This window comes from Triturus cristatus, chromosome 3_2 (assembly GCF_964204655.1).
Source record: "Triturus cristatus chromosome 3_2, aTriCri1.1, whole genome shotgun sequence".
Lineage (NCBI taxonomy): Eukaryota > Metazoa > Chordata > Amphibia > Caudata > Salamandridae > Triturus > Triturus cristatus.
In genome coordinates, this window is record NC_140584.1 from 854,298,882 (window position 1) to 854,443,060 (window position 144,179).

Below are 144,179 nucleotides of genomic sequence, written 5' to 3' on the forward strand. Positions count from 1 at the left end.
CGCGAGCAAGCAAAAAATTACCGCTGCACTACGCTACGCTCTGCGTGTTTGCACTGTGCTACGTGCAATTCGCATAGTGAGAAGTAGCGCAAACTTCGCAAACTACACGAGCGTAGCGTAGTGCTTTGCCCAGGCTTAGCTAGCCCCAGAACTTCCTAAGTCCAAAAGGGTTTGGTCCTGACTCATTTCTAAGTGTCCCTAATCTTTAAAAATCTAACGCGACTTTCCCCATAGAAGCTAACGGGAGCTCACGGCTGTGTTCACTCTGCACATGGCCCCCGTGGGTCCCCTGTGTCACTACCTTGGGTGGTTCCTTGGGGTCCCAGCGATTCTACAGGCTCTAGGCCTTGTGTCTAGTTAAGTCATGGTTCTTATACCACTATTTTAGTATATGGTTTGGCTCACCCTAGGGCCTGACGTGTATTTGTGCTATTTTACTGTGATTATTGAAGTGTTACTTATGTGTTTTGACCTCTAATCTCATAAAGAGACGAGGAGGGTGTGTTTAGTAATAATTACATATATTTTGTATATATACCTGGTGTGGATATCTTTCATTTAGTGACTCAAGAAATTATAGACTGGTAAAACAAGCTCCTTTACTTTCCTTCAAGACTTAGTCTGAAGGCTGCTCTCCATAGCTACCACTAGGATAGCTTTCAGTAAAGTTGTCTTTAACCTATAACCAATAAGGGGTTGTTTGGACTGATACAAGGTGCCCACTATAACTAGTGGACAGCATATATCAGGCCAACTTCTCACAGTACAGAAGGAAGCAGGAGCAGTGTAGAAAGAATCAACAGAGGTTCAGAGAGAGGCAAGAGGGGTACAGAAAGAGGCAAGCGGGATGCAGAAAGAAGCAAGAGAAGTGTAGAAAGAAGCAACAGAGGTGCTGAAAGAGGCAAGAGGGTTGCAGAAAGAGGCAAGAGCAATGCAGAAACAGGCAAGAAAGGTACAGAAAGAGGGGACAGGGGTGCAGAAAGAGGTGCAGAAAGAAGCAAGAGCAGTGCAGAAAGAAGCAAGATAAGTGCACAAAGAAGCAAGAGAGGTTGAGAAATACAGAGGAGAGGTGTAGCAAGCAGGAAGAGGGATGCAGAAATGTGCAAAAGAGGTGCAGAAATAAGCAAGAGCAGTTCAGAAAGAACCAACATAGGTGCAAAAAGAGGCAAGAGGGTACAGAAAGAGGTAGGAGAGGTGCAAAAAGAGGCTACAGAGATGCAGAAGGAGGCCAGAAAACTGCACAAAGAGATGCAGAAAGAAGAACAAGGGGTGCAGACAAAGACTAGAGAGGTGCAGAATGAAGCAAGAGCAGTGCAGACAGACGCTACAAAGGTGCAGAAAGAGGCAAGAGGGGTGCAGAAAGAGGGAAGCGCAGTACAGAATTAACAAAGAGATGTGCAGAAAGAGGCAAGAGATGTGCAGAAAGAGGCAAGAGATGTGCAGAGAGAGGCATGAGGGGTGCAGCAAGAGGCAGTAGGGCTGCATAAATGGTCAGAAAAGGTGCAGAAAGAGGGAACGGGGTGCAGAAAGAGGCAAGAGAGGTGCAGAAACAAGCAAGAGAAGTACAGAAAGAGGCAAGAGAATTGCTGAAAGAAGCAACAAAGGTGCAGAAACTGGCAAGAGGGGTGCAGAAAGAGGAGAGGTACAGAAAGAAGCAAAAGAGGTGCAGAAAGAGGCATAAGGAGTGCAGGAAGAAGCAAGAGCAGTGCAGAAAGAACAAAGAGATGTGCAGAAAGAAGCTAGAGAGGTACAGAAAGAAGCTAGAGAGGTGCAGAAAGAAGCTAGAGAGGTGCAGAAAGAGGCAAGAGAGGTGCAGAAGGAGGCAAGAGAATTGCAGAAAGAGGCAAGAGAGTTGCAGAAACAGGCAAAAGGTGTACAGAAAAAGGGAACATGTGTGCAGACTGAGGCAAGAGAGGTGCAGAAAGAGGGGTATAGAAAGAGGCAAGAGGAATGTAGAAATTTGCAACAGAGGTACAGAAAGAAGCAAGCAGGAGCAGTGCAGAAAGAACCAACAGAGGTGCATAGAGAGGCACGAGGGGTACAGAGAGAGGCAAGAAAAGTACAGATAGAAGCAAAAGAGGTACAGAAACAGGCAATAGAGGTGCTAAAAGAGGCAAGAGGGTTGAAGAAAGAGGCAAGAGGAATGCAGAAACAGGCAAGAAAGGTGCAGAAAGAGGGAACAGGGGTACAGAAAGAGGTAAGAGGGATACAGAAATTCACAAGACAGGTGCAGAAAGAAGCAAGAGCATTGCAGAAAGAAGCAAGAGAAGTGCAGAAAGAAGCAAGAGAGGTGGAGAAATAGAGAGGAGAGGTGCAGAAAACAGCAAGAGGGATGCAGAAATTTGCAAAAGAGGTGCAGAAATAAGCAAAAGCAGTGCAGAAAAACCCAACATAGGTGCAAGAAGAGGCAAGAGGGGTGCAAAAAGAGGTAGGAGAGGTGCAGAAAGAAGCTACAGAGATGCAGAAGGAGGCCAGAAAACTGCACAAAGAGGCAAGAGAGTTGCAGAAACAGACAGAAGAGGTACAGAGAGAGGCACGCGGGGTACAGAAAGAGGCAAAAAAAGTACAGAAAGAAGCAAAAGAGGTACAGAAACAGGCAATATAACTGCAGAAAAAGGCAAGAGAGGCGCAGAAAGATGCTGGAGAGGTGCACAAGGAGGCAAAAGGGGTACAGAAAGAGGCAAGAGGGTTGCAGAAAGAAGCAGAGAGGTGTAGAAACAAGCAACAGAGGTACTAAAAGAGGCAAGAGGGTTGCAGAAAGAGGCAAGAGGAATGCAGAAAGAAGCAACTAAGGTGCCAAAAGAGGCAAGAGAGGTGCAGAAACAGGCAAGAAAGGTGCAGAAAGAGGGAATAGTGGTGCAGAAAGACATAAGAGGGATACAGAAATTCACAAGACGGGTGCAGAAAGAAGTAAGAGCATTGCAGAAAGAAGCAAGAGAAGTGCAGAAAGAAGCAAGAGATGTGGAGAAATAGAGAGGAGAGGTGCAGAAAACAGCAAGAGGGATGCAGAAAGTTGCAAAAGAGGTGCAGAAATAAGCAAGAGCAGGGCAGAAAAACCAACATAGGTGCAAGAAGAGGCAAGAGGGGTGCAAAAAGAGGTAGGAGAGGTACAGAAAGAAGCTACAGAGATGCAGAAGGAGGCCAGAAAACTGCACAAAGAGGCAAGAGAGTTGCAGAAACAGACAGAAGAGGTGCAGAAAGAAGAACAGGGGTGCAGACAGAGGCAAGTTAATTGCAGAAAGGGGGACGAGGGATACAGAAAGAGACAAGAGAGGTGCAGAAAGAAGCTAGAGCAGTACAGAAAGAAGCAACAAAGGTGCATAAAGAGGCAAGAGGGGTGCAGAAAGAGGGAAGTGCAGTGAAGAAAGAACAATGAGATGTGTAGAAAGAGGCAAGAGAGGTGCAGAAAGAGGCAATAGATGTGCAGAAAGAGGCAAGAGGGGTGCAGAAAGAGGTAAGATCGGTGCACAAAGAGGCAAGCAGGGTATAGAAAGAGGAAACAGAAGTGCAGAAAGAGGGAACAGGGGTGCAGAAAGAGGCACAAGGGGTGAAGAAAGAAGCAAGTGAGATGCAGAAAGAGGCAACAGAGGTGCAGAAAGGCACAAGATAGGTGCAGAAACAAGAAAGAGAAGTACAGAAAGAGGCAAGAGAATTGCTGAAAGAAGCAACAGAGGTGTAGTAAGAAGCAAGAGAAATGCAGAAAGAAGCAAGTGAGGTGCAGAAAGAGGCAGACGAAGTGCAGAAAATGGCAAGAAAACTGCAGAAAGAGGCAAGAGAAGTGCAGAAAGAAGCAAGAGAGGTACAGAAACAGGCAAGAGGGGTACAGAAAAAGGAGAGAATTTCAGAAAGAAGCAAAAGAGGTGCAAAAAGAGGCAAGAGGGGTACAGAAAGAAGCAAGAGCAGTACAGAAAGAACAAACAGATGTGCGGAAAGAGGCAAGGGAGGTGCAGAAAGAGGCAAGAGATATGCAGAAAAAGGGAAGAAGGGTGCAGAAAGAAGAAAGTGAAGTGCATAAAAAGGCAAGCGAGGTGCAGAAGAAGGCAAGAAAACTACAGAAAGAGGCAAGAGAGTTGCAGAAACATGCAACAAAAGGGGTGCAGAAAGAGGGAACAGGTATGCAGACAGAGGCAAGAGAGGTACAGAAAGAGGGTCAGAGAAAGAAGCAAGAGGGATGCAGAAATTTACAAAGATGTGCAGAAAGAAGCAAGAGCAGTGCAGAAAGAACCAATAGAGGTGCAGAGAGATGCATTAGGGATACATAAAGAGGCAAGAAAAGTGCAGAAAGAAGCAAAAGAGGTGCAGAAATAGGCAAAAGGGGTACAGAAAGAGGCAAGACGGGTGCAGAAAGAAACACGAGAAGTGCAGAAAGAAGCAACAGAGGTGCTGCAAGAGGCAAGAGGGGTGCAGAAAGAGGCAGGAGAAGCGCAGAAAGAAGCAACAGAGGTGCCGAAAGAGGCAAGAGAGGTGAAGAAACATGCAAGAAAGGTACAGAAAGAGGGAACAGGGGTGCAGAAAGAGATACGAGGGATACAGACATTTGTAAGACAGGTGCAGAAAGAAGCAAGAACAGTGCAGAAAGAACCAACAGCAGTGCAAAAAGAGGCAAGAGGGGTGCAGAAAGAGGTAGGAAATGTGCACAAAGAGGCAAGAGGGGTACAGAAAGAGGCAGGAGGGGTGCAGAAAGAAGGAGGAGAAGCGCAAAAAGAAACAACACAGGTGCTGAAAGAGGCGTGAAGGGTGCATAACGAGGCAAGATAAGTGCAGAAAGAAGCAACAGAGGTACAGAGAGAGGCAAAAGAGGGGCAGAAACAGGTAGGAAAGGTGCCTAAAGAGGGAACGGGTGCAGAAAGAGGCAAGAGAAGTGCAGAAAGAGGGAAGAGGGATACAGAAAGAGACAAGAGGGGTGAAGAAAGAAGCAAGTGAGGTGCAGAAAGACACAAGAGAGGTGCAGAAACAAGCAAAAGAAGTGCAGAAAAAGGCAAAAGAGTTGCTGAAAGAAGCAACAGAGGTGTAAAAAGAAGTAAGAGAAATGCAGAAAGAGGCAAGTGGGGTGAAGACAGAGGCAAGAGAGATGCAAAAAATGGCAAGAGAACTGCAGAAAGAGGCAAGATGGATGCAGAAAAGGGGAAGAAGGGTACAGAAAGAAGCAAGAGAGGTGACAAAAGAAGCAAGAGAGGTGCAGAAAGAGGAAAGAGAGGTGCAGAAAGAGGGAAGATGAGTGTAGAAAGAGATAACAGGGGGGCAGAAAGAAGCAAGAGAGGTGAAGAAAGAGGCAAGAGAAGTGTAGAAAAAGCAACAGAGGTACAGAAGGAGGGAAGTAAACTGCAAAAAGAGGCAAGAAAGTTGCAGAAACAGGCAAAAGAGGTGCAGAAAGAGAACGGGGTGCAGACAGAGGCAAGAGAGGTGCAGAAAGTGGGAAGAGGGGTGCAGAAAGTGGCAAGAGGGACACAGAAATTTGCAAGAGAGGTGCAGAAAGAAGCAAGAGCAGTGCAAAAGAACCAACAGAAGTGCAGAAAGAGGCAAGAGGTGCATAAAGAGGCGAGAGGGGTGCAGAAAGAGGTGAGAGAGGTGTAGAAAGAGGCAAGAAAGTTGCACAAAGAGGGAAGAAGGGTGCAGACTGAGGCAAGAGGGGTGCAGAAAGAAGCAACAGAGGTAGAGAAAGAAGCAAGAGAAGTACAGAAAGAAGCAACAGAGGTGCAGAGAGAGGCAATAGGGATCAGAATTAGGCAATAGAAGTGCAGAAAGAAGCAACCGATATGCAGAAAGAGGCAAAACAAGTGCAGAAAGAGGCAAGAGAGGTGGAGAAACAGGCAGGAGAGGCGCAGAAAGAGGGAACAGGGATACAGAAAGAGGCAAAAGAGGTGCAGAAAGAGGGAAAATGGGTGCAGAAAGATGCAAGAGGGGTACAGAAAGAAGCAAGTGTGGTGCAGAAAGAGGCAACAGAGGTGCAGAAAGAGGCAAGAGAGGTGCAAAAAGTGGAAGAGATGAGCAGAACGAGGCAAAAGAAGTGCAGAAAAAGAAAGAAAGGGGCAGAAAGAAGCAACAGAAATGCAGAAAGAGTCAAGAGAGAAGCAGAAAGAAGCAAGAGAGGTTTGCGCACCAATAGTACCAATTTAACACCCACATTTAGCAATAAGTTACAGGTGACCATTCCAGGTTTGCAAAGGGCCTTTCACCACGCTGTAACACCTGTTGCTGTATTTTTGGTAATGTTTGAGCCAGAAACAAGTTTTTTGTTGTTGAAATCTGCAGATTATGCAGCAGATGATGGATTATGTGACAAATGCGGAAAATCTATAATTGTGAAAAAGTCAGTGCAGCTAAAAAGTAGCATAATTCCGGTGGCCCTTCTCATACCTCTGACTAGCTCCAAAAGTGTTCCTCAGTGGTTCCTTCTTTTTTTTTGTCTCATTGAGTTTATAGTTTAGCTTCAATGGAAACGAGGAAGACTAAACCTGAGGTTACCACAAAACGGACTATCACACCACACAATTACTCTCCATAACACATAATCTCATCCTACATAATTCGTTTATACTAAATACCACATACTTTCTATCCACATAATTTCCCTGCACAACATACCACATAATTCCACTACACACAACCTACATCCACGCCACTGCAAGAAACATTGATAAAACACTTTTAGATTTACAAAGCCAATAGCTCTAACTCTTGCAAATGTGAGACTTATTTGACCTATTGGTAGTTGCGTTTGCAGAGTGGTGGAGAAAGAGGGCTGGGCCTTCATGCAGCACTCAGGAATTCCGCTGCATAGGACTTACAGGAGGTACCTGGAGGGCTACTTGGCCACCAAATTCCCTCAGGAGTAAAGTGGACTTCATCCCCCAACCAGTACTGTGCCAGGAGGCGCATTTGTAGAGTGGGGGAGAAAGATGAGCGTGGCCTCCGAAGACCTCTTAGCAATCCCACAGTGTGGGATTTACTAGAGGTAACAGGAGGGGTAGTTAGCCCCTAAGTTCAACCTTGGGAGCCATCTACCCCTCCTATTACCTTCAGTAAGTCCCACACAGCAGGATTGCTAAGTTCTCATAGCAGGCCACGCCCCCTTTTCCCACCACTCCGCAAACGCACTTCCTGGCGCGCTCTTGGATGGGGATAAAAGTCCCCTTCACTGCTGGGGGTGCTTAGGGGGCAACTACCCTACCTGATACCTCCAGTATGCCCCAGACGGTGGGATAGCTGACAGGTGGATACAGGCTACACCCCCTTTCTCCACCACTCTATAAACGCGCCTTCTGGCGCATTCTGGATTGGAGAATTAAGTCTCCTGGAATCCTGAGGGTCCCTGGGGGCCAATTAGCCCACCAGGTACCTCCAGTAAGCCCTATACAGCTGGATTGCTGAGAGTGGTCCGAGGCCACGCTCCCTTTTTACACCACTCTGCAAACGCACCTCCTGGTGCACTGCTGCTTGAGGTATGAAGTCTACTTTAGTCCTGAGGTCTTCAAGAAACAAGAGGACCTCTTCGCCCCACCAGCAATACGCCAAGAGGCAAGTTTGCAAAGTGGTGTAAATAAGGGCATGGTCTTGGACCACTTCTCAGCAATCCCACTGTGTGTAGGGCTTACTGGGGGTACCTGATGGGCTAGTTGGCCCCTAAGGACTCCTAGCATTCAAGGGGACTTAATCCCCCAACCCAGAACGCGCCAGGAGGGGCGTTTGCAGAGTGGTGGAGGGAGGGGGCAGGGCCTCCGGTCAGATGCCGGCTTTTCTTTTTTTTTTTTACTTTTTAGAAGGGTGGCTGTGTGGCCCCTCTTCTTTTAGTATTTTTTGGGCCTTGAAGACCCCATCCCCCAGGGCCTCACCCATTTTTATTTTTGTTTTAACGGAAGGGGGCCACGCGGCCGATTTTGCCCCGGGGACCCCATCCCCCGGGGCATGGCCTCGTTTATTAATTTTGTTACATTATTTTTAGGGAAGGGGGGCTGCGTGGCCCCCAATCCCTGGGCCATTATTGGCCCCGGGGACCCCATTCCCGGGGCTTTGCCTCATTTATTTTAATTTTTTCATTTAGGGAGGGGGCCGCGCGGCCCCTCCTTCTTTGGGCCACTATTGACCCCAGGGACCTCATCTCCCGGGGCCTGGCCTCAGCGTTTGGGCCTGTGGGGGGAGCCCCAATACCCCCACGGTCCCTGTCGGCTCCCCGCCTCCTGCAGGAGCCGACATTGTTTTTGGACAAGGGTAGCTGCTAACATGCAGCTCCCCTTGTCCAAAGCAATTCTGCTTTGCTTCTTGGAAGCGAGAGCAGGTTTCCTGGTCTCGCTTCCAAGAAGCAAAGCAGTCTGCTATGGCAGGGCGGGAGCCGTGTTCCGGCCCTGCCATAGTAAACGGCAATGTCCCAGGGGTGGGCACCCCGGGACATTACAGAAGCCGGCCCTGGGGGGTGGGGGTCCCCAGGGCCATGGAGGGCTTCAGTAGGGGGGCCACGCGGCCCTCTCCCAACTGTTGTGAAGCCCCGGGGAGGTGGTGGTCCCTGGAGCCGGGGGCCGCAGCGGACTCCCGTATTTGATTTACTGAATGCCCTTGGGAGGTGGTGGTCCCCGGGGCAGTGTGAGGGGTCTTGAGTCTCACCACAAAGTTTTAGAAAATAGCCCCAGGGAGGTGGCGGTCCCCGGGGCTTGGGGGGCCCTCGAGGTCCGCCACCCTATTTAATTTCAAGCCCCGGTGAGGTGGTGGTCCCCGGGGCAGCATGGGGGGTGAAGGACCCCCCCATGCATTTTAATAAGAAAGCCCCGGGGAGGTGGCGGTCCCCTGGGCTGCCGGGGGCCGCGTGACCCCGCACATTAATACAAAAGCCCCAGGGAGGTGGCAGTCCCCGGGGCTGCATGCCCCCACACATTAATACAAAAGCCCCGGGGAGGTGGCAGTCCCCGGGGCTGTGGGGGTCCCCATGGTTCACCGCATAACAATGACACATTGCCCCCGGGACCTGGCCCACCCAAGGGATTAAAAGCAACGAGCGCGAATTAGGACAAAAATATATATTTTTTAATGCTTTTTTTGGGCCTGGGGGTGTTTCTACCCTACCCCCTTTTGTTGTTTTTTATCCTTTTTTCATCCTTTTTCTTAATACTCAGTTCTACAGAGTCACAAGATGGCTGCCAACACTTCCTGGTTTGGAGTATTGGCAGCCAATAACAATGAAGCTCGTGCTCGGAAGGGTTCGCGAACCCTCCGCGGCCTTTAGATACCGATATTTTTATTTTTTCAATTTCTCAGGAACTACTGAATGGATTTACACCATTTAAAAAAAGGTGACTTTCTGAACCAAGAGCTACTTTTTTGCCAAATTTAGTGTAATTCCGTTCAGCAGTTCGGGCTGTAGCTGTGTCTAAAGTTCCAATGAAAATTAACATGGTGAAAAGGCCTTGGGGGACTCCCCTTTTTTCTCGGCCCCCGCTTGATGAATCACCCCGAAACCTTCAAGACTAGAGCTGACCTGAGTGAACCATTAGTTTAGAAAACTTCGTGAAGATTCATCAAACGGCGCCAAAGATATTGGCAAAAGAAAAACCGCTTCTTGAATAGAAACAAGGTCCTTCCTTTTTACTACGTAAAAGCCACATATAAAGTAGGCCCTAACCAGCCCATTGGGCAGGGATTAATAGTATTCAAAAGGTAGAACATCTGCTATTACGTTTTACATGTGTTGATAGTGAAATACTTCTAAATTCGTTGTTTACTATTGTACGACCTACCTCTCCCATAGGATACCTTTGGGTTACCTTTTGACATTTAATATGTGCTAACTTTTGATTGGGAGTAGGTAGAAATTACGTGCTTGTATTCAAATGAATTGTAATTTACTAATTGTTGTAGAAATGTGTATTGGCCAGACAGTGAACAATAGGACCTGGGAGTAGCTAGGGGAGGGATATCCTACCAGGATTGGAGGGGTGGAGCTGTTCCAAGCCCCACTTGTATTTCAAAGGACTGCTCCCAGCACATTCACATAGGATCTTGACGCCAGCCTTTTGTCGCCATGGAAGAAAGGGGAAGGAAGGAACTTTCTAGAACCAGATGTGAGGGTGGACTAGAAGTTTCCCCCACTTCAGAGGGTGGCACCAAAGATAAATTTTGGACCTATTGAGCCACTCATCAATACACTTCTGGACCTGTGGACATTACAGAGAAAGTACTGTCTTGTTCCCCAGTGGACTGCCCTGCTTCTTGATGCTTGTCTTGTTCTGCAGAGGACTGCCCGGCTGCTTGAGACCTGCCCTTTTCTTCAGAGAACTGCCCTACTGCTACCAGAGGACTGCCCTACTGCTTGAGGCCCATCTTGTTATTCATAGGACTGTACTGGTGCTTCAGGCCTGCCATGCTCTGAGACTGGACTTGCTCCTTTCATCCTAAGCTAACCTGAGTGACTCTAAGGGTCAGTTGGCTGACCTGTACTGAGCTACAGGGACACAACAAGCTCCAGAGGCTTCCCCACAACTTCCCAGCTGGCCTGCTGCATCTGGCTCTGGTTGGATCTGTAATTCTAGCAACCTGGACCTGCCTGAGCCTTACTGGCCTCTGCTTGAGTAAGGTCCTGATTCCCAAAATGTACCTTCCCTGGTCCTGAATCATTGCCTGGCATCAATTGAGCTCCTCCTGTGAAGTTTTGAACTCTGTGCCCAGACTTTGAGAAGTTAACTTTTTCAGTCGGACTAACCTGGGCTCTGTATCTGACCTGCACTCCATTGCAGTCGGCCTGCACTTGTGATTTTGGCCCAGTCTAGAGCGACTAGATACCCACAGGTAGCACTTTCTGCTTTTTGGTGCTATTTTTACTTTTTACTAGGCCTGGGAGGCAAATTCCATTTTGCTCGTGGAATTTGCGGAATTTGGGTATTTTCGCGTTCCGCGGAGAACGCGGTATAGCCCAAAATTCTGCGTTCCGCGACTTCGCGGAATTTTTTGCTTGTTTGCGTTGTCAAAATGTGTCTTCGCGAGATATTTCCCCCGAGCATGCAAACAGCGTTCGCGAACAGGAAAAAAGCATCGCGAACATGCAATTGTGCGTATTCGCGGAATTTCTGCGTGCTCGCAGAGATTTTTTACCGTTTCGCGAAGATTTGCATAGCGCGACTACGCAAATTCCACCCACCCCTACTTTTTACCTTTAAAATTGAATCTCTCTGGTTCTCCTGATTGGATTTTTGTCATTTGTGTCTCATTTTATTTAATACATGTTACTCTATTTTTCTAAATGGGTGTGGTATATCTCTTGTGTTGTATTTTCACTTTATTACTGTTGACGTGCTGCATACTTAACATAGTGCCTCAAAGTTAAGCAGGAATGGTTTTGTGTCAAGCTACCAGAGGGTTAAGCACCGGTTAATGTAGTGACTTTTGTGGTTTACCTAGACAAGGACTATGGTTGTTGCTTGAGACGGGTTTTCACACCCTTAATCAAAAACTCAATATCTTACATTGGTGGCCCGGTGGGTTCCAGTACTTGTGTTTGTGCTTTATCACACAGTGAATTGTGTAACACTAAAAGATTCAATCTTTTTGAATTCACCTTAGTTTTTGATTTGGTTGTTTCTTCCTTTTTCAAAATGTACGTTCTCTCACCTTCTTTTTGCTACAATGGAGATAGAGCTGAATAATGTAGATAACCTTAGCAAGGCAGAGCAGTAGAGACATTGTAAGGAGAGAGGGTTGACTGTGGGGAAAAAGGCCATAAAGGTGGATCTCCAGGTAGCTCTCAGAGCCTTTGAAGAAGAAGAAGAAGATTTTATTGTTAGTTAATTAAAACCATAACAATATAACATTTGTTAACCGTGCATAATACCAATAAAATCAGTTTAAAAAGTATTATAAAACAGGTACTTTGAGGAGGTCAAAAGGATGCAGTCCACTTCAGAGGAGCAGGAAGAGGATGGCCCTGGGGAAGAGGAGGTGGAATTAGAGTAGGATGAAAGCTTGGCCACAGGCCTTGACCTGCAGCACCCTGAGGAGGACAACTTGTCTACAGAACCCCTGCCAGGTTGGGGATCCGTGTGTCCTCGCACTACCTGTGCTCTGACGATTTTGTGAGCATGAAGGTTGAGAAGTTCAGGCTGCAGCTGACTAAATTGAAACTGGAAGCAGCCAAGGAGGAGGCTACTGCAAAGAGGCCCCTAGGGGAAAATAAACTTGCTCTGGAGAAAGAAAAGGCTGAGGCTGACAGGGCCTTAGCTGGAAGGTAACTGGTCTTGGCTCATGAACTGACTTAAAAGCCAAGCAGGTCTCACAGCCCAGCAACAATGATGGCAGATATACCGCAGTGCCCAATGGAGACAGGAGATTCTACATTCCCACGGACATGGTGCCTAACTTTGTTGTGGGGAATGACGATGAGTGATTTGAAGCATATGAGGTTGCCTTAGAGAAGCACATGCTCCTTGAGGAGGATTGTGGAGCCAGTCTCTGGAGCCCCATTCCCAAGTATGGTCTCAGCCCTAAAAGGTATAGGCAGGCTATTTCTGCAGGGCACTGAATAATTGGGTGAAAGGCAGTAATTTGGATGACTTCAAGGGGCTGTACAATTTGATTGCCAGGGAGCACATGTTCAACAATTGTTTTACAGAGCTGCGCCAACACCTAGTGGATAGTAAACTCACTGACCCCAGAGAGCTTGCTAAGGAGACGGATCATTTGGCTCAGGACCAGTGTCCACAAGAAGTTACCTAGGAATGAAGAAGGGTGGTTCAGTTTCCCCCCCCTGTAGATTGAAGGGGGGTCCAGGGAGACACAAACAGGTTGCAGAGTAAGGTTGGGGAGGAGGTTTCCCATGCCCTCTCTGAGAAACAAGGGCGAGGTTCTGGTGGGCAGTGACACAGGGCACCCCATTTCCCACTGCTTTGATTTGAGTGGTCCCAGTTAGTACACAAGCAGGGAGACACTCTCTGTTTCAAGAAGCCACTCAGTGGTGGAAACTAAACAGGGGTGGCCAATATGACCTTGGGGGTAAGCAGTGCCCAGGAGCAAAAGGAAGAACATGCCCTGATCTCCCTTGGTTGGGAGATAAACTCCGAGGGTAGACCCTGTGATCGTTGAGGGTGGGGGTCGTCATCGTCACTTCCATTGGATCACTGTGAATTGGTTCCCCGTTACAGCTCTGATGGCTACCGGTGCCAGCCAGACCATGATTTTAGAAAGGTTGGTTTCCTCAGATCAGTACACTGGACAGGGGTGTTGGGAAAGCTAGGCTCTTGTATCTGCCCTGTGGTTCTGGTGCCTATAGAATGAGGTGGGGAAGAGGCCCCTAGGAGGGTCATAGTTAATCCCAAGATGCCCCTTGACTGCATTCTGGGAAATAAGTTATCACAGATGTTAGAAGAGCTGGGAGGGGCGGCTGCACGGGGTGTGCTGAAAGCTCGAGTTTCTGGGAGTACCACTTCCAAATGGAGGGTAGAGGAGCCCAGATGCATGGGCAGAGGGTGGAAGGACTAACCACTGTCCCTTGTTAAACCTCAGGGTATAGTCTCTGAACTGTAGAACCAGACTCATGCTACCATCCCTGGAATGGTGGGAGGGAGAGTTGAAGGAAGGCACCTATCACCTGGGAGAGTAGCCCCACACTCTGAGAAACCTCAGAGGTTAGAGGACACTCAGAAACAGGTAAGGAACTCATTGCCAGTCCTAAGGCTAGACGTGAGGCCTGCCCAAGGCCCCCAGTAGGAGCCTCCATATGGCAGTGGATGTTTGTTTGCCATTTTAGCCTGTAGTGCTAATTTGACCTGGCAAAATAAACCAGACCTAAACCTTCCTTTTAGGTCGAGGCCTACCAGACATGCAAAGACATCTTGGAGACATTCTGAAAGCTTCCATGGGAATGCATTCCTCCCATTGCTTATCACTGGCTTTGTAACTCACATATGCTAACATTATACTTGCTGGCTTTATGTGTTTTTTTCGCTGTCCAGCATGTCTATGTCCCTCCCGTGGAGCACAGCCAATTCACCATTGCTCCTTGTCTTACATGAGTGCTTGCTTTCTGCAAACAGGCCTTTAAAGTTTGTTTTTATCTTGTCACATTTGCTGTGCATTCAAAGACAGAGGTCAGATGCCAGGCTCTGTCTTCTAAGGGAGCTTGGTGTTTACTTTTCTATCTCTGACTTCAAAGTGAGAGGATTTGTGTGACCATCCTGCAGGGTACCCATGGGAGAGGAAAGGCTGTAGGAAGTTATTTTTTTCTAGCACACAGCAAACTTTAATTATCTGTAAATACATTGTGCACATATTTCAGAATATATCAGAAATAGGAAAGCAAAAACGAAGCAAATAATTCTGAAGCAAATATTTTAATAAAATCAAAACAAATCGATATACTTGGTGATGCCATTTCCACACATTATTGTTTGTGTGCGGTACAGATTTTACAGAAAAATTGTATGTTTGAGCAAATGTAATGGTCATTTTAATTGAAAACATGTCTGTAATGGTAGTGAGCTCTTATGTAATACATGCTCCACTCTACATAACTCCACTCCATTTTATACAACATTCTACTCCACGACAAACGACACACTACTCCCATCTAAGCTATACCACTCCACTCTATGACACTCTGCTCCCCACTATTTCACTCTGCAGCATGGCACTCCACTCCATGCTATGATGCTCTAATTCACTCCATTCTACGCCACTCTATGACACTCCATTCTACACTTAACTTTATGACCCTCTACTTCACTCTTTGCCACTTCATTTTACAACACTCCACGCTAAACTCCTCCACCTTATTACACAACACTCTACGATAGGCACTCTACCAATGAACTTTCCTGTACGCCACTCCACTCTATGACACTCCACTCTACGCCACTCCACTCTATGCCACTCCGACACGCTACTATGCCATTTTATACAACTTCACTCCATTCTATGCCACTCTATGGCACTCAACGGCACTCTATAAAACAATACTCTACACCACTACATACTACATATCTCCACACTATGCTACTCCATTCTATGCCACTCCATGATACTCCACTCTGTGACACTATACTCCATTTGACTGTACACCACTCCACTCTAAGCCACTCCACTCAACAACACTTCACTCTACGACAATCCATGACAATCTACACTCCAACATTCCATGACACTCTATGATACCCCACAGCACTCTACTGAAGGAAGTGACCCGAAATGGGCCAACCCGATCACTCGCGACCACCTCTCGGACTTCCCAGAAATGAAGAGTCGGGACTACAGTGGAGAATACAAACTTACTATTTTATTAATAAGTACACTGCAGCGGAGTCCAGTCTGACCAGCCTCATGGGATAGCTGTCGAGGGACTGACTTCAGAATACTTGGTAACACAGAATAAGCTTTCCAACACCTCCCAAGTCCCACCCCTGGTGGAAAATTACAACTTGGGCAAAGGCTGAACAAAGGAAGGCACAGAAGGATGAACTACCACCTGCAGAATGGGTACATGTTATCAGATTTCCAAGGTCGTCTTGTTCGGTCTCAGCTTTTTCTAGTGTGGGAGCATAGCTATGACCAGGGATAGGCATGCAAAAGCAAAATAAGCTATTCATTAGTACATCTAGGTTTCAACCTTGAATACGATAAGGGGAAATAACTGAACAGCTGCTTTCTGCTGAGGCAAGCAGAGGGGCACAGAGGCTTGGTTTCAATCACAGTGTAATATGGCGGCTACATGGTAAAAAATGGCGTCACAGATGCTAACTTTAATCCGCTCAATGTTGGAAGGGACTGATCACACGCATATGCCGTAGTGGTTACTACAAAATAGCTACATGAATACTAACATAACACAGTATAAAGCATAAGTGATGGGGCAATAACACATTCAATTCTAACACTACCACACTCCAGTCTATGACAATCTACTCCACTCTATCCTACGCCACTCCACTCTATGACACTCCACTCTGCCATTCCGTGACACTCCACTCCACACCCCTCCCCTCTACACCCCTCCACAGCACTCTTCACCATTTCATGACACTCCACTCTGCACCATGCAACTCTATGTCACTCTTCCCCTTCACTCTACAACACTGCACTCAACTCTACAACACTCAACTTCCCTCAATGCCCCTCCACTCTATGACAATCCACTCCACGCCACTCGATTCTGTGACACTTCACTCCACTCTGACACTATGCCATTCCACACCACTTCACTCTTGGCCACTCTACTCCACTACACTCTAGGCCACTCTACAACACTCAACTATACGACGCTCCACTCCACTCTATGCCGCTCCAATTCATGACACAATGCAACTTCACTGTAGGCCACTATACGACAGGACACTCTACTCCATAACAGTCTACTCTATGACAGTCTACTCTATAACATGCTACGCGACTTAACTCTACAACACTCTATGCCATGTTCCTTTCTATGCCACTCCTCTATATGACACTTTACTCTATGGTATGCCATGGGACTCCATTCTATGGCAATCCACTCCACTATACGGCTTTCCATTCTACTCCAATCCAAACTTCAACACTTTAGTCCATTCTATGTTACACTCTACTCCATTCTATAACACTCTACGCCTTTCCATAACACTCCTGACCCCACTCTATGGCGCTCTACTCTATGCACCTCGACTCTACACACCTCCACTCCACACCCCTCTACTCTGCGATACTCTACTCCACTCTAAGCCACTCCACGTTACGGCACTCCACTCAATGACAGTCCTCGTCACTCCCCTCTACAAAACTCTACCTATGCCACTCTACTCTACTCCACTCTGTACCACTCTACCTCCCTCCAGGTCACGCCACTCTAGGACACTCCACTCCACTCTTCTCTAGTACACTCTACGCCACTTCACTCTGATCCACCCTCTGCCACTCCATGCCACCTAACTCTGGTCAACACTACACTCCACTCTATGCCACTCAACTCCAATCCATGCCACTCTACTCTACGCTCCCCCATTATATGCGCCGCCACTCTATGACACTTTACTCCATGCTACTTAACTCTAGGCCACTCTGCTCCACTCTATGATACTCTACACCACTCTATGACGCTCCACTCTATGCCACTGTATGACACTTGATGACACTCTATTACACTCCACACTATGCTACTCTAAAACAGCCACTCCACACTACGACACTCCACGCCAGTCCACTCTATGACACTCTAGGCCACTCCACTCTATGAAGCCCCACCACATTCTACCACACTCCAATCTACGACACGCCACTCCACGCCACTCACTCCATGCCACTATACTCCATTCTACACCACTCCACTCTTAATCTTCACTCTAAGCTACACCACACCCCTTAACGACACTCCACGACACTATATGGCCACTCTCCACCCCTCCACCCTATGCCATTTCACTCTACGCCACTCCACGCTACTGTACATGACACTCTACGTCACTCCACTCTACATCACTCTACTCCAGTCTATACCACTCGAATCTATGCCTCTCCATTCCACTCTGACAAGACACTCTTCAGCACTCTATGCCACTCCACTCTATGCCCTTCCACTACAGTCTATTCCACTCCACACTACTCTATGCCACTCCACTGTACGATACTTAACTTTATGACCCTCTACTTCACTCGATGTCACTTCATTTGAGAAAACTCCACCCTACACCCCTCCACTCTATTACACAACACTCTAAGACAGGCACTCTACCGATCAACTTCACTGTACACTACACCACTCTATGACACTCCACTCTACGCCACGCTACTGTGCCATTTTATACAACTTCACTTAAGGCTACTCTACTCCACTCTATGACCCTCCACTCCATTCTACTGTACGACACTATATGCAACTCCACTGCACACAACTCAACACTATGCCACTTCACTCTAACACTTTGCTCCATGCTACATTACACAAATCCACTCGACAGCACTCCACTCTTCTTCACTCTAAGACACTTTACTCCACTCTATGCCACACCACTCTACACCCAGGCTCTCCACCCTCTGACACTCTACTCCATTCTTTGCCACTCCACTCTACACCACTCCACTGCACTCTATGCTACTCTACTCCACTTTGCGCCACTGCTTGCTACGCTATGCCACTTCACTCTTCTCCACTCTAAGACACTTTACTACAATCTATGCTCACCACTCCATCCTCCGCCACTCAACTCCACTCTATGCTCTTCCACTGTACGACACAACACTGTACGCCACTCTGCTCCGCTCCACTCTGTCACTCAATGCCACTCCACGCACTCTACCTCACTCTATGCCTCTCCACTCTGACACTCTACTTCATTATACGTCCGAACATTCTACAACACTGTAAGCCACTTTTCTATACAGCACTCCACGCCAGTATAGAAGCCACTCCACTCTACTCCACTTCACTCCACTTCACTCTATGCCACTGCATACCACTCTAGGACACTCTATGTCCTGTCACTATGGGCCACTCTAATCTACACAACTGCACTATATGACAGCCCATGCCACTCTAAGCCACTCCACTCTACACCACTGCACGACATTCCAAGTCACTCTATGCCACTTCAATCTACTCCACTCAATGCCCCTCCACTCTACAACACTCTGCTTCACTCTAAGCCACTTCTCTCTACAGCACTCCACTCTACAACACTCTACTCCATGCCACTCTACTGTTACTCCACCCTACGCTACTCAACTCCACTCATATGACACTCAATTGCACTCTAAGCCACTTCACTCTACACCACACTATGCCACTCTATGACACTGTACGCCACTCCACTCTATGACACTCCACTCTGACACTCTACCCCATCCCACTGTACGACACAATATGCCACTTCACTCTACTATACTCTGTGACACTCTATGGCACTCCACTCTACGACACTATATTTCACTCTATGCCACACCACTTTACTCTAACACTTCGCTCCACACTATGCTACGCCACTCCACTCCACTTTACGGCACTCCATTCTTCTCCACTCTGACACTTTACTTCACTCCACGCCCCGCCCTGCCCTCCACTCCACACCCCTCCACTCTATGACATGACACTCTACGCCACTCCACTGCACTATATGCTACTCTACTCCAATTTTCTCTATGCCACTCGACTCAACAACACTCCACTCTATGACACTCTATGTCACCCCACTCTACGACACTCTACACACTATACTCCACTCTACACCACGCTATGCCACTCCACTCTTTTTTCAGCCTAAGACACTTTACTCCACTTTGTGTTACCCCACTCTAAGCCCCAGCTCTCTGCCCTATGACGCTCTTCTCCACTCTATGCCACTCTACGTCACTCCACTCTGACACTCCACTCTATGATATGCTACTCTACTCCACTCTATACCACTTTACTGTATGCCACTCCACTCTATGACTCTCTATGTCACTCCACTCTACACCACTATAAGCCACTCTACACCACTATATGCCACTCCACGTTACTCTATTCCACTCCACTCTATGCCACTCTACTCTTCTCCACTCTAAGACTCTTCACACCACTCTACGTCCCTCCACTCTATGGCCCAACACTCTATGCCACGTAACTGCACTCCACTCTACGCCACTTTGGTCCACTCCAATCTACAATAGTCCAGTGTACAACACTATATTTCACTCTACGCTACTCTATGATACTCCACTCTATTCCACTCCACTCTGTGACCTTCTACTCCACTCTATTACACTCTACTCCATTCTACAACACTTTAAGCCACTGGCGTAACGAAACTTGAGGAGGCACGTTGAGAGGCCCCCTCCAGACTCGATCAGGAGCTCTCCGGCCAGAGTACTGTACTGAGGGGGCCCCCTGAAGCTTGGGGGCCCCGCACCGCGGGGGCTGCATTGGCCTGTGTTATGCCACTGCTGTAAGCCACTTCTCTCAACAGCACTCCACACCACTCCACTCTACTCAACTCTATACCACTTCACTCTACAATATTCCACCCTATGACACTCTACTCCACTTCACTCTACTCCATTGCCTACTACTCTATGCCACTTCACTCTAGGCCGCTCTGATCTACACCACTCCACACCACTGAACTTTACAACAGTCCATGCCACTCCACTCTACACCACTGCACTATATGACATTCCATGTCACTCTACATCACTTCACTCTACAACATTCTACTCCACTCTACTATACTCCACTATACCGCATTCTACTCCAATCAATGTCCCTCCACTCTACAACATTCTAAGACACTTCTATCTACAGCACTACACTCTACGCCACTGCACTCTACAACAGTGGATGCCACTTCACAATACTCCACTCTACAACATTCTACTCCATGCCACTCTATGCCATTCCACTCTGACACTCTACTCCATCCCACTGTACAACATTATATGCCACTTCACTCTATGACTCTCTGGCTCCACTCTATGCCACTCCACTCCACGCTATGCCACTTCACTCTAACACTTAGCTTCACGCTACACTACACCACTCTACTCTATGGCACTCCACTTTTCTCCACTCTATGACACTTTACTCCACTCTGCTATGCCACTCTATGCCCCACCCTTCCACTCTATGACACGACACTTGCCACTCCACTGCACTCTATGCTACTCTATTCCACTCTATGCCAATTTACTATATGCCACACCATTCTACAACGCTATGCCACTCAACTCTACTCCACTCTATGGACTCTACTCTTTTCCACTCTAAGACACTTTACTCCACTCTATGCTATGCCACTCTACTCCATTCTATGCCACTCCACTTAACTCCACTCTATATGACATTCCACTGTACACTCCTTCACTCGCCGACATGACAGTCTATGTCACTCTAATCACCTCCACTCTGTCACTCTACACCTCTCCACTCTACAATACTTCACTCTATGACCCTCTACTCCACTCCACTCTATGGCACACTACTCGCTCTATGCCACTCTACACCACTCCACTCTATGGCCTAACACTCTATGCCATTCTTCTGCACTTTACATCAGTCAACTCTATGCCACTCAACTCCACGCCACTCTAGTACTCTGCAATCTACAATAGTCCAGTGTACGATACTCTACTCCACAATACTCCACCCAATGCCTCTCCACTCTAGGCCCCTCCAGTCTCTGACACAACACTCCATTCTAAGCCACTCCACTCTACAATACTCCACTGTATGACACCCTACTCAACTCCATACAACGACACTCTAAGCAACTCTCTGCCACTTCACCCTGGTCCAATCGCTTCCACTCTATGCCTCTTCACTCTAGGCCACTCTACATTACTCCTCTCTACGACCCTCCACTCCACTCTATGACATTCTGCCCCATTCTACACCACTTCACTCTAGGCCACTCTACGACACGACACTCTACGACTGTCTACTCTATGATACTAATCACCACTCCACTCTACAACACTCTATACCATTTACAATACTCTATGCCACACCACTTTATGACACTTTACTCAACTCTACACCACTCCACTCTCCCCTAAGACTCTTTACTCCACTCTACACCTCCACGCTAAGACATTCCACTCTACACTACAACACTTTACTTCACTCTATGCTATGCCACTCTTTGCACCTCAAATGTATAAAACTCCACTCCACTTTATGCTCCTCCATTCTATGACACAAGACGCTACACCATTCCACTCTATGCCATTCCACTTACTCTATAATACTCTACTTAACTCTACAACACTGCTCCACTCTATGCCACTTCACTTTGCGATACTTCACTCTACGACCCTCTACTCCATGTTGTCACTCCATGCCCCTGCACTCTATGACAACCACTAAACGCCACTCTACTGCACTTTACACAACTCAACTCCATGCAACTCTACTCAAATCTATGCCACTCCACTCTACACCCCTCCAATCTATGCCCTCGACTCCACTTTACAACACTCCACGATAATTTACTGTATGACACTTTACTACATACAACACTCTACTCCACTCTTTGCCACTTCACTCTACTCCACTCCACGACTCTCCACTTAACTCTATGCCACTCCACTCTTTGACATTCTACTCCACTCTACAGCACTTCACTCTAGGCCACTTTATTACACAACACTCCACTCTACGACAGTCTACTCTACGAATACTCTATGAGACTCCACTGTACACTATTTTACTTCACTTTATGCCACATCACTATATTATACTTTAGTCAACTCTACACTATGCCACTCCACCGCCCTACTCTTCACTTCACTCTATGCTATGGCACTCTATGCAGTTTCACTCTACTTCACTCACCTCTAAGACACTCTACTCCATTCTATGCCACTTAACTCTACCCCACTCTATGCCACTTCACTCTAGGCCACTACACTCTACGCCACTCCACAAACCTCTACTTTACTCTATGACATTCTACTCCACTCGACACCACTTCACTCTGTGACACTCTACTCCATGCCACTCTACTCTACAACACTTTACTCCACTCTATGCCACTCTACTCCACCCTATGCTCCTTCCACGCCCCTCCACTCTGCACCAATCTACATCACTCCGATGTACACCAATCCACTCTAATCTACAACACTTTATGGCACTCCACTCCGGGCCACTCCAATCCACTTTACACCAATCTAGTCCATGCCACTCTCCTCTATACCACAAATGTTTAACCCTGCTGAACAGCAGTCACACTGGTGTACAACATGGGTAAAACACATTGGCAAAGCCAATAGCTCTTGAATAGGTAACACCTATTGGCTTTGACAATACTTGTTAATACATATGACACCTCTAAAGTAAGGCCTAAACAGCTCATAGGACAGGGTGCATTGTATTTAAAAAGTAGGACAACCACTTTTAATTTTACATTTCCTGGTAGAGAACAAACCCTAAATGTTTTTTTCTCTACTGTAAGCCCATAGGATAACATTGGGATACATTACCATATTTAACATGTGCTGACTTTTGATTGGGAGAAGGTAGAAATGTTGTGCTGGGACTCAAATGATTTGTAATTTAAAATCGCCTTTGCTGGTAAAGTCTGATTTTAGATTAAAATTTAGAAAATGACACTTTTAGAAGGTCAGCATTTTCCTGCCTTAAACTTTTTGAGGCCTTTGAGGAGTTTTCAGCTGCCTGAGCCTGTTAATTGCTCCCCAATTTAGGAATATGTGTATTGGGTCCAGACAGTGAATAACAGGACCTGGGTGTATCTGAGAGAGACATCTATCCTGCCATGATGGGAGGGGCAGAGCGGTTCCCTGCCCCATTTCTATTTCAATGGGCTGCCTCCAGCACATTCACAAAGGAACTTGACCCCAGCCTTTTGTCACCCTAGACCTCCTGGGGGCCTGGACAGGGGAAGGATCTTTTCAGAACCAGATGTAAAAGTGAACTAGACATTTCCCTCATTTCAGAGGGTGGCACCAGGTATACATATGGAACCTCCTGCGCCACTCATCAATACACTCCTACTTCTGCAGACATTACAGAGGAAGGACTGCTTTTCCCCCAGAAGACTGCTCTGCTGCTTGAGGCCTTCCTTGTTCTTCATACGACTGAACTGCCTGCCCAGCTCTCTGAGAAGGATGACCGGACCTGCTCTGCACATCCAAGGGTAACCTGAGTGTCTCCAAAGGTGAGTTGGTTGACCTCTTGTTCTGAGCTACTGGGACACAACAAGCTCCAAAGGCCTACCTACAATTGCCCAGCTACCTTGCTGAAAATGGCCTTGCCTGGACCTGCCTCAGCCCTGCTGGCGCTGCTTGAGTGAGTTCCTAGTCCCCAAGATCCTGAAGTTATGTATTCTGGCCGCCACTTTGAGATTGGGACTCTTTCAGCAGGACTAACCTGGTCGCTGTATCCAGCACGCACTCCATCGCTGTCGGCCTGAACTTGTGACTTTGTCCCGGTCTAGTGCAACTAGATATCCACTGCTAGTGCTTTCTGCTTCATGATGCTATATTTACTTAAACCTTTAAAATTACATATCTCCGGTTCTATTGATTGGATTTTGTTGTTTTGGTCTCATTTTATTTATCAAAGTTTACTCTATTTTTCGAAATTGGTGTGGGATAGCACTCTTGTGTTGCGTTTTCACTTTATGACTGTTGGTGTGCTGCATACATACTTAACACGGTGCCTCTAACTTAAGCCTAACTGCTTTGGTGTCAACTACAGGGTAAAGCAGAGGGTTATTTTAGTGACTTTTGTGGTTCACCCTGACAAGGATTGTGGTTGTTGCTTGAAAAGAGTTTTTACTCTCTCTATCAAAAACCCATTTTCCTACATTGGTGGCAGTCCACTTATGCATATTACATCAGCTTTCTCACTGTGCTGTTTTTTTTTAAATTTCCTCTTGATGTTTGTGAACATTTGCGTTAAGTGTAGGAAGGTACATCAGCCAAAATAGTGCATGTTGCAGTGCTGCCAATTTCCATTTTTTTAAAATAACTTTTTATTGATTTTTCATTTTAGTTTAAACAGGTAAATATACATGTCATGGCTGGTCTTCAGATATCAACAATGATTAAGTACTCAACTTATATAGTAGACATCATTTCTTCTGTTCAATTTAGTGCAATATTAGCAGTCACATTTCACCATCCAATATTTTAGGAATCAGAGATCAGCTCCTCTTGCATATCAGCCTGAAACAATATTCAACATTCCGGAATATAGCAACCAGTTACTCATGAAACTAATTATCAACGGGACACCCAGTAAACCTAGATAGGCTATATTTGAAATAGTATAAAAACCTTAATAGTGGTCAGATTACATATGTCTTCAATGTTTTTTAATGTTCACAAAGAGTGAAAATAGGAAGCATATGAAGAGGTAGTGGGCCTTTGCTCCATGGTAGGTCCCTGGTGAGGAATGCTATCTTTCATGGTGATGTGGTGGGTTGAAGGGTGTCGGAGGAGCTAATCCTTTCATCTGAATTCCTAGCTTCTTATTCTCGTACCACTTCCGACCATGAGTCCGCTATGGGACAGCGTCTCACTCCCCTCCCATCTTCTTCTATTAACTTTCGCTCTTCTACCCGGGCCATCATTTGACCAGTGTGTAATATTGGGACCAGCGGGGGATTTCCATGGATGCAAAATATTCTCCTGTTTGGCAAAACTAAAGCTAAATCTACGAATCGAGTTCCTACTTTTCTGGGTTTAGGCTAAGGGGATAAGCCCAACAAGCACGCTTCAGTCGGGTAGGGAATGGTGCATGTGAGAACCTTATGCATTGTTGCAAGGATTTGATGCCAATATTCAGGTAGGGGTGGGCAATCCCACATCATGTGCTTAAAGTCTGCGTCCAGCTGTGCATAACGTGGACATTGTTTATCATTACTATCGAACATTTTGTTAAGCCTATGTGCAGTGAGATATGTCATATGGAGGATATTGAGTTGGGCGTATTTAAAGCTGGCATTTCTGGAAATCGTCTTAGGAGACTGCAGCGCCTTCTTCCAGTCATTTTCAGATATGCTACGGTCAGTGAGTGTTTCCCATTTCTGTTGCAGTGGATTTTCAGCCATCTCTCTCATGGCACGGTACAACCATTTAATTAGGTGTCTTGCCGATCCCAGTGTGATCATGGCTTGCAAAAGAGCATGTGTTTTCGGTTCTCGGGTACCCCTTCCCATAAGTTCTGAAATGTTTTCTGCAGCCCATGATAGTTCAAAAGCTGCCCCAGGGGCAAGTCGTATTGAGAGATTAGAACACCCAAAGGGATCATCACTCCTTCCAAGTAACAATCACCTGCTCTTACCAACCCCACCCTCTCATTTGGTTCGCAGATAATGATGAAGATGCATCTCCACGAGACAAGCCACCCAGGGGGATGTCCAGGGAATATAATGGATCATCTGGTAGACGCATCATGCTCTTGCGCCAGCATCTCAAGGCCACCGTGAACAAGTTTCCCTGGGGCTGAGCCCATCTCCTGGGGAGCAATAGCAAAGCTTTAGTTTCCCCCCAAGGTCTGAACTGGGTGGAATATCCAGTGTCACCAACCCAATCCCCTCCAGCCACTGGGCCAACCACTGCAGATGAGCAGCCACATAATAGGATTCAAAATCCGGTGCTCCCAGTCCCCCCCATCCCCTCTGGTGCTCTCTGGGCAGTAGTCAGTGACACTCTGTTACGGCCCCATCCCAAATCAAGTCCCTCAACAATGTGTCCAATTCCCTAAACCAAGTCTTCGGAATGAATACTGGTAGATTTGCCAAAAAAGAAAGGAAATGTGGTGACATAATCATTTTAGAAAGTGCCACCCGCGACATAGTGGGGAGCCTAAGGAACTGCCAAAATGCGAACAATGATTTGAGGGAACGAAGAGCTGGGTTCAGGTTGCCCAGAAAAAGGTCTTGCTGATAATGAAACACTTGGATCCCTAGGTATTTAAAGGATCCAGGGGACCAGTTAGTGCCCATAGTATTTTACTTAATATTTTAAAGTCCAAGTTTAGCATGGACAACGGTTGAAATTCTGAGGCAGTAGGAGTGCCCAATTTAGTTTTAGGGAGGGGTACTCCCTGGTTGTTGTTGGTAACTGGCCACATCTTAATGAGTCGTCGTACAGCTTCTTGAGGCGAGGGGCCAGATGATCACTGTAAGCTGCTTAGAGTTCTGCTGCTAGGCCATCAGGGCCTGGGGTCTTTGATCTCAGCCCTAGTCTCCCAAGTCTTTATGCAACCCAGGGTCGATTTTCTGAAGCTGGATTCTGTCCAGATAGTTATGTATAATACCCTCTGTTATCTCCAGCGGGGATTTGTAGAGAGCCATATAGTAGTTTAAAAAGCAAGAATTAATGGTGCAAGGGTAGAAGGTTGTAGTTCCATCTCCAACTTGTATCTTAGTTATGGGTGATCTCCTAGTGTCGGGTTGGACCAACCACGCAAGTAGCCTGCCTGCTTTCCCACCCTCAATAAGTTGTTTCTTCAAATAATCATTACGATCTAGCATTTGTAGCCTGTCTACCGTTTTATTGTATGTACTCTTGGCACTAGGCAGTTGAGTAAGAGTATCTGTCTGTGCCCCCAGTCTAAGCTCAAGTGAATGTATCTCAGTTTCACGTTTCCGAACTTCACTCTCTATCTCCTTTCTAGCCCCATGCAGTGACCTCTAATGACCACCTTGAAAGACTCCCACTCTATAACAGAGGAGCTGGTGGTTCCCTGGTTCCTTAAAAAGAAATCAGATATGGAATCATGCAGGGACTATTGGAAGCATGCATCTTCCAACATGTTTGCATCTAGTCGCCATGTTGGGATGGACGTCACTTCGGTGCAGTAAAGAGAGTCAGGAGCAAGGAGCTATGATCTGACAAAGTGCGGCCTAAGTGTTCAGAGTCGACTATTTGCATGCTAACATGAGAGGAGCAGAGGAACATGTCCAGTATAGTATGTAAGTGGTATAAAAGGGAATAGAATGAACAATCCCTTATCTGGTCATGTTGCAACGTCCAAACATCCACCAAGTCCCAATGCTCTATCCAATCTCGAAGAGCTTTCGCGTTGGAATTGGCCATTGTGCCGCGTAATGATGGGGTGGATCTGGCCATGTTAACATCAACCACGCAATTATAATCTCCTCCTAATATTATGTCTTGAGCGGCTATTTTTGCTAGTGGATTGGAATGGGTCTATTGGAGCATCACTATCTGAGCTCCCCTATGCCTAATGTAACTAAGGATGTTATGGTGTTTCGCCTGCGTACCCATGCTTCTAACATTCCAAGATAGGATCTTTATCCCTCTAGGACCTACGTTTGTGACTGCCATATGTATTTAGTGTCTGAACCTATCTGCCATGTCAAGATTTGACTATGCCTTATCCCCTGGGTGCTTATGTGAACATTAGAAACCCCAACTCCCCAAACCAAGGGCAACAGCACAACTGCTACCTGCCCAAACCTGTAAACAAAACAATGCTTAGAGTTAGAATGTTGCCTTCGAACCATCAGGCAAAGCATTCTGGAGGGGGGTGAACTCAGTGTTTGGAGGGAACACATGTACTCCATTTCAGACCCATTTATTGTTCCTTCTCCAAGAAGCAATCTCCGGTTGTAGAATCGTATCTATCCCCTACGGCGCCCCTGGGGCCGGGTCAGTCTAGTCAATTTTCCTTACCGAAGGAGTTCACGGCGGATGAGGAATGTGCACCAATACGGATGGAGTTCCAGAGGACTTCTATAGCTAGGCGATGTCGTACGCAGATCTCGGAGTGATCTTCGGCAGGGGGGTCATCCTCAAGCGAAGATGCATCAAATGTTTTAGCCGATGCATCCGAAGTTCTGTCTCTGCTTTGGGTGAAATGATTTGCGCTACTGCTTGCCTGTCTTGTTGAGTTTGCGAGGCCGTAGGTTTTGATACTTGGGATATCTTCCGGATGCGCTTCGGTCTTTTCCTGCGTGGGTGTAGCTCTATTCCTGATCGCGAGGTCTTCGGTGGGGGCGGCGTGCCCATCTTGTACGCCTCTAGTCTGGACCAGACCTCGTCTGGGGAGTCGTAGAATTGAGAGGCCCCATCTAGCATAATGTTTAGCCTGGCTGGGAATATTAGGGAGTACTGTATCCCTGCTTCACGAAAGCCCTTTTAGCTTCAAAGAAGGATGCTCGCTGAGCCTGTACCTTGGCAGTAAAGTCTGGGAAGATTGAAAACTTGCTGTTTTCAATCACATATGGACCATGTGTTTGGGAATGCTGAAGGAGTATGTCTCGATCCCTGTAGTGGAGAAGTCTGGAAATTACGGGACAAGGGGGCCTTCCCGTAGCCGGTGGACGGGCTGGGACTCGATGTGCTCTTTCTAGGGTGAAGAATTGAGAAAGAAGTCCAACCTCCACAACACAGTGCAACCATTTGTCCAAGAATTCAACTATATTATAACCTTCCACCTGCTCCGGAATTCCAATAAGTCTCATACTGTTTCTACAGTTGCGGCCTACCGCATCTTCAGCCCGAAGTTCATGAGTTGCCACTCTAGTGGTTAGTTCATCAAGCCTGGTGGTGTGCGATTTGTGTTCAGGTTGGAGTTTGGTTATCGTAGATTCCACTTCACGTACCCTGTCCGCGAGCTTCCTATGTTTCGCCTATAGCAGGCCTAAGCCTACAGAGACCACCCTAATGTCCTGATGTAGAGCGGTTTTGGTTTTTCACCAAGGATTACGTGTAGTTCACGAAGGTCTGCAAACATTGATGTACATATACAACACTAGTACATGCTTCATGGACATTTACTTTTTGCTTTAACTCAAAAATGGTGGAATCGAAAATATCCCAAAACAAGAAGACATATGAAAGGGAGGCAAGGTTTGGCTGCTAAATATGTAAGCAATGTTTTACTTCATGGCTTAAGTAGCCCATGGCGATTTCCATCTCATTACTAAATGTTACTGCATTTGGGGCTCCTTATAACATTTCCCCTTTGACCATGCAAGCACATTTGGCCCACTCAGAAGTTGAATTTTGAAGGCTGGTTGCCCCAAGTTGGGTGCAGATTGGACAAGTAGGGCTAAAGTTACTGATGGGTGCATGATTCAATCTGAGGTGTCAAGCTTAACAACACAGTTGTTAAATGTGCCTCAGTAATATATTTATACTACCAGTATGTTGATTAAATAAAGCAAAAGATATAATGCAAGAGTAAGAAAATTGATTATATTAGGGGTGGCTGAGGTGACTACCCACCTCAAGGAATAGTCACAACTCTTGACAAATTCCAATAAGGGGACCCGCAGGTACAAATTATCTAAGTTTTAGGTTGAGATAGCGCAAAAAGTGCCAATGATAATCAATGGTCATAGTCAGGGCCTCTGGAAATATGTGAAAGGGGAGAGGGCCAAATTAAGTGGCAGGGTTGACCAAATAACGTGGCAAGAAAAGGCAAATTAAGAGGGGTAATGCGGCATATTTCTGATAGTATTACTTCATTATTTTGTCATTTTTGCACTTGTTTACACTGTCTGGACATAGGTTGTACCTCATTAGTAGCAGATTAACACTCAAATATACCAATAACCAACAGAAAGGCGACCAATCAACCTTTGCAACGTGCCTTTCACATCGCTAAGATTTTAGTCACTTTTGAACCGTTTGAGTGATAAACTATTTTTTTTGTTAAACTTTCCAGATTATGCAGCAGTTGAGGAATTAGGTGGCAAATGTGGCAGTTCCATGATTATTAAAAAAATGCAGCATCCACACAATCGCATAATTCCAGTGGCCCTGGTCACAGTAGACCGGAAACCTAGGCATGAATTGAAGCTGACTACAATGGAATGCAGGTTGCATAAACCAACCAGGTTTATCTTGGTCAAAGATTTTACTTTCTGACTTAGTCCTTTAAGTCTCAACACACAACTGGAGTACATTTATTTGACCCCAAGGACCTGAGGGGAGGCACTTACAGATTCTTTTGGTGTCAGGCAGAGGCCAACAGCAGAGTCTAATCCAGGCTCAGTTGCCACAAATCAGCTAGGTGCTTCCAGGAAAAGGCCTCTTGCAGCGGGTTGTCTCTCTTATAGGCAAACAGGGGGTCAGCGAACTGACCCTTTCAGTCAACTTCTTTCTCCTGGGTACAAGAGGGAGCAGGTCCACTCCTTCAGGGCTCCTCTCAGGTCCCAAACTGCAGGTCCAGCCCTCCTTTTATCTTCTGGAGGTCCAGAAAGTGTTCTAATGAGATAGCCTGGGAATGGTACATTTATGCCTAGCACCAACTAGAGCAGGGGTACTCACAAACTTTCTGTCGGGGGCCAAAATTACAGTGTGGTTAGTGGCCGAGGGCCGCACTGGTAGGGGTGGAGTCAGTGGGGGCGGGATCAGTGGGGGACGGAGCTAGAGTAAAAAAAAAGACCCTTTCAAAACATCTGTCTCCCGCTCTCTGTCTCCCTCTCTCTCTGTCCCCCTCCCTCTCTCTCCCTCTCCCTCCCTCTCCTTCCCTCTCCGTCTCTCTCTGTCTCCCTCCGTCCTCCGTCTCTCTCCCTCTCCCTCTGTCCTCCGTCTCCCTCCCTCCTCCGTCTCCCTCCGTCCTCCGTCTCCCTCCCTCTCTGTCTCCCTCCCTCTCTGTCTCCCTCCCTCCCTGTCTCCCTCTGTCTCCCTCCCTCTCTGTCTCCCTCCCTCTCTCTGTCTCCTTCCCTCTCTCTGTCTCCTTCCCTCTCCCTGTCTCCCTCCCTCTCTCTCTCTCTCCCTTTCTCTGTCTCCCTCTGTGTCTCCCTCCCTCCCTCTCCCTCCCTCCCTCTTGTCTGTCTCCCTCTTGTCTGTCTCCCTCTTGTCTGTCTCCCTCACTCTGTCTCCCTCTCTCTCCCTCTCTCTCCTTCCCTCTCCTTCCCTCTCCCTCTCTCCTTCTCTCCGTCTCCCTCCCCATCTCTCTCTCTCCCCGTCTCCCTCCCTCTATCTCTCTCTCAATCAGTTTGTCTCCCTTTCTCTCTGTCTCCATCCCTCTCTGTCTCCCTCCCTCTCCCTCCCTGTCTCACTCACTCTGTTGGTCTCCCTCTCTCTCCCTCCCTCTCTCTCTGTTCTCCCTCTATCTCCCTCCCTCCCTCTCCCTCTGTCTCCCTCCCTCTCCCTTCCTCTCCCTCTGTCTCCTTGTCTGTCTCTCTCTCTCTGTGTCTCTCCCTCTCTGTCAACTGCTCTCTGTCTTCCCCCTCTCCCTCTCTCTCTCCCCCTCCCTCTGTCGCACTCTGTCTTCCACCGATGTAAACTCACCAGCTGCTCTCACTAGCTGGTGCCCCCCCCCCTCGCCTCACCCTGCTGTCCCTGTCACCTCACCCTGCGACAGCTTCCCTGGACCGCACACAGCCGCCGCACCCAAGTACTTCACAGGTCTTTTGAAGACCATTCACTTGTTAATGAGGCTTTGTTGAATTTCACCTCTTCTTAGCGCCCCTGCATCTCTACTCAATCAGTGGGGAGATGCAGTGGCGCTAAGGTGAAAGAGGTGAAAGACAACAAAGCCTTATTAACAAGTGAATGGTCTTTAAAAGAATTGCCCGGGCCCCCATAGCTCCGGCTGCTGTAACCGGCGATGTTTGCACAGGTACGATGTCTGCATGGTCCGCGGGCTGCCAGGGAAGGCTTGCCGGGCCGCTGGCGGCCCACGGGCCGTACTATGAGTACCCCTGAACTAGAGGGTGGGGGTGATTCTTGACCTGTCGCTAACCAATGAGGGAAAACTTCCCGGCGCCAACCCTACCTACTTTACCTGTATTTCCTGTATGCGTTACTGTACGAAAGCCCCGATATTCTAGAAGTCAGGGCATTTTCAAGATTACAAAAGTCTTCTGCCACTCACACCCCCAGCTCTGAGGCTGGGGGTGTGAGTGGAGAGTGTAATATGGTAATCTGAATGTCCTCCTACATCTAACACTAAACTCCAGTTTGTAGTAGGCATTGTACTCACAACACACCTAGAGATAGAAGTCTGGTAGGTCAAAAGCAGAGTCTTTCAGCAAACAGACAGGGGATCCACAAGAATTATCTTGGCATCCTATTTTATCCTTTTCAAGTATGCACCAGGTGTTACATATGGGTAAGCAGACCTGTCAATCAGGATTTGACACTGTGTAGTGAAAAGGAGGCACACAGCTCCTTTCCTGCACATTATGTTGAGCTCAGAGAAGGCATCTCTTCCCATTCAGGTCAGCCTATTGTTTGCTCCTGGGAGGCACTTCACACCTCATTCACATCTATTCAAGGTGGAGCAAAGGCTGAGAGAAGCTGGCGAGCTTATGTAAATTACCCCTCTATGAATGAATGAATGAATACACACTTATATAGTGCATGGCTACCCAAGGGCATCCCAGCGCTTTCTGTGACACCTTATCATTCACCACTAATCATGGAAAGAGAAAGGTCTTCAACTGCTTCGTGAACCTGAGATAGTCATGTTCAAGACGAATAGGGTCTGGAAGCTAGTTCCAGCCCTTGGCGGCATTGTATGAAAACCGCCGGCCTCCCGTCCGTGACCGTTTAATCCTAGGGACTACAAGAAGTTGTTTATTATTGGATCTAAGAGTTCTATTGGTGCGATATAATTGCACCATAGACTGGATGATAGGAGGGCCATTACCAACAATAGACTTATGGATAATGCACATTGCCTTAAACCTGATTCTTTCCTGAACAGGAAGCCAATGCAACCGACTGAGTGCTATCTTAGCAGAACAACATTTCGGGACATTCATTAAGAGGCGAGCCGCACAGTTCTGAACAGTCTGTAAGATCTTCGTAGTTCCTTGTGGCGCACCCAGGTAATCCATCCGCGATAGAATGAGAGTTTGGACCAACATACGCCTGGCTTCAAACGGAAGAATCTTCCTTATCATTCTAAGAAGGCCATAACAGTTACCAGCAACTTTACGTGCTTGCACTGTAAAATTGAGATTGCAATCAAACCATACGCCCAAACTCTTAATTTGTTTCTTTGGGACAGGAGGGGGGCCAAGACAGCTGGGCCACATAAGATCTAAATTCACAGGGGACGCATGGCCCAGTATCATAATTTCTGTCTTGGCACCGTTCAATTTAAGAAAGGACAGATTCATCCACTCCGAGACCTTCTCCAGGCAGGAGGTTGAATCCGATCCTGCTTTGTCTTGCCGACTAAGGGACACCACCAACTGGGTGTCGTCAGCATACATAACAGTGTGGATACCCCAGCCAACTACCACCTCCGCAAGGGGCCTCATGTAGATATTAAACATGGTAGGACTAAGAGAAGATCCCTGGGGAACTCCACACTGCAGAGGGATATGATTCGAAAGAACCTCCTCTTCGAAGACCGCAAATGATCTATCTGAAAGGAAGGACTGCAACCATTTAAGGGCTGTCCCTCCTACTCCCACCTCCCTAAGTCTCTGGATCATGATTTGATGATTAATCGTATCAAAGGCTGCGCTGAGATCTAATAAAATGATTACGGCGCAGCCTCCGTTGTCCAAGATCTTTCTAGACTCTTCGACTACGGCGAGGAGGGCGGTCTCCGTGCCCTGATGGCACCTGAAGCCGGTCTGGGTGGAATGAAGACAGTTATTTTCCTCCAAAAAGACTGCCAATATGGAATTAGCATATTTTTCCACAAGTTTACTAATTCCTGGCAACAAAGAGATGGGGCGATAATTAGCCCAGTCCTCAGGGTCTAAATTGTTTTTTTTTTAGAGGGGCTTTGACTCTGGCTTGTTTCCAAAGAAGCGGAACCTGCCCCATTGTAAGGGAGGAATTTATTGTGTCCAGAATAACTGGAGTAACAATCTCTGAGACCAGATTAAGAATGGTCGGTGGAGCAGGATCTGCCGGAGATCCCGATTTAAGGTCCCTCAGAAGTCTCTGCAGGGCCGGTAGGGTCAGCGGAGCGAATTCCTCCAACATGACTTGATGAGTAGGCCATGGATTTGTATCTGAGGTAGTTTGCAAAAACGTAGAATACATATTGTGGACTTTTGTGGAGAAAAATTTGCTATTTCATCACAACGCTTTTGAGCATCATCAGAATCAGTAAGAGGACTAGGAAGGGAGAGCAAGGATTTCATAATTTAAAAAATTTCCCTAGGGGAATTAGAGGTGGAAGCAATTTTTTCATGATAATAAGAGGCTTGAGCAGCTTTTATTTCGTTTTTATAAAGCTTAAGTGCTTCTCTATAGTTGCTATTACTAATCTCTGAAAAATCCTTCCTCCATTCCTTTCAAATTGTTTGCAGGACTGGTTAAACTGTCGAAGTTTATGGGAGTACCACGCTTTCTTATTGTGCCCGACTCGATGGCATAATTCTTTCTTTGGGAGAACAGAGTCCAAAGAGGACTCCAGCCAACTGTTAAAACTGGCATTAGCCATTGTAGGATTTGCGTGAGGTAAAGGGATAGAATTTATGAGATTAGCTGCCCAGCTTTCAACAGAACTTTTAGACCGTAAGCGGCCAAACTTTTTAGTCGTTACAAACGGTTGTACCAGCCCTTGAGGAAAGCTCTATGAGCTTTGGCAGGTAATAGGTGACTTTTTAAAAGTTATTTTGCATAATATTTATTAAAAATCGAACGTGACCCCCTGTGCCCACACAGCCGGTCGCTACTCACCCCTGCTCCGCCGCATCCTGGTGCTTGCCACTTCCTGCCGCTGCCTGCTGCCCTCCGCTAGCTGCTACCTGCCTGACGCCGCTGCTCTTCTCTGCCAGGTAGGGGACGCCTCCTGCTCCCCGCCGGCCGCTGCCCCTTCTTGGCGCCCTTTTTTCCGCTGCCGCTGCCCCTGGATAGGTGCTCCTCCCGCCGCTGACCACAGACCCGCCTCCCCCTCGCTCCCCATTGGTCACGCCGCCTCCCGGCTCCCAGCTGACCCACCCTCCCGGCTCCTTACTTATGACGCCCCCTGAGCGACCGCGCAGCGGACGCGCACAGCGGGAGCGCCGAAGGTGCGCCAAAGGTAAGCCCGTCTGCGCCTGTCCGCGCCTGGACCACGCCCAGCGCCAGACCTCCTGGTCCCCACGTCCGCCAGCCCCCCCGCAGGACCTACGATGCCGCCACACTCACCGCACTCAACACCGGCCGAACCCCCGGATGCTACCGAGCATCCCCGCGACGCACCCATGGACCCTTCATCTGCCGATCCTGCAACTTCTCCTGCCTCCGACCCGGCACCGCGCCCACCAAGACGGACAACAGCAACCACCTCAAGTGCATCCTGATTAACACCCGCTCCGTCCACAGACACGCCGTGGAACTCTGGAACCTCCTCGACACCGCTTATCCTGACGTCGCCTTCCTCACGGAAACCTGGATGAACGCCTCCTCAGCCCCCGACATCGCCATAGCCATCCCGGACGGCTATAAGATCATCAGGAGGGATCGCGTCAACCAGACCGGAGGAGGAATCGCCATCGTACACAAAAGCACCATTCGCATCTCGACTGACTCCATCGACGCTTTCAACACCGCCGAGTACCTGCACTTCCAGATCCACACCGACCCCAAGACTACCCTCAGAGGCACCCTCATCTACAGACCCCCAGGACCGCGTACACAGTTCTGCGAAGACATCACGGACTTCATCAGCCTACACGCCCTCCCCTCCACCGACTACATCCTCCTCGGGGACCTTAACTTCCACCTGGAGAACAACAACGACCGCACCACCACCGCCCTGCTGGACAACCTCGCCAACCTCGGACTCAAGCAACTGGTCAACACCCCCACCCATTACGCCGGCCACACGCTTGATCCCGTCTTCTCATCCAGCAAGCACGTCACCTTCAGCCACTCCACCGGACTTCACTGGACTGACCACAGCTGCGTCCACTTCAGCTTCAGAAAGAATACGGCCCACCATCACCCGAAGCAGGTCCCCTACAGAAACTGGAGCAAGATCACCGCCGACCAGCTCGCCACCTCCCTCAGCCAGAGCCCACCTGTCAGGACAACGGACCCCAACACAGCAGCCCGCAACCTCACGCAGTGGCTGACCTCATGTGCCGACGACCTCGCCCCACTGAAGAACCCACTCACCAGGCTCAGAAGCAAGAAGGCCCCTTGGTTCACCGACGAACTCAAGGACTCCAAGAAGGCCTGCCGCACCCTCGAGAAGGCCTGGCTCCTCAACAAGACCACCGACAACATGACCGCCCTCAAACTCGCCACCCGAAGACATCACCAGCTCATCCGCACCACCAAGAAGAAATCTCTGAAGGAACGACTGGACAACAACGCCCATGACAGCAAAGAGCTCTTCACCATCGTCAAAGAGTTCTCCAACCCCAGCACCGTCAGCAATGACATCACTCCTTCACAAGACCTCTGCGACTCCCTCGCTTCGTACTTCCACCGCAAGATTGCCGACATCCACAACAGCTTTGGCGCTCCACCCCCGCACCCATCGATCGAACCCACGCTCCCCACCACCACCCTCCAGACATGGACTGAGGTGACCCCCGAAGACACGACCCGCATGTTGAACACCATCCACTCCGGATCTCCGACCGACCCGTGCCCCCACCATGTCTTCAACAAGGCAGCCTCCACCATCGCACCCCACCTCCGAGACATCATCAACACCTCCTTCGACACAGGCATCTTCCCGGAGAGCTGGAAGCATGCCGAGCTCAGTGCACTGCTGAAGAAACCAACAGCGGACCCGACCGACCTGAAGAACTTCCGCCCCATCTCTCTCCTTCCCTTCCCTGCCAAAGTCATCGAGAAGGTCGTCAACAAGCAACTCCTTCCTCGAGACGAACGGATCCCTCGACCCATCGCAGTCCGGATTCAGAGCCAACCACAGCACCGAGACCGCCCTCATCGCAGCCACCGACGACATCCGAACCCTGCTCGACAACAGCGACACAGCAGCACTAATCCTCCTAGACCTCTCCGCAGCATTTGACACTGTCTGCCACCGCACCCTACTCCAACGCCTCAACGACACCGGCATCCAAGGGAAGGCCCTGGAATGGATCACTTCTTACCTCACCGGCAGAACACAGAGAGTACGCCTCCCCCTGTTCCGTTCTGAGGCCACCGAGGTCATCTGCGGCGTCCCGCAAGGATCATCGCTCAGCCCCACCCTCTTCAACATCTACATGAAACCCCTCGCTGCCATCGCACGCCAACACAACCTCAACATCATCTCCTACGCCGATGACACCCAGCTGATCCTCTCCCTCACCAGAGACCCCGACACCGCCAAAACCAGCCTACACGAAGGGATGAAAGACGTCGCCGAATGGATGAACATCAGCCGCCTGAAATTGAACACAGACAAGACAGAAGTCCTCATCCTTGGACCATCGCCCTCCGCATTGGACGACTCCTGGTGGCCCCCGGCCCTAGGCACCGCACCCAAGCCAACGGACCACGCTCGCAACCTGGGCTTCATCCTGGACTCTTCCCTATCGATGACCAGACAAGTTAACGACGTCTCCTCATCATATTTCCACACCCTCCGCATGCTCCGCAAGATCTTCCGATGGATCCCGCCCGAAACCAGGAAGACTGTCACCCAGGCCCTCGTCACCAGCAGACTCGATTACGGAAACACCCTCTACGCCGGAACAACAGCCAAGCTTCAGAAAAGACTTCAGCGCATCCAGAACGCCTCCGCCCGACTCATCCTGAACGTTCCCCGACGCAGCCACATCTCGAGCCACCTGAGAGACCTGCACTGGCTCCCTGTCAACAAGAGGATCACCTTCAGACTCCTCACCCACGCACACAAGTCCCTCCACAACCTGGGAACAAGGTACCTCAACAACCGCCTGACCTTCTACACCCCCCCCCGCCAGCTACGATCCGCGAACCTCGCCCTCGCTGTCGTCCCTCGCATCCAGAGAGCCACCGCCGGAGGAAGATCCTTCTCCTACCAGGTGGCTAAGACATGGAACTCCCTGCCCGTACGCCTGCGGCTCACCCAGGACCACCTCGCCTCCAGGAAACAGCTCAAGACCTGGCTGTTCGAGCAGTAGCAGACCCCTCCCCCAAGCGCCTTGAGACCCTTCTGGGTGAGTAGTGCGCGATATAAATTCCATGATTGATTGATTGATTGAACCATTGACTTGGAAGTTCAATAACTATAAGAAATAGTTATTTATTATTTTTCTACATGGCCCCATTGCTGAGATACAGTATTACTATTTTAATTTCTACTCAGGTTTTCAACATAGGCACCTAGGCCTTTTAGAGCTACGTCACTGTAGGGACATTGTAACATTAATTTTCTATATGTCACACTTTTAAATGCCATGCACCCTACATCGTGGGCTACAAGGTCCACATAGGAGTGACTTCATAGGGAGGTTTTACCTCGAAGAAGGGTTATTTTGACAGGCCACACTGCAGGTTAAAAGTGTAGAAGTCAGGGAAAAATGGTGGGTCTGAAGACATGTGTTCCATGTTACACTTGTGGTTAGCACAATAAGTGCTACAATCACCAGGTAAAGCTTATTTCTGTATGCCATGGGTGTATCTTCACACCATATACTATGGCCATATAGAATATTAAAACGCGTTGATAAGGAATTAGTAAATGTTTTAGTGGTCAGAGCACATACGCTGGGCACTAGACAGCAGTGCCCCAGAGAGCAAAGACTAAAAACCAGCAATAAAACAGGGTTCAGCAAAAGGCGAAAAGTCTATGGTGACCATGCATAAAATGGGATTGTCCCAACAGTAAGGTTAATAAACACAAGAATAATTTTCAAACACGTTTATTGTATTGAAATCGGAGCACATCTCTTCCTGTTTTAGCTAGTTAAGGCACTGATATTGAATGAGATAGAAAACAGTGGCTTCCAACATTATCCAGCCAGCTACCTGCAGCAGCATAAAATAACAGTAAGTGGAATAATGTCTTTGCACCTACACTCTCTGTTTAAGGCGGTGTTTTACTACTATTATGACAATTTCATGTAGGCGGGGCAACAGGAATTAGGAGACAATGCAGGGCCAAGTTACATGGCAGGGTTTACTAAATTATGCAGCGAGAAAAGGTGAATAGTGCAGCACATTTTGTGACAATATTTTGTCATTATAGTACATATTGATACTTTGTGGGCATATACTTTAACTCACAAGTGCCAGTTTGTTCCCCGAATAAAACAATCAGCAATTGAAAGGTGACCATTTAACCTTTGCAGCAGGTCTGCCAGGGAGCGGCTCCTTGTCTGGTGCTTGTTTCAATACATGTTGATCCGTCTGAGATAGACATGCATCTTTTTGGTGAAAGCTACAAAATATAGAACAGGTGGATTATATGGCATGCAGAATAAATCAATAATTATGTGGAAAACGCTGTGGAAGAAGGTCCTCCCATTTCTAGTGGGCCCTGTACATAGGTTGGCGTCTCTGATAGGCAAGAGTCAGAAACATGTTATGATCAACCCAAGTCCTGCAGGTCTATCAGAGACTGGAGCGCGGCTGGAAATACCTAATTTGCCTTCAGGCACCGCAAGAGATACTTGTTGACTTTTTCCAGATTATGATGAGCAGCATCAAAAAGTCTTCAGGGCTCTCAATTATACTAAACAGCTACAATGGAAAAATCCCTACTAGTGTCGAGATGCCAGATTATGCACAGCCTAACAAGACAGTCAAAGCAGCCCTTATGGTTTTGTAGGACATGTATTGCATGGGCACTTTGGTAGAAAGTGCCAGACTGGGTGAAACCATTAAGAGTTTGGTTTCTAAAGTCTCAAGTTCATTCCCTATGGCTGCCACTTAATGCACTGCGATAACTTGGACAACTGCTTTGTTCTTATAAACCTCATACCACTGTAACGTTTGCACCCTGGGTGGTGTGAGATGCTGTATAAGAATTGTAATTCAACTATGGGTACCTGAGAAAGGACAGGCACATGCCGTCCATAGAAAATGTTTAATTTCATAGTCTAAATGTGGGAACCTGAGCAGAAGGTGGAATGCCATAAAACGATAGCCCATCGCGCAGACCTGTTACTAATGTGCATCTTGAAGTATCTGGACCCTGCTCTGTAGAAAGCACAAGCGCTCACTCTTCATCAGAGGTCTGCTCAGGGCATTTGGTGTTTGACTCGTTGATAAAACAGATGCCTGCTAGTCCATTTTCACAGCTTGCAATATGTCTTCAAGCCCCTCTGGCCATGTTTAGGCCTTTCAGATTAGTCGGTTAGAAACTTGTTATTCTGTTGTTGGCCTGCTCTGCTGGTCCTGGGCCGTGAGAGGAAGTCGGCCCGCACTAGCCGATACAGGTAGATCGCAATCATGCAGTCCACAGTGCAGAGAGAGAACAGGATCAGGGTGTCAGACACCGAGCTGCGCACCAGTAAGTAAGCACCATGCTGTTCCATCATCTTGCCAAGAAGGTACGAGGTGAGGTAGATCTGAGCGCCCAAGCGGAAGGTTACAAAGGTGAGAAGATTCAAGTACTTGTTGACTTGGTATATGGCCGAGTCCTGGGCGTTACTCAGTTTCAGCAGCAGGCGGGTGTGCAGGAAGACACTGTTCACCTCCACAAAGAGCGAGATGACACCCCCAGCCACGTAGTGCCTCGTGAAAGCAGCAAAGACAAATGGTGGAGTCACCTGAAAGAACATAAACATAGATAGTTAGAATGGTGATGTCATTGTGCGACTCCTCAAACACCAGGTTCTAGAATAAGGGGTCTGCTACAGATACGGTTGGGTTACAGGTTCAAAAAGCTGTTGCTACCAGAGATTTTGATGACTTTTGGTCTGTGAACAGTCTCGACTGGATGAATGATTGAGTGTGGGATAATCTGGAAGTATGGCGCGGTTTTGGCTTGAGAGCAATTTCTACTTGAAGTATGGATGGGAGGAGCAATAGAGAAGTATCAGCTGGTGTACAGACGGATAATGATTTTAGAGCATTGATGGCCAAGGAGAATGGTAGGGTTATGGTCTCTTGCCAGAGATTGCCGCCTATGGATGTGTTTCATGGCAGTGAGTGACTCAGGGCTATTGACAGCTTGATAGGTGGGGTGACTGAGGGTGCTCAGCTGAACATATGGATGAGTTAGCACCTCTGAAAAGTGTACGTGCTGGTCTCAGAGCCGCTGTTCTATTTAATTACAAAGAAAGCAAATAGGTCTGGCTTTTGTATGATAAGACAATGGTTTGCACTAACATTGCCTACGTTTACACTGTGACATTATACAGCCAGAGCTAGGAATGTTTTAAAAATATATGTTTATTGTATTTTTCATGTGTAGAAGGTTCATATTTCACTTACAGTACCAACAACTGGGTCAGAGAAGGGAAGTCCGAGATACATTGCTCATGCTTGATCATAACAACACAACATGATCAGTCCCTCGCTCCCCTACATAGATACTGTCCACCATGGAGGAGCAAGAGGACTAACAGCCATAACAAAAAGCATATATGCTTGGCATACAAGAAGAATCATGAGAAGAAGCAACAGCAAAAAAACATGTTTCATCATGAACAACGTCCAAAAGACAGAAACAAAAGGTACAACAAACAAAACCATGCCCACCCCATCACCCGTGCTGCCCGGTGCCTTGCTCGTTTCTCGATTCCCCATCAGGACTCCCTCTTTCTGAGCATCAGTGATTATTGGCACACATTCAGCTCCTGCACCGCCCTGTCACCAGGGCAACACTGGGGATCAAATGGTCGGGTGATGTGATTGTCCCCCCATTCTACACGGTTCTCCAGTTGGGATGCAGGGGCCTTGACAGGGGACGGTTACCTAAGTTTCCCTTCAGCTTCTCCAGGTAATGATCTCGTCGGCCAGGGCAGTTCTCCCCTCTCCCCGTTGTGCGTAACATTCTATGTACCGCCAGCTCAACTACAGCCCATTTACGCATCTCACCGTGCCACTGGCTCAAAGGGGGAGCTGCATCCGAAATCCACGCCATGACGATGCATCACTTAGCAAGGATCCAGGCCTGGTTCTGAAAGCGAAGCAGTTCCTTCTTCTTCTTAGAAATATATCGCATGTCCAGTAGACACCGGACCTGGTCCAGTGAGAACAGGAAGCCCGTCGCTTCCGCCACACTAGTCACCTACTGCCAAAAGGGGGATAACACCACACACGACCATACCATGTGTACAAAGTCTACCTCATTCGTCCCACACCTAGGGCATTTAGGGGCATATGTACAAGGGAAGTGGTGGAGTGAAGCATTAGCCTTCCTGGTTTAATGCCTCACTCCGCCACTTCAGAAACGAAGGGCTGCACCATATTTACAAGAATGTGGGGCAGCCCTGCGTTTCCCCCTGCGATGGTGCTACGCTTAGCAGCCTAGCGCCAACGCAGGCACCCTTGCATCATAGTGCATGGGTTTCTGCATGCAGGGGAAGATAGCTGATGTGCAGGAAGGTCTTTAAATGTCGTTTTGTAACTTTTGTGTGTGCTGCTTAATGCAGCACACATAGCAGTTGCAAGACGGTATTTTAACCCCTTGCACGCTCATGACGGAGCCGCTCCGTCATGAGCCACGGTTGCCATGTGCTCATGACGGAACGGTTCCGTCATGTCACGGCCGTTGGCGGCCGCTCCGCCTACGCGGCGCTGTTTCCCCGCCTGTGCGGGGGGGACAACGCAAATGGGCGGAGTCATGACGGAACCGTTCCGTCATGAGCACAGCTCAACCGTGGCTCATGACGGAGCGGCTCCGTCATGAGCACAGCGCCACCGCGCTGCCCCCCCGCACCCCCCAGCGCTGCGGCGGAATTCCCGCCGCAGCGAAAGGGTTAAAAATATTATTGTTTATATGCAGGAAGGGGGACCTTCCTGTAGATAAACAATCATAGGCCTTTTGCTGTTTTCTTGTGTGCTGCACAACGCAACACACATGAAAACAGCAAAAACTAGGAGAAATGAAACATTTCTCCTCATTGCGCATTGTAAGACCAGGTTTTCTGTGGTCTTAATTCTGGTGCTGCCTCTTATTTACGCAGCCCTTGTAAATAGGGGGCAGCGTCAAAATCAATAGGTGTTGCGGTGGAAAGCCCACTGCAACACCCATTGCCCTCCCATTTCATGCTAAACACAGTGTGAAAGGGTGTCTTATTTACAAGGCCGCGTTAACCCACGTTAAGTGGCTTAACGCTGCCTTGTAAATAAGTCAAGGCCCCTATCGCCATCACAACGTCACTGAAATTGACGTTGTGATGGCGATAAGGGCTTTTATATATGCCCCTTATTATTCGTCCTTGTATACATCCTCCCCCACCGGACTTAGATATGCGTGGTGATGGTATTGAAATTGAAAACTCAGAATTGGGCATTGCGTGTCACTTGCCGAACCAAATGAAGACGAGTCCAGACCTTATCCGATATATTGATAGGTGGTGCGGCCTTCCAGCAGTCCTGCAGTGTCTTAGTTTTCCCGCCGGAGTGCAGCTGCAAACCAGTGTATAAGTAAATGATAGCTTTGGTGCAAACCCCTCCAGTCAGTGCCACCTCTGACGGAACCCCAATGGGAGGTGTCCTCGAATTCGTGCCCCACATCCCATGCATGACACCCCTGAGGGCCGAGTAAAGCAGAAACTGCCAGGTTCCAGTCCATAGTCAAGCGTCAGTTCTTCCAAAGCATGCAGCCCCTCGTCAGACCACACGTACCAGAACTAGGAATGTTTTACGTGTCAACCTATCAATTTTGTGGGAGTTCCATCAATAATGAAATGCCACTCCAACTTTACATTAAAATGAGTCACTTGAGAGCTAAAAATAGTGTCTCAGTACTACCTAGGGCCCTCCTTAGTCAACGTCTGGTATGCCCAACAACATGGATTGTAGGTGCAGGTAGCTTTAAAAGGGCCCTCTGATAAATGCTCACCTTTTCCATCACCTTGAGTTATAAGTAGCGGCTCAGGCTGTCCTGCGACAGGTGGCAGGGGGAGACAGGCGGAGAAGGGGTCAGGATTGCCACTCTTTGGAGAGGTAAAGTGGATCGGTAAGCAAGAGACTGGAGTGCAGGACAGATTAAGTAAGGGAGAGAGAGTAGAAAAACAAAAGCGAGAGTGGAAGTCTGGAAAAAAGACTGCAGAGAGAAAGGCTGAGGGGCATATGTACAAAGATCATGGCTTAACGCCTCACTCCGCCACTTCAAAACTGCAAGGCTGTGCCATATTTACTAGAATATGGTGCAGCCTTGCGTTTCCCCCTGCACTGGCGCTCCGCTTAGCTGCCTAGCGCCAATGCATGCACTCTTGCACCATAGTGCAAGGGTGTCTGCGTGCATAAACAATCTTTAAATGCCGTTTTGTCACTTCTATGTGTGCTGCGTAAAGCAGCACACATGGAAGTTACAAAATGTCATTTGTTTTAAAGATTGTTTATGTGCAGGAAGGGGAACCTTCCTACACATAAACAATCCAGGAAGTTTTGCTTTTTGCATGTATGCTGCACCAGGCAGCACACATGGAAAATGCAAAAAGGAGGAAAATAAAGAATTTCTCCTCGTTTCACCAAATTAAGACCAGGTTTTCCCTGGTCTTAATTTTGGCACTGCCTCTTATTTACACTGCCCTTGTAAAGAGGGGCAGCGTAAAAATCAATGGGTGTTGCGGTGGAACGCCCACCGCAACACCAACTGCCCACCGCTTTCACACTAAGCATAGCCGGAAAGGGGGCCTTAGTTACAGGGAAGTGTTAATCCACATTAAGTGGCTTAACACTGCCTTGTAAATAAGGTGAAGCCCTATCGCCACAGGAACGTCCTAAAAAGTGACGTTCCCGTGGCGATAGGGGCTTGTACAAATACCCCTGAGTGAGGTGGAGGAGAGAGGGGGTCTACTGAAATTGAATAATTGGTAAAATGATTGGTGAAAATGTATTTTATATGGCTCTTTTATTGTCATTAATATTTTCAATATTTTTACACAATAACATGCGTACAATTTCTGTCAGCGGTGGGCAGTGTGAAAACCCACTGGTGGGCAGCGGTAGAAGAGGATACTAGTGGGCGGACTGAGACACTGGTAGACAGTGTGGGGATTCTGGCAACAATCTACAGGGTGAGGATCTGATAACTGATGTATAGATTTAGAGTCTTGCACTATATTTTGTACAAAGTTGAAGAAACTCTCGTTGGTGGGCAATATGAGAATATGCCACTGTAGACAATATGAAAACCCACCCCTGGTAGTTAGTGTAAAAAAGTGTCGTTGGCAGGCAATGTGAGAACCTGGACTGGTGGGCTGAGCAGAAGCTTATTTCGGTGGACCCTGTGAGAAGCTGTTACCGGTAGTCAATGTAAGGAGTGGACACAGGTGCAAAATGTGAGGCTTTAACAGGTCCAGGCAGTATAGAGAGCCAGACCTTATGGGCAGTGCCTATAGTTGGCATTAATGGAGAGTGCACAAAGATACACGGTTGGGCAGAGTGAGAATTTGGTAACTGTGCTGCAGATCTGGAGTCTGACACTTTTAATTTTTGTTGACACTGTGACAAGCTGATGCTAGTGGGCAGTGAAGGAAAATACATAGGGGCATATTTACAAGGCGGCGATAGAAAATTATCGCCGCTTTTGCAGCCGTTTTCGGCCGAAAAGGGGCGATAATTTTATCGCCTAATTAGCAGGGTCATGCTAACACGTGAAACCTTGAATTAGCGCACCTATACTTAACGCCCAGCTTTGCATCTCTAATGAGATGCAAAGTGGGCGTTCCTGACCTGACATGACAGGTCAGGTAAGCGACATTTCTCCTATCATCAAGCCCCACGCTATGAAGCATAGCGGCAGGAAAAGTAGCGATAACTCCTGTTATCGTTACTTTCCTTACGCCTGCTTCAGGACTGACTTAGCCATGATATCCTATCGAAGGTGGATATCATGGCTAAGTTTGTGAGGCCCTATCAACAACCTAACGCCACATTTCGTGAGATTATCGCTGGGTTTCCAGCGATAATCTCACGTTAGGCAGTTAGCGCTAGGATTTTTATCGCTTTTGAGATAAGCGTTGCTAATAGCACGCTATATCAGCGATAAAAATCCACGCTAGCTGGCGATAATTATCCTAGCGCTAAGTGCGATTAGCGATAATTATCGCCGGTTGTTGCTGATATGCCCCATAGTTGGGCAACATAGGAAGCAGGCCCTAGTGCACACTGTAGCTGACATTAGTGAAGCTGTGAGAACTGGTGCAGTGTGAGATGCAAACACTGGCTTGTAGTATGAGGAGCATGAACATGTAGTCCATGTGAAACTAATGCAGTGGTGGACAACGTGCAGAGTAGAGTAGACAATGCTGGGCATAAATTGGAGCAGGCGAGCAGTGTAGGAAGCAAGCATTGGTGGTCACTGTGAGCTGCTGGCACTGTGGGCGATATAGATAATTTCTAAAAAAATTGTGAGGAGTGGATAGTAGATACCAAGAGATGTCAATGGTTGACGGCGGAGAAGCTGGTACTGATAGGTGCATTGGGATTGGGCACTAGGTGGCAGCTGGCACTAGTTAGATGTGTGAGGAATTGCCACTAGTTTGCAGTGTGGAGAGCATGAACTGATGGGAAGTTTACGATGTTAGCATTGGTGGACTGTGAGAGAATCTCGCACAGGTTGAGAAAAGTGAGTGGCTAAGGATTAGTAGGTAGTATATCAGGCAGACAAAAGCAGAAAAATAACCAGGCACTGATGCTAAGTGTGAGAAGCAGGCACTGTGAAAAGTATGCATTAATGGATAGTGCAAGGAGCAGGCACCTGTCAACTTGGGTAGCAGGCGCTGATGGACAGTGTGAAACACAGGCCCTGGTAAGAGTATCTGGTGGTGGCACTGGTGGACAGTGTGGGAAGCTGGCACTAGCAGACAGCCTGAAGAGTCCACACTGCCATCAGTATTCAGAGGAAGCACTGGCAGGCCATCAAAGGAATTGCGGTTAGTGGCTTTGTGAAAGCTGGCACTGGCTGGAATATATCATTGGTCGGGAGAGTGAAGTGGAATAATGGACAGTTGTGGAAGAAGGCTCTGGTGGGAAGCATGAGTCGCTGGCACTGGTGTTCAGTAAGAGAAAAAAGCTTAGGTGGACAGCGTGAGGAAAAAAGCACTTCTGTTTTCTTTTAAGGAGATGGCACTGCTGTGCAGTATGCGGAACATTCTCTAGTGTGCAGTCTCAGATGTAGACACTGAAGGGCACCATAAGGAGTCTGTATCGGTGAGCAGAATGAAGACTTGGCTCACACAGGCAGAGTGAGAAGCTGGCACTGGGGGGGAACAACCTCCCTGTATTGCCCTTAAGTGTCCACAGGTGTTAGCTTTTATCAATGTTCCCAATATTGCCTACCAATGCCCCTTGCATATGTTGCCCACAAGTGCCAGCTTCTTGACCTGCTGACGAACCCCCTCCTATTGCTCTGCCCTCCAGTATCAGCTCCATGCACTGTCCAGTTGCGCCTGCCATGAAGAGTGGACCTTGATGGCCATAATGAAGAGCTGGCAGTAGTAGGCACTGTAAGAACCTACTGGTGGGTGTGCAATGCAGCTGGCCCTGGTGTGAGGAGATGATGGTGATTGGCAATGTCAAGGAGGCAGTGGTGGGAGGTGTGAGGAGTGGACACTGTTGCACAGTGTGAAAATGGTGGGAGGCGATTAAGTCTAGTCCGTTAGTTGCTTGATATTCATTTCAGAATACAAATTCTAATCTAGGATCAGTACCATCCCCTTTTTTCTGCTTCCAACAGCGAAATGCTTCAATACCATTTGACTAAACTGACTAATTCCACACTACTACCCCCAGAACTCAAACTTTTAACATTATCTGCAGGGTGACAATTGTAACTTAGCCTTCAAAGATTTGATATTTTCTCATGCCAGGATGCTACCCTCTGTTTGTTTAACTACAACCAGCTTTCTAAACCCAGACTGGATAGGTTGAAGGCAGTCCTGCAGTTGCAACAATAACATCCCCTGCTCACTAGTGGACAGATACTTTAGTCTATGGAAGATCGCAAGTCCATTCCACAGTTTATGTTTTCACGTACGTGTGTCTTAGAACCAATACAAGGAACAATTTGTTAGAGCATATTTATTAATTGAAAATAACGTTTAATTGTGTGTTTAAGTTAGCATAAACAGGTCACAAAATAAATGACTGGGTCGTTCTCTGTTTGCACTGACACCTGAAGACAACATGGCTTTTAAAACTTGCAAGGAAAGTTTCTTATGGGAATGATTTTCTCTTCTGTGTGACTTCTTTTCATAAAATAGTTAAAATGGGGTTCATGTTGTGGTGCAGTTTCACATACTGTAACTAACTTGTGCTTTGAAGGAAGCCATGCCAGAGATGTTCTCAAATATTACAATAATCAAGATTATTCTGCCTGCTGTCACAAATGTTTGCTCATTCATTTTAAATGGTTTATTGTTTATTTGTTAAATGTCATATCAACAGCATGGAGGGTAAAGGGAATTATTAATATTGTGGCTGGTCCACAGAGTAGCCAGTTTTATGTAACACAATTTCTGTGAATGTTGATTGGTTTATGTCATGTAACTTTATTAATTCAGACCAAGAACCCACCTCAAACCATGTGAAGAGCATGGTTTACTAATCCTTTGAAACAATAAAATGTGCCTTGTCTGGGATGTGTGCCAGACCTTGTTCTTGTTTCTTCGAAGACAGACTCCATGACAGTCTGTTTATTTGGTTTAGATTTACAGAGCGTTTTCCCTATTCTTCAGAGGCAGACTTCATATCTATCCTCTTGCTGACTTTTTACTTTGGTATTTTACAAGACTATTTGCTTCTTTCTTTAAGGCTATCATTTTGTTGGATTGTCATTTGACCTTATTTTTAGATGTTTTCTCTTGACATATGAATTATAGTGATGCTGATTTAGGCTGGCTGACAAGCTGTATTTTTCTTTCCGTAATAGTTCCTAAATTGTGAATAAACCTCTATGTTTTTGAAAATTGTCTTGTGAAGGTTTTCTTTAGTTGACTTGGGCTCGCACGCTTTAGGACTTAGCTGGTCAAAGCTCTGAAATACTGCAGTGGTATTAATAAGAAAGTGTCCACAGCAGCTGGGACTTAGAGGAAATTCCAGATATTGTTGATCTGCAACAGTGTGCTTCCAGGGTTATGCATTTTGTCAGTGCTCACTGGTTTAAGCATGGTGGAATGATTTGTTCGGTGCTAATAAGAGGTAAGTCAAAATGAAATGATGGCCTGTGTAACTTTCGTAGCATTAACAATCTTTTAGAAAAAGATCTAGATGAATAGAGCAGTCTTTTAGCCAAGCATGATAGTGATCAAGCAAACTTAATTTGTCTGTGTAAAATTAGAAACACATACAAAAGCATGAGAGCAAACCTTCTTTACATAAAAAATACACCCGACTGTTCAACTGAGGGAATTTAGCAGTATCATTACCAGCCAAACAAGATAATAAAGCACCTCACCTTCAAGTTCCTAAAAATTGATGCCCAAGACTAGACCTGGCCTCTTCTTTCTGTATCTGTACCACACTGTGTTGTTTTTATCGCAATAATTTGTCAATCATTTTCATACTTAAACTCTTTGAACTTTAACACTCTTCTTGTGTTGAACAATGTTGTATTTGTTTCAACTTTAGGAGTAAAAAGGGTGACTGTGATTGATGCCAGAGTAAGAGTGCTGGGGCCAGAGGTCACACATCTGTAAATTTCCTCTCACTGTCTAGCAGTGCAAGCTCCTCACTACACACAATAACCTGCTTCTCGCACTGACCGTCAGTGACAGATTTTCAGTCTGCTCCCCAGTGTCTTTACGTTGCCAACCAATGCAAGTTTCTCGCACAGACCACCATTTTTATAGGCTTTTAAATATAATACAAACCGAGTTCCAATGCGCAGATGGCAGGCAACAGTGAGCATTTTTATTACAGCGGGAGCATCTCAAACGCGAGGTTCTAACAATAGAAGATTTGACTGCGGACTTATTGAAAACAGATTACAGATACTAGGATGTAATGCTGAAAGGAGAGGTTAGGAACAAGTAATCGCTGTTCATTTTTTACATCACACATTTACAGTACAAGTACTCACTTTCTAACTTGTGCAGCAAAATGAGCCGAAGCGCAGAGCTGTTTTTTATATTTCAGCTGTTTTGAGACAGCACTTTACAAAGTTACTTACAAAGATAACCATGTATAAGCAATAGTGAAAAGTCAGGGTGGGGCTAAGACAAATAATACGGTAGTGTGAATTAAAAGGTTAATTGAGAAATCATTACAAGTCCTTACTGTTGGGACATAAAAATAGCACAATCATGAAGAAAGACGGCACTAAGTAGTAGGCTTTTAGTTCTTTTTTAGGTCGAGCCTGAGCAGTGCATGCGCTGCTCTGTGAGGCATGCTGTATTCATGTATGGACTTAAAGCTCCGCCCACTACCACCCAGATATTACATTGGCTTTTGTCATTGTCCTTTGTAAATGTTGGCCTCTGATTCGTTAATAGGTTTGCTAGTCCCTCCTTAGTACCGCCTTGTCTACATTTGTAACCTCTCATGAGGACTGACCCTTTTACTTGTGTAGTTACACATATGTTTTCTTTAATGATTTTTTCCTACCGCGTAACACAGGCACATGCTGCGCTGCTTACCAGAATCTTACAATATTGAAAAAATAGACTTCAGCGAGCTGCCAAGAAGAAAATAAAGTCTTTCTGTGACTGGGGGTGAGTGTCTGAAAAGTTTCAGCACTCCGTCTATTATCTCTTTGTGTTTGCTTTGTTCGCCCTAAGTTGCCAGGGTATGCCCAGACATGGGTCCCTTGCTCACTTTGCCACTGGATTCAAACTAGCTTGGCTGATGAGGGCTGTTACACCAAAACCGGTTCCAGGATGCTTGTTTCAGGTCCAGACACGACCTGGCTTGGCAGTTCGGGCTGGACTGTTCCCATGAGGAACAGGGTCAAGACTGATTTGCATATAGCTGGGTTTGAACTGAGGTGGCAAAGTGAGCTATAGAAGGATGATGGATTCAACCCAGATCTGTGACTGGGGGTGAGTGACTGAAACGTTTCAGCGCTCCGTCCATCATCTCCTTGTGTTTCCTATGACAAACAAAAGCACCTCCTTATACCCTTCTGGGAGTATTTATTTCTGAGCAGAGGCTTACTTCAGGAACCTGAAGAACTGGAAGGTGTGTTGTTAGTACTGAGTGGGTCACACACTGTTGGATCCTATGAGCTCAAAAAGGCATAAGAATATATCCTAATTCATACTGTGACCTTTGATGTTAATAGGAAAAGCAGAGAATACCTGAACTCCACGGCAGTTAGGTCAAGACATGCCATGGTGTTAATCTCTGAGGGGACATAAAGTTCCTTACCAGAAGACTGTGTGAGTCATCAAGAAGCCCACCTGAAATTAGTTTAGATACCTGGTCAACAATTCTAGACAATAGGTCTGGCGGGCTGCAACTGATTAACGTAATTACAGCAGAAGAATTACACCAAATGACTGTGAGGAGAAATTCTCCTCCTCCTTGAGTGCAAAAAGACAAGAGGGGATAATAGCCATCACTCAACCCGACTTCTAGAGCTGTTAAGCATTTTAATTTGGAAATCGTCCAAGACCAGGAGTGCAGTCAAGTGGATGCAGACTTCAAGTACCCAACACTGTGTGAAATAAGCAATTGAGATGTTTTTAAAATCTGTGATGTGAATTGCGCACTTACCTACTGAATGCACAGTTATCAGGGCACACAAGTATGGTTGTTGATACTCATGTCATAAAGCCACAATGCCGTAACTGGAGCAATCAGTGCGCAAGCTGGATTAGCAGCTTGGGACACCTCATACTACTGACTGAATGAGTTCTGGTCTCAGACCGCTGCCCAAATCGTTTAGAGCAGCATCTGGAAATGTGACAAATTATCACCAGAATGTGGCACGGCAAATAGTTCAGTATTGTAAACAAGGTAATAAATTACAGCTTTATTTGGGGGGTTCTGTGTGGATATCTCCATGGGCGTCGACTCACAGGGCATCAATGCTTACACAACCAGTCAGCAAAGTTTCAATCTCACTTGCTCTATTGACCGAACATCTTCACAAACCGAATAAAACTCGTGTGTACCGGAAGCACATCCCCGGACTTCGGAAGAGCACTGCAATGCTATACTCATAGCAGATTGCGCCCTATACAAACACCAAGTAACAATGGAGTATCTCTTTCTGAGAAAAACAAGCATTAAGAATGCAATAGGTCTCGCCTTTGATTAAGTTAAAGCCATTTGCTTTGCTAATGGTGTTGTATAGCAAAGCAAATGGCTTTAACTTTATGAAAGGCGAGACCTATTGCATTTTTAATGCTTGTTCCTATTGGTCACGGTTACAGGGTCCAGGTCCTGAACGCATATTCTACATGATATACGGGACACACAACTTAGTTTTCAAATATAAGTCAGGAACGTGAAACACGAACAACGAGGTTGAAAAGAGAAGCAATGAATAAAAAAAGTTTAAGCGCATCAACTTGGGGAGGCTAAGTTGCGCGCTGATGATCTAAAGCTGTGGCATGAAGGTCCCAAATTGAGGCAAGTCCCATGCTGTTCACATCTGAGAATTAGAGGGGATTCCACTGTCACGAAGAAAGTCTGGAGATGAGGTCTCCAAAGGAGTTAGGGGCGGTGCCATACATGTGAAACTCTTGTGCTAAATACAGTCTCATACGTGGGCTCTCCGGTAAGGGGTAGGTAGCCTCGCCAAACGACGCGCACGAATGAAAACTGCAGGCTGAGCTGAAACACGGCTTCATAATCCGTATTGATTCCAAGAAGCCCTCTGCATGGCGAGGCAGCGCAAGCGCTGCTTTCGCCAGGCTGAGACCTAAAAATCAATCAGTGTTTTCTCTGCTGAAGACATGAGTATAGGGTCGAATAGGGACCATTTCTAAGTCAGTTGTGACAGGAAAGCCCAGAACCGGAAAGAGTCTTCAATGAGTGGTTGGAATAGACTCTGGCTGGGGAGGTGTGTTGTTGTATGTTACACTCCCTGGGACATACACCCTAGCCGAGGAGGAAGAAGCCCCCACAGCCTTCATGGAGGGAGAGGGGCTGAGGCCAAACAGGGCAGTTCGGAGCTATCTGACCTGTGCTCATCCTCCCCGTGTTCTGCATTTCAGCAGGAGGAAGCGTGAGAGTAAGAGTGAAATAAAGAGAGTGGGTGAAAGAGATAGAGAAAGAAAGAGATTGGGTGAAAGAGAGAAAGAAAGAGAGAGACAGCAAAAGAGAGAGAGAGGAAGAGAGAGACATCAAAAGAGAGAGAGGAAGATAGAGACCGCAAAAGAGAGCAAAAGAGGGAGAGCAAGAGAGAGAGAAACACAGAGAGACAGAGAGAGAAAAACAGAGAAAGAGAGAAAGAGAGAGATAAACACATATAGAGAGAGAGAAACAGAGGAAGAGAGAGAGAGAATGAGAGAGAGAGAGAGAGAGAGAGAGAGAGAGAGGGAGAAAGAGAGAGAGAGAGAGAAAGGGAGAAAGAGAGCAAGAAATGTAGACGGGAGAGAGAGAAAGAAATAGAGACGGGAGACAGAGAAAGAAATAGAGGCAGAGGAGAGAGAAAGAAAAAGAGACAGAGAGAGGGGGAAGAGAGGGAGAAAGAGGAAGAGAGAGAGGGACACAGACGGGGGACGGAGAGAGAGAGTGAGAAAGAGAGCAAGAGAGAGAGAAAGTGAGAGGGAGAGAAAAAGAGAAAGAGGGAGAGATAAAGAAGGAGATATAGAATGAAAGACAGAGGGAGCGAGAGAGAGTGAGAGAGAGAGGGGGAAGAGAGAGGGAGAAAGAGAAAAAATGGAGACGGTGAGAGAGAGAAAGAAATAGAGACAGAGCGGAGAGAGAAAGAGAAAGATAAAGAGAGGGGGAAGAGAGGGAGAAAGAGGAAGAGAGAGTGAGAGCAAGAGCAAGAGAGAGAAAGTGAGAGGGAGAGGAGAAGAGAAAGAGGGAGAGATAAAGAAGGAGATATAGAATGAAAAAGAGAGAGGGAGCGAGAGAGAGAGAAAGAGAGGGAGAGAGAGAACGAGAGGGAGAGAGAGACCGAGAGAGAGAGAAAAGGCAGAAAGAGGGCAGTTGCAGAGAGAGAGAGGGAAGGGAGAGAGAAAGTAAGAGAGATGCCAGCCGGGCTCCTAGCCTGGACGGATTCTGAGTTCTAGAAATGACACAATTAAGTTTGATACTCAACTTTGCATCAACCCATCCATCAACAAAGAGTTGTTTGTGGAGTGCCCCAAATAGTAAACAGATTCAGGGGGCCTGACCCCACTGTAGCTCACTGTGTGCCGCTGGTAACTCCGCCCCAAGGGGATGCGGTGTTTTGCCAGTGTGGTGTTACCACGTTATGCCTAGTTTCAGGTATTACAATTGGAGATATCGCGATAACAGCAGATGTTTCTCCCGTTCCAGGGGGCACAATTTCGGAATGTGCAGCCCTGGCCCCCTGCCCACGTGGTTCAGAGCAGGTCTGAATAGCTAATAGACTCCAGACTTTTACTCCGTGCCCCTGAGCAGAGTTCAGCCTCCTGTCCCTCGCTCGCTATTTCAGTCAGACCGCGGGCTGCTACTTCTTATTTGTTGAAGTCTTGTCTTTAGGTTTTTAAGGATCCAGGTAAAAAAATCTGTGGGGCCCTCTTCTTACGTTTGTCTAGTGGCACGAGCACCTGACTCAAAGTATGAAAAAATCATCCTAGATTTTATACAGCATCTGCTGCCCTCTAGTGGTATTTGAGCTCCCTCATCATTAATAGTACACAAATTACGCCCCACCTTTATAAATCTATAATTAGATTTTGAAGCAAGTGACTATGGAAAAGCGCGGGGGCGGATGGATAATGCTGCCCTGACTCTTCCCTGTGATGGCCCTGCCCCGCTACAATCTTCATTCAGCACTCGCAAATCAGAGACTGGGTTCATAGACAATAACTCACTGTGCAGTGTGCAGAGCTATGCTTTGCTCCTACTTTTCCCTCAATGCACCAGAGCAAAGTTTGGCTTTCTCCCTGCGTGTTGTGACTCCGAGCAGAGCGCCTACTGCTCACTCCCTGTTAAAGAGCCAGCCCTGGCTCCGACCCGTCATTCACCCAGGAGCAGAGCTCAGTCTCTGTCTCCCTACTCGCCCCAGAGCGCATGGCTACCAAGAGACAGCAGAGTGTGTAAACCTCCTTCTCAATCACTGCTCCAAAGCAGAGCTGGATTCCTACTCCTCACCCATGTGCACACCAAGAAGGGGCCTGTCCCCTCTGAGGAGCCGCTCAAAGGCCGAGACTGCCCCGCCGAGCAGCCGGCCAGGCAGGCAGCTGCTTTCACCGGAGGAGAGACGCTGCACTCCTCACCGACGCTCGAGGAGGCCAGAGAGTGGGGTTAGGGTTTCACTCAGACTCAGGCGCAGAACAGAGCTCAGCTCCTCCCTCTTGCTAGTGACGGGCTTTATCAGAGCTGCAAAAGAGGTGCGAGGCAGGGCAGGGGCGGAGGCACAAACAGCCAGCACTCCCCTGGTGCTCCCAGGACCCAGGTATGTGTATATTCGTGCAAGAGTGTTATATTGAGCGCTTAACCTGTGCTCATGAAGACTAGAATGGAATGGTCTAGACCTGGCCATTGTCACGGTGCCACTACAGCTCAAAGAAGCTCCGGTTTCACCATTAGGCGGCCTCACCCTTCCTTAACCCCCCCCCCCATCGGTGCCACTGTGAATGCATGAGACGAAACCCTACCCTTCCAAACAACGCACCCTCAAGTTCACAAATGTGTATATATACATTTCCTGGGAGAAAAAATGCTAACGCCGGGACACTTCTTTCTAAAGTAGCTGCTGCGCTCTACAAGCGGTCTCATTCACGAATGGGGAAAGAAGTGCAGTAGCTAATAATTAAAGGAGTGTGTGAACTGCCGCCAGCAAAAGATCCAATCCCGCAGGGCGTGGATAAAAGGAGACAGGGTGGCAACAATCAGCGAGTGACACGCCTTTGGTGGAATCATTGCACTGCCTTTGGCATAATTTGTGACGCAAAACGACGCGCACGAATCAAAACCTAAGGCTGAGCTGGGACGAGGCTTCTGGAATCGTATCAATTCCAAGAAGTCTCTGCATGGCAGAGCAGCTCATGCGCTGCTTTCACCAGGCCGAGACCTAAAAAGGATAAATATATTTGTGGCGTCTCAAAATGCTGAGCCGCTTCTGCAATAGACACTTGCACATGCAGTGCAATGCACTGCTGTTTAAACCTGTCCACAAACAGGAGTCGGAGAGAGAGGCTACGGTATTTGTGGTTGTTAAGGGTGAGCACATATTTTCTGGATGAATCCTGTGCCCAACCCTGAGCCCAGTCTTCAAAGTTGCCCATACAGAATCAGCCCACCCCACACGAAGGGCGGTGCCTAGCACCTCATGCCAGCCTCTGGTGTTGCGGTTTACCCTGGCCCTTACTCAACAGGAAGCGACTTCCTGCCAAGCCCTACAAGCAAAGTGCTTTGTGCACTGAAAGATCGGTCGCCATGGGGTTTCACTGTGTAATAATTTTTGTTCTGCAATGGTCTTTGTATAATTGTTGATGATGTGGAACTCCTGTAGTGGTGATACAAAGCACCCGAAGTATACAAGTGTTGCCATATCTCAGGCAGATAATCTAGGGGTGACAATGCAACAAACAGTAAGCAAAACCGTCAAACGTGTAACATGTGGTTTAGGAGTTTGGCATCTTCAGGCCCTAATTTGTTAATAAAAGCCCGAGGCCCACAAGACTTTACAGAGAAGGCATCTTCATACCCAGAAATATCCTCTCATTGATTCGCCCATTAAGTGACTTTTACTTTATCCACAATCAGAGAAGGACTCATTTGTTGGAGAGCAGGCATGGGTTTCCCTTCACCCTCCAAAATGTCCACCGACCACAAACGCCCAGAGGTGAGTCTCTCTTTTAACCCCCATTTATAAGATAGTCCACTTCACCCACTCTAAAATGACCTCCCTTTTCACCTAAAAAATGCCACCATTGACCCCAAATGAAGCTTTTTCCTCCCAGTAATTGAAATCCTTTCATCCCAAGAGTGTCCCCGTCAGACGCTCCCTTTTAGATATGGCCTTCCCGTCACCTCCAAAGACTAAGGTCCATCCCACCCTAGAAATGTTCTTCTGTTACCTCTTATATGATCTCCTCAAGGGATAACCTACAAAGAGAAACTGCCCAAATGGGACCCCTTCACCCACACAAATGCATCTATTTTCTGCATGTGGTTCTACCTCCTCCCTAATTAATTAAATTCTTAACAACTTCCCTGGTGCCCCCCATTTGAGGCGGCTCACATCATACATTGTCTCTCCTTTGAGCCCTGCCTTCAGAGACAGCCTCTCAGCGCATATGCCCCTTCTATATCCTACCTTGGGATGGTCTTCGCTTTGCTCACAAAGCTGGTCTCTGCTTTAGCCCCACAGATGGCTTCGTTTTCACTCCAATAGTCACCCATTCTTCACCTCACATCACTCCCACAATAGACCTCCTATTAAGCCCACCTGAAAATGGGGATCACTTCCTTCCCCAAATATGACCTTCCCTACACTACCAGAAAGAGATGGCCTCCACCACAAATACCAAGTGAGCCTTGTCTTTACTCACTGTGAGTGTGCACCCTCCTACCCAAGACTTATCATCCTCTTCACCCACCAATGATGGCCCCCTCCACATCGACCAAATTAACATTACTTTCACACTCGAATATTAACTCCCCCTCCCCAGAAATTACCTTTCCTTCACTCAAAGCTGATGTCCTCATCACCATCAATCCTTATATAGACTCAACCTTACCTAAAAAGGTGGCCTCTTCTTCCCCCACTCCTCCAAAAAGGCATTCCCTTTACCTTTAGAGACTCTGCCTCTCTACCCCAGAAGTTGACTCAACAACGTCACCTGAGAACATAAGTTGCTTCCCCTCCTCTAGAAGGATATCCTTACATTCTCTCTTGAAATTATCTTTCCTGCACCACTAAATGGAAGCTCCATCTACACCCACCAGAAATGACTTTCCCTTCAGTTGATCCCACCTTTGCGATGACCCCTCCAACCCCGGAATAACTTTCAAAAAGAGACCACCTTTGCTTTCCTGCAGAAAATCAAATCTACTGCTGCTCTTGAGAGATATTATTCTCTCACCTGCAGCCAACCACTCAAAGGATGCTTCAAAACTCCCAAATGTCTCATCGTGCTCTGCAGCTGTCCAAGAATCTGTGAAAAAAGCTTCCTTGGTGGTGAGTTGGTCTCCTGGTTCAGCCTTTATAATGCCTACCTCAAACTGCCCCATAGGAAACAGACAAACTGAAAAACAGCCCATGAACTAGTACATCAGAAGATGCCACTATAAAGGACATCAAGCTGTGGCATTGCCCACATCACATTAGTTCTTTAAGTTTCTTCCTGTATATGGTATCAAGAACTATGTGTGGTTCTTACATCCAGATCACATAGCCCTTGGGACATCAGAACATATCAGATGGAGTTGGTGGTATATGGTCTCACCAACTCATCCAGTCCCATTTGCGTCACTGCCATTAGTCCTCAGAAGGGTAGAGTCCACCAGTTTTTACCCTTCCCTCCAGAAATAAAGGAAGAATCACAGGTGAGTGAGAACACAGGAGCCTTCTGCAGGGGTGCTCACAAAATGCGATGGTCGAATGTGTCAGAAACTTTGGCTCAACCAGGCCTGATTCCCAGGACAGATCGCCACAGGCCTCTGTTAATCATTTAACTTCGAACAATTTTTTTCCATTCCCCGGTCTATTTGCCTTCACCTACGAAGCACTGACAAGGTCTGCCACAAGTGGATACCTAGGTGATAGGCTTGTCAACAGGGCAGACTGGCATAGGGTTGGATTGGGATTAAAAATCGGCCTGCACACGCTCAAAAAAAGTGGCCTACATTTTAATATTGCCTTTCCGCAAAACACTGCTTCAATAAAGTTTTATAAAAAGAAGGGGGGGGGGGAAGTGTCTCTGACAGAGGTATGTTTTCTTAACTTTACTCAAAAAAACAAAATGCACGGATTAGTTCACATGGTGAAACACACCTGAAAACAAGTATGCTCAGGACCCCTCCCCCACTCAATATGCACAAATTAATGGGCCGGCCCAGCAAGAGAAAGATAATGACACCTCTTCCCGTTGATAAAAGAGAGGTAATGGACACCCATCTGCCTCCAGAAAGGCCACTCAGGCACCCACTGGGCTAGTGGCAGCATCCGAACAACACAGACACCGCCCAAATCGGCCCCTCGGGCTGCCCAAAAAAGCAGCCCACAGCTGGAACTCGGATACTGGCCCCTCGGCCATTGCCCGAGTGCTCGTCTTACCTAGCTGACCCTGGACTGGCCATAATGGGCATCGGGCATTTTCCTGGGAGACTGGAAGGGTAGGGGCGGGTTTTGCAGAGGCGGGAGACGGTTTTGTGCTGGGGACCGGTTTAGCACCAGTGCTGCAATAGTGCTTAATTTGTAAAATATGAAGTGCAGGTGCTCATATGTTTGTCGGAGGCCACACCCACTTTCCACCGCTCCACCACTTTCTCCATTGGCTCGTCCACTTCCTCTATTGGCTCTACCCACATCCTCAACTGGCACTGCTGAATGCCAGATGTAATATCTGATCTGAATTTAAGCAAGGGAGCCTTTCTCAAGTAAGGTTTTAATAGGAGCTTCCCCGCCCCGTGAAAAGTTTGAAAAAGATTAAATCATAAGTGCATTTAAAACACAATTTAGGAATAAATTCCCTGAAATGACTAGTGCACTGAAAATGGTCACGTGAAATATTCCAGTGCTCTATGTGCAGATTTGGGGAAAGGACAATACTGGGGTATGGCCAAAGGTGCTTTGTGTTGTCGTATACATACCTATCCCTAATGCACCATAGGCGCCTCATAGTTAAATATTACCTCTGGTATGCAAGGACCAGAATTTGACTTGTGTGCCCCTATGCTATGGGTGCCCTCTCCTATGCCAAGAATTACTTCGATATGTCAAACCAGCATGTTGCCATGGGTTTCCCCACCTACCAAAAATTATATATAAAATATGCCAGGATAAGTATCCATATGCCAAGGGTGCGCTTGCCCATTAGCCAAGAATTATCTCCAGTATGCCAGGGCCAGGAATACAATCCCAAGCATAAAACTCACACCCTGCTCTCCTCACATCAACACACACACACATTGTGTGCACACACACTCACATATGCTCAAATTCTCATCCACTCTCACATGCTCTCTCACACTCAGATTTTCTCAAACTCTGACTCTCATGCACATTGCCACCGGCACTTCTCTTTTTTCAATCTGCGTGTGTTTTAAAAATACTTGCCCTGCTGCTACCCCTGGCATACCAGTTAGTGAAGCTTGGTAAAAACTTTCCTCTATACACTAATCCAAACAAATGGCTTTTTTGCTGGTTTTCATGCATGATGAGAGTTGAATATTACACTTCCATCAAATAGGTGAACTAGATTTTTATTTGTTTGTATATGGGGATCAAGAAGTAAGAATGTAAATGGCCTAGAACACTTACTACATTACAAATACAGCTTTCAAGTAATCTTACGTCAAGTGTAAGTCCTTCAGACAGTGTTGGATTTCTAGCCAGCAAAATATTTCATTTTGGGATTAGCAGTCGCTTTGTTGAAGGTTTTAAAAAATCTACAACTCCCACTGCGTATCTCTTAGGTGCCTGAAAAGCCATGACTGGGCTGAATGTGTTGGACAAGACAATGAATGTGTCAAACAGTTTTAAAAAACTCAAGTTTCAGTTTGTGATTTTTTTTTAAGCAATCAAAGATGTATCAATTGAGCAGTGAAATGTCAGTGCCTGCATTTCATGCGCAGATGTTCGAATTCCAGAGATAATGGGTAGACATTCACAGTTCTCCAAAACAATAGAGCATGTTCAAAACTTTACTACCCATTACAATAAAAACACCCTTGGTGTGTGAACCCTGTGTCATAATACAACTGCAATCTCAACTTTTTCTGTAGTCACGTTGTATAGCTGCAGCGACTATCTGTTCTGAACTGCTATCAAAGTCTCACTGTCCTCACTTCTATAGCCTTGAAGAACCTGGGGTTTGGTGTACTTTTATAAGCCCAGTAGCTGAAATATTGCTGGTACCCGAGGACTTGTGCCCCACAGAATTGGTTGCCCATGACTGATACAACACTGACTCCAGTCATGAGGCAATAACACTACACTAATGCAGTCCGAAACAACTGACTCCTGCGAGGGCCGGTCACGCAACTTAACTCCCATCACATAGTACTTGACATTGGGCAACACTAGGGGCCATATGTAGGTAATTTCTATTTACCGATTCCTAAATACCGAATTTTACCAATTTGGTATTTAAGAATCGGTAAATAGAATGTAGGTAAACAATCGGTAAATTTTACCGATTCGGTAATATTCGTTATTGCTAATTCAGTATTTACCGAATCTGTAATAAGGAATACCTTCTCATTCGTTCCTATGGGCCTGGAGGCCCATAGGTATGAATGGGAAGCCATTCACTATTACCGATTCGGTAAATACCGAATCGGTAATAGGGGGAGCATATTCAAGGGTGGCAGGGTGTCACATTGACACCCTGTTGCACCCCTGACTCGTGCATGTGTGCACATGTGGTGCACATACATGCCCTATGTCTGCCACATGGCACTTTTAAAAAAGCACAAAATTGCTTTTGAAAAGGTATTCGGTATTTACCATCAACTTGTAGTTGGTGGTAAATAACGAATCCTTAAACCAAAAATGCACTCACTTGAGTGCTCCCTACATAGGATTTAAGGATTCACAGCCTCATGCATCAAGCCAAAATCCAGTCGGTAAAATACCGATTCGCTAATAGCTCCCGGTATTGAGTTAAAAATACCCAATCCCAATGCATCAACCCAAAAGCAAAAATTGCTATTTAAGGAATCCTTAAATAGCGATTCCTTAAATAGCGATAGCATTTAAGGAATCCCAAATTGAGATTCCTTAATTTAAGGAATCTCAATTTGGGATTCCTTAAATGCAATGCATGAAAGTTAAAAAATTAGCGAATTCGCTAATAGGGGGAGCAAATTACCATGAAGATGAATTGCATGGTAATTTGCTAAAAGTTTGAAAAATGCACTTTTGTGCATTTTTCAAAGTGTCATGTTGCGCACACACATGCCCTTAGAGCATGTGTGTGTGCAACATATGTGCACATATCAATTTCAGGGGTGCAATAGGGTGTCATTTTGACTCCCTTGCACCCTTGAAATTGCATGAGCAATTTGCGAGAACCTACTGGTACTCGCTATTTGCTCATGCAATCTCCAATTCATTCCTATGGGCCTGGAGGCCCATAGGAATGATTGGGATGGCATTCCTTAATTGCTACTCGCAATTTGCTAGTAGCAATTAAGGAAAGTTAAGGAATCGCTATTTGAATAGCGATTCCTACATGCATAGCCTTTTGCTATTCCTTATTAGCGATTCCTTATTTTTCGCTAATAAGGAATCGCAAATGGCATTGTTGATGCATGTGCCCCTCAGTAATTTACTGATCCGGTATTTTACCGATTTCTTAAAATACCGAATCGGTAAATTACCGAATCCTTCAATCCAGCCTCCTACATCTCAAAGGGCTAAATACCGGTCGGTAACGGAAAATTTACCGATTTTCGGCCGTTACCGACCGGTATTAGCCCACCTACATATGGCCCCAGATGGGTATTTCTTTCTCTTTACTTTTCTTTGCATCAAAGGTAACGGCTCTGTTTTTAATTCTTTGTGTGTAAGGATTTAGCGTTGGTGACACGCAGAAGCAAAATGAAAGTTAAGCTCATTTTGGGTTCGATGCTCCAAGAGTGCCTCAAGCTGAGTCAGAGGAAAGTACCAGCTTTCAGCGACTTGCTCAGCTCTTGTAAAGTGTATTCTGATCAAACGGGGAAATACGAGATAGAATCCTTGGATCGGCCTCAAACTTATCAAACCGAGAATCACGTACGGTAACGAGATTGGGCTGAAGGTGCTGCCTCTAAGCCTCTCTATCTCAGCCCCAAGTAAAACACACTCCTGCAGGAAACTGAAAAGTGATGGAACAATTCGCCTCTCTGAAATATTAGTGGATTTGCCTCGCGCTGGATTTAATTCTTCTGCCCCGTCCTTAATTTTGTTTATTCGGTGCTGCCTCTATCTTAGCAATAATACTGTCTCTCCCCTTCTCTCCGCCCCATCCCCCTCCTCCCCCGCTAACCACCCGGAACAACAACTTTACTGCAGTATCCGTTGGGGTGGGCAAGAGCTCAGCTTGGTGATGTTGCTGAAGTAACAGCAGGCATTGGCAACTCCGAAGCCCCGCACCAAGGACAAACCCGCCCGAGCCGAAAAACCTGACCGGACTTGCTGCTTCAGACAGAGGGAGAGCTCCCGGCCCATCGCCATCCTCCTACGCCTCGAAGTCGGACTTGGGGGAGTTTGTACATTACATTCATTCATACCAAGTTTTTTACACTGCAACCATCACAGTGACAGCGCTCCAGAAAAAGCAGCATTTGTTTCATACTTACTGGGTTACTTTTAAGGTTACTGCCTTTAGAGGCCTGCTGCTGCACACTGCTCCTCGACACGCTGCTTCAAATAAGAGTGGCGTCATGCAGAACTGCGGGTGCATGCGCCATGACTCGTGAATGTGTGTGCCTCATGAATGAGGATATGGCGGGCTGAATTGCCGGGCAGAGCTGGCTGGTGCGTGGAATTTGAAAAAAGGTTACGCACGCTGCCGCAGTGCAGACCCAGTCAGGACTAATTTCAGCCCAATCAGTGGCACGCCCACCGGCAGCACTGACTGAAGGGCAGGCATGGGTTTATTATTGGCTAAGCACTATTTACGGGGGAGAGTGGAGACAGAATATACAGTCCATTATATTTTTGTGACATACATTGTGCAGTCGTCGATGTAAGTTGGCACTTAGGTCTAGACAAATAAGTGCCACTGGCACAAATTAAGCACTATTCGGCCCCCAGTAACAAAAGCAGCAGTACTTCACACTGGGGGAAGGTCTAAAAAATGTGCCAGGGCTGCTTTGGGTTCCTAGTCCGGCCCTGCTTGTCAATCATTTGAGCTATCGTCAGGGAGACACTAGTTTCCAGCTATTCGTGGTTCTGAAGCTCTTAAGGGTCAGGGAGAGAGCTGGTAGGCAGCTGTGTTCTGTTTCCATGTATACCACACTTGCCGAAGACAGTGCTTAACTAGGGAAGCTTAAAACAGGTGCCTTCCGGGCAATAAGCAAACGGAATTTCCACAGACCGTTGTCTCAGAAAGGTTGGCGAGAGAGGAGGAGGAGGCGGTCTGCTGAATCAAATGTCGGACATGTTCTGACACTCAGCTCTCTAACCCTGCCCTGCCAGCTTTTTTTTGGCACCAAGCTGCTAGGAATCCTCCAGGCCCCAGACTGCCTCTATGCTAAAGAGGCCCCGGTATTATGCACTGTGTTTTATAATCTAATCAGCTCTACCCACTCTTGATGACTGTGATCTACTAAATGGATAAAGGTTCACACACCGCCACTGTGCTTAAAATATTGATCATGCTTACCAGCACGTGGTGAAGTAGGAACTCCCATGATGCTCTTGACTGCCCATTCAGAACGATGTCTGCTGTGTCCACAATGAAATAACCTGCAAGAAGAACGGAGTCGTGTTATGGGTGCTTGAACCTGCGCATGCCCTTCTAAGCCTTAACGACTAATTAAGCCTGAACTTCCGTCATGCTAGTGAGTGTACGTTTGAGGGGAAGTCAGGGTGTGTCAGACTCCTTATGCAGTTATCACTCTCTAAGCCGCACACCCAAACATTAATAGATCGGTTCCGGTGAGGGCCACCACACAGCAGAGAGCAGCTGGTCTTGCAAGACGTGTTCCACAAGCCATGCTTGCTTTTCGAACAAGGGTTGTGGATTGTTCTTTGGATTGCACATAACTCAGACATACATAGAGGTGCAGGATAATAAGAAAACATAGGCAAAACCAATATAACTCGCCTATGGGAGAGCTTTTGGCTTTGGCAAAGTGTTTTGGCCATATTTTGTTTACCATTGTGGCTGTTGATCAGTGTGGCTAAAAGTTAATGGAGGAGAGTGGGGTGGGGTAGAATGGCGTAGAGTGGAATGGTGGTAGAGTGGAGTAGAATGGGATGGATGGATTGGAGTGGGGTAGATTGGAGTGAGGTAGATTGGAGTGGGGTAGTTGGGTAGATTAGCGTGGTAGATTGGAGCGGGGTAGATTGAATTGGGGTAGATTGAAGTGGAGTAGAGTATATTGGGTTTAGTGTGGTAGACTGGAGTAGAGTACATTGGGGTAGTTTAAAGTGGAGTGATTGGGGTAGATTAGAGTGGGGTAGGGTTGACCGAGGTAGAGTGGAGTGGGATATATTGGGGTAGAGTTGAATGGGATAAATTTGGGTAGTCTGAGGATGAGTGGAGCGAAGTGGAGTGGGGTAGGTTGGGTGGACTATAGTTGGGTAGAAAGGAAAGGAGTGGAGGTAGATTGGGGTAGTTTGGAGTAGGGTAGATTGGAGTAGGGTAGTTTGGGGTGGATTTGGGTGAACTGGGTTTGATTGGACTGGAGTGAGGTAGACTTGAGTGGAGTGGGATAGATTGGGTAGAGTGGAATAGAGTGGTAGATTAGGGCAGAGTCGACAGGGTGGATTGGAGTGGGGTAGATTGGATTGGAGTAGGTAGAGTGGAGTGGGGTAGACTGGAGTGGAGTTGGATAGATTGGGGTGGAGTCGAGATTGGAGTAGAGTGAGACAGATTGGGGAAGAGTGGAGGGGGTAGATATTGGAATGTAGTGTAGTGGGTCGATTAGTGTGAAGTGGGGTAGATTGAAATGGATTGGGGCTGACTGGAGTGGAACAGAAGAGGAATGATTGCAGTGAGGTAGATTGGAGTGGAGTAGAGTGTGTGTAGTAGATTGTAGTGGGGTGGGGTAGATTGGGGTCGACTGGAGTGGAGTAGATGGGGTAGATTGGGGTGGGGTAGATTGGTGTTAGGTAGATTGGGGTGGGGTGAGTAGACTGGAGTTGGGGTGGATTGGGTTAGATTGAAGTGGAGTGTTATAGATTTGAGGAGTGTGGTAGATTGGAGTGGGGTTGATTGGATGGATCCAAGTGTGGTAGAGTGGAGTGGGGTAGATTGGCGTGGGGTAGATTGTGATGGAGTGGATACATTGGAGTGAGGTGGGGTAGATTAGAGTGGATAGGAAGTGGATAGATTGCAGTGCAGTTTGAAGTTGAGTGGGGTAAAGTGTACTGGGGTAGGTTGGAGTGGAGAAGAGTGGAGTGGTGTAGACTGGAGTGGGCTGGGTTGGATTGGGGTAGGTTTGAGTGAAATGGGGTAGACTGTGTAGATTGGAGCAGAGTGGGGTTGATTTGAGTGGAGTGCAGTAGATTGGGGTAGAGCGGGGTAGACTGGGTTGTGGTTGACTAAGCTAAATTGAGTGGAGTGGGGTAGATTGTAGTGGAGTGTGGAGTACATTGGATCGTAATGGAGTGAGATGGGGCAGACTGAAATGGAGTAGGGTAGATTGACATGGAATTGAATGGAGTGGGGTGGCATAAATTAGGGTGGGTTAGAGTGGAGTGGAGTGGGGTAGACTGCGTGGAGTGGGTTAGACTGGAGTGGAGTAGATTGGGGTAAATCGGAGTGGAGTGGGGTAGATTGGAGTGAGGAAGAGTGGCGTGAGGTAAGTGGTGTGGACAGGAGGGGCGTAAAGTGGAGTGGCATGTCGTAGAGAGGAGTGACACAGAATGAAGTGGCGTGGCATAGAGTGAAGTGGGGTAGTGTGAAGTATGCATGGTGTGGTAGCCCACTACCATTACAGAAAACACGTTTTCAATTCAAACGACCATTACATTTGCACCGAAATATGGTTTTACTGTCCTCACCTAGTGTATTGCTATGTTTTGATCATATTCACATATTTGTTTCCACACATCAAAATTACATAAAAAAAGTGCTTCATTTGTACTAATTCCGATACATTCTGAAACACTGGCACACTTTCCTACAACAACAAAAAAAACATCCTACACCCTGTCCACTTACATGGGTACTCAGCAGGATCGCCACATAAATTCTCTTACTATGAAGTCAGAGAAACAAATGTAAACACCTAGCTCCCTTAGAAGACATCTTAGCATTTGACCTCTGTCTATGACTGCACAGTAAATGTGACAAGATAAGAAGAACAAGATTTAAAGGCCTGTTTACAGGAAGTGAGTTTGTGGAAGAATACATTAAACAAGGTTTAGGCAATGGGAAGGATGAACTCCGGCTGGACGGCTTAAAACAATTTAGAGCCAGCAAATAGAAAACCAGAAAATGTGAGTTACAAACCACAATGCCAATGGTCAGCAATGGATGGAATACATTCCTAGGTCACCTTTCTGAATGTACCCAAGTTTCTTTAGCAAACTAGACAGCTGTGCTGTCTGGTAGACTTTGATCTAAAAAATGATCAAAGGTAGATGGCTCTACAAAGATCCCATGGAGTAAACACATAAAGCATATATTAAACAATTTAAAGTCTAAATAATCAAATATTAACACCAGTAACATTACACTAATTGATTTAGAGTAGTGATGTAGAAAGTACAATACACGCTGGTAAGAAGCCATTCATTTAAATGGCAGTTGTGAGTAGGAACATTTTTAAGAAATTGGTAAGAAAGGTCTTTGAGGCACATTATATTACAAGAAATCTGTTACTGATCTTTTTCTTTTTAATTATTAAAAGGTTGGGAAGCAGGGACAAAGTTGGTGCCACATTGACTATCAGTCGCAAGGCTGTCCTGTACAAGAGCAGTGCTCAGTTTAATAACTAAGAAATATAAAAGTGCAGAGGTCTAAAACGTTTCTTAAGAGCCTGCTGCTGAATTCTGGGGTCTACCACCTACACTTTTTTTCTCTTTATATCAACTCTGCAGGTTCTAACTAATATCAGCTTTCTCCCCTTGTCACCATTTTCCATCCTTCTCTTTCTCTACCACCTGCCTCCCTTGTTTGCCTTTCTCATTCTTGCTCTGGGTCAAAGTCTGATGATGAAAAATATGTCCTGGTACTCAAAAATGAGTATCGGCACCCATCACTTGCCAGCATCTCATGGATGAGAGGTTATGGTGTGAAAGTGCATCACGGGTGAGCATAAAGCAAGTGTGTGGATTGTGTTACCAAATATTCTTGTCAACATTTAGGGCCTCATGTAGGTAGCATACCAGTTACCACTTCTAAAATACCGAACGATACCGAATCGGTATTTTAGAAGTGGTAACTCGTATGTAGGTAATGAGTCGGTATTTTTTACCGATTCGTTACAATTCGGTAATTACCGAATCGGTATTTACCGATTCGGTAATGAGGCATACCTTCCCATTGATGGGAAGGTATGCCTCATTACCGATTCGGTAAATACCGATTCGGTAATGTGGTGAACACATGCAAGGGTGGCAGGGTGTCACATTGACACCCTGTTGCACCCCTGATTCGGCCATGTGTACACATGTGGCACACATACATGCCCTAAGGGCATGTATGTATGCCACATTGCACACTGCTACGCGCGTAGAAATGCAGAAACACATACATTGATTATTTACCACCAACTATAAGTTGGTGGTAAATACCGACTCCTAAACACACACACACACTCCCCCTACATATCATTTCTGAAATCGGAATTTACCGATTCGGTAAAATTACCGAATCGGTAAAATTACCACATCGGTAACGTTACCGATTCGGTAATTTTACCGATTCGGTAGTTTTACCGATTCGGTAAATTCCGATTTCAGAAATTGACCCCCTACATACCAATAGCCAAAATACCGGTCGGTAACGGTATAATTACCGAAAATCGGCCGTTACCGACCGGTATTTGGCTACCTACATGAGGCCCTTAGTGAATAAGGTTAACAGAGTTGCATAACTTCGGAATATGGACAGAAGTGGAACAAACAGAGGCCGGGACAGATGTTAACAAAAGAAAAGGAGTGGGAAAGGACAACATTTAGCTGGAAAAAGGGGAGCGGGTAGTATAAAATCAGGCAGGATGTAGTGAGGGTTTGTTGTCAAGTGATGCAGAGTTGACAAGTTACAGTGACTCATACTGTAGCACAGGCCGCATGGTGGAGATGACACTGATAGTTTGGTATGTCGTACTATCTGTTGGTCTACTTGGAGGTGATATGGGTAGGTCACACCATCTGTTGATCGACATGAAGCTGACACTGGTAGACCTTAACATCTGTTGTTCTAGGTGGAGGTGACACTGATAAGTCTATTGGCGCAGAAAGGTTGCCAATGGCCCGATGCAAGTAAGAAAAATGGGCTCCCCTGTCAACTTGTTCGGTAATAAAATAGAGCCATAATTGGATTTTAGTGGGTCTCTAATGCAGCTGGTCCCCGGTGCCACTGCACCTGCTACACTATCAATAACTGCGCTCCTGGGTTGCTTATACAGTCTGTAGGTCTGCGTTGAACAGAGGACACTATGGGCCATATTTATTATGCGTTTTACAGGTCGCAAACGGCCGGATCTGCAGAATCGGGTCATTTGTGACTGGTAAAATGTCTTTTGGTATGTATGAATTCCAATTTGCGATTCAGTAACATGTTACCGAATCTCAATTTGGAATTGTGAATACATACCGATTTGGTATTAGGAAGGGGCGTGTTTAGGCCACCCCTTCCTAATACCGATTCGTAGCGGTATGTAGAAATGTTTTGCGATCGAAATACGGTTGCAAAACATTCGCATTAAACCACCTACTTCAAGTAGTTTGGTATGTCGTACTATCTGTTGGTCTACTTGGAGGTGACATGGGTAGCTCATACCATCTGTCGATCTACATGAAGTTGACACTGGTAGGTGTTAACATCTGTTGTTCTAGGTGGAGATGACACTGGTAGATCAATTGGCGCAGAAAGGTTGCCAGTGGCCCGGTGCAAGCAAGAAAAATGGGCTCCCCTGTCCACTGGTTCGGTTATAAAATAGAGCCATAATTGGATTTTAGTGGGTCTCTAATGCACCTGGTCCCTGGTGCCACTGCAACTGCTGCACTATTGATAGCTGCACTCCTGGGTTGCTTATACAGTCTGTAGTCCTGTGTTGAACAGAGGACACTATGGGCCATATGTATCATGCATTTTACAGGTCGCTAACGGCCCGATTCACAGACTGGTAAAATGCCTTTTGGTATGTATGAATTCCAATTTGCGATTCGGTAACATGCTACCGAATCGCAATTTGGAATTGTGACTACATATCGATTCGGTATTAGGAAGGGCCGTGTTTAGGCCGCCCCTTTTCTAATACCGAATTAAAGCAGTATGTAGGAATGTTTTGCAACCAAAATATGGTCGCAAAACATTAGCATTTCACCACTTACTTCAAGTAGGCTGTAACCCATTTGCAAATGTAACGGGGTCCCCAAGTGAACGTTATCCATTTGTGAATGTTCGTAAAAATGTTTTTAAAGAGCAGATGGCGGTGATTCACGTGACCACTGCCTGCTCTTGAAAAATGAAAATAAAACTTTTCATTTTTCTTTCTTAAACACAACCCATTTTTGTTTAAGGAAAACAGGCTGCATTTAAAAAAATGATTGCTTTATTTAAAAGCAATCACAGACATGGTGGTCTGCTGACCCCAGCAGGCCACACTCCCTGTGATTTTAGCGATTCCTAATGGGACGCAAATTGTGACCTGCCTCATTAATATTAATGAGATAGGTTGATTTGAGACCAACACTGAATCGGTAAATGAAACTCATGGAGTTTCATACATTAGGAATAGCGATTACCTAATTGCGATTCGCAGGAAGTCGCAATTAGGTAATCACTATTTCTACTATTGATACAAGTGGCACTATATGTGGAGGTGATATTATTAAGTGGTTTAATCTTAATCTTCTGTTTCGTGTTAAGGATTATGGGTTCGATATATTTTGCCCTAATCTGTGTCATGGGAGAGAGGGATCGGGGAAAAGGCATTGATTCATAAGGGTTTATGTTCTGTATTAGTTAGGTATAGTACTGGAAATGCTCACTAGGAGGGCCTTTTAAGGTTGTGTTTGTGCTTTGTGTATGTGTGTGTTTCAATGGGAGGGGGAATCAGTGTGTGTGGTTGCTGTATAAGGAAGGGAGAATGTGTGAGTCGTTTAGGATTTTTAAAGGGATAAGTAGGTTGGGAGATAGTGACAAAAGGGTTATATGGTCAGCATGGCTTTTAAGTGGGGTGGTTCCCTCCTGGTCTCGGATCGGACAGTAATTAAAAGCTGATGTTGAAACAAATCCTTATTGCCCCCCCCCCCCCTTACCTTTGAAGGCAAACACATTGATTGTTGTTTGTTATAATATTTGCATTTTTATCACCCGGGAAATTATCATGGTGCCAGAGAAGGTGCAGACTGGGACAGATTTTCAGTTTCTTTCTGAATTTGAGGACTGGGCTGGCTGCTCTGATGGGGAAGGGGAGCTCTGTCTAACCATTTGCGCAATGTAGGTGTTAGATCTGGCTTCCTTGGTGTTGGTTTCCCGTAGCTTTTTGCCTTCAGACCTCCGGGTTTGGCTGACTTTGTTTTTGCTGGCGTTAGTGCTCTGCACACTCTACCACTGCTACCCTGCGCTAAAGTGCTTCTGCTTTTTCCCCAAAACATGGTTACATTAACTGATACCCAATTGGCATATTTAGTTTACTTGAAAGTCCCTAATAAAGTGGCACTACATATGCCCAGGGCCTGTAATTGAAATGCTACTAGTGAGCCTTCAGCACTGGTTATGCCTCCCACGTCAGTAATACCTTAAAAATGTCTAAGGCGTGCCATTGCAGAACATGTGTGTGTAGTTTTAAGCTGCCATTTCAATCTGGCAAAGTAAACCTTTTGCTAGGTCAAATCCTTCCTTTTTGATACATATAAATCACCCATAGCGTAGGCCCTGACAGCCCAGAGGGCAGCGTGCAATTCATTTAAAATGTAGGACATCTACCTTTAAATTTTACCTATCTTGATAGTGAGAAACAAGTTGTGGTCGACGCTTAGTGAGGTGGGCATTCCCCCTTTAGTCCTCAAATTGCTGATCTGACTGCATGAGGGCAATTTCACCCAGGTCAGTTGGGGAGCGCAAGGACAACTAACAGAACGCATCCCTATCAATAGAGGAGTTCGACAGGGCTGTATTCTAGCCCCCAACCTATTCTCTCTTTATATGAATGGGGTGGTCAACTTTCTCCAAGAAGACCCAGCAGATTCACCAACTCTATGGGGAAATAAGGTACCAACTCTGTTGTTCGCCGACGACACCCTGCTAAAATATAAGACACTAGCCGGGTTACAGCGCCTACTTAACAGGTTCCAACTTTTTTGTGACAATCGGGGTTGGTCATTAATAGTTCAAAAACCAAATATATGACCTTTAACTGCCACAAGTCATACAGGAGTAGTCCTTTGCTGGGTGGGATATCCCTGGAAAGGGCAGACACCTTCAATAATTTAGGCGTCAGACTCTGACAAAATGCCATGGAGGCCCCATCTAGCAAAGATGCTGTTGGGGCACAAACGAGTAGCTGGAGCGCTGGGGAAAGAACATCGCTTTTCACACTCCAGGCCGGTAGCCCCTGTTCTCCAAGTCTGTGATGCTAAAGCAGTCAGCTCTGCTCTTTACAGAGCGGAGGTTTGGGGATTTGACATGACCGATAATCTCTGCAGATCCAGGGCACAAATTTCTTAGAGATCTGGTGATGCTACCCAAAAACTACGGGCCCGATTCACAGAACTAACTTAAGACAAAATCCTAAACTTACTACCATTTTGGTATTCACAGAAGGCACTTACTCATTTTGGTTTTCACAGAAGGCACTTACTCATTTCGGTATTCACAGAAGTTAGGAGTCCTAACTTTAGGACTCCTAAATGGCTTCTGTGAATACCGAAAGTCTTAAAGTTAGGATTTTTCTCAGTTTAGGAGTAGTAAAGTTAGGAGTCCTAACTTTAGGACTCCTAAATGCCTTCTGTGAATACCGAAAGTCTTAAAGTTAGGATTTTTCTCAGTTTAGGAGTAGTAAAGTTAGGACTCCTAACTTTAGGACTCCTAAATGCCTTCTGTGAATACCGAAAGTCTTAAAGTTAGGATTTTTCTCAGTTTAGGAGTAGTAAAGTTAGGACTCCTAACTTTAGAACTCCTAAATACCTTCTGTGAATACCGAAAGTCTTAAATTTAGGATTTTTCTCAGTTTAGGAGTAGTAAAGTTAGGAGTCCTAACTTTACTACTCCTAAACTGAGAAAAATCCTAACTTTAAGACTTTCGGTATTCACAGAAGGCATTTAGGAGTCCTAAAGTTAGGACTCCTAACTTCTGTGAATACCGAAATGAGTAAGTTCCTTCTGTGAATACCAAAATGAGTAAGTGCCTTCTATGAATACCAAAATGGTAGTAAGTTTAGGATTTTGTCTTAAGTTAGTTCTGTGAATCGGGCCCGTCCCTCTTACACCTCTATTGTTGGATATGGGTAGGCGGTCAATCGGAGATGGAGCCATGTTACGCCCACTGCTTTTTTTGGGTCCGTATCAGGTGGACCCCAGAGCTTCGCCCTTATGCAGAAGCTCTTACTGAGATCATCCGGTTAGATACTGGTCGCAAAATTGGCTGGATTTCTAATGTTAGAAAAATGTTGACAGCTATAGGGCTCCAAGCTCACTGGGAAAAGCAGGAACCTCCATGGAAAATTGAGCTCAAACAAATGTATTTGGAATGGGTGGACCAACGGGAAAGCTGTAAACCTAATGTGGCAGACTAACAATACAATTTTATCTACACAAAAAACTAGATATCTAGTGCCCTTTTTAGATATAACCCAGGTCCCTAGAGACAGGATGTTGTACATACATTTTAGGTTCGGAACTCTTCCTGTCTGCGAGATGACCGTGGAATGGCATGCATGCAATGAGACACTAAAAGACTGCCCATGCTACAGAGCTCTGTTAGAAAGTGTTGCCCATGTTATGTATGTCTGCCCGACATATAATACCTCACGGGCCAAGTGGCTAAAATTGATTTGTCAGCAACTGGGTACACTGGATTACCAGACTGCCCTCCGCATCCTTAGGTCTGATTCTAGACCTCTTTTTGCTTGTTGCGTGGCAAAGTTTCTCGGCCAGGCATGGCCTATCAGATGGAAAGCTCTGTCAAGAGTGGCATAGCACTAACTTGAACGAGTCTGCGACGAAATTGCGGCACGACCCTAAGGGAATTTGGACAAGTTATAAAATTAGACCATATGCACAAGCCCTTTATCTGTTAATTTCTGCTGTTATTTTAGTAAACTCAAAACTCTTCAGCAGATTAACAATTAATTACAACATCATAAATACTGTTTCTAAAATGATATTTTACCTAGATTTTATTCTACTTTTATTGTATATAAAGTATATTTTCATGTGGAGTATTAACTTTTAACTAATTGAATGTGACAATCGTACTATGCGTGGAGGGCTCGATAGTCTATTCTGTTGTATTCTGTCGATATGAGTTTCATGTTGTTGTACGTCATACTTATCTTGCTTGTATTATTCTTTTAAAAATAGTTTTCATTAGCTTTTATGGCATTATCTGTCGAATAAAGCTTATACAACAACAACGAAAAACTTAAAATTTGTTTTTCACTACTGCAAGGCCTACCTCCCCCATAATATAACACTGGAATTACCTTATTACATTTTGTAAGTGTAATTTCCAAATAGAAATAGGTAACCAGTTCGTGTTTGTCGTCTCTGGAATCACAATTTAAAATCCTAACTTATGGTGAAGTTGGATTCTAAATTGCTATTCTGAAAATGCTGCTTTCAGAAAGTTGCCATTTTCTTGGCCAAGCCATTTGGTGCCTGCAGCCTTTCTCTGGTTCACATGACTGGGTGTAGCTGACATTTGGGCTTTGTGCATTTCTCCTAGACAGCCACACACAATGGGGAGCTGAGGTGTGACTGGATGGGCCATCGCTGGCAGGATGGGTAGGAGGAGCTGGGCCCAGCCCCACTTACACTTGGACAGGCTGTGTGCTGTCTCCACACAAAGGGCTGCATAGCCCCTGAAGTTAGTCTGAAACCAGGGCCAGGAAATCAGGGCACCTGTGTACTTTAAAGGCATGCCTCTAGAAGCTTCTCCCCACTTCAAAGGCACAACTGTAAATAAATGCTGGACCTCAGGCACCAACTCTTTAGTACACTTCTGGGCCTGCGGAAACCCTGCCAGGAAGAAGGACTGCTGTGCAGCTGAAAGGACTGCTGCTCTTAATGAACTGCTGCCCTTTTGCCTAGGTGAGAAGGACTAGGCCAGCATCTCTTGAACCCGGAACACAGAGTGACTCGAAAGGCTAGTTGGCTGGCCTTCTGATCTGAAGCCTCAGGGACACAGGAGGCTTCTAACAAACTTGCATCGGCACTTGGACTCTGCCTTCTGTGAGTCTGCCCTTCCAAGTTGTACCACTCCAGTCCTGGAGCCTTGGAAGTGGGCCTAAGGTGTTCTGCCAGCCTCTGTGGATCCAGCAGGACCGACGCATCTTCTCTGCTGTGCAGCGCAACCCCGAGCTGAACCGACGCATTTATGCTGTTGTGTGGATTAAATCCATTGCCAAGACCCCCATTGTTCTGCAACTTGAAACCTTCAGAACCACCACTTCATGAAGCATCCTTGGCATAGGCCCTTACATCCCTCGTTGATGGCAGCCTTAACAACTATGTTCGACTCTGCACCGCAGCCTCGCAGCTCTAGGGTACCGCTGCATCGCCCCGACTGCACGCCGCATCCTCGATGCTGGACTTTGCATCGCAAGTCCCGCTGACGGGATCCTTGATGACAAAGCAAGTCCTCGCACCTCAGCCACGCCACATCTTGGAACCGACGCTTCAGTTGCTTGGCATGTCTTTGGTGCGGCTCCTGGCAATGCGCGGCAACCCAGGATTTAAGGTATTTTGTTCAGCGGACCTAACTAGGCCCCTGGCTTTGTCTTGGTCTGGCGCAACCAGGTAACCACAGTTAGCGCTTTGTGCTTTTTGATGCTCTTTTCATTAAACATCTTTAAAAGTGAATATCTCCAGTTCTACTGATTGGATTTTTGTTGTTTTGGCCTTGTTGTATGTAATACATTTTACTCTATTTTTGTAGCTTGGTGTGGGATCTTTTTTGTATGGTGTTTTCCACTTTATTACTGTTTGAACTGTTGCACAAATACTTAACACATTGCCACTAGGTTAAGCCCGAATGCTCTGTCTCAAGCTACCAGAGGTTTGAACAGAGGTCAATATAGGTTTGGTTTGCGTCTCACCCTGACAAGGACTGCGGTTGCTGCTTGACCTGGGCTCACACCCCAGTTAACCAACTACCCAATTTCTCTCAATAGGAGAAAGCACATCCATCCGATTTGGCACTCCAGATGCAGAGACATGGGTGAGAAGTAGGCAAGTCTAGAGTAGGTGTTTGGTAGGGATTTGGAATTAGGGCAGTTGTAAAGTGGGCTGGGCCCAGGTTGTGTAGAGCCTGGAAAGAGAGGGTAAGAAGTTTGAAGAGGGAACGTTTCTGGATCAGGTGCCATTGGAGGTCTCTCAGTAGTGTGGTCATTTGAGATCGGGCTAGTAGGCTGATATGAGTTTGGCGGCATCACTTGGTGTCTGCTGTAGAGCTGAGCCATGATGCCTACATAAAGGGAGTTGCCCCAATCGGATCTGCTGGTAATAAGTCCTTGCGTCACAGTTTTGTGGATGTCGAGTGGGAGCAATTTCAATATTTTTCGGAGCATTCTGAAGATGTAGAAATATGTTGATGTGACAGCGTTGACTTGGTTGGAAATGGAGATTTAGTTGTCAATCACATTGCCCAGGGCCCTGGGGGCTTTGGTGGGGAGGGGGCTGGTCCCAACTTGTAGGCTACCAAGCCAGTGACCAGAGTGAGGTGCCTTTGCCCAACACTACCACTTCTGTTTTGTTGCAGTTGAATTTGAGGCAATTCCTGCTCATCTAGTCGGCTACTGAGGACATGCACTTCGTGAAGTTGGATCATGTGGTGGGTATGTCTTGTGAGAAGGAGATGTGAATCTGGGTGAAATCCATGTAATTAATGCTGAATCCGGAGGAGCAGTTGATGCAGGCCAAGAGGGCAGTGTAGGTGTTGAACAGGGTAGTCATTGGGTCGGAATGGCAAGTAGGGCAATTAGCCAGTCCCCGAAGGGCTGGTTCAACAGGTCAATGTGTGGCCATTTTTTGGATTGTTGTGGTCCTGTTTTATGGTCTGATGTGCCTGTTTTTACTGTTGATTACCTTAATATTAAAGCAAACATTGCCTGCCGCATGCTTACATCTATGCAACCATCCATACTTTGCAAAGCACTTATACAGTGTGTCTATACATGTGCAAAACTACCCCGATTTGAAGAATATGGACCACTTTTTTAACTATCAGATTAGATAATGGGAGTCACTTTTATTTTGGAGCCTGGGCCTTTTTTCTGTCCCAGTCCCACCCTGGGTGGGGCTCAGGGAGGAACCCCGGGGTACTACACAGATGAGCCCAGTGGCTTCCAACTGGTAGGGAGTTAGGCACACAGATTGCATGCACCCAGAGAGGAAGGAATGGATCTGGAGTAGAGCCGTGCTGTAGGTCTTAGCTTCATGGAGTCTGTGGATGAGGATGGGGTGGGAGACAGTGTCAAAGACCACTGAAAGGTCCAAAAAAGTGTGAGACGCCCTGTCTTCTTGGACAGAGAACAATGACTGTAAAAAACTGTTCTCTGGCTGTGCCTGTTGTCGGCAACTCCCTGGTGAGACTTGGCGTCCCAACAGCACCACATTCCAAGCGACCCAGCTGAGGCAGGGTGGAGCCATCCAGTAGCGCTCATAGAGCCATCACTCTTCCCGCAGTGAGGCACAGTTCTCTGGCCGCACCTCTTGTCAGCAGCTCCTTGGTGGGACTCAGAATCCTAGGGAGCACCGCATTTCAAGCGACCCAGCTGAGGCAGGAGGGGGGAGCCCTTCGGTATCTCTCATAATGCCAGCACTCTTCCCGCGGCTCAGGACTGTTCTCTGGCCGTGTCTGTTGTCGGCAACTCCCTGGTGGGACTCGTGTCCCAGGGAGCACTGCATTCCAAGCGACCCAGCTGAGGCAGGGGGGGGAGCCATCCAGTAGCGCTCATAGAGCCAGCACTCTTCCCGCAGTGAGGCACAGTATTCTGGCCGCACCTCTTGTCAGCAGCTCCTTGGTGGGACTCAGAATCCTAGGGAGCACCGCATTTCAAGCGACCCAGCTGAGGCAGGAGGGGGGAGCCCTTCGGTATCGCTCATAATGCCAGCACTCTCGCCACGGCTCAGGACTGTTCTCTGGCCGTGTCTGTTGTCGGCAACTTCCTGGTGGGACTCGGTATCCCAGGGAGCACTGCATTCCAAGCGACCCAGCTGAGGCAGGGGGGAGGAGCCCTCCAGTAGCGCTCAGAGTGCCAGCACTCTTCCCGCAGCGCTGGACCTGTTCTCTGGCCCTGCCTGTTGTTGGCAACTCCCCAGAGGGACTCGGTGTCCCAGGGAGCACTGCATTCCAAGTAGCCCAGCTGAGGCAGGAGGGAGGAGCCCTCCAGTAGCGCTCAGAATGCCAGCACTCTTCATGCAGTGCTGGATTGTTCTCAGGCCATGCCTGTTGTTGGCAACTTCCTGGTGGGACTCGGAGTCCCAGGGAGCCCCGCATTCCCAGTGACCCCGTTGAGGCCAGGGGGTGGAGCCCTCCAGTAGCAACAGCACTCCTTCCACAGCATGGGATGCACACAGGCCATGCCTGGGCAAAGGACAGGGCCATCTGGGCCTATCCGCGCCTGGACAAGGTTGGGCCTATTCTCTTGACCTCAAGTTATTTTGCTAATGCTGTTTTCTTCTGCAACATACAGCTTGATTGCTCACTTTTACCCTCATAGAAGTAAGTGGGATTACATAGTCATTGACTTGATACATTACAAATGACTTTCTTTCGACTTTCTCTTAACTGAGGAAGTCAAGCAATCTGGTGCGGGCTTTTAATTAGATGAACCAAAGTGACTGTGTCTTCTTTTTGTGTGGACTCTCTCAATAACATGGGGAAACGTAAAGTTGACGGGAAAAGGATGTTGTTGATACTAAACGGACAACTATTGATTGTTTTCTAGCACAAGCTGTGGGGGCTATCTCTGAAGAGATTGATTTGGCCGAGCGTCACCTATCCTTGGGTACGGCCGGACCATGTGGGCTAAGTGGCCATATGAGGAGTAATGCGGGAGCCTGACTTGGGAGTGGGAGTATTAACTAATGGGTCGCGTGATAATCAGGAAGTTCAGGACAGTCATACCTTCCTTGAACTGCCTAGTGAATCAGAGGCAATATCAGAGGCAGCTCCCCCCTGCTGAGGCCCCCGCTTCCCTGGTACGGTCACCAGCTGCCAATTTCAAGAGGAAGTCAAAGATTGCAGTGGCCAATGGCCCAAGCCCAGCTGTACCAATTTGTACTAGGACTGACAATCCTTCTGCTCCTATAGATAACCCCCCACTAGAAATGTGCCCTACGTAAATTTGTATGGTTGTTAAAAATATGGTCTTAACACTAAAGGAGAGCTTGAGCATTTGGAAGACAAGATTGATAAAGTAACTTCCCTTTGCTGTAGTATGACTACTAGGTGCACGGCAAGCGCTCGTGATACTATAGAGAAGTTGCCCCCTATTAATTTAGGTGTGAATAGCTCTGTCATTAATTCTAATCCTATTAGGACTCAATTTACTGTTAAGGTGCCCTCCAGGGTAGGGGGATTCCTGGGTCAGTTGGTGAGGGGTCCATAAGTGGGAGAGTACTGGGGACCGCCTCAATCCCTGGCCCCTCGTGCACACAGTTAGTAGCCATGGATAACCAAAATGGGAACTTCCTCCTCTGTTCGGACACCTAGCTGCAGAATTTGCTGAACCCGCAGAACCCTGGTCTGAATACTGTTGAATTTAATGGTAGAGTGTCTATTTGTGACCCTGTAACTATTAATCTGACACCTGCATTTTGTCCATATGTGGCTCTTTTGGTCAATGTCCTCCCCTTTAACCCAGGACAACAAGAATCCACTGTATCCCTGAAGAACAATGTTGTATATTGGCTGAACATTAATACCCTATTTTCTCCTGATCATGCTCACCAAATGTTATCAGGAGAGTGGGGTGGGATAGGCCACTTGGGAAAACACTAAGAGGGGATTGTATTATTATAATTTTTTGCCATCCAAGCCATGCTAGGGAAGCTCTGATCAAATTACCCTTGTCTTCACCATTTGCTAGAACCATGGCTCTTTGTCTATTTTATCGTCATTTACACCATCCTAATAACACTAATAAATTGAATCATAATCTACAGAGAGCGTATGCCTCCCCCTTGGCTGTGTCTAATAGATTTCAAGTGCTGAGCTCTCTCCAAGATAATGACTGACTTACGGATAGTATATAACTAAAGTAAGGTTGGGCAGCGAAGATCCTGTGGGAGCAGGCGTGGTTAATACTAGGGCGGATTTATTTAATCTCGAATTACCTGGGAATGGTCTCTGTAATAACAATGGAATTTTTGGATCCTCTGGTAGTGTTGAATCTGCCATTAATGTTATTTGTGGTACTAACCTTGGCCTCAGGTGAGTATACCCTATTGATCTAGTCTCTAGGTTCTATAATCAGCTCATGAACGATTATTACTTCCCGGAGGCCTTTACACTTTGGGGTAACAACGACGTACAATAGGTCTCTGGATCGGGGACTGGGTAACAGCCGGCGCAACCGTGGAGTGGGCTGGATCACAGCGCCATCCTCTGTCGCCGATAACATGCACCTGGGACACCACAAAAAATCAAATGCACATACACAGCGCCACACACCTACTCTCTTCACAACGCACGCACCTCCCTTTTGTACGCATGCTACCCTGTACAACGCCGCCGGACCCCCGGGTTGTCGGCTGAATGGCTGTGTTCTAACATCTGGAAGTGTACGCTTTGCTTAACTGCTTCGCCACCTGGACGGTGACTGTGCGTTGTATGATGTTGCGAATGTGCACAATAAAGGTTTTTCCCAAAAAAAAAAAAAAAACAATTAACGATTATTACTTTGCATCCTGGATTGGGGGTGGGCTATCAAATAAGATAGGGAGTCTGGAATGGGCAGGTACCATAGCTGGCCTCGATGTTCTTTGTTTACAGGAGACATGGAGTGTGAATCCGATACTTGTTGAGGGGTTTTCTTCACACTGTTTGGGTGCTATACCCTCTGGTGAGGGGCTGGCTAAGAGAGGGTTCCAGATTCTTATTTCTAATAGGCTCCCTGTAATTGTTAAAAATAGCTTAATGGTAGGACCCCCTTCCTAGTTGTTGTGGCTTACTATCAAGGGAGAGCACAACCTGGTTTTAATGAATTTCTACAACAATGTGTTTGATCGTATGTGTAGCAAGGTGGCCCATGCCCTTGATCTTGGATTGGAAGCTTTCCTCTGCCATATTCGTTCTAATTTTTTGATCATTTGGGCACCAGATTTTAACCACCAGGTCTGTTCCCTTGTGGCATCTTCTGCGTGTGGACTCTTTGCTCAAGACAGGGAGGGTGTCACTCACTTTTACCATAATGATTATGGGGACGCCCTTAATTTAATTATTAATAAATATGATCTGCATATATTGCCTTACAAATGGGGAGAGAATGGAGTTTTAATCCCTACCTTTCGGGGGAGAAATGCTGCCACGATTATTGATCATATTGCGGTGGCAGCTTCAGCAAGTCGTAAGTGCGGTACCCCTAATGTGGTCCAGACCTCAATCATTGATCATAACCCCTTTATGATGCCTTTCCTATTCCGGGAAAAGAAAAATACGATTCCATCTGTAGTTAGTAATATCATTCCCACATGGTCTAATGGGTTGAGAATCAAATTGGCAGGATTTGACCCACATAGTTTACCTTGTGACATTTTAATTAGTAATATTAAGGAATTTAATTATTGTTTAAATGATGAGGTAGCTCCCCATGTGGTATTGGACGATTTTAATCATATAGTAAATTCTATTAATGAATCTTTGACTCGTGAAGAGCATCCCTCTCGGGTAAAAATAAAAGGATGGTTTGACCACTCATTAAGGTAGCCTTACATAGTTCACTTAGGGATAATGTGCTAATTAAATCCCTCCGCATTGACTATGAAAAGGCAATTGCCACAAGGATGAAAACCCTTCAGGAAGAGGCATGGTCTAAGCTGACTGTAGCCGTAATACTCACATTTTGGGGGACGGTTAATGCCCCGTTTCTAAAAAACATGATGGCACTCCAGAATTCAATTAATTTGTTCCTTGTGAAGCTTGGGTGGAACATTTTTCTGCCATTTTTCAATGTAAACTCAAGGAGGGTGGAGTAGAATTCCATGCAATGATCTTAGGCCAGAACCCTCTCCCATTTAATATTTCTGTTACAGAGGTATCTCTAGCCTTTAGAGAATGTTCTGGCGGAAGGGTGGCTGTTCCCGACGGGGTCCCTGTGGACGTATTCAAATCAGTTATAGGTTTATGGGAACTCGTCTTGACTAGGGTATTTAATACTGCTGCTACCTGTATAATTCCACCATCATGGGGTATATCTACTGTGGTGCCAATCTATAAGATATGTGATAGGTCTGACCCAAAGAATTATCGCTTTATCTCACTTATGGACTCCTCAGTAAAAGTTATGAGCATAGTGTTACCGGGGAGGCTAGAGATTTGGGTTGGGGAGAATGCTATTTTATCTCCAGTTCAGTTTGTCTTTCGAAAGGGTCTAGGTGCAATAGAGCAATGCGTTAACTTGTATATGTTGATAGGAAAATACACCTGGGCTAAACCAGGGTTTCCCTATCTATGTTTTGCGGATCTAAGTAGGGCATTCGACTTAGTGGAACACCCAGTTTTATGGTCAGGGTTGCTGTCCCTTGGTGCTTCAGTTGCAATTGTTAATTTTTTGGCATGCCTGTATTCAAACTTATCAAGCAAAGTACTTATGGACCACAGGGTGACTGCTCGCCCACCTTCAAAGTGGAGCGAGGAATCCAACAGGGTTGTGTGTTGGCCCTGTTACTATTTTCTCTTTTCATCAATGGGGTGGATACTTTTTTTTTTTTTTTTTATTATAAAAATTTTATTGTGCAGAGAAAAAGGGTACAAGCACGGGCCTACAACCTCCTGGGCCGGCCGCTAGTATGCAGAAATGATCGAGCAGTTCAAAAACAATGACTGGCCCGCAGGGGCTCCGCTAAATGACAGGAGATCAAGCTGCACATAAAGGAAGTCAGGATACACCCTTTTTACATAACTATCAACCAAAGTAAAGAAAAACAAAAAGCAAGGCGAAAAACATTGAAAGGGCGTCTAACCATAGCAGAGGAACTCCACATAGGACCACCCTAGGGTGGTCAATAAAAGGGGGATCTGAGAGGGAGGGGGGGGCCACGGGAAAACCAAATCTATACTCAGATGAACAGAGTAAGCAAGGAACCCTCAAGGATCAGGGGGACAAGGCAACCTCAGACGTATCCACCAGGGGGGGAGAACAGATAGTCCCTCGATACACATTCCACTGACCCCAGATTCTACCCCACGCCCCCGGTTTACCACGAGCCACATACACCGTCTTCTCCCTGAACATGCACCAGTCCATGTTCTCCTTCCATACGGACACGGTGGGAGGCCATTGGGAACCCCAAAGCTGCGCAATATCTCTCTTTGCGATCATGTTCCCAAGGGCCGCCCACCGAGCCTGAGCCGCATTATAGTCATTGGGCTCCCACACATTCAGAACACATCGGCGCACCTCCGGCAGCAGAGCGACCCCAGTGACTCGTTTCATAACATCATGCACCTGGCGCCAATATTCCGCCACCTCGCGGCACTCCCAGAGGATGTGGAGAAAGGTGGCACTGAGCCCGCAGCCACGCTTACAGAGCCCGTCATCAGAAAACCCCATCGAGACCAAACGGGGACCCGTCACATAGACACGATGGAGAATCTTAAGCTGGACCAGACGGAGACGGGCCGGGATGGCAACCTCCTTAGGGGATGACAGCGCAGACTGCCAGTCCTCGTCGTCCAACTCCACCCCATCTCCCGTCCATGCCTCCCGAAGACGCACCAAGAGATCAGCCCGATTATTTATTAGTTTTTTATAAATCAGGGAGATAGTACTGTCGGGGACGTGTCCGTCGAGTATACGGTCCTCGAGAGGCGAAGAGACAGGGACCGTGGTCCCCTCCCCAAAGACCGAGAGTAGGGCGTGCCGAACCTGGGCATAGCGGAAGAACTCCCGTTCACTAAGCTCGTACTCGCTCTGAAGCGCCGCGAAGGATTTAACCGCGCCTTTAACCCATAGGTCCCCCACTCTGCTAATGCCGATCGTATCCCAGTGCTCAAAGCCTTTCGTTGTCCAGAGGCTTCCCAAGCGCTCAGAGGCGAATAGAGGAGTAGCACACGTTAACCGCCCACTCCAGCCCACAGCTACATTCGCCGCCTTCCACACACGTACCGCAATCCTAGTAGGGCCCGTGAGGGTCCTTCCTGCAGATCGAGAGTAAAGCGCTCTGTTATAGTTACCGCCGGGAAGTAGGAATTTATCCATCTCATATGCCGGGTTCGAGCCAGGAGCGTACGTAGCATGGTTAATGGCAGACAGCTGGGAGGCCCAATAGTACCTTCTAATGTCAGGAAGCGCGATGCCCCCGTCATACCAGGGAAGAGTCAGCTTTGCCAAAGCGAAACGCGCACGACCGTCCCAAACCAGTTTCCTCTGCAAACTCTCCACTTCCCTAAAGTAGGCCGCCGGAATGATATCGAAGGAGTTCTGGAGAGCGTAAAGAAATCTGGGAAGGGACATCATTTTAAACAGTGCTGCGCGACCAAGTGGAGACAAGGGCAACTTACACCACCGAGCCGTGTCCGCCCTCAAACGCCGGAGGGGAGACAGGAGATTCTGCTCATAGCGGACCGCCGGATCCAACGAAACGTATACCCCCAAGTATTTAAAGCCGGATTGAGACGTTTGGATCGGAAGCCGAGGCGGCAAGAGAGGAAGGCCACCGGAGATAGGATACACGCAAGATTTGTACCAGTTAATTATCAAACCCGAATTTCTCCCGAAGGAAGTAAGGACATCAAAAAGCACATTGAGCGACTTCCGCGGCGAGGTGAGGTACAGAAGAATATCATCCGCATACAACGAGACCCGATCCTCGAAGCCCGGGGCCCACCGGATCCCTCTGATCGAGGGCTCCCAGCGGAGCCAGGCAGCGAGCGGTTCCAAGGCGAGAGCAAAGAGCAGAGGGGACAACGGGCACCCCTGCCTAGTACCCCTCCCGAGCGCAAAGGGCCGAGAAACCCGCCCATTGACAACCACCTGAGCCATTGGACCAGCATAGAGGAGCTGCACCCAACCAATAAATCCCTCCCCAAAGCCAAACTTCGCCAATACGGCCCAAAGGAATGGCCACTCGATGTTATCAAAGGCCATCGTGGCGTCTAAGGAAACCAATATGGCCGGTTCAGAGAAGTACTCCGCCCTAGCGAGGACGCCATGTAGACGCCGCAAGTTGAGAGCGGTATTACGATGAGGGATAAAGCCGCATTGATCCGGATGTATCAAATCACAGATAACTCCCAGCAAGCGATTAGCGAGAACCTTGGCAAGGATTTTCGGTTCGGCATTTAGTAGGGAGATAGGCCTATATGAGGCACAGCGGTCTCGTGGCTTACCGTCCTTGGGAATAACAACTATAGTAGCCAGACGCTGGTCGTCGGGAAGGGAACCCCGCTCGAGCGACTCCAGAAACATACGACGGAGGAAGGGCGCGATTTTATCCGGGCGTAGTTTATACAGTTCAATCGGCAGTCCGTTGGGGCCCATAGCCTTGCCCGAGCGAAGGGAACGAATCGCGGTAGCAATCTCGGCGACAGACAGGGAGGCATCCATCTGCTCACGGTCCTCGACGGATAGGCCGGGCAAGGCAATATCCCGCAGCAAGAGACGAGAGTCATCCTCATCTCTATCAGACACCGGGGAGTACACCGCCCGGAGGTGGTCAGCAAAACACTCCACAATCTCACCAGGGTCAGTCACACACACTCCATCCGAAACCCGAAGCTCCGGGACCACACGATTCACTCTCTCCTTCTTATCCAACCAAGCAATCAGTTTACCCGCCTTGTCCCCGGCATCATACAACCTACCCTGTTGCTCCCTATACATGCTCTTGGCAGCGTCAGTGACAAGAGACTTATATTCAAACTGCTTCAAGCTGAGGGCATGAAGCCCATCCTGAGTGACACCCGTCTCCAAAGCCGCCTCCAGCCCCGATATTTCAGTCTCCAGCTTCACCACCTCCTCCTTCTTAACCCTCTTGGCCTCCACTATCTGGGATAGGGCATGCCCGCGGAGCACTGTTTTGAAGGCTTCCCACAGGGACACTGAGGACAACACCGACCCCTCATTCTCGAGAAAATACTGATCAATCGACTTAACAAGGCTATCACGAATCTTGGGGTCGCGCAAGTACCAAGGGTTAATAGGGGCGATCCGCCCAGCGGACCGCATCCCGGTGTCGAAAAGCAACCACAGTGGGGAATGATCAGAGATACCCCGGGCCAAGTGCTTGACCTCTCGAATCCGGGCAGTCTGGGCCGCGGGCATAAGAAAATAATCCAATCTGGAGAGACTCCCATGGGCCCCAGAGTGAAATGTGTACTGACACTGTGTCGGATGCATTAACCTCCAACAATCCACCAGACCGAAGGTATCCAAGAGTCCGCCGAGCCACGCCTGGGCAGCAGGGAGGGCCCTGGGCGGGTGGCGATCCAAATCACCCGAAACAACCAAATTAAAATCCCCACCCATAAGCAAAAGACTGTCAGGAAGCTCAAGCAGCATACGACCCAAGTCTGAGAAAGTGGAGTTCTGGAGGCCCGGGGGAACATAAACCGAAACCAAGGAAAGGGACTGTCCCTCCCACCTCCCAATCAGAGCCACATAGCGCCCTCTATCGTCTAGGACAACCCTGGTGATCTCTAGGGGAAGTGAAGATCGTAGGAGAATGCCCACCCCTCTAGAGCCAGTGGTGAAACCGGAATGGGCCACGAGTCGGTATCCCCCCCTGTTCATGGCATGACAAACATTACCAACCAGATGCGTCTCCTGTAAGAATACCACATCAGGAGTCAAACGACGCAAATACTGCAGCACAACACCCCGTTTGATACGATCCCCCAATCCGTTGACGTTCCAAGACATCAGTCTCAACCCGTCCCCCCCCATCCCCTCCAATAGATCAAAGGTCCCCCAGCAAATAGCGCGACACCTGAAACTGAAACAGAGCCAATACCTCGCCTTGAAAACAAAAAACACAAATCCAAACAACCCCTCCCACCCACCACCCCCCCCCCAAATTCAACTCCCCCCACCCTGCACCCCTGCGGTCCAGAAAACCACCCCAACTTGCAGTGTGCCTGTCGCCCTACAAACCCCATTCTACGAAAAGACCCCGGAGGAGGAAAGGGACCCGTCCCTGCCCGCCCCCAACATAGATCATAATTAAACAAAATGTACAAAAGAAGTAGAACCCAGCCGACCAAAACAAAATGTCAAAGTCAAGGACCAAAAGTCACTCCGAAGGAGGCCCGCCACCCTCGGCACCACCAGAAGGCCCAGGCCGGTCACCCCGGTCCGGCAGAGAATCCAGCCAGTCACTCACAGTCGCAGGACAGTCAAAAAAGGTAGCCCGGTCTTCGTATTCCACTCGGAGCTTAGCAGGAAAAAGCATCGAGTACTTAAGACCCAGGTCCCGGAGACGGCGCTTCACCCCCTGGAAACCCATCCGCTGTTTCTGGACCAGTTGGGTGAAGTCCGGGAAAAAGTTAACGGATGAGTTCCCATATCGGACCGGGCCATGTACCCGTGAGGCCTGCAGAATCGCATCTCGGTCTCTGTAGTGAAAAAGTTTTGCGACAATAGGCCTCGGGGGAGCTCCCGGTCGCGGCCGACCGCCTGGGACTCGATGGGCCCGCTCCACGGCAAAGAACTTACTCAGGCCAGCGGGGGCAAGCAGTTTCCCCTAAATGATTATTTTAGTTTGTTTAACTTTGGTCAGTGTCTCACGTATTTCGTGTTTGTCATATATTCATTCCACCATTAGAACTCTTTTTAAACTGTCAGTGTGGGACGATCATCTGAAGACCTTGACACTTACTAAGAATCTGATTATAGCTACTTTTACTAGGCATAAGACGGATCTTAGAATGAGTTTGGAAAGGATGAAAACAACACTCCCCGTGTTTAGGTCTCTTCCTTTGGAGGGATCTATCAATGTTATCTGCCCCAAGTCATTAAGACTCAACGCCAATATGTACCTACAAGGCTTCGGCTTGGTATTGTGCACCATCTGGTAGCCTTTCCCACAGTGAAGTTGTGCCCACCTGAATCAACCCAGTGCCCATGAGATGATGTAAGTAAGCAGAGCACAATGCATTTATACTATTCTGCAGATTTTATTCTGGTTATAGGCTCCACTATCTTAAACCGCTTTTCATTGCACAGAATATTAGGAACTACAAATTACTGTATTATCTCTTATTCTTAAATGACGACCAAGTGCGTTTTAACGTTGCTGTTTTCATTCTAAAGGCCATCAATTCAAGGAATAGTATCATGTATTAGATTGTATTGGCCGGGGGGGAAAGTAGATTATTGATTTGTGTTATATCTTATTATCAATCATATTTTATATCCTGCTATAATGTGATATTTTAAATATGTTTTATGTACTTTTATGGCTGTTTTTTAATTAGCTGAATAAGTTTGAAACAGTATTGACTGTAAAAAAACATTATGATAATCCATGTCCACGAGGTAGGTCCCGTTTACATTTCACATTTCTACCATAATTTACCTTCCTAAGATTGTTTGCTTTCCCCGGGTTGTTGTTTTCTGTGGATTTATTCATGCAGCATATTAATTACTTTGAACTGGATCGCCTTTTGTTCTCTGTGTGAGTTCAAATTGTGGGTGGTTGTTTATAATACAGCACGTCTGTCTCCCCCCCCCCTCCCCCCACCCTGAGATGAGGCTAAAGACTGACAAGCGCGAAATATAATGAAGCGCGCACTTAGGACTCGGCCCCCCGGGCACCCAGGCACGCCCCCCCCCTCCCCCTTGGTGATCGTCATAGGTGGAGTAGCAGGTCGGCAACACGAGTAACTTCCGGGTCAACGTCGTGACGTCACTTCCGGCCGGCGCCCCGAGGGGGGGAGAGGGCGGGGGCCTATTTAGGGCGTCTTGCCCGTGTCCTTGCCCTCTCTTTGCTTACTGCGCCGGTACGCAGGGGTTTCCTTTCTAATCTCCCACCCACCCGTCCCTAAAGTTAGAGATTGGGGAGGTGTTGGATAGGGATTAGAGTGTGGCGGTAAAGAGACCACATAAATTGCCTTTACATTGATAAGGGGAGTCCTCCGGCATATTCCGTAGGCCAGCACTGAGGTGGAGAGACGGTAAGCTCATCCCAGAGAGAATGGGACACCGGCTGGGGGCAAGGGCGCCAGTTTAAAATAGGGCATGGGGCTTCCGTCCCTGGTTATTCCCTACGAGCCCCGTCGATCAGCCTGTTGGTGGAGGGGTGGGCCCCTCAGGTGGTGGACCTAGACCAGATGACAGGGGCTCACCCCTCAAGGACGCAGGTGGGTAGCGCCTTGCGTGGTTCTCAGTTGGTTGGGTGAAGCGAGCCAGAAGGCCCCTTAGTGCTGGAGTAATAGACAATGTTTTCTGGTGAATAAATTGAGTTCTACCCGACTGGCACGAAGCTAGGGGCAACTCGAATATAAATATGGTTTAACAATTGAATTATTGAATTTGATAACTCCATATCGTATCAAATTGTATGATTTGTATATTGTCATGTGTGTGTGATGATTTGTAATAAACATGGCCTTTTTTATCCCACAGCTCTGGTTGTCAAGCATTGATTTGTGGGTTTGGTTGGGGGCAGGGGCTGGGAGCCATCCTGGGGGGTACGAGTCCTAAATGCGTGATATCCACAGTGGCTGTCAGTTGGACATAAAGGTGTTCAGAAGACATACTCATCCAGTCCTTGGCTCTCTGTTTGCAGAATGCACAAAGCAATGGTCATGAATGGCAAATGCAATTGTGATTCTGACACGTGTGAACGAGGTACACAGCTATCAACATGTTTACAGTGCTAAAGAAAATGAAAATGCAGTGCTTACCTGGGATTAGGTGTACTGTGAGTGTGTGTAGCAGGTAGACAAATGAAAGAAATGCAAGGCAGTACTTGCAGGACTGAGTAAAAAGAGGGTGCAAATGAGGAAAGAGATGAGGTGTGGAATATGCAAATGGAGAACGCCAGAAAGAAGTAGGGTTGAAAAAAGGCGCAAGTGTCTCACAGAGCAGCTAGAGGAAAGTAACGTGAAGGGAAGAACAAGAGTGATTACGATACTCGGAAGACCACTGTACGTTCCACTGATCTCAGTAACAGAATACAGGTAGAGAGGCACCAAAATATTGGTCGGAGGGCATGCAATGGAATGCACAGGATTTTAGATTACATTCTCTAAGCTACACCCTTAATTACAAAGGCCCTAAGTATTGGAAAGGATTCCTAAATAAACCTCTTAAGCTACACTCTTTTCAGAGGCCCCCATGGTACAAGTCAAGGGTACAGGTGGGTAGAAGGCGTCTACACACACTCTTTTCAGAGGCCCCCATGGTACAAGTCGAGAGTACAGGTGGGTAGAAGGTGTCTACACACTCTTTTCACAGGGTGGACACTGTCTACCCTGCTAAGAATGTGGTCCCAACAGAAATATTCTAAACTCGTCCCGGTGTAAATTTCAGACACCGGGACAAATTCAGCAGCGCCTGCACATTGTCCGCTTTCGTTCTGAGCAACAATGAGCATGCATGGGGCTTTGTTATTTTAAATTCCAGCCGGGTCCAAAACAAAGGCCAAATTTAAGGGGCCATCAGGCCTCCTTTTGTTGAAATAGCCAGGTTGGGAGCTATCTGAAGCCTCACACCTAGATAAAAATGAAATGAAAACAATAGCACACATCTTGGTATTACTTCACAAGTACACTTAAGAGAGGCATGCTTTTGACATTTGTACAGTCCCTCTAAAGGAGAGATATGCATGCACTGTAAGAATGTCAGATGTGTTGGTCTGCCCCAGTCTATACACAAATAACAATTTGAACACCACTATTTTGTTTTATTTCTTTTATAGTGCTACTCATCCCAGTGCAGAGCGTCATAGTGCTTTGCATCACTCGTACACATTGTACATTGACAATAAATCATATTTGTGTAAATCAATGGACACAATGTGTTACATAAGACAATGAGGGTTGCAAGGTGTATGGGACACATGCCCTTTATAGCTCACTGTGCTATATTAGAAGGATTACAATTTATGAATTGCAAGTACGAAAAGGATCTCTGTGTTAAAATCAGTAACCCACTTACCCATGCACATAAAATAAAAATCTGTCATCTGCTTGTTACATGATGTGCTTTGAAGGGGACATAATAATCCTTTTTGCTCCTATGATTGAAAACTGGGACTAGACAAAACACAGATATTTCCAGTAAATATGTTAACCTCCAGAGTTATCTTCCCATTATTTTCATTCCCTGAGATTTACAATCCACACAAATATCTCTGCAGCAGGTGACTTAACCCCATAAGATATTTTAAAATGCAGACTCTGCAACCTACTAAGCAGAACAGAGGTGCTGCCATGTTTCTCCTTGTTACCAATTTCTTTGACTCTGGGTTTAAAAATAGAAATGTATATGCTGAGGCCCAGATTTTGCGTCGGGTTGCGCCACTTTTCGACAAAACCCTGGCATAAAGTCTAAATTGTTAAATATTGTAATGCGCTCAGATGCACTTGTGATAGACCTGCTAAACTGCGCTCAGAAGTACTCATGATAGATCTGCTAAACATATGTGAGATCTGAAGATCTGATGTCCCGTCTTGTGAGGCCTCGTGTGATGTCACACACTGTTGTGATGTGTGATGATGTTACTTGCATACTGCCTACGTTTGTTTCTCACCCCACTGCTTCTTCTTTTTTTTTTTTTACATTATGTCCTGGTGACCCCCACCTTAATTTTGTTTTCATCCCACTGAAAGCTCTAATGGTTGATACTTTCATATAGAAAGGGAATCTGAGGTGAGTGGTGCTGAGTGACCCTATAACATCCCATGGTGGAATGTGAAATCTCTCCCATCGTTTAAGTTCCACCTGTGGCGTCAGAGGATTGGTGGGACTAGGTATCCAGTTATTCGATGTTGAAGCTACACATAAACTCATGGTCTCTAGCAGTGTGTTTTACTTTTGACATAACTGCACTTAGCTCCTCGGTTTGTTAATAGGCTGTAAACAAGGCTTCTCCAAGGAGCAGCTTGCGAGCCTAGAAGTAGCTTGCCTGTGTTCAGTCCATCCTACTGAATTAGAAGCTTTTGCTTGTCTGAATTAATATATGTATACCAAATTTGAAAAAAATTGTATGTTAACGAGAATGTGTGCATTTTCAGGACTGATAACCTGATCGTTGAATTTCAAAATATATCTACAGCTGATTTTTGAGTGATAAATCATGTGGTGTTGCGAAGGCGTATTGCTAATATTATTTAGTGCCAGGGGCATTTAAGATATGGCTGATATATATTACCCATGTAAAGTCATCCAAAATTAACAGCCTTTTTTTTTTTTACATTACTGATGGCTAATCTGCCTGATGCAGAGGTAATCACTGCGGGTAATTTAATATAGGGAGGCCACAAGCATAATCTTGTCTGATGTGCTTACTATCGCAACACGAAATAGTAGCTTGGGATTTTTTTTGGCTCATAAGTAGCTCCTATAACAGAAAAGGTTAGAGACTGCTGCTGTAAACTTTCTTCAGATTCTGAAAGGGAAAGTGAAACTATCAAGAAAAGGATGTGCACAGCTTGTCTCTACGGGGGGGTGCAGCATGTTCTTTGCAGATCTCACCATAAAGAGACCAACATGTATCTTCTTGTTACTCTGGATGAAAGTAAGCAATCTCACAGGCGGTCCCGCTGCCTAGGTCTTCAACCTTGTGGCTTGTTCCCTTGCAGAACAGATGGCAGAGAAGTGGGTCAATTCTGCCATAGCTGCAAGTTTCTGCTCCAGTGTCCTTTCTCTGACCCTTTGTATGTTGAGGATTAGGGGGTAGGGGTATTTTAAATGGACTGGCCCATAGGGCTGTCTGGAAATGCACCTTACAATGTAGCCAGTCGACGGTTGTCTGCCCTGTCCTCCCTGGGGTCAACAGGCAAGAGACAAACACTAGGGAAACAAAATGAACATAGAGCCACCATAGAACGGCGCCTGGGGTGAAAGGACGATGGATGAGACGGTCTGCGTTGTGCATAGTCAGGATTATAAACATAATACACTTGGCTTGTGTAGTGATATTAAGTTCCTGGCCTCTACTTTTATTAGATAGCTCCTTTATTATCAACGTTTAAAAGGCCCTACATGTGGAGTTCTGCACGCCTACGATACGAGACGCCAGCCTTACCCGACGAGATGCAGGTCAGCAGGTGGGCAGGTGTGGAGTAGCCGTCTGAAATGTTGGTCAGTAACTCGGGCACCTGAAGCACGCTAACGAGGAGAGAGGATGAGACACGTATTAGTGAACAACATTCTTGATACTGGTGCAATACATCGCTTTTTGAAGGTGCAGTTCAGGTACATTGCTGCTTTCATGCCCCTCCCTCCCCTTTGGCTACCACTTCCATTGAAAACATTCTAGATAGTCATATGCTTGTGCACACACATCCATCCAAGGCACAATTTGAGGGTAGGCGGAGTTTACCCACTTTTTCCACAGGGTGGATGGGCTCTGCCTACCCAGCTAAGAGGTTGGGCCCCACAGAAAAATACTAAACTTTCCCCAGTGTAATTTGTAGACCCCGGGACGCACTCCGCAGCGCCTGCACATTGTCTTCTTTCGGTGGGAGTGGCAGTGTTCAGACGGGGAGGAGACATCAGATTGCAGCTGTGCGCATAACAAAGGCGAAAGTTAAGGGGCCATCAGGCCTCCTTTTGCCGTAGTATCCTGCCTGAGAGCTATTGGGAGCCTCACACCTAAAGGCATTGGAGGGGAAACAAAGACACACAGCTTATCACTTCACGGGTAGCTAAAAGAGGCACGCTTTTGACTTTGTTCAGTTCCTGTATATAAGATGTGTGCATGCACTTAGGAATGTTAGATGTGTTGGTCTGTGCCAGTAGCTACACGAGTAATGTAAATACCACTATTTTGATTAAATTATTTTATAGTGCAATAGCGCTACTCATCCAATCGCAGGGTGTCAGAGCCCTTTACATCACACGTACACATGATACATTGACAAATCATATGTTTGTAAATCAATGTACAGGATGTGTTGCATAAGACAGGGTTACATTGACAAATCATATGTGTGTAAATCAATGGATGTGTTGCATAAAACAGTGGGGGTTACAAGGTGTAGTAGCCACATGTCTTTCATAGTTTACTGTGCTATGTAGGAGGGATTATAATTTATGAACTGCAAGTAACAAGAGGATCTGTGTTAAAACCAGTAACCCACTTGTCTATTTACATTTAAAAAAAGCTGTAATGTGCGTGTTACAAAATGTGCTTTGCAGGAGACATATTAACAGTCTATGCTACTTTTATTTAAAACTAGAACTAGACAAAACGCAGGTCTCCCCAGCAAGGAAGTTAACCTCAATAGTTATTTTACCATTCCCTGAGATTTAACAGGCACACAAAGATCTCTCCTGCATGTGTCTTAACCCCATAAGCTATTTTAAAAGGCAGACTTTGCAACCAATTAAGCAGAACAGATTTGCTGTCACCAGTCTCCATTTTGCATATTTCGTTGTGGTAGACCTTTCAAAAATAAATGCAAATAAGTTGAGGCCCAGATTTTGCATCGGTGTTGCGTTACATTTTTTGGAACATCCCCAACGCAAAATCTAGTTTGTTAAATATTGTAATGCACTCAAATGTATTCATGATGGACCTGCTAAACATATGTGTGGGTCTTAAGATCTGATATCACTTCTTGTGACGTCATGGGTTGTGATGCAATTTCCCATGATGCCATCTTCTGTGTCATGCTCCTTGATGTCACGCACTGTGATGCCACTTGCATACTACGTAACTCGTTAGTTCTCCCACTTCTGTTTTTAGGACTGATGGACTGTATTCATTAGGAGCGCCCCCGCCGTGCACTAACTGCACAGTCCCTCCTCTACCTCCAGGCGCACTCAGTACAGTACAGTGCAAGATCTACCAGTATACGACTGCACAGCGCAGCAAGCTCACACTCTTCCTCTGTATTTATCTCACCATTGGGTACCGTATCTGGACTTCTTGTACTCGATAAAAAAGGCCCTCCCAGAGCTTTCACGGTTCCCTCTTCCAACATATAACCTCTGGGCTCCTCCTATCTGCTGAGTTCTGACCCCGTTATTATACGTGTTGCCTCCTTACAAACCGCTTCAGCGCCTCGCCGGGCGTAGAAAGCGCCATATAAATGCCAATACAAGACTCACCACAGCACCGATCCGAGGCCGGTCACCACCGAGTGCACCAGGGACACGCAGAGGTTCCGCCACCGCCAAGTCCGTGTCCAGTCTTTCTCCACCAACCTGGGCACCGGAAGAGCATAGAGGAGCCGGCTGAGGACTTTGAAAGTCAGGGCAAAGCCCGCCACTAGCAGCGTTGGGGAGTGCGACAGAACCATGCTGTGCCGCTCACAGCTCCCGGAGGACCCGGCTTCTGCGCAGTCTCTGAGGTCTCTCGTCTCACCGAGAGTTGTGCTTCTGCTCTGTCTCTGAGGTCTCTCGACTCACCGAGGGTCTTTCTGCTCTGTCTCTGAGGTCTCTCGACTCACCGAGGGTCTTTCTGCTCTGTCTCTGAGGTATCTCGTCTCACCGAGGATCTTTCTGCTCTCTGTCTCTGAGGTCTATCGTCTCACCGAAGGTCTTTCTGCTCTGTCTCTGAGGTCTATCGTCTCACCGAGGGCCTTTCTGCTCTGTCTCTGAGGTCTCTCGTCTCACCGAGGGTCGTGCTTCAGCGCTGTCTCTGAGGTCCGCCTCACAGAGGGTCGTGTTCTGGTCGCGGAATCAGACCCGATGCTTGGGTGGATTCTGAACTAGGACATTGATGCTAACAAACGTAGGTCCTGCCCATTTATTACACTGCTCCGGAGATATGTAGTCATTGTCCACTCTCTGGCGACTCCCTCACCCGACCTCCCCGTGCCGGGCCCTCAGGCTGCCTTGTGAGTCAGGTGGATGTCCGCGGCTCCATATCATTTAGAGCTTCGCCAGCTCTTTCTAATTGTACCCTCAAACCTCGGGTAACCTCGCTTCTCCTCTCTCTCAGTTACGCATCTCTCCTTCCTTCACTCGACAGTCTCCTCACCATCATTTGCTGGCCCTCAGGCGCACTCTGACCGGACCCTCTGACCGGTAAGGTCCTCAGTTCCCCAGGCCAGCCTCACCCTCACTGTGTGCCCTGAGGCGGCGGCCGCCCTCGCGCTGGAGGCTCAGTGAAGGCGCACGAGCCTCGCGCTGGACTCGTCGGTCTGCGTGAAGCTCACTCACTCTGCAGCCCTGCTCATTTTTGGCAACGACTGCGTCTCCTGTTCCTATTTCCGTGCTCCTCACGGCCCGGCCCCTTCTGGTATTCATCTTCGGAGAGACGTCAAGAAAGCGCTTCCTTCCTTCAGCCGAAAGGGGAGGGGAGCGAGCCAGAAGTAGGATCGGTTCTAGAGGGAAAGGGGGAGGGCAACCCCCACCAAGGTAGCTGCTGGGCCACCCAAGGCCCATTCACAAGTAGAATAGTATCTTCTCTTCTTTTCCTGGATGATTTGCATGGGCCTGCCCTGCAGCCTGGCGTTCTTTGCCAACATTGTTTAATTTATATGAGTAACACCAGGCCTTGGGCTACGTGAAGTGCGTGGGAATAGGTGCAGGTAGTGGGGGGTGTTATTAATACACATGAACAGCAGCACTACGTGACACTGGCATGATCTCACAAGAGACTGCAAAAAACACGCCAGCATCATTTGAAAGGAAGGAAGAGAGAGGAATTGAAAAATAATCCGGGAGAATGTATTTTCCCCATCGACTTGTTTCGAACTATGGGCACTTATAGGCAGTGCTTTAAATGGGAAAATGTAAGTGCAGGTACTCATTAAATTGATCTAGGGGCGTGGTTAGGGTGCGTGGAATGGGTGTCACAAACTGGGTGTAAAGTACCACATATGATGTTTTCACTGTTACGCTTGGGTAAGATTGTTCATTGCGACACGGCTAATCGGCATGTTTCACGATTTAGGGTAACACTCAGGGGAATTTGCATCTTTCGTTTTTCATCCAACAATAACTCCACCCCAGTTCTGAAAAGCACGAGGTGAAGTTTGTGAATGGATAGCCAGGGCTTCTCACAAAATATTCACTGTTTTTAAGAGTTCGCTGTAAAAGCCCCTGATGAAGTACTCATTAGTGAGAAATGCATTGGAAACATCTCTAGAACACAACATGTGTGCAATGGAAGCAAGTTTAATTTATAATGAAATGTCAAAGGTGGCAGGAATGCATGCAGTGTCTGTGGGATGTAGCTGGCTGGTTGCTGTCGACCACGCTCATAGTGTGGGGGTCTGCTGTTCAGAATGCTTGTTCCACGGGTGAGGCCTTTCCCCCTTTCTAACATTGTTCCATCGATTTCTGGTCAACGTTTTGGTCAATCTGGGCATATGTGCGAGTTGTTAGACAATATCCCAGGTTATTCCTTCTCAATTTCAGAATTGTGAGATCGTTTGGGGTATATGCCGGGCCTGCACGAATGGGCATTGGCAGCACATTGTAAGTGTACCCTCTGGCGTATTGGGGACATATGATCTTGCCGTTTGTGGAAGGTTGATTTTGGTGTCCCAGTTCCTCGACTATGTTACTGCTATTTGGTTTTTCCTGGCCTGGTCGATTAGCTCGGTTGGTTGTAGCGTGGTGCTAGTGGCAAGAAGGTAGCGGGTGCAACCCCCGTATTGGCCAATGCTTGTGGCATCGGTCTCTGTGGCGTAATCGGTTAGCGCTTTCGGCTTTTAAAGGAAAGGTTGGTGGTTCATGCCCACCCAGGGACGCAAGATTGTATTTTTATAAACGGATTGGTGTGCTTTCAGTGCGCTGAGCTAGTTGTTTTTCCTGGCCTGGTCGGTTAGCTCGATTGGTTGTAGCGGGGTGCTAGTGCCGCGAAGGTGGCAGGTGCGACCCCCGTACTGGCAATGCTTGAGGCATCGGTCTCTGTGGCGCAATCGGTTCGCGCGTTCGGCTCTTAAAGGAAAGGTTGGTGGTTCAAGCCCACCCTGGGACGCAAAAAATTGTATTTTCACTCATTGCAAAGCTTTCAGTGCGCTGAGCTACCGTGTCCTGGTAAATTATACGTTCGGTCGCCGTGGAAGCTAAGCAGGGTAGGGACTGGATAGCACTTGGGTGGGGGGCCAGAATGGGTTATGTTGGATGCTGGTGTCGTTGCTATGAGTTAGGCCCCTCTTAGGCGGGCAAATAAATGTTTTATAGCAGGCAGTTCCTACCCACAGAAGAATCGAGTCTAACACAGGGCAATCTCCTCCTGATCTACATCCAGGGGAACGTACAAGGGGGTAGCTAAATCACAGAATTTACATATGTAATTCTAGCCGATTTCTAAATGCACAAGGAATGCCATGATAAATTCTAAACAGATAGCGGAGGAATTGCATACAAGTGGGGCAAACTTGGACTTTAACACATATAAAATGGTGGTATACAATATTGTTGTATATAATGCTGTACTGCAATATACAATCGCTGCACACCAGTGGTGTATAGTACCGTTAATTCTCTATGACGGCAACGTTTCAGCCATGACGGACCTGGGCAAGCACAATCTATCCTCTAACGTGCTTCGACCCCCATAATGTACACCTACAATGTTAGTACCTCCATCGTACATTTGATTGATTAGATCCATTTCCCCAACAACCTGACCATGGCACTTTCGGCAAACGTTTATTAAGCTTTTAAGCACCTGCTGCAGCGTTTCTTTCACCCGGCAATTGTCAGGCCTCACATAATGGCTAGATTGCCGCTGCAAAGACGTGTGCCAAGTACATTACAGAGGGCATAGGATGCAAACAGATCAGCCGGTTACTGCTTTCAAAAGGGACATCCTTTGGTTACTTGCAATGTATAACTTAAAGTCCTAATATAGGATAGTGAGCTATCAACTTTCATCCTAGAACTGCATACACAATGCAAAGTATACATTATTAGAACACCGATCAGTGTTGCAGAACATCCTAGGACACACCTACTATATCACTTTGTTGCATTATTTTCCAGGATGATTCACATGCCTGTAGTTGCTCTAACAAGCAAGGAATTGGATACGCTGTCCCAGGGGAGAGTAAGGAAAGAGTGGGATAACAGCGGGACTAGTATAAGACTCTATCGTCCAATTTAAGGTAACTTAATTTGCAAGTAGAGAGGCCAAAACCGGGAGATGTTGTTAAGATATGGGCCGGTTGTAGTAAACAATAGCCTAATACGGTGTGAAAGGGAGCAAAGTCAGGTAACAGTGATGTCAGCTGTGTTTATACACGTAGGTGAAGGGGTTAACTCACACGTTACCTTCACCCTGCTTATGGTGCTGTAGCTGTTGGGAACACAATTCCGTGCCAGTTGGCACCCAAATTGGCCAATTGGAAAGTATTAAGGGGATGGCAGGTCCATAAGCGCCTATTTCACCAATGCCCTGTTACCGATGCCATATTTCCAGCCTGAAAATCAGATTTAGGTGTTACTCTTCTCGCCCAACATTTCATTGGAGCCAGAGAGGGGGTTTACGTTCACAAATTTGGGTCCTCGAGCTGAGCGATGTACCTTCGGCAGCTCAGTCAGCCATATCGGCTTTATCCGGAGTCACGAAAGAAGCAGACGTCCATTTAGCAGTTAGAAAATCTTCTGTCCTGCTAAAGAAATCATGCAATTGCCCGCAGCAGCAGCTGTTTTTTAGGTACCATGCCGCTATCTATACATCCCTGTGTAGACAAAGCGGAAATCAACACCTTAGTGCTAGGTTGTGAAGGGAAGCGATGGATTGACGAATTCAGCTATGGTTTAGTTCTGACTCCATTTGTAGGTGCTAGATCTTCCCATGATTACGATAGGAAGATCTGCAGTGGCATCGCTTATAGGGCTAGTAACTCCAGTCACGCCTCAGCTGAGCGGCACTGGGGCCTAGAGTCATTCGTGGTTAGTCTGCCCTGGGCTTCTGAGTAATGTTGCAACTTAATGCCGTATATTTACGGTTACAGAACAGGACCCATTATTTAGCCCACTAAAGCTGGCTCGCAGGGGCGGGCACCCATAAACAGCGAAAGGAGGAAGGGGGGCTCTGGCAGCGACGGTAGCCTCCCCAGAGCTGTGGCGGAGTTACAGGGCGATCTGGATGCAGACTGGTACAGTAAGGGTACCTCTGCGACAGGCGGTACAGTAAGGGTACCCCTGTCCGGCACAGTAAGGGTGCCCGAGCCAAGGTCCAGGAGCCGAAGGGGGTTCTGGGAAGACCGCGACGGCGCCCCGTTAGTCCTTCGGGCGGTTGGGGGGCCTGACCAACCGGGGGTGGCCACAACACGCTCCGCCCCTGTCGGAAGGGGCGGGAGTAGGAGGCAGATCACGTGACCCAGTGGATGATCTGCAGATATTTATGTGCCACACTGCCGGGCATCGACCCACCGTGTGTGCTGGCTCACCAGGCGGGCGGGCAGCAAGGGGCTGCCTGCCCTGGATCGCCCGTAAGATAACCCAATTTTATTATCATACTGTGTTGTATGAAATAAACCTGCAGCAGTTCTTCACCCACAAATAAAGTGTCAGTGTAATCTTTGGGTGATGTCTGTGTATGCGTGTTGACTGAAGCGGATGACGGTGTGGTCACTATGCCGCTGCCCGCGTCCCACGCAGTGGGACATCAGCAGGGCAGCATTCTAGTGGCCGCCCGTCGGAGCCTTCCCCCCTTGCTGCCTCGCGCGCGAGGCCTACGCCCACTTGGGAAAAACCCCTATCGCGTGGAGCTGGGGGGGGCGGGGGGCGCGGCTTACTCACTACTTAGTGGGCTCTCTCGCCCAGTTCCTCCTCTGTCTCCTGCGCGCCGCAGCCAGCCTGGACACGCGTTCTCCCACCCTTTCCTCTTACCCCGCGTGGCAGGCTCAGCGCGTTATTGGAATGTTTAATTTTTCTTTTTGCGTTGCAGGCGGAGTTACAGGGCGATCTGGATGCAGACTGGTACAGTAAGGGTACCTCTGCGACAGGCGGTACAGTAAGGGTACCCCTGTCCGGCACAGTAAGGGTGCCCGAGCCAAGGTCCAGGAGCCGAAGGGGGTTCTGGGAAGACCGCGACGGCGCCCCGTTAGTCCTTCGGGCGGTTGGGGGGCCTGACCAACCGGGGGTGGCCACAACACGCTCCGCCCCTGTCAGAAGGGGCGGGAGTAGGAAGCAGATCACGTGACCCAGTGGATGATCTGCAGATATTTATGTGCCACACTGCCGGGCATCGACCCACCGTGTGTGCTGGCTCACCAGGCGGGCGGGCAGCAAGGGGCTGCCTGCCCTGGATCGCCCGTAAGATAACCCAATTTTATTATCATACTGTGTTGTATGAAATAAACCTGCAGCAGTTCTTCACCCACAAATAAAGTGTCAGTGTAATCTTTGGGTGATGTCTGTGTATGCGTGTTGACTGAAGCGGATGACGGTGTGGTCACTATGCAAAAAACACGCCAGCATCATTTGAAAGGAAGGAAGAGAGAGGAATTGAAAAATAATCCGGGAGAATGTATTTTCCCCATCGACTTGTTTCGAACTATGGGCACTTATAGGCAGTGCTTTAAATGGGAAAATGTAAGTGCAGGTACTCATTAAATTGATCTAGGGGCGTGGTTAGTGGGCGGGGTTAGAGGCGGAGCGAGACATGATGTTACAAAGACACTTCTATTGAGTATTCATTTTGGTGTGGTGTGGAGCCTTGTTTGGAACAAGCCCTAAATCATAATGGAAAGTTTTGGAAACGGTTTGTAAACTATGAGTGCAGCCAAGCCATCTACAGTACTATTAGCACTTTCAGGCTAATAATTTGTGCGTCCAAGGACCAATGAGACGCTGGCACAGCATCATTAATAATGAGTTCTACACCACTCGCAGGACATACCAAAACAAGTGAGGAATGAATCAATATAAAGGGGTTAACCCATTACAAGAAATGAAAGGCAAACACGAGGTGTTAATGTTTCCTTGTTTTTGTAATATTAGCAGCTTCCTAATGTCATACTCTTCCTACGTGCTTGCCTTAAGTGCAATCATCCTTATATCTTGCAGACTGCGCACACATACACACAGAAACTACCATTCCGCGCATTGCTTTTCATATATCCCGAGTGTCCCGATTCTCTTCCCCTCTGATCTCATTTCTCTCTCCAACGTGCACAATATCAGGCAAACACGAACATATACGCAGACAAATACACAAAAGACTCACTTCGGATAATTCCTTAGGGACATTATTTACAAGCTGGTGATAAAAAATTATCGCCGCTTTTGCGGCCGTTTGCGACCGAAAAGCGGCGATAATTTTATCGCCTTATTAGCAAGGCCACGCTAACGCGTGAAACCTTGCTTTAGCGTGGGGATTCCTAACGCCCAGCTTTGCATCTCTAATGAGATGCAAAGTGGGCGTTCCTGACCTAACATGACAGGAGAAATGTCACTAAGCAACATTTCTCCTATCATCAAGCCCCACGCTATAAAGCATAACGGCAGGAAAAGTAGCGATAACCTCTGTTATCGCTACTTTCCTTACGCCTGCTTCAGGACTGACTTAGCCATGATATCCTATGGAAGGTGAATATCATGGCTAAGTTTGTGAGTCCCTATCAGCAAGCTAACGCCACACTACGTGAGATTATCGCTGGGTTTCCAGCGATAATCTCACGTTAGGCAGTTAGCGCTAGGATTTTAACTGCTGAGGAGATAAGCGTTGCTAATAGCACGCTATCCCAGCGATAAAAATCCACGTTACCCGGCGATAATTATCCTCACGCTAAGAGCGCTGAGCGATAATTATCGCCGGTTGTTGCTGATATGCCGCCGAGTACCTGTGAGTACCGGCCCATTTAAAGCACTGCTTTTAGGTGGATGACTGCTAAAATAATGGAATTTTCAGCTGTATGGGAGCCTCCCGTCTGAACCGGGTGTGTCTGCATGTATGCTGCAAGCGTCCATTGCACATTACCTCGTCATCTCTTCCTCCTCCCAGTCCTTGCTTAGTGAGATTTTGCTTGTGTAAACCAACCAGTCACCCTTCCCTAAGTTTTCTGCTATTTCTATTTACCCTGGGACTCTATCCACTCCCCAAAGCGAATCAATTCGGGCTTTGATATTTAGGTCCAGTTTTAATCACAATTTAGAGGCGCTCGCAGGCAGTGGGGCATGCCTCACTCATGTCAGTCAGGTAATAAATCATTTTAAATTGTAACCAAGTCATAAAGCAAGTCATAAATTACATTACTCATGCTTTAACTCATAAATCAAGCCATAAATCAATTACATTACTTCAAGCCATAAATTACTGGAGTTGACACTCCGTTCTGTCAAAGATAATTAACGTGAGTTCTGATTAATAGTTAGGAGGGCATCCTAAACTCAATGCAGTCTTAGATGCTGGAGTTTGTATGGTGCGTGTACCAGTGTAACCTGTGGTAGGCTTAAGTGGCTACCTTGCTTGTTCTGGTTCTGACCAACAATCTGGCAGGCATGGGCTGCAAGGGCCTTGTTCTGGGTCCCCTTTCTAGCTGACCTGACCTGTCGAGAGACATCCCCCAGTAAGCTGCATACCTCCACCACCCTACAGGGTGTGCTCCCCATCCCACACCTCCCACTCCTGATCGTGGATATAACCGCCTCCTAACTGCAATGTTGCATCAGCTCTTCGTTTCGGGCGCAGGTGGGTGAGTTTTGTTCGATGTGCCTGTTGCCTCGCCTGCTGTGACCAGTCATTTAGTCTCTGGGACATCAAATCCCTACTGCCCTTTTAACCTCATTGGGCAGTTTAATCATTTCCCCTCTCTTGCACTTGGTCTCTGTTTTCTCGCCTTTCTGCATTCCTTTTCGCTCCTCAACTCCGTCGCTCCCGGGGCCGGGGAGAGGTGCCCTTCACTTCTAGCCTTTTACGTCTCCTCGACCCCTTCCTTATGCCGGGGCGCCATTTCACCATTTTCTTTCCATGCCGTTGCTGGCTGCGTCCTGCGGTCCTTTGGTAGGGTTAGTTCTCTGGCTTTCTTATGCCTGCTCTGCTGCCTAGCACCCCATCCTCCACTCACCCAAAGCGATTAAACAGAGGAATCAGAATACATTTATTGTTCAGTTAATTAAAACCACAACAATTTATAAATAGCAACATTAAAACAAATATCCATAAAAAAGTGGTTTCCTTTTTTTTGTTCTCTAAAAGGGAAAACTATTTCTTATCATAAAATTTACACTTCTTCCTGTAAAATTTAAACAAAGCATTTGGTAACATTTTTTTTTTCTTGCCCGTCCGTGCTGAAGATACGTCCCATTGAACTCTTGTTTACTATTACATCCTTACTGTGGTTGTTGATTATTTACTTTATTGGGTTATAATTATTACGGTGCTCGTAATGGGACGTCAGTCTGGTCCAGACTGATTTTAGAATACTCTGCGAGGGATTTACTTTTAACCTGCATAATATATACAGTGGCAGAGCTGGACATTATCAAAGTGGGACTTGTATTATCTAGTTATTGAGTGATCGCTATCTCTAATCAAACGGCGCTACAACCTAATACAATTTTTTATTGGATGGGGATAAGCTTCCTTCAAGGGAATCCCAGAATCAAAATATACTGCATGGAGAGAGTCTGACTCCACCTATATCTATTGCCCTGAAGAAGTCCCTCAAGGGGGCGAAACGCGTCGGCTGTTCTGTGTGTTGAACGTTGTATTTCAGCAACGTGAAATGAAATAGAAACAATAAAAGAGAAAGAAAAAAGAATAAGTTCAAGAACTCTCTTTCTTTGATATGGACGTTAAAATGATCTTCCTTGATAAAAGTTATTTTTGAGTGGTGCACCTGTGCTTTGGTTTTTGAATTGTTAAGTTCCTGTTGGAATAAGTACTGTGATGGTGGGTACTATACAGTGTGCACACAGATCCCACTGAATATAAAAGGGACATTATGTAAGGAGTGTAAAAACAGGTTAGGTGCTGTTAATTGGAAGGTTCCACTGTCAGGTTCTCCCTTTTTTATGTACATTTGATAACATTGGCTAATATTTAAAACATAGTCTCAAGTGTTACATCATACAACCATTTCACCAGGCCACTAGCCTTGTTTTGGATGTTCCTCTTGCTAAGTTATGAGGTTAGTCAAGCCGCGGCTAGGCTGCGGATCTTCCCTGCCGGGGCTTTTTGATATAACAGTTCCGCAAGGGTAGATGCCTCTTGCGTTAAGTGGTCCCCTTAGCATGGTCTTTAATGTTAAATCTTGCAACCATTTTGCCTGGCCACTAGTCTTGATTTGATCTTTCCTCGTGTTTAATTAGGAATTTGATCAAGCGACAATTAAGCTGTGGATATTCCGGGTCAAGGCATTTTAATATTGCAGTTCTGCAAGAGCGGACACCTCTTGTATTGAATGGCCCCTTAACAATTTCAGGCGTAACTCTGGGCAGATACAGACTAAGTAAATAAAATCCTGCGTTAGTGCTCCACAGAGACACATTATTTTGGGCCCTGATATTTCCAACTTGGCTGGTCTGCATTTCATGGCAATTTACCAAAGCATATTGCTATAAATTTAGACTTTAGACAGTAAGAAAATGGCTGATCCAAATATGCCGCCGGTTGCAGTTTTACATAGGATTGCAAGACCATCCATGCATATGCACGCCTGCTCAGGGTGGCCTTGTCCTCGAGTAATGAATGGTGCTTTACTCCCTTCTTCAAGATTTTCTGGAAAGTGGAGTAAGGAAGGTTCTTCTGCCAAAGATCTACCATGTTAGTGAATTGTACTGAGGATTGAAGATATACAGAGTAGGAGGACTGCGGATCACCTTGTAAAGCATTCCAGAGTGCATTATTGATTTCCTTTTCTCGGTTGCGCCAAATTTTATACCAGGCTCTTATTGTGACATAACTTGTATGAAGCTGTTGCTGTTGTAAACCGAATTCTAATCGAACCTGTGCCAGCGAGGCATTATGGGGAAGTGAAAATACTTTTTTGTATGCTCGCGTTTGGAGCCTATCCAAAACTCCAGCATCTTTCCCAAACTGGACTTTGTTTCCGTATGCAAGGGTAGGTAGAAGTTTTGCCTTCATAATGGATAGTAATGGGGTGAGGGAGGAAACTTTTAAACTTTTTGAAATACAGCAGAATGCAAACGTATGTCTATTTCCCTTTTTTTGTATAGCCTGATACTAAAGAGCGTTGTATACCTAATAATTTAGCCAAGTGTTCAAATATATGGTTGGCAAAATGTTTTCCATTGTCTGAATGAATCCGTTTTGGAATTCCCTATATTGTGATAACTTCTTTCACTTGGTATTCAGCTGCACTTTTGGCATCTGCACTGTGGCAAGGCCCTGCTTCTGTCCATCTATAGCATGGGCAGACAACTACAATCAAATATCTCATGTTCTGGCATCTGTGAATCATGTCCACATAATCTATGTGTAACTCTTGAAAGGGGCCTTTGTGTCGTGGAATGTCCTATTACTTACCGGTAATCTTCATTACTCCTGGTCCCGTAGTCCTCGTCCCATTCCTCACAAGTGGAGATTACTATCTCCGCGACAGAAAAAAAAGAACAGGAGCATGCTGGGATACCTAACCCACTCCCTCCCGCCGGGAGTACATAAGCGGTACCAGCCCAGCATGCAGCCTGAAAACATCAAGCCAACAACCGGAAGGCCGGCCGCCAGGGAGGGAGAAAAGTAAAGAATGGGACGAGGACTACGGGACCAGGAGTAATGAAGATTACTGGTAAGTAATAGGACATTACCCCCAGGTCCCTCCGTCCTCGTCCCATTCCTCACAAGTGGAGAATACCAAAGCAGAGCACCCGGCCTTCCGGAACCCCACCAAAGCCAGGGTTACCAGACCGAGAAAAACGGCACCCAACAGAAGCAGAAGGGAGCCCACAAAAAAACGCAGGCAGGAGCACACAACCAGCCACGCCCCCAACCAAGCCGACAGAGCCGAGACCCCAAAACAAGCAGGGGACGAGAAAGAAAGGACCGCAAACGAACACAAGACCCCCCAGGCAAGCCCGGAGGAGGCCCCGTACCCAGAAGCAAGACCCAAGGGAACCCCCAGAGGGGCAGAAACCACCCCCCGAACCACCAAGGAAAAGGAGCCCCGGAGAAGCCGAAGCACCCCAATGGAGCAACCCAGCCAGGAAGGGCAAACAACCCGGGAGGAAAACCACCAAGGGAGAAGCCCACAACCCCAGGCACCACCAAGCAGCCGCCCCAACAGGGACAAAACAGCACAGTCCGGCCCAACGCTCAAGAGCGCACGAGAGCAGGCTGCACAGGGAGACAGGCCAAAGGCCCAGAAGGAATACAGCAGGCCACGACAGAGAGCAAACCCCCCAGAACAGGGAAGAAGGCGACCCACAGCCAGACCAACCCACAAAAACCACACCAAGAGGCGAGGGGAAGGAAGAGGAGAACGAAGAGGCACGCCAAACTCAGAGATACACCGAACGCGACCAACCACAGGACCAACCCCAACACACCAGGGGAAGCCACCCGCAGAGCCGCAAAGACTGAAGAGGAAGGAACCAGACAAGAAAACAGGCACCGACCCAGAGCAACAACCAGGAAGAAAGGGGCCAAGTCAGCCAGACAGGCCCCCCCCCCCCACCGACCAACAGCCGACAACCGCGGCAAAAGGAACCGGAGGCACAGAAACCCACAGAAGGCCCAGGCCAAAAGGCAGGAAAGACAAGCCGTCAACCCCAGCAGAGACACCGGACGGCCGCAGCCAAGGCCGCCACACCGGGAGAAGAAAACCCAGGCACAGGCACCAGCCAGAAGCCAGGACCGAGGCAACCACAAGCAGGAGACACAGGGACACGAACCCAGGAACCCACCCAAGCAAGGCAGGGAGAGCAACAAGCGCCACCCAAAGCAGACTCCACACACGGCCAGCGAACAGCCAGGAGAGAACAACCAAGGGCCAAACACAGAACTGGGGAAACAACCCCAGAGCTGGGAAGGAGGAATCCCCACCAACCAAGAGCCGACCCACAGGTCAGGAGGACACCAAGGAACCACCCAAGGCAAACCCCAAGAAGGGCAAAACAGGAAGTGAACAAGGAGGCCAACAGCCCAACAACGCACGCAGCCCAGAAGACTCAAGAAGCCAACCGGACAACGCACAAGCCAGCCAGCCCGGCGGACCCCAAAACGGAGCACCAGAACCCGAAAGGATAGGCAAAGGGCCAACCGACCCAACCCCAAAAACCCCAACCAAGAAGGGGCCCAGGGACCGGCACCAAAGCAAGCCAAGCAACCCAGAGAGGAGAAGCAGCCGGGGAACAGGGAGGGAGACCGGCAAGCCACAACCGGCAACCAACACAAAGGGCACAGCTCACCAGCCAGGCACAAAGGAGCAGCACAGGAAAGTACACAGGACCAACCCGGCACCCAGACCAACAGGGCCAGAACCACCGGCCAGCAAGAGGCCAAAATGAGGCCCAAAATCACCAGAGAACGAGCGGCCAGGGAAGAACCCAGGCAGGGACCCAGGAAGGGACCCCGCAAAGGAAGGCCAAAAACAAGGACCGTAAGGGAGCAAATGCCACAGAGGCAGAGCGGAGGCCCCAGCAGCACCCCGGAACACCCCAGGCACCCCCAAACCAAAGGAGAGGAGCCCGGAGAAACCAAAGGTGCACGACCCCCAGGGGGAGCGGGAACAAACCCAAAAAGGGAAGAACAAACCACGCAGAGCCAGCAAGAGCAATGGCCAGAGACACCACAGGCCGAAGCAGGCCGCACGGGAGCGGGAAATGCACAAGCCCAAGGACAGGCCCACAGGGGGAAACCCACAGCCCCAGGGCCCAGGCAAAGCCAACCACCAGCACAAGGCCGAAAAAGGGGAGCGGGGACGCAGCAACGCGGCCCACACACCAGGGGAGGCCGACACCAGACCACAACCGGCAGCCCCACCAACAAAACCACCGGCCAAGCCCCAGAGAAGGCACGGCGAGGAGGACACCGGGAGCGGCACCCACAAGCAGGAAAGAAGGGCACAGGGCATCCCAAACTCACAAACAGGAAGGGGCACAGAAGCAGCGCACCCAAGAAACCAAGGATCCACCCAGGCAGAAGCCAAGGAAGACCCACCACACCCAGCCACCACAGGAGGCAAAAGGAGCGGCAGCTAGAGGCAAACGACCCCAAGCCACAAAGAAGAGACAGGAGGGGAAAAGGAAACCACAACAGGAAACCCAACCCCACCAGCCAACCCAGCGCAACACAACACAGCACCAGGCAAGAGGCAAGAGGCAAGTAGCAACACCAGCCAGAAAGCCCACCAGGGGCCCCACCAGGACAGCCCCGGCGCCAACAGCCAACCAAGACCAAGACCTACCAGGTCAGAGGGAGGGCACAACAGCCCCCCCCCCCCCGGAACCCAAGAAACAGGGAGGCCGGAAGCACCAAGGACCCCGACGCAGGACGCAAGAAGCAACCCAGCCAAACACAAGCAGGGGCCAAGTGCAAGAGCAGAGGGGCCGCAGACGGGGGAACGCCCGGGGGGCCGCAGGCCCACCTCCCCGACCCACAACCAGCACGAACCTCACCCACAGGGAACCCGCCGGAGAAGGAGCCCACCAACCCAGGCAGGAGGGCACGTCGGAGGGCAGGAGAGGAGCGAACGCAAGGGCACCGGCGCACCCAGCCGCAACACCAAGACAAGACCAGGCGCCAGCAGGGAGGAAAGGCCACAGGCCCGGAAACCCCACACAGCGAAGCTTAGAGCACCGGCCAGGCACGGGGGGCAGAAAGAAACAAGGCACCCCGAGCACGGGCCATACCAACACCCCCGGAAGGACGCAAGAAGCGCCCAGCACCAGGAGCCGCATGCAGGCACCCAGATAGGCACGCACCAGGCCTGAATCCACATGAACAGGCAGAAACCACCAGGGCGGACAGGCAGCAGGCAGAAGAAGCCGGGTAACAGGCAACCAAGGCAGACATCCAACCAGGCACCAACCAGGGGGAACAGAAGCACGCAGGGCAGGAAGGCCGGAAGCCCACAGGCCAGAGGAACGAACCAGGCCGAACCCCACCCAAAAACGTAAAAGCCCAGGAGAGCAGAAGCACGCACCAGGCAACGGGCGGACGGCCACAGCACCCGCCAGCCCCGGCACACCCCCGGCAGTGGAAAACAGGGAGCCAAGGCCACAGGCCAGTACAGCAGAAGAGCGCAGCACAGGGAAGAAGAAATGCGGCACCCGCCAGGGGGACAGGCCAACACCACCAAATAGAGATCGTCCCCCAACCCCCCGCCCAGACGCCATCCAGCAACAAGGGCCGAGCAAGCGGAAAACAAGTAGGACAGGGAACCCACAACCGGAGGCGGAAGGCCCCCCCCCCCCCCCCCCCCCGCAGCACCGGTAAGCAAGGCAAAGACACAGTGCAGAAAGCCACGCAACGCCCCCAACCCAGCAAGCAGGAACAGGGAGCGCCACAAGCCAGCACGGACAAACCCCAACAGGAATCAACCAGCAGACGGAGAGATCAGAGGACGCCAGGTCCCAGAGTAGAAAGCGCCAGCAGCAAGCAAGGTGAGCACACCACCGAAGCAGCCAAGCAGGTCCCCCAGCGAAGACCGCCGAAGCAGCCCACCGCACACAGCCAGACCCAGCAGGCAAAGCACAGACCACAGAGCCAGAGGAACTATGCGGTACTCACCACAGGGGCAGGAAGAGCACACCAAAAGCGCCCTGCCCCCAAGATCCAGCCCAGGCGCCCTCCAAGACACCAGCGCCGGGCGAGGAAGAGAGCTGCAGCCACCGGTCAGACACCGACCCCCATCAAGTACCGCCCCTGCACCAACATCAGGAACAGCAGGGGCAACAGGAAGGAAAGGAGGCGAGCAGCACACCAAGGGAGACCAGGAGCACCGCCCGGCGCAGCCCCTGGACTCCCATATCAGCCACAGCAGCGTGTCTTCCAGCCAGGCCAAGCCGTAGGAAGACGCGCGCTGGAACCCGGAAGAAATCCGGACATCTGGCGCCCCAGCCGCAAAGGGCCGGGCGCCAATCAACGCGACTCCCAGCAAGCCCGGCAGGCCAGGAGACGCGGAAGAGGACATCGAGGACAGCCCAGCAGCCCCACGAGACATCCATCGAAGAAATCACAGGTAAGTCAGCAACACGTCCTATTCTGTCGGAAGACAGAAAAAAAGAATAGGCTGCATGCTGGGCTGGTACCGCTTATGTACTCCCGGCGGGAGGGAGTGGGTTAGGTATCCCAGTATGCTCCTGTTCTTTTTTTTCTGTCGCGGAGATAGTAATCTCCACTTGTGAGGAATGGGACGAGGACGGAGGGACCTGGGGGTAATGGATGATGCTGGTGTCACTGGTGGTCTTGTTGTACTATACTGTTTACATATAAGACATTGATGTAAAAATATGCCTATTAACTTGGGAAGATCCGAGACAGACCAATCAGCTGAAATTGTGTCTAATAGTTTCATTTTGGCAACATGGGATGGTAAATGTAATTGAGTCAATGCTAGGTGTAACAATCGCTGCGGCATTACTAAATTGCCGGTGTCTGTGTCTGTAGAGGAAATCCCTTGAAACTGCACATCCTCCCGAAACCTATTTTTCTTCTGGTGGAAGTGTTTCTTGGATGTCTCGCAAATGCTGTGCTGCTAGTGTAAGATATGATTCATCAGTGTGTTCAATGTGTTCTTCTAGTACTGCACATATTGGTGAGGACATCTGTCCTGCCTCTTTTGCTGCTTTTTCTGCTACGTCATTCCCTTGGGAAATTGCATCTAATCCCCCAGTATATGCTTGACACTTTACTACTGCTTTTGTCCCCCCTTTTCTTAGTTCTGAATTCAATTAGTGTAAGAGGAGACCATGTGCTACTGGTGTTCCATCACTTTGTAGAAGCCCCTTCTTTCCGATTTACTGAGGCCTGAATGTACTGTAGAAGTGACATAAGCTGAATCGGAATAGACAGTAACATCGCCTGGATAATCCACCCTCAAAGCTTGTATCAAGGCTTTCAGTTCAGTAGCTTGTGCTGAAAAGTGTGATGACAGTGGTAAGTATTGTGATACAGAATATATTACATTTGGTGCTACTACTGTTTGTTCTACTACTGGCTGCCCCTGTGTGTCTCATTCCTGTTTGCTGGTCTATTAGGGATGATCCATCAATGTACAGCTTTCTGCTGTAAAGTAAAGGGATTTCTGAAGCATATACTTCTATTTTTTTCTAGGTGTGTTGCACAATCCTGGTCACCCTTCATTAAAGGTTCTACTTGAAATTGGGCTGGGCTCACTGTGTGAACACAAATTATCTTAATAGCTGAATTTGAAACTTTCACTTCATATCCAGATGCTCTCTGAGTAGTCAGTGTACTTTTTGTAGAACCGAAAAGAAAGCATGTTCTACATGCAGTTTGTAGGACTTCCTGCTGTTATCATGGCTGCTTTTTCAACTGTAAATGCAGCAGCTGCCATTCCATGTTCACAGGGAAACAGTCCTCTCATTATTTCATATAGCAGTTCACTAAAATGAGCAATTGGCTTGTGACCATGGGATATTTTTGAGTTAGTATGGCTGTCATAGTGTTTCCATTGGTGTGGGAAAATAGAAAAAAATATCTGTTATAATCTGCAATTGCTAGTAGTGGGGCAGCAGCTATACACTCTTAATTCTTGGTACTTTTGCGATAATTCTGGTGTCCAGTGTAACAAAGTGGTCACTAAGGGCATGCCCCTGACCATTTGGTACAAGGGTGCAGTTTTGTCATTGTAATGAAAACCCATTGTCTTAAAAATTTACACAGACCTACAAACTTCTCTAATGCCTTCACTGTCTGAGGTGGTGGTTGGTTTATAACTGTTTCCACTCTGTCTTGGGTAATGTGGCGGCCCTCAGCTGACACTATTTGTCCTAAATATTGTACTTGCTATTGCACAATCTGTAGTTTTTGTTTTCCAACTTTGTAACCCTTTTGTGCAAGAAGAATCAGTGGTTCCACAATGTCCTTTGTGCACTGTTTCTGTGTGTCACTACAGATCAATAGATCATCGATATACTGTATTACTGTACTACCACATAAAAAATTCATCAAATCATTTCTCAGAACTCTGTTAAAAACTGATGGTGAACTGACGCTGGCGACCCCCCTCTGGGACTCGGAGACACTTGGGGATCGTTGGAAAACGAAGGGATTCGACAGGTGGGATCTTATCAGGATCTCGACTATCGGAGACCTATGGGCAAAGGGACATGTCATACCATTTGTCACCCTGCAACAGAAACACGAGATGGCACAGAAGGAGTATTTTCGATATCTCCATGTCCGACATGCCTTACAGTCTTGTTTTCCTAAAGGGTCCACTCCCCGACAACACATGCCCCTCGAGGACAGACTACTCGATGGATACCTTCCAGAGAATACGGTCTCACTCACATACAAGAAACTGATAAATAACTCCGGGACCTCCCTTCAAAAAGTAAGAGAGAAGTGGGAGGGAGATGGCCTCGAACTTGATGATGAGGAGTGGCAAGAGGCACTCGCCTCTACGCGAGAGGCTGCTATCTCGGCTAGATTGAGGCTTACTCAATTGAAAATTCTGCATAGGATATATGTCACTGGGCCATGCTTGGTTCGCATGGGGAGGTGTAGGAGAGTAGGATCTGCACTTATGTTACCCCCACTTTTATTTTCTCCTGATGTTTACACTGGTTTCTGGCTATAGTCAGGCTGGGACCCTGCTAATCAGGGCCCCAGCCTCTCTGTTCTCTCTAAACAACTTGGAGTGCATATTAGGTGCACTAGTGATTGGATACTGTGGTACCCTATGAGCCCATAGTATATGGTACCTTAGGTACCAAGGGCATAGGTACTTCACAGGCCTACCAGGGGCTGAAGCATGTATTATGCCACCCCTGGGATGCAGACTAAATCTGACACCACAGGCCTGCTACTGCAGCCTGGATGAGGTAGTGTTAGCACTCCTCATTGAGATATAGGTACACTATATCTCTACCTACACACACAGATAAACCTATCAGTCACCCCTAAGGCAGGCCCTATCAATCCTGAGGGCAGGGTGCTTGGTTTCCATGTGAGGGGGTGCCTCTACCTGAGCAGGGCCCCTCTGTAGCTCTCAGGGTCTATTCTCTGTGGCTGTTTGTGGATGCGGTTAAACCATATACTCTTAAATGCATTATAACCTCGCGGTTAATGCCAACTTTGGAGTGGCTGCATCAAAACATGTCGTGTTTGGTGTCAAACGCTTTGGAATCATATCCCCACACCAGTAACTGGTGTGTGAATATGATCCCACCCTTCTAGAGGGGTAGACCTGTACCTACTGTGGAAACACAGTAGAATCCTGAAAGAGCCCTGGCATCACAAAATGGATGCCACCAGCACAGACACTGGGCTGCCCTCCTGCTGCTGACCGAAACTCGCAGTGGAGGAGGCCCAACAATAACCACCTCCCAGACAGGATTTAGTGTATTGGGGCTGGGTGGGTGCACTCCTAGAGTGCTTTGAAGTCCTGCACTGGGGGAGCAGTAGGCTCCTCTGTGCATATGCCAGCTCAAACCAGTTCAGGGGCTACCTGCCCCTGCTCTGGCGCAAAACTGGACAAAGGGAAGTGGGTGTAGCCACCCACTCCCCTGACCCTCCCATAGGAGGGGTCATAGAGCTAGTCCCTCCCTTCCTTGTAGTATAAATTAGGGAACCCTTGCCATTGCAAGTTAGATATCCCTGGATGACGCTCTGAAGAAGAATCCTGGACCTTTGACGTTCCACTACCCCTGGAAGACTGAAGAATCTCCCTTGGAGTCAAAGAGTGACTCCCCTGCTTGGCAAGCACCAAAACTTTGCATCAACGGTCGCAAACTTTCCCGCTCCCGCCGGAGTCCGAAGTCCCTGCAGCCCAGGAAGAGGATTTCCTGACTTCTCCAAGGCCATCGTGAGTCCCCAGCGATGCTGAGGCAAGTGGACCCCACGAGTGACGAGGAACTACAATCCCTGGGCAATGTTCCCTCTAATTTTTTTCCTCTGTGTGCGGCACTGTAAAGTCTTTGTGCGCTGCAGCCAAGGCTATGTGCGCCAGGAACCAGACCACGCGTGTGGGTGCAGCGTCTAAAGAAAGGGGCGCGGCCAACATTAATGTGAAAATGCCTATGGGGAGCTTTTACACAAAGTGTAATAAAAAGAAAGAAAGAAAGCTTTTGTAGCGCGGCCGCTGAAGTGAAAGTGGTTGCGCTGTGAATTAAATAAATAAGCACGGCTGCTAAAGTGAAAGCGGCCCGCGTTGTAAATTAAATAAATAAATAAGCGCAGCTGCTAAAGTGAAAGCGGACTGTACCGTAAATTAAATAAGTAAACACGGCCGCTATAGTTAAAACGGACCGCACTGGAAATGAAAAAATACATTAGTAAATTACGTGATATAAAAGGTGGCGGCGTGCTGCGACATCGTGGGTGAAATAGGGAAGATCATTAAAGAAAACAGTGCTCACCCACTAGATAAAGCAGACCATGTAACACAAGTAAAAAGTCCAGTCGTTATGGGAGGATACAAATGCTGACAAGGTGGTACGAAGGTGGGACTACTAAGCCTATTTACGAATGAAAAGCAACGATTTCGAAAGGACAGTTACAGGAGCCAATTGAAAAGATGGGCGGGAAATGGGCAGAGCTTCTATGCCATTCCTCAATACACCATGCCTCGCACAGCAGCACATGCACTGCCCAGGCTCGACCTAAAAATAAACAGGCGCTTGGCCTAAAATGATAAGGCGCTGTGTGAAGAAAATGGGCACACGAGCCAGTTGAGCCCCCAGGGCACTGTATCTAATATGACCCCCCAGGTTCCTTTTAAAGGGCGGAGGAGCGTGGCCCCGCCTACGACGACTCACCCCCAACCTTTAGAACATACCATTGTTGCTACTTTATAATTATCATAGGCAGTCAGGCATGTGAGCGCTGTTCTAGTGGCGAGTGTTGGAGTTTCAGGGTGGGCAGGACTGATGGCAGCAGCAGGTCGGGTGATTTTTGAAGCTGGCTGACCAGTGTGCATGTCAGATTGGCCGGCCGTTTTGCAATGGCCAGCTAGACATGCGCACTTCACAACGCACAGCTGGTGTTAACCTGCTGAGTATTGCAGGCACAGGGACCTAGGCTCAAAGGAGCGCTAGGTTAGCCTGCTCAAACCAATCCTGGGGCTTCTCTCATGCTGAGATCAGCTCCAGGATTGGTTAGGTTCATGTTGGCACGAAGTCAACGTGAACCACCATCTGTTTCTTTCCTTCTCTGAGCGCGGGCACTACACACCACCTGGGCCTTTGAGGAGAGCAGGGGAGCTGGGGTGAGGAGGAGAAGGGATGGAGTCAGGATCTGAAATGGCGACTGCGGGCCATGAGCGAGGCTGGGAGCAGCTGAGGAGCCGGAAATCACTGCACTCACAATGCTGCCAGTCTGACTCTGGCCTCTGTGTTGTTGGCGTCCTCGGGCTCCCACACTAAGCTAGACCTCCAAGAGTGGTAAGCGCTAATAAAGAAACAGCTGCGCGCTTGCTTTTATTCCGCTTTGAACTTATCCGAGGAAGGGGGGTGTTGCACTGGGGGGCTGTTGATGTCAATGCTCCAAGGTGCATGATCACTGTGTCTTGCCACATTAAACAGTTGACGTGCCCCCGGGGCACATCCTCACTGAACAGCAGTTTACAAATAATTACGTTTTCCTTTTAATGAACTTCAATGTTTGCAGTGCGAGTTTCTGTACTTCTATCTTTGGGAATCGTTATTAGTGGTAAAATCTGTTCTTCTTGTCTAGCAGCAATCTTTATTCTGAGACATTCAGTTTCTCGTTTCCCAGTAAAGTCCCAGAATCCAATGCACAGGCGGCTCTAAAGCTAGGAATAGATGATGGTGTTAGATCGGGTCACTTGGCAGCTATGCATGTGATTTCTCTACACGTTATCAGTCAGAGGCGCTCTAAAACTACTGCTTACCCTACCACCCCTGAGATTAATGGCAGCACTCGTTGTATTAAACTGGTGTGACCTCCTTGCAGACTCTGAAGCACATGCTCGCCGGGCTTTTACAAAAATGTGCTTTATGATTGTTTGAGCACAGAATTAACTTTTCTTGGTGGTCCAGCTACATCAGTTTCATAAATCTTTTCTTAATACAAGCATCATACAAGCTTAATACAAGCATCATAAGATGTCACCTCACCTGGATCAGACACAGAAACCCATGTGCTTTCAAGATGTTCCTCCTGTGGCTGCTATTTCAGTTATTCTAGTGCTACATGGCAATGGTCTTGGCGCTGCGTGCCAGTGGTCTTGGTCTTGGTGACCGCCTCTCCATGGATAATTTTTGGCATCCTCACTTCACCTACTTTGTTTTAGATAGGGCATTTTTGTATTCATAAAGTTTTATATAGCGCGAACATGACCCAAGAGGGTATCAGAGCACTTTACAAGTGGTAAGGGGTAAGGAAGGAAGAAATCGCAAACCAACAACAAAATCAAGAGCGAAACAGGATGTGGTGGGTCCCAAAATGAGGCAAGAAGCCACCATAGGGACCAAGCCATGCACAAAATATACATGATCATAGAAGTCCAATACTTTACATGGGTACAGCAAATGTGGGCTAATATGGTAGGCTACTAAAGTACATGAGCCTTAAAGTAAGAACTTGTTCATTAGTAGCACTTTGACTTCCTTTTTGAATGATATGGGTGACTTCTCAGAATCTATTACATTGATGTACCATTAATTATACAGATGATTCTATCAGGACTGAGATTACCATTTCTGAGAATGTTTCAACACTGAAAGTAGCAAGTACCAGACTAAACGTTAGCGTAACGGATATTGTTAGGTGTGCATTAGTTAAGGGGCAGTATTTGGTTTAAGTGAAGGTTAGAGTTCGGATTTGGTTCAGCGCTGGGGTGGGCTTATTCTTCAGTTTAAGGTCAGGGAACTGTTGTGGCAAGAATCAAAATATTCACCATAACTATGCGAGAGCCCCCAGGCATACATCACATGGGTGGTTACATCAGGCACAAGGTACCACTTTTGTGGCGATCTCTGGCACAAAAAAGCAAGAGCAAACATATCTTAATTGTAATGTTCCAAGACAAAATATCGGCACTATGACAACCCGCATATGCACAAAACATCAACAATGTTATTCTCCCAGGTACAAACCACTACCACAGGAAGATCTGAAATACACATAAAAAATAAACAGCCACATACACTACATGTCACTACTGGGATTACCAATTGCACACAGCCTTCCTAATACAATATTCCTAGACACAAAACATCACAACTGGGTTGATAGCATGCTGGAATAATCCTAGATGCAAAATATCACCATCGCAAAACTTTCAAGCACTACATATGAGCATTATGATTTGCCAATGTACAGAATACTGTCACCTATGATAATGCCAGGCAAAAACTGCAAATCATTTGCAGAAAATATCACAATAGTGCTGGGCAAAAAAATGTTTGGACTGTAATGATCTCATGTATAAAAAAAAATCATTAAGATGATCTAAGGCTCAACAAAGCACTGGGGAAACCCCATGTGCAAACATAACCTGTGTGAGCATATATGCAAACCATTACCAGCATGGTGATTCCACGCACAAAATACCACCAGTGTGGTGATTCAAGGGACACTAACACTAAAGAACATTTGATTATCTATAAAACATCAAGACCTTCTCTGTTTTGTACATCAAAGATATTTCCTGATAGCCAGGACAAAACTGCTCATGTATCATTTTCTAATTTAAACTATTTTAAAACCATAACTTGTACCTTCCAGAACCAAAAGATATGAATGAGCCACATACAGATGTCTCTCGGTCTGGGGGTTTTAAGGAGCTACAAAGAATGTGGGCCTTGTGGATCTCTGATGTAGGGCCACTCATGTATTTATACTTATACCCAGCCCTGCCAAGTACCACGCATCAGGCATGAGAGTAACGCATTTTAATGTGGTGGTGCGCATCACCGCACCAAAATGTGAAGTCACACATTTATAGCGCCTCATGAAGTTGCTGACAAATGGAAGGGAGCTTCGCTATTAGGGTTCATTGAGGAAAGTACAGACCACGCGCTGCTGCGGCAGACCAATGTGTGAAAGACTGCACTACACTATGCAGAGAAACTGCCCTGCTTGCTCTGCTCCAGCGGTGTTTGTTTGTTTGAAATATATCTCATCTGTTAGGAGGGGGTTCCGGTCGCTCCGGCCAGGCTGGGCTGAGATGTGCTCTCACTGACTGCAACACAGGGTACATTTGCTGCAAAAGATAGAACGTAATTCATGAAGTGGGCGGCGCGAGCGGGTGGAAGTTATGTTTGTAAGTTTAGTAGTTTTGAAGCCACCACTGCTCGCACCACCGCCTATGCCTCTACTCTGCTGTGACCGGACCAAGCTCAGTTTGAGGAGTCATCAGTCCCTTTTGGATTTTTCTCTAGTGCTCTGCAGACAGAACTATATTATAACCACCTTTTATTAACTTACAGCCGCCTCGAATGAAAGAAAAAAGATGCATTGTGATTCTCGGGCTCAATCTAGCCACAACCAACCAATGCTTCTTCTTGCTGCATTCTGCCCTCCTCCTTGGCTATAAAGAAATGCAGCCTCCCAGGAATGTTGATGCAGCATAGCTCCTAGGGCTGGCCTTCCAGCTGCTGTGTATCTCGAAGGAAATGGGGAAGAGGGGGTGAGGAGGTGACAGGCAATACTTCCATATATCGAGGGGCGCCGGCAAAATCAGATCTAAAACAGCAGTCGAGTCAGCAAGTTTGCTCTAACACACTGCACACGAAAATCTGCCCACCCAATTCTAGCACACTGCACAGTTAAACCCAGCAGGTCCTGACTAACCGGCTGCTGATAGATCCAGCAAACTAGGCTTTAGCACACTGCATAGTCCAACCAGCAAACCCCCTCTAAACAAACTGTACAGTGAGACCCAGCAAACCCCCGCTTTAACACACTGCACACGTAAATCTACAAACCTCCGTTGTTCAAATGTGTGTAATTTCTCTTATTTGTGTGTTTCCCTCATCTTTACTTGATTTTTGCTCGCGAGAAAGTGTCCCTCATAGTCATTGAAATGTCACTCATAATTATACTAAAATTATGAACATGTCACACATAGCAATGTGAAACACTCACAGATTTGTATACCTAAAAGAAATGCAGCAAATCCAAAAGCACAATGTGTGTTTTACACGTTGTGCTTTTGAAGTTGATGCATGTTTTTTTGTTAATGGACCGTGGCCGGGGGCTGATTGTGGGCCTTTGCGAAAATATTTCTGTTAATTGCAGCGCATGACAGTGCTGCGATTAACAGGAATACTTTCACAAAGGCCCACAAACAGCCCGCAGCCGCGCTCCATAAGACATGCATCAAGTTAAAAAGCACAACGTGTAAAACACACATCGTGCTTTTGGACTTGCTGCATTTCATTTCTTAAGAGTGCCGCTGCGGGCTGTTTGTGGGCCTTTGTGAAAGTATTCCCGTTAATCGCAGCACTGTCATGGGCTGCAATTAACAGAAATATTTTTTAACAATGGCCCACAATCAGCCCCCAGCTGTGCTCCAACAGATGCAAATGCAGCAAGTCCAGGAGCTCTTATTGCTGAATGCGTGCCCAGGCTGCCATTAAAAGGAAACTTTCTGGCCACTCCCTTCGACGTGACCGCTCTCTCAGACGATCTGCTGTGTGTGCGCTTCACATAAACACTGCGCGCTCGGGCTGAAAGAGGTGCGAGGCTGCGCACGCGCGCACCTTCCTGGGAACATAGTCCCTGGGTAGCGTGCACTATTTTCGAGTGCAACCCCTTCACGACATTCTACGAACTTGTGCATTGGACCACGTGTGGTCCAAGCCTCCAGCAGGATTTTCACCGAAGATCAGAGGTCTACTCCGTCCCGACTGACCGTGGGCCCCTGTTGAAGAAATCCTCCAGAGGCGTCTTCGCGATCCCTTGCCGGTTGGCTTGTGGGTCCCCAGAAGGCTTTTCTACAGATCCAAAGGGCTCTCCTGATTGCTCCAGGCCTGCCCTGACTTACCCTCGCTGGGTGAGTCCCTCAGACCTTGCTGGTCTGCACCGCTGACTTTTTACACTTCCCACAAGACTTGCTGTTACCAAGGCTTGTTGGCTCCAATCTGGTCACCGACACTGCAGTAAGCTGCAGACTTTGTGGGACACGCCGAATCCAGCTCCTGGTCATCGTCGACACCTCCTAGACCTCGTGGCTGAAGAGTCAAGACACCCGTGATCACCTGAAATCACCCGACAACTGTGGGCATCCAGCTTCCTGGCCCCAGGTCACTCTGGCAAGTGACTTTGAACACTGTCTCCTCTGCTTCCAGGTCTTCTTTCTTCTGAATCCAGCCTTGGATTCCACCGGACACTTCTTCAATCTTCACAAGCAGCATGTCTTCTTTGGCTCCCATTGAAAACGACGCCGCGACCCGACACCATAAGACACCTATGCACCCGGCTTCCCTCGGTGAGGTAACTCCTGCACTACGGTGCTCCTGTGTGTGTTGGCTCTAGAACTACTTACCCTGTAAGTGACTTGCTTGTAGACTCTCCCGAAGTATCCTAAAACCTTAAAATTCCAACCGCGACTTGCTCCATTGAAGTCTATTGGGATCCGCGGCTGTGTTCTCACACTGCATGCGTCTTCCGTGGGTCCTTTATTTACCTGACTTGGGTGGATTAGTGAGGCCCCAGCGCTTCTGAAGGCCCTGGGCCTTGTCCCTTCTCAAGTCGATATTCCTACACCTCTTTTTTAGTATATGGTCTGGTACGCCCCTAGGGCCCCAGCCATATTTGTGCTTAACTTGATGTGAAACGTTGATTTGTGCATATGTTCCTGACTTCTAATCTCATAAAGAGATTAGTAGAGTGTCTAGTAATAAATTCATATATATTTTATATATATACACCTGTGTGGTGTCCTTTCATTTGGTAATTCAAGAGATTATAAGGTAAAACAAGCTGCTTTACATTCCTCTGAGACTTAGCCTGAAGGCTGCTCTCCACAGCTACCACTAGGATAGCTTTCTTTAAAAGGTTGTCTTAAACCTATCTACCATAAGAGTCGAATTCTACTCGTGCAAGGTGGCCACTTTAACTAGTGACCAGCATATACCAGGCCAACTCCTCACAGGAGGGTACAGGGAGGAGAATGCAGACGACAATGTGGTGGGGAAGGCACATTTACGTACATCATATGGGAGTGTGAGTCCTTCCATTTTGGCGAAGGATACATGCTGTTATCAGTGAGGTGTCCGAACAAGACATCCGATTCGAGGCGAAGAGGTGCCTCCTGAATGTGTGGGAGCCCACAGATCTGAATAGGATGGACAAGATATGGGTCACCTTGGGTCTTATGGTGGCGAAACGGAACATAGCTCAACTGTGGAGGACCACGACCCCGCCAACAGTAACAGACTCGAAAAAGCACATGGACTGGTGCATGTTCCGTGAAAAGACAGTATACCTCGCTAGGGGGTGCCGAAGAAATGGTCATTGAAGACCTGCCATCGCCTTAATTGAAACGTTCCAGGTAATGTTGCAGCTCAACCCACACCATGATCAATATTGTGACTGATTGTCGTTTCCTCACAATTGTATAATGTCAATTTGGCATATGCTATGTTGCTGATATGTGCTGATTAATAAAAAGAATTATTAAAAAAAATAAAAAAATTATGGTGATTCACAATATCATTTGCATTGGCTGTTGTGGAGCCATTAGGGATGCAATGTTGATGACACCGTGTGGCTGTTGCTGGTACTGTTGTGCAGGAGAAAAGTTTCCATCAGCGAAAAAATGTCCTCCTTGTCCCAGTTGTGCCTTTCTAAAGTGATAATCCGCTATTAAGTGCCCCTGCCCCTTTCGGTTGTAGTAATAGCATGTAATATTTGTTTTATTTCCTCTACATCTGCCTCTACCCCCCCCCCCCCCCCCCCACCCCCGTTGCTGCTGCAATCCTTGCATCACTTGTTGGGGCGGTTCAGCAGCTGCCATTTGAGACCACTGTTGTTGGGGCAGTGGCTGTGGCATTTGTTATTGAATGGTAGTTGCTTGTGTTACTACATGTGCACCCATAGGGGCAGATTTATAAGCCCCTTGCGCCACCTTTGCGTCACTTTTAACATGGGAAAAGGGACGCAAAAGTGGCGCAAGGGACTTATAAATCTGCCCCATAGTGTTTTCCTTTTTTGGCACTCTTTCCTAATTTCTGAGTAGGCAATTTCGCTCTCATGCGGTCTCGGTGTTCTTTTGCTTTCCCCTCGTTTTCTTGTTTCCTCTTTGCCAGCTGTGCAATATCATCCCTTGTATTTCTGCTCATGGTTTACTGTCTATTGCTAGCACTGTGTTTAGGGGCTGTTACTTGTAAATCTTCTGGGAGGCCGTTTTTAACAATATGGAACAACAATCCCGTTCCATGGGCATCTTGAGGACCCATGTCAGTAATCCGCAGTTTTCTCATATGTTCAACGTATTCTTCTAATACTGTCGCATCCTTCCCCATGACTCGGCTCATCATGCCACTTATATCGGGCATGTCTGGATACCGTCTTATTAATTCCCCCATACTACTTCACGCACACTGTTAAAGGCTTACGCGTCTCTTTCACCATGAACTATTGTTGTTCATTGCCCTGCATTATTCACTAGAACTACGTTGAAAATGTTATCTGTCTCGTCGTCTACTATGCTTGCAAGGAGACTTTTTACATCCCCTATAGCTAACTGCGCTCCTGCTGTGTGCCTCTCAAGGGCCGCAATCTATTTAGATGCCTCCTCGAGAAGTGCAGGTAATTGTTTTTTCAAATTTTCCTTATCCATTTATTGCCATGGTACATAGGTCAAATTCTGTACTCCGCGACCTCTTTGTGTTAGTGGGAGTTGTCTGTATTGTGGTCTCCTTCTCCCTATTTGTTAATCTGCCTGGTGTCGTCCATCCATTGTAAATCTAAATCATCATCACATTCTTCAATTCTTCCTCGATCACTGTCACACAGTTCAGGTGTTATTTTCCCTTCTAGTGTTCCTGTTAATACCCCAGGATTTCCATGTTCTCCTCTATTCTCAAACTCTCTAGTTCTGTCGTCTTTTTCTTTGTATCTTTTAAGGCATCACTCAATCCTTCACTTACCCTAGGTAACCTTTGTTGGTCGCCCTGGTGTCCTCCAGTGGCAATATCATATATATCTTGAGATAATGCATTAGTATTATAAATGTGTTTTGTCCTGGCTTTAAATGTATTCCTTTCTTCCTCTGCCTTCAGACTACTTTTCTCATTCTGTCTCCTGTCGACCTGCTTCTGCCCTCTTCTCTATTTCTTGTTCCTGCTTTCTTTACAGCTCCCGAGTAAGGTGCTCACTATGTGGTGGAATCAGTCAGGGATGTGGAATTTAATAAAATATCTACTTGCCGATAGGACAGGTTGCTTCATGAGAGTATAGTAGAGCTTGAATACTAGGATTTTTTTTATTTTGACACCTTTTTGCAGATCTACATACTGAGGCTGGATGTAGTGGTAAGCAATAGTTCCAGGGTTGGAATGGCCTTTTGAGTCTGTGCAAATCTACTACCTTGCGTGTTTTAAGGGTTTATACTCCAGTTGTTCTCTAGTCTTCCCCCATACCGAGAAAGGTTGAAAATGTACTCCTGACAAGGGTTAGAAATAAAACTTTCGAGGGGCGTGGCCAAGATGGCGGGGTGAGCGGACGCTTCCTCCCGTAGCTCCTCCGGCCCGACTCAGCTCGAGCCCTTTTCGTACGCTTTTCTCCCCCTGCTGATGCTCAGCGTGTGAGAGGAGTGCGGCGGAGCACCTGGCGCGCACGTTGATGTCGCTTTGGCCCTGATCGCCCCGGGGAAAGTGCCCCAAAAGTCCGATCAAAGTTCGAGGAGCGACGGAGGGCCTGGGTGGTGGAACGCATCGGAGTGCTGTCCGGGCGCCTCGGCTGGGCCTGGTGCTGAAAGCTGACGATCTGGAGGAAGTCTGACCCGTCGCTCGACGGAGGATAAAGGAGCTTTGCGGGCTGGGACCCGGCGGCGTGGAGGACTTTGGACGTGTGCGTTGGCGCTCAGACTTGTGTCGGCGACGCCCCGCACTCTGTGGGCCCCGGCCCCTTGGCCGAAGTACGGCGGACTCACTGTTGGGGTCGGACCATCTGGGCCCTTGTGTGTGACAGAGTGAAACCGGCTGTGGAACTTCTCAGATTGCTGTGTTTTTAGGGGGCCCCGGTGGTGTCGCCGGGCCTGGCCGTTCTGCCCTGCCCCGCCCTGCCGCCATTTTGTCCCCGAGGGATCGATGTTGTTGGCCTTCACCGGAGCCTTTGCTGGCGGATGTATGTGCCCGCCACCGCTGCTGGGCTGACTCTCTGAGGGACGTGCTGATAAGGAGCCCCCTACTATAGCTTTCCATTGCTGTCTCGGATGGGCGCCCGCGGCTGGCGGTTGCCGGACTGCACCACCATCTTGTCGCCTGCGACGCAGCGACTCTGCTTGCAGGGGGATCCCCACGTCGAGCGCTTGCCAGCGGCTGGGCATTCCTGAGGCGGCTGGACCTGTGCCCACTCATCGACTGCAGCGTTTGCGATGACTGGAAGAGGCGGCTCGAGGAAGGGGGACCGCACCCTGCCGGACATGCTTGGCAGGGCCCAGCAACTGAGGGACAGAACACAACCCTCGCCGGGGTCTTCCCGGGCCTCGGCGGATGTGACTGGGGGGGAGCCACCGGTCACGAGGTCCTTTATGGAAGAACTGTTTAGCTCCCTCAAAGAGGACTTCCAGACGCTGAAGCGGGAAGTGGCCAGCGAGGTCCGGGAAGTGCGTAGAGAAGTGGAGGGCCTTGGCGAGCGAGTTGAGACGGTGGAGACGGAGTCCCAACGTCGGGACGAGGAGATAGTCCATCTTCAACAGGACGTTCTCCGCCTCCGGGAGCAGTGTGTTGAGCTCCAGGCCCACTCTGAGGACCTTGAGAACAGGTCACGGAGGAACAACATCCGAGTGCGTGGTGTGCCGTCCACGGACGAAGGGACCGACTTGGAGGGCTATCTGCAAGACCTGTTCCGGGAGATCCTGGGGGAAGCTGCAGACTTCCCTATTCGCATTGATAGGGCACACAGGGTTGGCCGGCAGCGCCAGTCATCGGCACCCCCACCGGACATTTTGGCTTTCCTGCCCGACTTCCCGCTGAAGGAACGCATCATGACTGAAGCCCGCAGGAAACAGCCCCTCACTTTCCGGGAGCGGCCTGTAGCGCTTTATCAGGACCTATCCGCCATCACGCTGCAGAAACGCAGGTCCTTCAGGATTGCCATTGACTTTCTGCGCGAACATGAGACGCCGTACTCTTGGGGACATCCCTTCCGCCTGATTTTCCGGTGGAATGGGGTGCTGCATCAGCTACGCTCCTTGCAGGACATTTGTGGGGTCCTGGGGCTTACGGCGGCGGAGGAGGAAGGGGCTACACCGTCGTGGAAGCGCTCAGAGAGACGGAGCCGGCGGAGGTCGACGAGGAGACAATCGGCGGCCTGCGCAGGGCGTCCCGATTCCCCTACTATCAGGGCGGACATGGCCGACGCTATGAGGGCGGCGGCCAGGGACTCGGCCGGCTCCACCGGCGTGGCCATGACGGCCTAACACTCACTCCGGGGGGAGATGCTCTCAGCTTCTTTAATGCTGGGTATGGGGCGGGGGGGTCGGGAGGGAGCGGATGGAGGTGAGTGGCTGAACGTCCACTTTGCTTTTTTCTACGGACTTGCCCGTTTGGGGCTTGACTGGGACAATGGGGTGTTTAAGTTTGCATTTGGCTAGTTGCCATGGTTGTGTTTTGGGTGGGTGTAGGGGTTGTTCTGGGGTTGGGGAAGTCCCGTCCGATGTCGTCCGTGCCCTCGCTTGGTCTGTTTTGGCTTGTCCCGCGCAACTGCCCCGCGCGCCCCACCCGCTGATCCCTTGCCCATTGCACAGCGTTCCTGATCCCCGGGAGGAATGTCGGCCCTAAAGGTAGTGACCCTTAATGTTAAGGGTCTGAATAACCCTGTGAAGCGCAGAGCGATCTTATCTTTGCTGGAGGGGACGCAGGCGGACATTTGCCTCTTGCAGGAGACCCACTTACTGTCCCGGGATTGCCATAGGCTGCGCTCTGCTAAGTTCCCCACCCAGTTCTTCTCCTCGGCAGCGAACAAGACTGCGGGGGTAGCCATTCTTCTAGCGAGCTCCTTTAGGGGGGAGGTTTTGTATAAGTATGCTGAACAGAAGGGGAGGCTTCTTGCGTATCACATGCGCTTAGGAGGCATAACGTTCACGGTCGGCTCCGTTTATAGCCCAAATGACCACCAAGAGCGTTTCTTGGACTCCGTGTTGGTGGATGTCACTGCTTCTCCCGACCGCCATGTCATCTTGGGGGGAGATCTTAATATTGTCTTCGATTCTGTGATGGACAGGTCGGCGCAGCGCTCCCCGCAGACGGGGGAACTGTCCCAGGCTGTGAAGGCCCAGATTGCGGAAATGGACTTACACGACCTTTGGCGCTCCATGCACCCCACTGATAGGGACTACTCTTACTTTTCACATGCACACCGAACCTACTCACGGCTGGACTATCTTCTGGTGAGTGGACCGATGCGCGCCGCCGCCACAGCGGCGGACATTGGGGTCCTGACCCTGTCTGACCATGCACCAGTCGCCGGCGTTTTCAAGTGGCCGGCGGCCTCTCCCGCTAGGGGGGTGTGGCACCTTCGAGATACCCTTTTACACAAAAAGTCTGTAGTGACACGCATTGGGGAGGTCATACAGGATTACTTAACTCACAATAGCAACACCGACACTTCACAAGCGACAAAGTGGGCGGCATTGAAGGCAGTCCTCCGGGGGGAATTTATTTCCATCTCCTCAGCCGAAAATAGGGAGCGGCAACGGCAAAGGGACGAGCTGACCGTTCAGGTCCGGGAGCTTGAGCAGGTCCACCGTCGTACGGGGGCTCCAAGGGTGTGGAGGCAGTTGAAGGCTGCGAGGAAACTCCTGTCGGCACTGGATCTTGATAGGGCGGAGTATGCCGCCTTGCGCTTGAAGCATGCCTTCTACACTGGGGGGGACAAATGTGGTAAGCTCCTGGCGCACCGGCTCCGGGTCACGCGGCAGCGTAGCGTCGTGAAGGAACTGGTGGGTACGGACGGGGTGGTCGTTTCTGGGGACGCAGAGGTAGCGGAATCTTTCCGCAGCTTCTACGAGGCGCTGTATGCTGAGGAGCCCTCCTCGCCGCGGGACGCCGAAGACTATTTGGAGTCAGTGGCCCTGCCGGTGCTGGATCCTGCTCAGGCGGACCATCTGGAGCGGGATATCCATGTTGAGGAAGTGATTTCCGCTATAGCGCGGCTGAAGCATGGTAAGGCCCCGGGTCCAGACGGGTACACGTCTCTGTTTTATAAGGTTTTTTGCACGGCTGTAGCCCCTGTCCTTGCTCGGCTATTTAATTCCTTCTCCGAACCGGGAGCCATCCCACCGGATCTCTTGAATGCGACGGTCTCCGTAATCCCGAAACCTGGGAAAGACCGGGCCTTCTGCGGTTCATATCGACCCATTTCGCTTTTAAATGTCGACCTCAAGTTGTATACGGGGATTCTAGCGTCCAGGCTGGGCCCGCTCCTCCCCGGACTGGTGGAGGCGGACCAGGCTGGCTTTGTACCCGGCAGACAGACGGTTGACAATACCAAGCGGGTGACGCATGTTCTGGAGAAGGCCTCGCGGATCCCGGGGGAGCGGATGCTGCTGTCCGTTGATGCGGAGAAGGCCTTCGACAGAGTTCATTGGCCATATCTCGAGCTGGTTCTCAGGAAACTGGGAATCGGTGATAATTTTATTTTTTATTTTAGCGATTTCTACAGCGCCTGGTGACCCAAGGGTATCCCCGCGCTATGTAACTTTCCGCACCATGGTATTCAACTGTTATAAGCATCCTTCAGCGTCGGTGCGGGTCAATGGGTGTAGCTCCGGTGGATTTGCTATCGAACGCGGCACGAGGCAGGGCTGCCCCCTCTCGCCGCTTCTGTTTGCCCTCTACATGGAGCCGTTTGCTCAGAGGATTCGCAACAACCCGGATGCTATTGGGGTCCAGATGGGCCAGTATGTCCACGCGGTTAGCCTCTATGCGGACGATGTCCTGTTGACCTTGGACGACCCTAGGAGGTCGCTGCCTGCTTGCATCCAGGAACTGGACGCCTTTGCACGTGTGGCCGGCTTCAAAATGAATATGAGCAAGTCGGTGGCGTTGGATGTGTCCCTGGTTGCGGATACCAGGAGGGACCTTCAGCGGCTCTTCCCCATGCAGTGGTCCTCGTCCACGGTGCCATACCTGGGGATTCTGCTGGCGCCCACATTACCGGAGATGGTTGCGGCCAATTATACCTCCCTCAGCAGGAAGATCAAGGAGGAGCTTGGCCGCTGGAGCAAGGGCCTACTGTCCTGGTTGGGGCGAATCGCGGCGGTTAAGATGACGGTGTTGCCCCAGATACTGTATCTTTTTCGGTCCCTACCTCTCCAGCCCCCGGTGGGCTGGATACGACAAACGCAGGCTGACATCTCCCGCTTTGTCTGGCAGGGCCGAAAGCCGCGGATGAAGAGGGTCCTCTCCACGCTTGCCCCGGAGGCGGGGGGTCTCGGTATCCCGGACCTCCGTAAGTACTTTCAGGCGGCGCAGCTGCGATATCTGGTGGAGTGGAGCAGGTGGGAGTCCGACAAACACTGGCTTTTTCAAGACCAGGCAGTGGCGGGCCGCACCTTACAAGAGGTTCCATTCTTGCGCCGCGCGCATCGCCCCCCTAACCTTTACGCCTCTTTTGTTACGCGGGTCACCCTGAGGGTGTGGGATGCAGTCTGCGAGGTTCGGGGCCTTACCACCTTCCCTTCGCCGTTCACACCCATAGTGGGTAACCCGGACTTCTCCCCAGGGATGGAGCCGGGAGCTTTTTCCCATTGGGTGCACACGGGCTGCAGGGTGCTCTTCCAGATCTATGGACCGGAGGGCGCGATTCCTTTTCAGCAACTTCGGCGGGAATTCGGCCTGACGGAGCTGGACAGATTGCGCTACATGCAGGTTCGGCATTGGGCCCTCCAGCCCCAGGTGCGTGACACCGCTGCTCGTCAAATTACACTGTATGAGAGGTGGTTGGTTACCCGGACCTCCGATGCTAAGCTAATTACCGATTTGTACAAGTTCCTACAACCCCCGCCGTTTCACTATTATAACCCAGGGAGGGAGCGCTGGCACAGAGAATTGGGTAGGACACTCAGCCACAAGGAATGGGACAAAATTGCGTATCGGGCGCGGCACTCTGCTTATCATACAGGCCTTACGGAGACCTTTACTAAGGTGTCCACTTATTGGTACTACACCCCGGAGAGACTGTATGAAATGCATAGACACACTGACAAGGGGTGCTTGCGGGGCTGCGGGCAGGAGGGTACCCTCTCACACATTCTTTGGGATTGACCCGTGCTGACCGCTTACTGGAAGGAAGTTTTGGACGAGGTGGATAAGCACTTTGAGATAGAGCTGCCGCGCTTTCCGGCGTATGTCTTGCTGGGCCTCCCCAATGACCTAATGTACCCACTGAAGTCCCGCAGGGGTAGGCAGATCGCGATTGCGCTGGGGTCTGCGGTCCAGAACATCCTTATCCACTGGCGCACCACCACGGTTCCCTCCATTACGGGTTGGTTGCATAGGCTCTGGCATGTGCTGGGAATGGAGAAGTTGTTGCTTACGGTGGCGGGGGAGATAGACCAATTTGAAGAGCTGTGGCAACCCTTCCTAGCGCTGCTGTCCACCGAATTCCGGGAGCTCACCTGCCTGAGGTATCTTAGGCTTCTTAGGCTGACGCCACCGGTGATCCCGGCGGACTAGACTAAATGTGAGAAGGGATCCTCCGGGGGGGGGGGGGGGTGCGGGCTTTTTGGGGCGGATAAACCTAGTGCGGAGCCATTGGACGGGGGAGTTGGGGTATTGTTTCTTTTCTTTTCCCTTTATTGGGGGGATGGGGGGGGTTGGATTGTGCTTTGTTGAGTTGCTACTGGCTTTCATTGCTCAGATTTGGGGTGTTGGATATGCACGCGGGGATTCAATAGATTGTATTTTTTGCCTTCATTTACTGTGCTTTTCCTCTGGACCACCGAACTACCCTTCGCCAACCCTCCTGAGTTGCACCTTTTTCTTTTACTGTATTGTATGTAACCCTAACCTCCTATCCCCCTCCCCCATGTTTTGTTTTGTCTTAATAAAAATGCTTTAAACCTAGAAATAAAACTTTCTTCCGGGTGAGAAAAAGTGGTTGGAGGGAAAGTGAACTTGTAAATGCTCAACAGATTTTTGCATGAGCAAATCTACACATGAATATTTGCGCTTGCTAAAATACAGTTCACAAATATTTTCTAGGAGTACAATTTCCTGGTCTACTTCTGTAAATTCTTGTGAATTCATGAAATGCGTAACAATGCACTAATGCAAAGACATATATCATAGGTGGACTTTTGTAACTTTCTTTAAGAATCGGGCACCTAATTAGGTCTGGCGTTAACCAAGATGTTTTGTTTTTATTAAAATGTTATCGCTATCTATCTTTCTATCTATCTGTCTATCTATCTGTCTATCTATTTACCTATCTAATTATCTACCAGTTTACTTCACTGTGAATAATCACAATCTGCTCTTTCACAAAGAGGTATCAGCACACAAAGTAGTTTTGTTCAGTGCCAGGAACTACTATGGCAATGTGCGCTTTTTGAGACTAAAAATATTTTTGATTTTTGCCAATGTTTGTTATAATGTTATTATGGTGAGGGTCCAGCAGCTCCCACAAAAATACAGTTTTGCAAAAGCCATGTCCAAACAAGACACACATTGACAAAACCATTAGACAAAACCATTAGACCGACCACCAATGTCGACCTATTGGCTTTGTCAATTATTATTTATTTTCATGTTTCATAAATCTTGTTGAAACTGGATGCAATGACAATCCATTATGAGTATTTTGGGGTTTTTTTTGGGGGGGGGGGGATTGCTAAACTACATCTACCTATTTTGTTAAATGATGCTTCAAAGAAATGGTACCTAAAATTTCACATCGATCTGTGGATTGCAAAAATTTTATAGAGAATATGGGGATATGTCCCACAGACCATTGCTGAAAGCCTTTAATGCGATGGTACCCCCACGAGCGCTCTATGGAGCAGAAGTCCTTTATTTAAATGGTAAAGAGGATTGGGACCGAGAGGAAGGGAAGTGTCTGAAAACATTGCCGTCTCTGCCACATTCGTCGATGGTCCAATCTATAAGAACCGAGATAGGTACAATTGCTTGGAGTGTGCAGTCACAAATGTCTCTAATTAGATTTTGGAAAAGTTTGGATATAGAGACAAACCAAAAGGTATCTCAATGGTGTAGGAAAGAGATCCAAACTAGTAGCATGAAATGGGCTAAGAGGTCAAGGAAGAACATATTATTGGCCTGTGAGAATATACAAGTGGAAATCGGCCAAGATTCCCTGTATGTAGATTTTACAAAAAGTGAGCTCAGAAAATACAGCCAAGAAGCATCTAGACGAGCAGATATGGAATATGTGGCCAAGAAAAAATCTGTGCAATTTATGAGGGTATCGTGGTAAAATGAAAATTGGTTCCCCTATTTGGATATTTTACCAAATCGCTCGTACAGACAGGAGATTTTAAGAATGAGAATTGGTATAAATCCATGGCTGGTAAATGAAGAACTAAAAATAAAAATGTTGCTTAAAGATGGTTGTTGTAAGTGCACATTGGGAACTAAAGGTGACATATTGCACATTCTGATAGACTGTGTAACAGTATTAGAGCAGCGTAAACGATATCTTCGCCCAATTTTGTTAAAATATGATATTAGACGACGGACACAGGGGGATAGAATATTCATAGAAATGCCAAACCTCGAGATTGCGATTGCATTGGGGAAATATTTGAGGGCAATTAAAGTTTTCCTCGGTGAGAAGTAGCCGTATTTTAGAGATTTTAACTGGTCTTAAAATTTATATAAGGTTAAATATTCTCCCTTTTTAGAAATTGAATTGTATAGTATTTTTAAGAGAGTTTTAAAATATATATAACTTTTATAAAGAGTCATGCTCCCCGTTGCAGAAAGTAACTATTTGTACTCCATTTTTGATAAATTATTCATTTTGATATGAGACTGTACAAAGTATGTTGTTTTAATTACTGCCGAATTGGGAAAGTATAAATACTGTTTTTAATTGTTTCAATCTATCATTGGTTGTAGAATTGTTTAGAGACTAAGGTCTAAATAAACATTGTTTTGACTGACTGACTGACTGACTGACTGACAATCCATTATGAGTATTTAGTTTTTTTTTATGGGGGGGGTGGTTGCTAGAATACATCTACCTATTTTGGTAAATGATGCTTCAAAGAAATGGTACCTAAAATTTCACAGTAGTTTAGCAAAATGCTATTTTCCTTGTATTTTTTTGTGAACATTTTATTTTGAAATCAAAGAATCATCAATCATGCTTTCAAGCTTTTGCAAATATTTTTATCTAATCAGAGAGCATTCTAGGAGCATTCTACATAGCCTCATGTTTTTAAACTTTGCAAATGTGTGTACACACTTTTTTCTTACTGGAACTACTGTCAGTAGTTCAGCACAAGCCTACAACATTTATTTAGAACGCTCACCGTAATAATAAAGGCTTTGCATTAATGAACCGTAAATACAAGTTCGAACAGCATTAACATATGGACACAAATATTACCTCAACTGCAGACAGTTTTCTATAATGTGGTCCTGTAAATTGACAGTCAAAGTGCTTATGCTGTAGGGGGTTGGACCTACTTGTCCCAAGGACAAAATACACTTGAAAACTTGTTGTCCTTGACCCCAAACAATATGTCCTGGGCATGATGCTTTCAATGTTATTCCTTTACTACTTCCAGAGCCATGGTCTAGTGAGTTGAGAAAGTAGTCCAGTGGTAACAATGTTTTCTGTTTGTCTGAAAGCATAGGGTCATTCTGTTGTGCATGAAGTACAGTGTCCCGGCTTTGGGAGGGTGTGACTGCAGGCGGCACTTCTTCCTGGCACTCTTCTAATTTCATCTAATAAATGTATTTGCTTTTTACTGCATGTTCGGTGTCTGAGCCTCCTGTCTGTGACTCCACGTCTGGGCCTGTTTTTTCTCCTACTATATGCATTCCTATTGCTTCTTTTAGTAGCCTTTTGTCCTCTTGATATGGACCCATTTTTCTTCCTTATACGGAGGAGGAGGTAGTGCTGTAGGAGGGGGAGTCCAACTACATTCAGATGGTTTCTCTACCTTGTCAGGTTCAAACGCCTGCCACATGTTTAAGGTCACTATTCTCTTTTTCAATTTCTCACCTTTATATTCCCCATAAATATATGTTTATAAATGTCCCAATTGACATGGGACAAACGATCCATCTTCTGGCCAAGGACTATGTTTTGTACCCATATACCATTCCTTACAATATTTTATTATCCTATTGTGATCACCCTGAAACACTTTCATAATATGTTGCAAAGGAGTGTCAGACATTCTAGACATCTTAATGTAATCTAATATTCACAACATTTTAAAACATATATTGAATACAAGGGAATGAAAAACATATATAATACAGTCGTCAAAAAACAATATTAGACATTATAGATATCTTGATGTAATCTAATATTCCCAACATTTTTTAACATATACTGAACATCAGTGAATGAAAAACATATATAATCTAGTCATCAAAAACGAATGCTAGATATTATCATACTACTGTCACTTTCCTGTTATTTATCAACACTTCATTCCTGTTTGGTTACCAAGACCCAGTACGGATACACCACTAATAAATCTTTTACTTAATGCAGGCACTTTGACGTTCTTAGTCACGACCAATTAGTAGTCCACCCTACATCATTCAAAATGTGCACTTTGAACCTCCTAAGAACCTCAAGAGGGAAAGACTCTTTTAAAAAGGACATACATTTATTCTGTCTTGGGCCCACCTGTCATCCCGAACCACGAGGACCCACTACTTCCCTTCGGAGGCAGATTTTGTACAACCCTGGTATCTGCTTACCTGTTTGAGTGCTCTTTAATCAGCAAAGGGGAGGTTGTGGGCTTGACCCTCGAGGTCTGGCAGGCTGACTGCAAGAAGTGTCCCATCTGGGATGCCAATGTCAAATGTGGTAATTTATTTCCTTCTGCCCATAAAAACTCACGTCAGTCTTCCATCTTGGTTTCTTAGGATCACCTTTATTCACGGCCTGGAGGCCTCTTAACGTATCGCATGCAAAGTCACATTCAGCAAGTCTCAAAGCATATCTGATTGTGCATAGCTTATATACATTTCCTCTAACATTGAATGCAATGATTGCCTCTGGCCACATTCGGTTGCTCACCACAAGCACATCTGTGGATCATAAAAGTCACACCATCTTGTTTGTGCTGTGAGTGTCTTCTGTTCATGTCTGAGCGAATCCCTGACTTCCCTCAGCTGAGTGCTAAGGTCAGTAGGGTATTTCTTGAAACTGTGTGTGTTCTTTTACCAATGATCACGACCCCCAACCCCTTGGCCAGCCCATATATTGGACCTCCGGTCTCAGCACATATTTTACTGGTGTGTTTATTTCTGTCTTGCGCATCTCTTTTGTGCGAAAAGATGAAATCACTGTAGGTATTTCTATTTCCACAACTATACTCATGTCAAAGTCAGGCGATAAATCATTTAACATTTTAATCGTCATAATTCAAGCAATAAATCACATTATGTCATACTTCAAGTAATAAATGAAGCCATAAATCCATTGCTGTTGCATGATTTACGTGAGGCGCGATCTTACCTATGCTTTGGATTGCCCTCTGCCTACTGCCATGATCCCGATTTCTCGTACCCCAGCTAGTGTGGCCATAGTCGATGCCCAAATCCTGAATGAGTGTGTGCTGAATTGTGCTGCCGGCATTCCTCATTTTGATAGGGCCCTCCACATCACAGTAGTGACCTGGAACCTGCTTTGGTAGATCCACCGGCGTGTTTGAAAAGTGGGTTGTTTCCTTCCTGGTGAATACCCAGGTACCTCTTAAGCAAGCAACTGGGCAACGGCTGAACAATTCAGCTCTACGGTTGACATGTCTCAAATCATCTCTGCCATATATCAATCCAGCCCTTGTCATTTGCTTGTCATAATTCTGCCACCTTTTGTTGTTGACGCCATACCCCTTGCTTCTTTTTGGGGTCAAAATGTTTTGTTGGAATATGTGACATTACAATGCATGCCATTACATCGCATGCCGTTGCAACGCAAAACTTTACCCCGACTTTCTGTTGGAGGAGCACTCGAAGTTGTAATACATTAATTTTCTATTCCAACTCCAGTGTGCGCAACAGTAGGGAAGGTGTTGAAGTTAAATCCCACACCTTCTACCCACTGCTGCACACCTTTTGCGTTGCAACGGCATGCGATGTAATTGCATGCGTTTTAATGGTTGCGTTTAAAAGGCTGTTTCCCGTCCATTTTGTGTCCTGCCAACCGGCGGGTCTGGACTGCGAGTGCCGTGCTCCGCTCACTCCCCCGCGAGCCTACTTACCCTGCCGTAAGGTATCTCAAGATAAGTGGCCTTCCTCCGGCACACCACCCTCCAGTGTGCCCCCTTTCCCAACCAACGTACCCCTTTTACCGCTCGCCTGCCCTCTCAGCCCTGTGACAATGCTGCTGATGTGGGTCTCGAATTTCTTGTGCATTGCACTTTCCCCACAAATGTACCTTCTTCAGGGGAAGCTCGGTCCCCCGTTCCCTAGCTTAGGGTGCGGCGGTGACCCTCAAAGGGAAGGGTCAAAACATAACTTGGCATTACCGGTGCCTTCGTACCAACCTTGGTGCGCTTTTGTTCCCCTTAGGGGGCGGTGGTTACACGCCCCTTCCTTCATTGTTTGACGTTAAGGCGGTTTCCAGATCCCCTACGGGTGTTATTGGGCAGGCCCCTGATGCCCCCCCACTTTAAATGCCCCCAAAAAGAATGCAGCTTTTACTAGCGAGGTCTCCAAGGCATCAACTGCCAGAGCTCAACTGCTTTCAGCAGCCTGACCAGCCTGGCAAAGTCTATTGGAGGCCTCATATCCCAGTGCCCTCCGGCCGCCTCTAGCCTCTCATGGCCACTCTTACATAGTGTGAACTTGTAGGTTCGTTGTCGCCAGATTTGAAAAGTAAGCAATGGAGGAAAGGTGAGCTTGGGCTAGGATTTTGACTTGTACTTTTCGAATACCCAGGTCTTTAAGTGGGCTGGGTCCTGCCTTAAAAAGTAGGTGCTGAGACAGGTACGTATCGGGCCCTTTATTTTTGCGCTCACCCTCGGTATGAAAAAAAAGCCGGCCTCGGTAGTTATCCCAGGGTCTGATGTCAATTACAAAAGACTGCTTTGTTATGTCTCCTGCCCCGATCAGCAGCTAATTGGAAGGTTTGATCACCTGATAGTAATCTGAAAGTGCAAGCCGCGGAATCCACCGGGGGCAAGAGGGGTGGGCGGACCCCAGGCGATGAAGCTGCTTCCTGGGCTTCTGCTGCCCAGTATTTGCAGCTTCTGTATATTTTTCAAGCCTAAAATAAATTTAAAAGTACATATTTTGCAAGGGGTTCATTCCATTATCATCCTACATAGAAGCCCTGTCCAGCAAGAGGAAGAGAAATGACGTACCAATTATCGGCACATTTTCAGTTTATGAGATTAAAGGAGAGGTAATAAAACGGACAACAAGGCATTCTTTTCAAAGCCTTCCTTCCACGCGGCACTGGGATACAGCATTCACAGCAACTGATCAAAAGTTCTGTAAAGTGGATTTCTGTTTTATTTCATGGCACACTCACTGTGAGAAACTCTTTGCTCTAACGTACTGCACATGCATAAACATTTCTAACCTCTCACACTCTGCTCTCTTTCTCTGATTTAACCCCCGCACTTGGTCCACTCCAGACCTCCCACACACACATATACATTTCTGTGTTTAAATTGCACACAAAAATTTACCCATGACATGGTTACTTTTAGTTGTGGAAAAACATGGCCGCCCTTTATCAATTTTGCATGCATGATCACATAGCCCAAGTCATAAATCAAGATAACAAGCCGTCAAACAGATCAAGTGTCATAAATCACGAAGGCACAAATCATCATATGTCACAAGGTCATAAATCATTCAAAAATGACAGGCCACAAATCATACATTTCTGCTAGATCATAAATCAATGTTGTTGCATCACCATCCAGTCTTGCCATCCATTCTGGCACCTTCTACTGCTGAGGAAATCATACATGCCGCTTAAGGAGTCAGTAGGTTGGTTTAACTCTCTTGTGAGAGGGTAGCCTCATACTGCTGTTTAGGCCCGACTCGCTACCTAGTCTGCGTGTTTATGTGCCCTCCCGCCTGTCCGACGGGTCTGGGCTGCGAGGATCGGGCTCCGCTTACTCCCCCTGTTGGCACCACTCATACTGCCGTAAGGAATGCCCAGGTGAGTGGCCTTTCTTTTGGCACACCGCCTTACCAGGTGAGCCACCTTATCAACATATGTCTCCCATTTGTACTTCCACGCTGCTTGTGGGGCTCAAATCTCTAAGCAGTTCCCCCCGTTCGTAGTCTAGAGGGGACAATGCTGTGTCCTCATTTGTCTCATTTCTCTAATTTCCTTACATCATCAACATTTTCTTTTTTTTTATATGCAGCCTGCCAAGACTATGGACGCCCACAGATTGGCCCAAAACACTCTCATCCCTTCCTCGGACAGGTGCACCCCGTCGGGTGCATACAATTCACAGCATCTCAGGTGAATCAAACCATGAAGAATACTCTACAGGCTGTTAGCTTGCAAAATTTGCTCACTGCCATTTTCAGCTTCTCTGAAACCCCGAAACCGGTCCTAGGATGCTTGTTTCTGGCCCAGGGAGGACCTGGCTTGGCAGTTCGGGCTGGACTGTTCCCATGAGGCACAGGGTCAGACTGATTGGCATATGGCCAGGTCTAAACTGGGGTGGCATGGTGAGCAAAAGAATGATGGATTTAACCCAGATCTCTTGACTGGGGGTGAATGTTTTGATTTGTTCTGCATTCCGTCCATCAATTGTGTGTCTTTTGCTTCCATTTTTCCTGGGGCCATGAGTTTGTCTAGCCTGAACGCCCTGAAAAATGCCATAGTGAAAGCAGCCCTGAAGAGTGGCAATTTAAACGTGTCGGTCATAACTATCTGAAAGCGTCGAAAACCCGCATTAGCTTTTTGAAGTCTTTTGGAGACCTTGTGTCTTGTTTCTTCCCTTCCAGGTGCTTCCAGCCCTTAATGGCTGTTCTAATGTAATGAGAGGCTGTGGGGTCCTTGCATAACCTCAGTGTTGAAAAATGGATTACTGTGGCTAAGTGAGCTTGTGCCAGGATTTTGTCTTCCTCTCCTGGTAGGCCCATCCAATGAAGAACTCTACTTCCGTGGCCTCACTGTGCCCCAATGAATGTAGACCCCCAATCCGCATCACTGTGTTGATATATCTGTCATAACGTTGTTCTGTGGCGGATGTGATGACATGCTTGATTAGTACTGACGGGTCCATTCCACAAGTTCCCACAACTGCTCTTGAAAGGGGGGGTCATTCTCTGATGGGTATCTGGCGCTAATCTCCTGAACCTATCCATCTGGGAAAGAAAGAGTGCATCTTCCAGCGAGTTCTGGATCACTGCAAAATGCTGCACTCTAATGTCGAGGTTCCCTTTCAGCTTCAACTTAACCATACGCTTCAACAGCCTTAGTATATCTGGGCAGGTGGTCATGCCCCTGTTTATCGCCTGCACCACACCCTGATTATGGGACTGTAGTATGATTTTTATATCTCACAGCCTCTTCTCCCACATAGTCAGGGATACAACTATTGGCAATAGTTTGAGGAATGTGATATTGGAGGTGACCCCTAGGTCATGCCATCTTATGGGCCACTGCCCTGCGCACCACTCTTGACCCAGTATAGTGCTGAAGCTGTGGCTGCTGTCTGCCGTAGGTTTCACGTCCATTCTAGTGTTTCTTTTTCTTTTCCCTCTTGTCCGAGTGGTGCTTGAATCACTTGCAGCCTGGTTCTGGGTGTTTGCCCTACATGAAGAACAGAATGCCGCTCCCCACGTGCATTTGTCAGTGTCATATTTCCAACAGATCGCTGCTGACCCCCTGTCACTCGGCTATTTCCCGCTGTGGGATGTTTGGTGCTTGTGTGATACTCTAAAATGGATGGCCTAAAAGGGCTGCTCGCCCATTCCTGCCCATGCCTTGACCTCTTTGGCTACCATCATTTTATGGATACATCCAGAGACATCCTCTGCTTTCCACTCCATGTCAGCATGCCTGCATCTTTAGTCTGAAGCCCTTATCATAGTCAAGCCAAGCGCCACATGTTAATTGCCTATGGGCCTCATGTATCTTCGCCTCGTAAAGCCATAAATCAGCAGCAACTTTTTAAGTATGACACATGCCATGACCCTGAAAGCGTCTAACCAGTTGCCAACGTTTCTTTCTTTCCTCACGCACCTCTTTTCCTGCACGCTGTCCCGCATGTTTTTGATGTAACCTGGACCGGGGGAACAACACGCCTTATAACGTCTTTGGTGACCTCGAGGAAGTGAGGGGTAATTCCCCATTATTGGAGGGTTCAAGTCTTTACAGTGCCCCTATAGGTCCTGGTGTGCTGCTTTTTTAGGTCTCGCCTGACCCAGCGCATGCGCTGGTCTGGCGAGACTTATTGAGAGGGCTCCAAAAAGTGCTACCAGGCCAGCCTAGAGCTACAGTGCATGTGCACGGGCGCGCGCACCGTGCTTTACCGCGATTACTTCCACTTTCGCGGCCGCACAGCCGCACAGCCGCTTTGATGTTTGATTGTGATCGCGATTGCAATCACTTTCACTTTCGCGGCCGCAGGGCCGCTTTGCATAGCCAATAGGTCTCGCTTTTGGCACCTTATAAGTATTTAGTTATGCAACTGTTGCATGGCTAAACACTTATAAGGTCCCAAAGGCGAGACCTATTGGCTATGCCAATGCTTGTTCATCTTAGCCAGGAGGGCGAGGGTTAATACTACTCCTTTGATGCGACCACCGGAGCGGCCACAACCGGTCAAACCTGTTCTTAAGGGCCCACGGCGGCTGGTATGGTGTCGGCTCTCTATTCTCCCTTTGGGGGTGGACTCTGCAAGAACCCTGATCGTTTAGTAGTTCATCCTGTAGTACTGTTTTCTCACTTTTCCGTGACTTCCAAGACTTTCAGGATAAATAAAGCCTGTAGGATATCTACTGGGAATCATATTTCTCTATAATATTTTCAAATGAAAAGGGAACATTTTTGCTTCCTTCAGCTGATAAATAAAAGTAACCCAAATAATCTCCGTTTCATGTTTGCATGCAGAATGAAAATGGAGAGTCTGTAGAAACCAGTCCAGAAAATGAGTTAGCTATTTAAAAATACAAGTATTTTTGTCCAAAACGTTCCTGTTCAGACTACTATTTCTAATGGCAGAGAAAAATGTTCCTGTATAAACTTAAATGTGATGTTGCTTACAGTTTTCAGCTGGTAGTTCTGTGTAAGAACTGTTTGTTTATGAACTTGTGCAGTGCAGGAGTGTATTCCCTCTATTGGGCCACAGCCTTTGCTATGTATGCCGCGCCCCTTTAGTGACCTCCACCCACCTTTTCCATCCCCCTTAAAGTACTGTAAATACCCATTGAATGGATTGCTTGACCGTCCTTGCTATAGCTTTGAAAGCCTCAAAGCCCTGCAATCCTGTTACCTGCCTTACCTTCCTTGCCTATTTTGTGTATTGCTTGGCTGATCCTGGAGCCGGTTCACGCTCAATCAAAAGAAACACGTCAGGTCGGCCAGCTCCCACAGCTCTTCTGGGAAAGGGGTCATTGCAAGATAGCTGATCTGCTTGTGAGCTACATACTCTTGGCATTTGCTGTGCTTTTTCTTCTAGGTTGTTTTTTAGTTGAAGCCTGACCATATAGTGCATGAGCCTGAGAACCAGGGGTCATCTAACTGTTTCACTGTTAATGGCGTGGGCCACTTCCTGATTCTCGGATCATAGTATCACCTTCAAATCCTGCAGCCGAAGTTGCCAAATCTATAATGCCTCCACTATCGGAGATAGCTCCAAGAAGGTAATATCCTTAGTAAGTCCCCTCTCTGCACATGCTTGTGGCCATCTCCTGGTCTACCATGTTCCCCCCCAGGATTGCCCCAAATACTTGGCTTCCAACCGCATCTGTTTTACTCCAGACTTTACCCTTTCATGGTAGTGTTTTTTTTTTGGATCAGGCCGACGGTCAGCTGGCTAAGCCATCCTGCAAATACTCTGCCCGCCGGATTCACCGTCACTGCAAAATTCAGTTTGCCTAAGAGCTCCCGCTGCTCTCCTACCGTTTGTTTGTCCTTTCTCAGAAGTGCCCTTATGTCTCCTCTAAAGGCTTCTACTTTGTCCACTGGTATCCATGATGTGCCTGCCACTGAGTCTAAGTCTATCCCCAGAAAAAAACAGAATAGTTGCTGGACCCACTATCTTATTAGCTGGCAAAGGAACTGCTAATGCTGTTGTTAGCTGTCTAAAGCCAAAAGTGTGTTCTCACATTCGTTAGTTCTTGCTGTTCCCACGAAAAGGAAATTGTCTAGGTAATGTAACTTGCTGGCACTCGGGTGGTGCTTGTGCAGAACCTGTTCTAAGAATATGCTGACTCGCTCAAAATAAGCACATGACATTGATCACCATATGGGCATGGCCTTGTCAACATAGGTTCCCCTCTCAAAGTGAACCTCTAGTAAGCGGTTGCTCTCAGGCTGTACAGGCAGCAGTCTGTACGCTGACCCCATGTCCATTTATACCATCAGTGCCCCTCGCCCCATTGACTCTACTATGTCTATTGCATCATCTGTGGTTGTATAACCTACAGAGCACTTCTCTGAGTCATTCCCATTGTTCACGGACATGCTTTCAGGGAAGGACAAGAGGTGAATCAGCCTGTACTGCCTCTGGTCCTTCTTTAGTACTACCCCTAGAGAGGATAGCATCAACCCTTCCAAGATGGGGGGGGGGGGCAAGATTCTTGAACGGATCTTCATTGCACCCTAACTTCTTTTCTTTCTCTGTTTTTTAGCACACAACCTCCG

The 144,179-nt window shown here is 47.6% G+C and overlaps 1 protein-coding gene across 1 annotated transcript; it reads right to left on the minus strand.

Annotated features, from left to right (window-relative positions):
- Positions 1 to 39,112: 39,112 nt before the first annotated feature.
- On the minus strand, positions 39,113 to 97,224 carry LOC146858311 (TLC domain-containing protein 1-like). Its single transcript, XM_085649138.1, has 4 exons — positions 96,089 to 97,224; positions 94,059 to 94,141; positions 64,959 to 65,041; positions 39,113 to 40,979 (listed from the first exon to the last, which is right to left on the minus strand). The coding sequence occupies exons 1-4, from the start codon at positions 96,277 to 96,279 to the stop codon at positions 40,557 to 40,559; spliced, it is 780 nt and encodes a 259-aa protein (XP_085505264.1). The 5' UTR covers positions 96,280 to 97,224; the 3' UTR covers positions 39,113 to 40,556.
- Positions 97,225 to 144,179: the final 46,955 nt, after the last annotated feature.

Bases quoted from the DNA above. Each gene is read 5' to 3' on its own strand.
- LOC146858311 (XM_085649138.1), bottom strand. From the start codon at position 96,279: ATGGTTCTGTCGCACTCCCCAACGCTGCTAGTGGCGGGCTTTGCCCTG. The intron at 65,042-94,058 runs GTAAGGCTGGCG...TTCTTCTTGCAG, and splicing joins GCTGACCTGCATCTCGTCGG to GTTATTTCATTGTGGACACA. The intron at 40,980-64,958 runs GTAAGCATGATC...ATGTTCTTTCAG, and splicing joins TCCTACTTCACCACGTGCTG to GTGACTCCACCATTTGTCTT.